At 42.2% G+C, this 117,713-nt stretch overlaps 7 protein-coding genes across 11 annotated transcripts in view; 3 read left to right on the forward strand and 4 right to left on the reverse strand.

Annotated features, from left to right (window-relative positions):
- The window catches only part of tsc22d2 (TSC22 domain family 2), a 44,976-nt gene extending 44,065 nt beyond the window's left edge, over positions 1-911 (reverse strand). For both annotated transcript variants that reach the window (XM_017703470.2, XM_017703469.2), the window contains exon 1: positions 1-911. This exon is cut by the window's left edge and continues 1,405 nt beyond it. In XM_017703470.2, coding sequence (XP_017558959.1) covers positions 1-196 — 196 coding nt within the window. In that variant the 5' untranslated portion in view covers positions 197-911.
- A 9,594-nt stretch (positions 912-10,505) lies between these two features.
- On the forward strand, positions 10,506-16,621 carry pfn2l (profilin 2 like). Of its 2 annotated transcripts, none has more exons than XM_017703472.2 (3): positions 10,506-10,845; positions 13,738-13,930; positions 15,905-16,260. In XM_017703472.2, the coding sequence occupies exons 1-3, from the start codon at positions 10,717-10,719 to the stop codon at positions 16,000-16,002; spliced, it is 420 nt and encodes a 139-aa protein (XP_017558961.1). In that variant the 5' UTR covers positions 10,506-10,716; the 3' UTR covers positions 16,003-16,260. The 2 variants fall into 2 exon arrangements, with proteins under 2 accessions (XP_017558961.1, XP_017558960.1); XM_017703471.2 differs by lacking the exon at positions 15,905-16,260 and adding an exon at positions 16,278-16,621 and having other exon boundaries at positions 10,507-10,845.
- Positions 16,622-36,067: 19,446 nt separating this feature from the next.
- On the forward strand, positions 36,068-41,698 carry LOC108430771 (nascent polypeptide-associated complex subunit alpha, muscle-specific form-like). Its single transcript, XM_017703473.2, has 7 exons — positions 36,068-36,691; positions 37,373-37,549; positions 38,071-38,189; positions 38,261-38,423; positions 38,496-38,611; positions 38,684-41,549; positions 41,625-41,698. The coding sequence occupies exons 1-7, from the start codon at positions 36,388-36,390 to the stop codon at positions 41,633-41,635; spliced, it is 3,756 nt and encodes a 1,251-aa protein (XP_017558962.2). The 5' UTR covers positions 36,068-36,387; the 3' UTR covers positions 41,636-41,698.
- Positions 41,699-43,713: 2,015 nt separating this feature from the next.
- ahsg2 (alpha-2-HS-glycoprotein 2) lies at positions 43,714-50,355 on the reverse strand. The gene is made up of 7 exons (XM_017703474.1): positions 50,064-50,355; positions 48,830-48,940; positions 48,653-48,737; positions 46,973-47,130; positions 45,660-45,764; positions 45,488-45,553; positions 43,714-44,561 (listed from the first exon to the last, which is right to left on the reverse strand). Exons 1-7 carry the CDS (start codon positions 50,343-50,345, stop codon positions 44,229-44,231), a joined length of 1,140 nt encoding a protein of 379 aa, XP_017558963.1. The 5' UTR covers positions 50,346-50,355; the 3' UTR covers positions 43,714-44,228.
- Positions 50,356-57,621: 7,266 nt separating this feature from the next.
- On the reverse strand, positions 57,622-78,743 carry LOC108430773 (protein crumbs homolog 1-like). The gene is made up of 11 exons (XM_017703477.2): positions 78,156-78,743; positions 74,870-75,276; positions 72,582-72,912; positions 71,464-71,706; positions 64,418-64,968; positions 63,965-64,130; positions 63,460-63,656; positions 61,817-62,514; positions 60,315-60,356; positions 60,072-60,194; positions 57,622-58,070 (listed from the first exon to the last, which is right to left on the reverse strand). The coding sequence occupies exons 1-11, from the start codon at positions 78,202-78,204 to the stop codon at positions 57,818-57,820; spliced, it is 3,060 nt and encodes a 1,019-aa protein (XP_017558966.1). The 5' UTR covers positions 78,205-78,743; the 3' UTR covers positions 57,622-57,817.
- Positions 78,744-80,244: 1,501 nt separating this feature from the next.
- On the forward strand, positions 80,245-94,920 carry zbtb41 (zinc finger and BTB domain containing 41). Of its 2 annotated transcripts, XM_037544316.1 has the most exons (12): positions 80,245-80,561; positions 82,278-82,311; positions 83,486-84,722; positions 86,438-86,645; positions 87,804-87,873; positions 88,428-88,575; positions 88,688-88,817; positions 89,029-89,124; positions 90,517-90,623; positions 90,738-90,843; positions 92,398-92,486; positions 93,545-94,920. In XM_037544316.1, exons 3-12 carry the CDS (start codon positions 83,516-83,518, stop codon positions 94,120-94,122), a joined length of 2,739 nt encoding a protein of 912 aa, XP_037400213.1. In that variant the 5' UTR covers positions 80,245-80,561; positions 82,278-82,311; positions 83,486-83,515; the 3' UTR covers positions 94,123-94,920. The 2 variants fall into 2 exon arrangements, with proteins under 2 accessions (XP_037400213.1, XP_017558967.1); XM_017703478.2 differs by lacking the exon at positions 82,278-82,311 and having other exon boundaries at positions 80,246-80,561.
- Positions 94,921-101,544: 6,624 nt separating this feature from the next.
- On the reverse strand, positions 101,545-115,681 carry LOC108430775 (coagulation factor XIII B chain-like). 2 transcript variants are annotated; one of them, XM_017703479.1, is made up of 12 exons: positions 115,584-115,681; positions 115,418-115,512; positions 112,585-112,770; positions 111,258-111,440; positions 109,256-109,435; positions 106,704-106,736; positions 105,657-105,812; positions 104,886-104,930; positions 102,627-102,788; positions 102,389-102,529; positions 101,868-101,884; positions 101,545-101,710 (listed from the first exon to the last, which is right to left on the reverse strand). In XM_017703479.1, the coding sequence occupies exons 1-12, from the start codon at positions 115,664-115,666 to the stop codon at positions 101,708-101,710; spliced, it is 1,284 nt and encodes a 427-aa protein (XP_017558968.1). In that variant the 5' UTR covers positions 115,667-115,681; the 3' UTR covers positions 101,545-101,707. The 2 variants fall into 2 exon arrangements, with proteins under 2 accessions (XP_017558968.1, XP_017558969.1); XM_017703480.1 differs by lacking the exon at positions 105,657-105,812.
- Between the last annotated feature and the right edge of the window lie 2,032 nt (positions 115,682-117,713).

The following is a 117,713-nucleotide window of genomic DNA, read 5'->3' on the forward strand; positions in this document are numbered from 1 at the left end:
TCTCGCCGGCCCCAGGCTCCAACTCGGCCCGGGACACGCTGTCGAAGATCTCGGATGAAGAAATGTCCTCCGTCCGGGACTCGTCTGGGTCGTCCAGGCTCTCGGTGTCGTCCGGCTGGCCGCTGCCTGCCACCTGAGCCTGAGTCACGCTGGTGATCTGAAAGCAGCTCTTTTTCTTCGCCGGCATCTTGGACATGCCTGAAACGGGTCTGTAAACACCCACAAGGTGGCCCAAAAACTGACAAAACAACAGGAATCCGCCGCAAAACAAGTCCACACCGAGAAGGGAACCGAACCGAGTCCGTGTCTCGCTCAGATTTCGAAGCTAACTGCCGTTAGCCTGTGCGTCATCGTCGCTCTTCCTCTTCTCTCCTGTTGCATTTTTCGACGACTTTTTTAACACAATTAAGCCCTTAAAAAAGCCCCGAAAAGTCGCCCGCGGGAGCATTAAGAAGAGGATGGGTCCTTAAAAACTGAGTCCCCGCGTCAAACCCGTCTCGGGGAGGCCTTAATGCCGCTTTTCAAGCTCCGAAGCGACGCCGGCGTGGGCCGTCGAGCTCCCCGGGCTGGGGCTGCTTTCTCCGGGCTGAGGCGGGAAGGCTGCCCGCGGCCTCGCAATCCACCGCCGGCCTCGGCCTCTGCTTCGCAAACTAAGTAGCGAACAAAACCCACCTCGGAAGGGAAATAGAGATGTTTCAGCGCCGTGTCGGGGCAGCCGGAGTCGGCGAAAAGGCGGCTGCGGTTTCTGTTTTTCTTTTTAGGCTCCTTCAAGGCTGAAGTGCAGAGTGTCGGAGGTAACGGCGCTCTGACTGCGGAGCAGCAGCGCTATAAAAACCCACTAACCGCTCCACAAGATGGCTAAAGATACGGACAGAGCGACTGCGGAAACAGCGTAACAGCGTCGGGTGAATACGGAACGGGCGCAGGGTTTGCTGTGACAGCGTAGAGGGAATTAGGAGCTTTTATTTTATAATTTCAAACTTGGTTTTAAAATAATAATTAAAGAATAATAAAAAACACAACGGTTTTTATTATTATTGATATTAATAATATGATATTAAAAATCATCATCATTTATTTAAAAATGATGAAAAAGTATAACCAATGTTTAATACTCATATTAATAATAATAATAATACTAATAATATTTTTATTTGCTTTACAGCAGAATGAAAAAAGGGCCCGATATATCTACAAATGTATTTAATGCATACTACCAGTAGTAGTAGGTGTAGTAGTCATATAACAATAGTAATAATGATAATAATATTATTATTATTAATAATAAGAATAATGCTTTACAGAAGAATGAAAATAACCAAAAATATGCAAATGTAATTACTGCATAAATATAAATAATGAATACTAGTACCAATGGTAGTAATAGAAGTAGTAGTAGTAATAATAATTATTATTATTATTATTTATTTATGTATTTAAAACCTAAAGAACAAAAAGTATAATAAAAAAAACAATAATATTAATAATAAGAAGGAGAATAATAAGAAGAATATGTTTATTTGCTTTACAGAAGATTAAAAAAGGGCCAAATATATCTACAAATGTATTTACTGCATACTACCAGTTGCAGTAGTTATATAATAATAATAACTATTATTGTTGTTATTATTATTATTGCCTTACAGAGGAATGAAAATAACTAAAAATATTTGCAAATGTAATTACTGCATAGATATTAATAATGCATACTAGTGCCAATAATAGTATTAATAATAATAATAATAATAATAATAATAATAATGCCAGCAGTATCAGATCTGTTTATGACAATGCAATATTTTTTTAAAGGAATTTAATTTAGAGTCATGGCTTTTTTGTTTGTTTATGTGAAGGATTATGTTTATTCATTCATTCATCAGTGTTAACTTTCCACTTTAAATGATCCCTTTTCTGTCTCCCTATAAAAACAGCCTTTTAAAACCCAACGGTCTCAATACACAAACCTCATGTACGTCAAAGGGCATTTTAATATAGCTTAACTAATTAACATGTTAACCGCTGAGGTGTATAAAAATAAGGTGATAAAAATAAGAGTGTAAAGTAAATGTGCCGGTGTTGGCGTAGTGAGTCCATCAGGCCTAATGCTTTTAGCCTTTGTGCTAATGCAGGTTTTCTATCACCACATGAAAGCTCAGGTTCTCTGGTGGTTTTGATGGTAAATAAAGTGTCTATATCTGTGTTGTAGTCATGGCGACGTCTGGTTCCCATCACCACCACTGTAAAGACGTCTGAACCACTTCACACCAAACCCTCTAAGTCTCTCTGCTTACATCTCAATGAGTTTAGGATGCAGGTGGTCAGACAAACTGGAGCAGTTCACCCTTTTAAGTACTTGTTTTGCTTTAGTGTCAGTTTCGACAGAGTGAATTTCAAAGACTGGCCACTAGAGGGAGCCGTTACATTCTGAAAGTGCTGCAGTGCTGCAGCTCTGCTCATGACTTGTTCTGTTCTCCTGTTGTTCAGATGCACCTAAAGGCCTCCTCTGCTCCCCAGAGCTGCTCTCACCTGTGATAGAGCCAGTATTAAAATTATGCACCTCTGTCCAGACTTTCAGGCCGTTTTCAAGGGGGAAATAAAGAAGGCAAAGATGTCTTTGTTCTCTGTCAAACTGATCTTATAGGCCTCATATTGTGGGCCTTCTGAATTTCTATCACTTGTGTGAAATAAAAGGCTGATGTTGCATCTAAACGTGGTCAACGTTTCAAAGCATACCATTCGCTCCCCCCGGTCCTATAGCCGACATATGGAAACACGTCAAAAGCATGCACCAGGGTGGGGGGAGCAGGGTATCAAGTACATGAACTATACAGGATACGGGCCTTTAAATGAAAATAGGAATGATATCCAGCCTTTCTGTGAAGGAAAGGGGATACAAAAAAAACATAAAGGCAAGGTTAGACGTTCTTTCACCAGCTATTTAAGCTACAACAGAGAGCAAAAGTCAGAGATCACCCTTCGTTCACTCTTTACCTTCATTCCAGCTTCCGTTCTTCTCAGGAGCCTCACTTCCAGCTCCTCAAAGAACCTGCAGACACGCCTCCAAAGCTCAGTCTGAGAAGCTGGTTTGATTTTCTAAAGTGATCAAACCCATTCAGTGGTGCTGAGGGTCTGGACTCTGGGGTGGTCAGTCCATCGTCCAGCTTCTTTGTTCGATGTGTCCGTCTCCTTTTCTCAGTGAGGTTCTTCTTGATCAGCTACACGTCCTTTCAGACCCACAGCGCTGAGTGGCCTTCTTACAGTGGAAGGATGGACAGAAACCCCTGTAGATGTTTTCAGATCTGAAGCAGCTTGATCTTCTCCTCTCTCTCAGAGATCAAAGCTTTCAGTGCTGTTTATCTGATGGGGGCAGTTTTGGGGTCTACCAGCTCTTCCAGGTGGTTTTTAAGAGCCTCATTTTCTCTGTTAAGTATTGTTTGAACTCCAGTTTTGGGACGTCTTTGTGGTTTTTGTCTTTTACATATTTCATATATGTAAGTTCATCAGAAACATCTTCTCAGTGGACATGGGGGTCTCTGACTTTTGCACAGTATTCTACACACACTTTAATCTACAAACATGGACTAAGGAGCATTAGCGTAGCTAAAAACAGCAGCAGCCAAGATGTTTGGGGAATTTTATCTGTACTTTTGTCCGTGTTTATAGTTAACAGTAAGTCATCCGGTGACAGAATCACATAAGCAAGAGATCCTGAACACTTCCGCATGATTTGGGGTGAGTGTGTGTGATTTAGATGATCAGCATATCGTTGCTGTCAGAAGCAAACCTCATTTTTCAGATTTTGACATAATTAGAAAATGCCTGTTACTCTTTACATTGCATGTCAGTTTCATGACAAATGGGCCAAATGAAATGACCCTAAATTACTTGGAAAACATTCTGGTTCCACTGACTCACATTAAAAGTAAAGTAGGTTTTTTCCTTCTCCTGTAAAGTCACCGTTTTGGAGATACGAGGTTTTGTTCCGACAGCAGAGATATATCGGTCTGCTGGCTTAATAAGGTCGGCACCCCGCTGACTGGTCCACCATCAGACCACCCAGATTACCGTCCTGCAAACAAGCTCTACCTAGATTTTAATCTCCTCCAACAGATTTGAAATGCACAGAGACTTTTATTTTGGAAAATAAACTCAGACAAATGTAACAAACAGCTGAGAGAAGAGCAGCAGGACCAGGCCTGGTGTAACTGATTTAATAGAGCACGTTGAGTCGGACGCTGAGCTGGACTAAAGTTATTTACTGAGTGCACCTAAAGAAAGGAGGGAAGGGAAACCAGTAAACTGGACTGTAAATGGACCACCGGTGGGCCGCCCGGAAAACGCTGAGCAAAACGCCAGTGGGCCGCCAGCTTTGCCACTGGTGGGCTGACAGAGGTCCATGGTGGTCTGTTGCTGTCAGAGAACCATGCTGCGAAAGTTTGGGCACCCCCAGACAAATTACATGCTGTTGTTGATTTTCTCAGTGAAGATGAGTAAACATCCCAGATAGCTGACTGTACGCCACTGCCGGTCAACCCTCGGACCGCCTAGATGTTTGTCCTGTTCTTCAGTGGTCAGGACCCCCACGGACCCTCACAGAGCAGGTACTATTTGGGTGGTGGGTCATTCTCAGCACTGCAGTAACGCTGACGTGGTGGTGGTGTGTTAGTGTGTGTTGTGCTGGTACGAGTGGATCAGACAGTGCTGCTGGAGTGTCCACTCACTGTCCACTCTATTAGACACTCCTACCTTGTGGGTCCACCTTGTAGATGTAAAGTCAGAGACGACAGCTCATCTGCTGCTGCACAGTTTGTGTTGGTCATCCTCTAGTCCTTCATCAGTGGTCACAGGACGCTGCCCACAGGACGCTGTTGGCTGGATATTTTTGGTTAGTGGACACACACTAACACACCACCACCACGTCAGTGTTACTGCAGTGCTGAGAATGACCCACCACCCAAATAGTACCTGCTCTGTGAGGGTCCATGGGGGTCCTGACCACTGAAGAACAGGGTAACAGAGTATCAGAGAAACAGATGGACTACAGTCTGTAACTGTAGAACTACAGAGTGGAACTATACGGTCAGTGGAGCTGATAAAGTGGACAGTGAGTGCAGAAACAACGTTATGCTTCCATTGTGCATCACCCCATTTTAGATGAGCCCGAGCCCAGAGAAGTCAGCGGTGTTTCTGGACGGTGTTGATACCTGACTACATGACTTAAACTCTTGCAACTGCTCTTTTCTGGATGCTCCTTTTATCCTTTCACCCAGACATGATTGCATCACTTATTTAAGGATTCTTTAACAACATTCCTAGTCTTAAACTGCCCCTGTTGTGACATATTTGGAATGTGTTGCTGGCAACAGTTTCAGAATGAATGTGTAATTACAAAAAAACAATAAAGATGATAAGGTCCAACACTAAACATCGTGTACTTTGTACTTTTTGTATACAGGTCAAAGTGGATTTGCATATTATCTCGTTGTGCTTTTATTTGCATTCACTTGCTGAGTTCTTTGGGGGTTTGTGATTACATTTCTTCAGTTACAAGTACTCAAGTATTTGGACTCTCTGCTTTAAATTGATGATACTTTTACTTGTACTCAAGTATTTTTGTAAACAATCTACTTCTTACTCTGTTCCAGTTTAGTCAATAAAGAAAATCTGAAATCAAAATGGACCTTTTTGCCTTGTTAGTTCATGTCTCTGGTCATATTAAGCACGATTCAATATATTATATCACATCATATCACATCACATCACTTCCTATCATATCACATCACTTCCTATCATATCACATCACATCACTTCATATCACATCACTTCCTATCATATCACATCACTTCCTATCATATCACATCACTTCATATCACATCACTTCCTATCATATCACATCACATCACTTCATATCACATCACATCACTTCCTATCATATCACATCACTTCATATCACATCACTTCATATCACATCACATCACTTCCTATCATATCACATCACTTCATATCACATCACTTCCTATCATATCACATCACTTCCTATCATATCACATCACCTCATATCACATCACTTCCTATCATATCACATCACTTCCTATCATATCACATCACATCACTTCATATCACGTCACTTCATATCACGTCACATCACATCACTTCATATCACGTCACTTCATATCACATCACATAACATAGGGTTCTTTGCATGGTGAAATGCTTCTTCAAATTGATGGAAAATGTGTTGTAGAAGGTTCTCTGCAAGGCTCACTCTTAAAAACATGGTTCTTTAGTAAAGACAATGGTTCTATATAGAACCATGAGCATTTCCCTCACACAGACTTTTTTCACCGCTGCCATCTGGCAGAAGGTACCGGAGCATCCGTGCCACCTCTGCCAGACTCTGCAACAGCTTCATTCCTCAAGCAATCAGGCTCTTAAACTCAAAAGGACTGAGCTTACCCCTCTCACACACACACACACACACACACACACAAACTCTTTTGATGCTCTACCTGCACTATCTGGCACACTGCTACACTGTGTTTTCACTGTTTTACTCTGGTTTTTCTACCTCAGTAACTGCTGTTTCTGTCGGTCGTCTGACTGCGTGACTCTCAGATCACAGCAGGTTAATATCTCTGCACCTTATTCCACGACCTCATGTTCAGAACGAGCGCTGTGTCGGTGCTGCACTGTCCTGTCTGTTTACTGTGTCTGTTTAATTTATCGTATATTTATTGTTTCTAGCTTAATTTTCGCACTTTGTACTTTGTGTTCCTTGTTGCTCCGTGAAGTTCCTGGAGGAACGTAATTTCACTCCACTGCGTACTCGTACAGAGACGGAATGACAATAAAAGCCTCTTGACTTGACTTGTGGAACCATTTGCATGCCTCACTCCTAAAAGAGACGCTTCTTTAGCAAAAACACCGGTTCTATATAGAACCATAAACACTCAAACGAACCCTTTGCGTGCTTAAAGGGTTCTTTGCATCATAAAATCGTTCTTCAGACCGATCGAGAATGTGTTGTGGGTGGTTCTAGACAGAAACATTTTGAAAATGATTCTGTGTAGCACCGAAATGTCTTCTTCTATTGCTACCATGTCAAGCTTATTACAATAGAACCCTTTTTGGTGCTAGGTAGAATCAATCTGAGGAACAATTTCACCACACCAAGGTCCTTTTAAGCATGCAAATGGTTCTTTGAGTGTTTACGGTTCTGTACAGAACAGTAGAGAATGTATGGTCCTAGTGAATCATGAACGACGTAATGACTGCGTTCACGCTGTGTCCAGCGCTGTCGTGCCGGTCATTATAATATAAATGTTATCATCATCTTGTGATCTGTCCACCGAGGCCTGTGGCTCTTCCCCTGTTTCTGCACGCTGTGCTTCAGCCACACCTCAGCCCGCTTAGTATCCCTCAGAGCAGAAAACCACAGACTATAATCTATAATCTCAGAAATAACAGCCGCCTTGAGACCAGCCGAGCAGATAATCCGGCCGTCCCGAGATAAAAGTTTCAGATTGTGTTCTAGCGTACGGCCACTCTTCTCCTCGAGGAAGTCCCTCCCATGCACATGACTGGCCGGCTCTAAGTGGTTTCCTGCCATGCAGCACATTCTCATGGCGAGAGGGAAAAGTCCCGACCATAAACCAGCCTGGAGAAAAAGCAGGAAGTGTTACAATGCCTCGCTTCAGCAAGGGACAGGCACCACTTTGTGGATTCTAGAAAGATCTATGAGGAAAGGCTGCGGCGTGTTTGTGAATGGGGGCCTTATTTCACTCCCGGCCTCGAATCCTTTATGGACATTTTGACCTGTGCAGGCCTTACATGTTATCTCCACATACTGGGCGCTCTGAAAGGGCTGGAATGAGCCTTTGATTGTTGGTGTAGTGAGTGGACGTGAGCTGTGTTTGTTCTTTAGGTGAGCGGCGTACAGCCATGTGAGCGTAGACGGGCCGAGATAGTGGACGCATGAGCGTGTACGGTCTTTAAAAAGCAGCCCCAGACCCACTATTTTCGAGATAAGTTCACGAGCACGTACAACAGGCGATGCGCACCATATTTCCGGACAACGGGTTCACCTTATCAGCTCAGACGGTATCGGGGGGAGAATCCCACCTCAAGTTAACGTTTGCTTTTTCAAGGCGTTCACCAGGTGTCCACCTAGAGACCTTTGCCTCAGTGCCGAAACACGCCCAGGTTTGTCATGCTCTCTGGGCTGGGGCGCTAACGCAGTGAGCACGCTCTGAAGCAGGCCAGATCACTCGGCTGAAAGCAAAGACAAACCATGTAGACCAAGTTTAGGACAACAGCCAGCTTTAGCCTACAACTTCCACAAATGCATTGTACTGCCTGTAAGGACACATGAGCGGCTCCTGTACTCAATCACGCCCACAAACCCTGGCAATAAAAGTGGAACTCCACTGATTTTTCAAGATTTAAGTATAATTAAATGGTTAAGATGTAATCAGAGCCGTTCTGAGCGGTTTGGTGTGAAACGCTCCTTTCTAGAGAAACGTGCCGAGTCGGAACTGCTCACAGTGGCGGTGATAGGAACCAGACGTCCACCTCTAAAAGCTGCCCTGCGTAAAGTTTGATGTCTTACACATAAAACGTGTTTTAATCAATTTCTTTAACCCGTTCGTGGTGGAGGGATACATGAAGGGTGCTCTAAGGCAAAATAGTCCCAGGGGAAAAGTTATATTTTTCAGATTTTTCCACTGTTTTACCATCATCAGCATTCCATACAGAGCTCAGAAGACACGTGGGGGTTCGCTGGTGGGTTTGGATAGTGAATAAAACGGCTGCAGTTGGGCTGTAGTCATGGCGACCCCTGGTTCCCGTCAGAAATCACAGTCGCTGCAATGAGGCGCTGGACATCAAAGCGCTTTGTTCACATCTTAAACACTGAATTATGCAGATTTTTGAAAAATGGGTGGAATTCCCCTTTAACAAGCTGAATCAGTTGTCCGTGCGTGGCCACGACTTTAGTAAGGTGTGGGAACGAGATTGCAGCTTACTAAGTCGTGGCCACGCATTAGGATCTCGATCCCACGCCTTACTAAGTCGTGGCCACGCATTATTTTTATTTCTACAGGATGTCACCAGCGGGGCTCCGTACCAAAGAAACCAAAAGTGCTAAAACAAAACTTTCACCTAAACCTACACTCTTGAAATAAAGATGGTTCTTCAAGGGTTCTTTAGTATAGAACCATGCTCAAACGGTTCTTTGCATGGCGAAATGCTTCCCTGGGGTAGACGGAGAATGTGTGGTTCTATGTAGCACCAAAAAAGGGTCCTACTGCGGTTACGATGTCAGACTTGTTACCCTTTTTGGTGCTATACAGAACCTTTTCAAAAAGGTTCTATGAGAACCAAATAGCAACAACACATTTTCCATCAAGAACCATTTTCTTTACTAAAGAACAATCTGTTTTAAGAGTGAGGTTCTCTATAGAACCATCTACAACACATTCTACATCAATCTGAAGAACCCTTTCACCATGAAAGGTGAAGAACCCTTAAAGCAGGCAAATGGTTCTTTGAGTGCACGTTTCTTTATAGAACCAGTCTTCACTAAAGAACCATCTTTTTGAGAGTGAGGTTCTCTATAGAGCCATCTACAACATGTTTTCCATCGATCTGAAGAACCCTTTCACCATGCAAAGAACCCTTAAAGCATGCAAATGGTTCTTTGAGTGCACACGGTTCTTTGTAGAACCAGTCTTCACTAAAGAACCATCCTTTTAAGAGCGAGGTTCTCTATAGAACCATCTACAACACGTTTTCCGTCGATCTGAAGAAGCTTCTCACTGTGCAAACATCTGAGCACACAGATGATTATTTCAGCCTTCGTGGTTCTTTACAGAACCACAGTCTTGAAGAACCTTGTTTTTATGAGCTGGTTTGGCATGACTGATGTTAAGGCTGCGACCTAAACGATTTATCACAAAACCAAAAAATCCAGTTTGGGCCCTGAAACCACAAATTAGAACACACGTAAACGTTGGAGTCTGAATTGGAGACTTCTGAAGAAGTCAGAAAGGGGACTACTTTCTTGGTGGTGCTCTTCTCTTCCGCCGCCGTCCAGCAGTGTATTCCCAATCCTGTTCCATCCAGCGTTTTCCCAACTCTAACGTCCCGTTTTAGCCTCGGGAAAGGCTCATCAATGAGCAGACGAGGCGAATCAGGTGCGTTGGGAGTAGGGAAAACGCAAAATGTGCGGTGAATGAGGGGAAATCAGTGGAGCCGGACTGGGACACTAGATTAACGTTGAAAGCCCATTGTTTTAAGATTTTGGGGGGCTGTTTCGGAGCAAAATGAACGAGTTGGGGAGGGAAGTGGGGTGTTGGAGTGTGGAAAAGGGCCAAAATGTCCTGTTTAAGGAGGCAGAGTGAGGAAAATGTTGATGACTGGATTCTGTGAATCCGTGTGGTGGAATCAGTCAGCGGCGCGGAGGGATATGAGCAGGGACTACACCCAAAGCGCAGCCGCCGCCTCAGCCCGCCCGTCTCTCTCTCTCTCCCTCTCCCTCCTTCTCTTTCTTTCACTCTCTTCCCCAACAGGAGAGAAAAAAACACTAAAGCCGCCGCAGACGGACAAAACCTCGGTCCGGCACTCGACTTTGGTGGTTCAGCTGAGTCTCTAAACCTCGCTCGGAGCCTCGCGTCGTGAACAAAAACAACCAAAAAAGCCCCGCACAAAAAAAGAACCATGTCTTGGCAGAGCTACGTGGATAACCTGATGGCCGACGGCTGCTGCCAGGATTCCGCCATCGTCGGTTACACGGACGCCAAATACGTCTGGGCATCGTCGGAGGGCGGCACTTTCAGCGGCATAACGGTACGGTTTTACACGGATTAACACCCGAACACCACCGTTATCCCACCGTCGTCTGAATACCGCACCTTTTCCCCTCGCCGAGCTGGCTTCACGCTCGGATCTCCCCGTTCCACCTTAAATAGTGCAGCACTTGCAGTCGGACGCCGCAGGCGCCAGAATGCAACTGCCGCACCATTTAAGGTGGAACAAGAAGCCGGCGTGTAACAAGCCAAACTTCAGCCTCGTCCCTCCAACTGAACGCTTATCTCCTTCTTTTCGTTCGTCTGACGGGGCGAATTTCCCCCGTTTTCTCGTGTTTTTTTGTTTTTGTTTCCGCGTTTGCTCGTTTTGCGACCCGGGAGAGCAGAAAAAAACGGTAGCCTTAACGGCAACTCAACGTTAGCCGCGCTAGCGTTAGCCAGCCGCATCACATGACAAAGGAATGCGTCTTTTCTTAACTTGTTAGCACCAGTTATGCCCTTATAAAACGGGTTTCCTCTCTTAAGGGGCCGAAAAGGGACTAAAGCGTTTATAACCTTGCCACACTCGAGCAAACGGGCTAGGCTAGGCTAAGCTAACGCTAAGCTGGTCGAGTAGGCCGCGCTAGCGGTGACGGCGAGGCCTCGACTTAACGTTATTTATCTCAGGAAATGACGGGAATTAGAACACAACACGGGCAAAAATGCCCACGTACGCGCAAATATAGAGTTATAAGGCGCTTAAACGGCGGTTCGGGTTGGTTTGGTCAATGAAAAATGCTGAATGGACGTTAAAAGCGGTTCGGCTAACGTTAGCGTTGCCTTTCATTGATGGCTAACGTTATCTGGGGCGAAAAAACGTGGGTTAGGCGCCACAGAGAGGAATAAAAAGCGCGTTTTGTCTCTCCTTTTCCGCCTGGTGGGTGCGATGGAGGCTGCGGACGCTGGAAAAAGGGTCATTTCTTTTTATTTGTGTGGTTTTTGCCCCGGCACATGGTTCTTTTTTTAACCGTGGGGCCATCTAGACACGCTTTTCTTCCTCCCTCTCCTCGGCTTTATCATGCTAGAGATAAGCTGGGGTTAGGCGTGGTGCCTGGGCAAGCCTCTCTTTTTCCTTTCTTTCCTTTCTTTCTTTCCTCTTTTTTTTTTTTCCTCCTCTCTCCTTACAGGAACACAGCCCGCGTCGGCTTTCAAAGATGGCGTCCCGTCTCCCATTTATTCTCTACTCTTCTTTCTCTTCCCCCCCCACCCCTCCTTTTTCCACAAAAGAGCGAAACTCATAACTTATCCTCATCGTGATGAGATTAAAAGTTGGTCGTGGTAACTTTAATCCTTAAACCCGCGCCGCGTCCCCGGTTTTGGTCTGATGTGGGGCTGGGCATGGCTCTGGGTAAGGCCGTGCTCATTTACACAAGGCTGGGAGAAGGAAATGGCTGTGCGGTAACACCCTGGGAAAGGAATCAAGACCTCCCCGCCAGCAGCCGAGCTTTTCTTCTGATCCTTTTGGGTGTTTGATAAAAGATTATAGCTTGATGATCGGGGAAACCCAAACAGACCTCGTATGTGCGCTTCTGGACTTGTTTCGGAGGGGGGTTTTGTTGGGGGACGGTCCCACTTGAGGCCCGTCAGATCATTTAAGATTAAAATTAACTGACTTTTTAGTTCCGCAAACGGGGAAATTGAACCCATGTGTGAAGTGAAACTAGTGGGCGCATGCACACTAGGGGCAGTGAGCACGCTTGCCCGGACCGGTGGGCAGCCCTATCCCCAGTTGCGGTTGGGGTTTGGGTGTCTTGCTCAAGTACCACCCCAGTCATGGACTGTTGGTGCTCGGGATCCAACCAACATCCTTCCGGTCACGAGGCCAGTTCCCTAACCTGCAGCCCACGACTGCCCCAGTAATGATTGATGAAGAATGTGGTTCAGAATGTGGAAGAAATTATTCTTCTAACTTCTGAAGGACTTTGTGAAGGGACATGCCACACATACTTCGTCAGACTGAAGAAATTTCGCTATGCGGGGAGCTGGTAGATACTTTATTGATCCCGAAGGAAATTTAGGAGGGGTTGAGCTAGAAGGGGTTCTAAATGGAACCCTGTTCCCTGTACTGAAGAACCATCTGAGTGTAGAAGTATGGTAGTGTTAAACTTTCTCACCGAAGCCCAACAAGCTCTTTGCCCAAATTTCTTCGCGCCGTTAAGGAACGATTAATTATTTAAAACGTGGTAACTTGTGGATGTGATTAAACGATTGGCTCATTGTGTTCCAGACTAAAGTGTAGCTCAATGATTAATCTCAGTAAATGCTTCTGTTGACTTGTATTTTGTTGGAGTATGAAGAGCGCGAGTTCAGCTTTTTTGGGGGGGGTGGTGAGGTACTTTTAGCTTGTTTAAAGATCGGGTAAAGTTCCTTTTACTTGGAACATTATAAAAGTTCTTATTGTGATAAATTTGCAATACAATATTGTGGAACCTGCATACTTCATTATAAACCAAGCATAATTAGGCCTGTTTAATTGGGTGAAACACTGAACAAATATTAAGTTCTGTTTTGTGGCACTACAGGTTACAGGTTTTGTCTTTCCCAACTTAATAAATCTCAGAAAACAACTAAATATTGTGATGTGCATTGTAAAAATGCCTTGGAAGTATCATAAGTTTCGGCCGCTCCCAGTACAAAGGTATTGTAATCAAAGACCAAAGTCTCTTATTGTGATGCTGAGCTACTTGTAGTTTGGCGTACTTCGTTAACGGGCCTCATCACCAATGTCCAACTAGAAGTTTCTTGTTTGCAGCTTTATATGTTTGACAAAAGATCATTTTATAATTCTAGACTGGCGTTAGAAGTTCAGAACAAACCTTTCTAATCATGTCACATGGTGATCTTTAACCCATGAAGCTCTAAGCTGTCTCCTCCTGCCGTCCCCTGACTGTAGGCCGATGAAATCGATGTCCTAGTCGGCAAAGACCGTGAGGCCTTCTTCACCAACGGGCTCACCCTAGGGAAAAAGAAATGCTCTGTGATCAGAGACAGCCTGCAGATTGATGGAGACTGGACTATGGACATCAGGACGAAGAGTCAAGGAGGGGAGCCAACATACAATGTTTCTGTAGGCAGAGCTGGCAAAGGTAAACCCTTTTTGTCTATATGCAAATGACTGCATTTAAGCTTTACATATGTAAACAGTGAAGTAATTACTCATACAGATACGTAAAAGCCAGCAAACCCCACCAACGATGGTTCCTACCAAAGATTGACCTGCAGTCACTTTTGTGACACCACCTGCCATTGCTTTGATTTTAGACACTCTTGAGGGAGTTTGGGGGCTTTTATGTATGTATCTATGTGTATGTATATTAATTGTCTAGAGTAGTTTAATGTTGCCTGCAATGAAGTAAATGTGATTGTATGCCTGATGATGCATTATAATGTCTAGCCACAGGATGACCGATGACACTACCAAAGTATGTCCCTATATATCTAATCTATCTCTCAATTCTTACCATGAAGGTCTTTTTTTGCATTCAGGCCCCCCCCAATTTTGCCATACATGCTAAATTGTGTGCGCACTCATACAGTCTGCCTTTGTGGTCCTCATTCAGATTGTCAGTAGTTACTGACGGCAGAGGTATGCTTTAAAACCAGCGGGTGTACAAGGCTGTTCTGTCCTTTTCCCCCTGTCCTTTGCTTCTTTTATTTACTTCTTAACCACCTTGATAACGGTCATTGCTGTGCATGTGTGGGCCACTTTTTTGAAACTTTTCACCTTCTCAGCGATTAAGGAATTAAGACAAATCGTTGAGTTGAAGGCAGTCGCGGTGACTTGCCCTTACTCAGCTTTTTTTTTTTAATAGGTTATGAGGTTTGTCATTGCAAGCGTCCATAACCCCTCCCGGCCATGGCATTAACCAGTTTGTGTCCAACCCCTACCTTTAGGGCGACATGGGGGAAAAATGCGGTAGATCTGGTTCTGACTGGGCTAAAGTGATGAAATTTGGTGTACTGGTAGTAACTTGAATGAGCATCTGATGGTACCCATGTCATCTCTAGTATGTATAATGTCTAAACTTTTATTCTCAAAGAAATTTGGACATTTTGAACTCATTAGCCCATTGTGTCTTGGCTTGGCCAATCGGACACCTTCCTTCAGACTTGTGCCTACGTAAAATAGACATGGATATCAATGGGTTAAGCTCTTCCCCAGACAGCTCGGTCCACACAGATATTGTCATTCAAAAATTGGACGTCCTCGGCTCATGTAGACTGCTCCACACGCTGTTAATGTGCCTACAGTTGAGTTGTCCACTCGTAGACTGCCCACAGGCATCCATAAAGCGAGCTATAAATGGGATTAGCCACTCTTAACCTAATGCCCACTTCAGATAGATGTCTTAAGGTGAACTTTCTGGAATCCCAGGGCTTATCCGAGGCGTTTTCTGAATGAATTAATATGCAACAGTTTGCGTCAGGCGGCATTGTGGTCATAATCAACTTTATAAAAGGGGCACAGCATAAAAAGGACCGAACAGTGACAAACCAAAGTTTTGAGACTACTGTTAGTGTTTTTGAGCTTCTGAAAACACTTAAAATAGAAAAGCACAAGCTGGAGTGCCGGTCTGGTCAGTTAATTCACTTGCAGGTAAGTTAATAGTTGGGAGTTTAGTGAAGGAACTCGGATGTAGTTAAAAATAAAGACCGTTTGCTTCCTTGTGGCACTCGGTCCGCTCTTTCTCTCTGGCTTTGCTGGGGTTTTTATTCCCTTTCCTCTGTTAACCCCAGAGTTAAATTCCCCTTCACACGTCCTCTTTCCCATGCTCTTAAATATGTCTGATGCTTAGTCAGGTTCCGAATCTCATCCGGATTCGATTGGCTTGACTTTCTCATTTCCGGGTTGCTTTGTTGCTAATCGAAGGCATGGGCATGCAAACACTTGACTTGCAGCTGCAAATTATTCCTCTTTCTTCTGGTTTTTGATGATTTATTTATTTATTTTTTTCTTTTATAATATTTTTCCCTAACCTGCACCACTTCTCAACTCTCTCTCTCTCTCTCTCTCTCTCTCTCTCTCTCTGTCTTTCTCTTTCTATTTCTTTCTCTTTCAGTCTTGGTTCTTGTAATGGGCAAAGAAGGGGTCCATGGAGGCGGATTGAATAAGAAGGCATACTCAATGGCAAAGTACTTGAGGGATTCAGGGTTCTAATGTAATTAAAGCTTGTTTAGTTTCAATTTGAGGGACAGAAAGAGAGGTTTGCTGTTAAGCTTTCTCCTTCAAGCAGTTAAATGTCTTGGAAAAATTTAATAGCAATCGAGAGAGGAATGGTGGTAAGATCCTATAATGTTCCCCGTGTTACGGGGGGGATAGACTTTCTTTCTTTCTTTTCAATTTCGTTCATTTGTCGTCTTTTCTCTTTTTTTTCTGTTTTTTCCCCCTCCTCCTCCTCTTCCCCCCCCCCCTCCCCCCCTTATGTACTCCAGCATTGGTTTTAGTCATGGGAAAGGAAGGTATCCACGGAGGACAGCTCAACAAGAAAGCATTTAGCATGGCTGAGTACCTGAGGAAAGTTGGATACTGAAGCAGCCCTTAACCCATCCATCCACACAGCAGCTCTCACTGTAACGCATCCCACCACCCTTTTCCCCATTTATTTTGTTTTTTCTTGTCGCCTTGACAGCACTTCCAGATACAGTTAGTGGATGCATCGTTGACCCCCTCCCATCCCCAATTCCTTGTTATTTTAAACCCCCCCACCTTTTCCACTCCACCTCCACCCTTTTGTGTTTATCCGGCATATTTACACGTCCCTTGTAGTGCCACAGAAAAACAAGCACGTTGATTTTACGAAGGCTTATAAAAACACCAGTACTGTACATCTCACGAAAGCCGGAGCATTGAAGTAAAACAATCGGACCTCCCACATTCGGCGCGTGGCCTCCATTTACCAACGAACGAAGTCACTGTCCAGTTTTCCTGAGGCACTAAGCGGTCCATCTTTTCAAGATCGATGCCTCTTCAAGTGCTTTGAGCCTTGCTGAGCTGTTATTGTCTTCCTAGTGTACACAGCATGCCCAGGACAGGGGGGCGGGGTGGGGGGGAGTGCATGCATATCTATCGTTTAGCATAAATATCATTATAATCAATCCCCCGGAAAATATAACTAACTCTAAACCCCCCAAACCTGAAACCTTCCACATTTCAACTGTTAGAAATAATAAGTCGAAATTGAACCGCTGGCTTTTACACTACACGATATATTTTTTTTTTCTCTCCCCCAATTCCTTATAATCCCTATTTACTCTCCCCCGTAAAGACACCTGACCACCTTTTTTTTTTTTTTTTTTTTTTTTTTTTTTTTTTTTTTTTTTTTTTTTGATTAATGCCCTACATCAGATGCTTTTGCTGTTGTACTTGGATGTGGTCTTGTAAGTCCTTGGTGTAATGTTGGATTTTTTTTTTTCCCTTCCTTTCACTTCGAGTGTGATGGCAGATCAGCATTTACGATTTCTGGGTTTAAGAAAAACAAAAAAATAAACCACGACGCTTCTCTGGAGCACTTGCATCCTGGACTTTGTAAGGACATTCCACCGCTACTATAGCTCAGCCACATGAAAAAAAAAAAAAAAAACACAACAAAAAACTGTTTGCCACCTCCAGTTTTGTCCTTTTTTTGTTTAAAGCACTGCCCTCCCAATGTAACCTGATTGTGTCCTTTTTCTTTTTCCTCCAGTAGGACCAATGTTTTATTTTCTTTTGGTTTGTTTTTGTCTTGCATCCTGGGGGATTAACAGAACTGCTACCAGTTTAATGAAGGATGACTGCTAGGTTCATCTGTTGCTGACGTTAGAACACTAAAAAAATCAACACTTTCGAATACACAACGTTACACTAACCTTGTGATTATACACTATTAATGGCATAAATGTCTTTTGGGGGAGGGAAGCGAAAGATCTAATGGTGAACTACCTTCATTTCCTCATGAATGTCTTGAATAGATGAAATGGCAGTCTTATTAACTTTGGGTCACTCAAATTTCCTTAACACTTTCCTTTTTTTTTTTTTTTAATTTTAAATTTTATTTTCGGACTCTTGTTAATCTGTAAATTTTCAGCAAACGATCATTTGGAATCCATTACCTTGTGCTTTATTCGACTGCGATGTATCAACTGTCATAGCACGGTACAAATACTTCATTAAATAGGCAAGAAAAGACACTGTATACACTAAATTTTCTGGGTTATGGTGGTATTAGTTGGAAAAAGACCACTAGTCAGTTGTATTGTGGAAACTTAATCAAAAAAAGGAAAAAAAAAAAAAGCTGTGTATCCTGTGCCATAATGTAGATCTGATCTGTTGCTACTGTGAGATGGATTTTAAAACCGCTGCCTTGTAAGGAGTCAATTCTCGAATGGCACCTTCTTTGGGATATTTGGCGTAAATTCAAACTCTCCAGGGCTTGTGGAATATGTACAGATTAAAGTTAAACATGTCAACGAAATCATGTTCATTTCGCTCCCTTCTTTCATACTCCTGAATATATTTGACCAGCCGATATACAAACTCAATTTGCGTGGGGAAAAAAAATGCCATGAATTAACCACCTTGTTTACAGACAGATCAAATAAATCTATTCCAACCAGAAATAAATGCATTTTTGTTTTTTTGTGCCTGAGCTGTGCTGCGTAGGCTGTTCCAGTGTCATTTACCAAAGAAAATAATTTTATTATTATTATGGTGAAGTTTGGGGTTTGTCTGGAAGGCCTTTATACGTCGGTGTGCTTTTGTGCTTGACTTCTTGCCCTTAAGCAGAGCCAAGCTTATATTTATTAACTTTAATTTTAATCTTAATCTTAATTTGGTTGGAGATTGAGCAGTTTGGTGTGAAATGGTTCACATGTCTTGACGGTGGTGATGGGAACCAGGTGTCGCCTTATATAGACGAATATAGTAAACTTGCTTACTATCCGAAGCTGCTGAACTTCCTCTGCGTGCAAAATCTGAAGTTTTCTTTGGGCACTATTTTGCCTCACAGCGCCCTGCATACCATGTATCCCTCCACCGTGAAAGGATTTCAAGACTGGAAATCCTCTCTAAACCATCATAAAACAGCGTCTCTGTCATCAGGCAGTGAATTCATAACCATTTCATGTAGGAGCTCTGTGAGGAGATTTTAGAGGGGGACGTCTGGTTCCCATCACCGCCACTGTGAGCAAGACTGACTCAGCAAGTTTCTCTAGACTGGAGCGTTTCACATAACTCGGTTCACCGCTTAACCGTTTTATTGAGCACAAATTGTGAAAAAGTGGTACAATCCCTCCTGTTCAGTATTGCTTTGTTTATTTTAGACCTGTGGAGAGCGGTCAGGCCAGAGGGGGGAGCTGAAATCTCAAATAGAGCTTAGTTTTGGGAGAATCTGTGGGGGAAAAACATGTTTCTTTCCTTTAGCTCTGGGCTGCTTGAGCTAAAATGCTCTATTAGATCAGAACATCTAATGCAGAGTAATTCTCAAATGGGTTATAATGGCCTCAGTGTGAACAGGGCACCTGTGCCAACAGGCCTGATGTGCTACAATCTCAGTAATTCAAAGGCTGCTCAGAGGTTACCTTGTAAGGACCAGAGGGAAACCAGAGTTTTCCAGAGGATTAAGCCTCTGCTTATAAAGTTAAAGCCCTGATGGGTTGTTTAATGGAGATTTTAAATAACAAACTTCTGAAAAGATCTATTTATTCCAATGGGACTGCGTTGATCTTGTGGCTCTTGGTGCCAGATGTGGATGGATCAGAGAGAACCAATCGGCAGGGAAAACCGAAGGACTGCAGTCTCTTCAGCTTCATTAATGGATCTTTATTGGTGGTTTTAATTTTATGTATGAGTTAAAATTCAATTAAAAGCTAAAGGGGAACCATATCAATATCATTGTTTTTATATTTTGTAACTTTTTCCAGTTGAGTGCGAATAGGAATATGAACATTCCCAGCTCTGCTGTTGTCAAACCAGTTTTACTAGTTTTCACTTTCCCTCTTCAGGCCTCGCCCCAGTTAGAGCAAGTGCAACATGCAACTTCAGTTTTTGTACAAAGAATAATGGAAATGAAGCGTAAAACACGGTACATGGTTAAAGTTTGGAGTATAGACATGCGTTTTCGCATCATTTGCATGTGGATTTCTGGTTTTCTTGAAGAGCTCAGTTCCGTCATCAACCCCGTTTTGGTCCCAGCCTCTCAGATTTATACGCAAAATAAGATCGCCTGAATCCCATTTGTAGAGTTTTCTTGAGCCCCTTTATCTGGGCGGTGCTTATTTAAACGCTGCATCATGCAAATTGTTTATAAATGTGAAATTAACATTATGCTCGTATGTGTGTTTTCAGTTTCTCCGTCTGAATTTACATGCCCAAATTGAAAAGCGAATTATTCAGTAACAAATATTTTTGTAAAGGTTTCTCAAATTAACAGAACGTGTTTTATGATCTCCACACATCACTATACGCTCACAATTTACCACTGAGAGCCAAAAATCTCTGACGCTCTTTGCGTTATTTTCTAAAAGTGATGTTTCCAGAGCAGATCACTGAAGAGACACCGTCTGTTTATAGTTTAGAGCCCAGATTTGGGGAAAAACGGGTCGACTTTCAGTAGAAAAACAAACTGAGTTCAGCTTCTTTTATTATAAGGGTTTAAAATGACGTCACCGTCTATTAGACTGGAGAGAAGAGCTACAGCCTCACACGACGCCCAGCTTCTGAGTTGATTCATTAGTAAACTGTTCTTTGCACACTGAGGAATTAGACCTCTGCATTTAACCCATCCGTGCAGTCAAACACCCACACACACACACTAGGAGGCAGTGAGCACACTTGCCTGGAGCGGTGGGCAGCCCTATCCACGACGCCCGGGGAGCAGTTGGGGGTTAGGTGTCTTGCTCAAGGGGACTTCAGTCGTGTGCTGTCAGACGATCGAACCAGCGACCTTCCGGTCACAAGGCTGGTTCCCTGACCTCCAGCCCACGACTGCTTTAACTAGCTTGGATCCCATTCGGTCGTAAGGAGCGGAAGCTCGTAGCGCTTTAAAGGATGCAAATTTGAAGTCAGTCCAAAACCTTTAGTTTTTAAATGTTTAATTAATTGTTGACCTTGTTAGTTTGTCTCCAGTCGTATTAAACGCAGTTCAAAGCAAACTGTTCCAGAACGATCTACACTCTGAAGCCCATGTGTCAAACACAAAGCCCTCAGGCCAAGTCGGGCCCACGGCTGTTCCGTTCAGCCTGTGAAACTGTTTTAATTTTCTGTTCTTTTTAGCCCGTTTCACCCTGAGATGGACTACAGCCCCCAGCATGCACTGCAACATGGTGTGGGTTCCTGATCCTCTTCCACCAGCAACAGTCTGGGGGCCAGTTACACAAAAAGAAAAGTTGTCTGGTGTCTCGTTGAAGCAAATAAGCAATAAAAGAAACCCTAAACAATTCATTTTTATTTAGAATTATTTTTGAATAAATATTTAATGTCTAGTTTGCTTTTGTAGTTTTGGTGAAACGTTAAGTAAAAGTGAAGTAAAAACACTGAGTGGGTTGAGTGGGACGCCCCTGTTCTAAAGGGTTCTTTAGTAAAGACGATGGTTCTGTGTAGGAGCGCGAACGCTCGAAACGGTGCTCAAATGGCTCTTCGCGTGGGGAAACGGTTCTTCAGATTGATGGAATGTGCTGCATCTATACAGAACCTTTCTGAAAAGGGTTCTTCTGTTTAAGCTCGACATCAGAACAGGTGAAGAGCCTGTTTTGCTCTTCAACCTGAAAGTGTGCGCACCTGCTTTTCCAGTGTTTGTTTATTAACAGTGAGTCTGTGCCGCAGTAACAGCATCTACTCTTCTGGGAAGGCTTTGCACTGGATGTTGGAACATTGCTGTGAGGATTTGATTGAGCATTAGTGAGGTCAGGTACTGATGTTGGATCATCAACTACAAATATGGGTGGCTACAGTAGCTGAATTCACCAATTAGAAGGACTATAAGGAATGTTTTTGGGACATATGGTGCATGTTTGAACTCAGTAGTTGTTTATGGATGTAAAACTGTTTTAAAGGGGTTTCACCATTAAGAAGTAAACAGAGCTGTTCAGAGCGGTTTCGGTGTGGAACGCTCTGTTCTAGACAGACTTACCAAGTCAGAACTGTTCACAGTGGTGGTGATAGGAACCAGACGTCCACTTCTAAAAGCTCCCTCACAAAGTTCCTACATCATGAAAGTGGTTCTGAATGTCCGAGACATTGTTTTACAGCGGTTTTGCCAAAGTTTTTGCTTAAATGTGTTTGAATCAATTTAATTTTATTATAACATTTACATATAAAATCACACACAAAACATGCCATAAAACCCAGAGGACTCGTGTGGGTTCTCTGGTGGTTCTGGATGGTAAATAAAGTGTCTATATCTTTGTTGTAGTCATGGCGACGCCTGGTTACCATCACCAGCACTGTAAAGACGTCTGAACCGCTTCACACCAAACCGCTCTGAATCAGACTGACTTCGGGTGTGTCATTCTCAGCACTGCAGTAACACTGACGTGGTGATGGTGTGTTAGAGTGTGTTGTCCTGGTCCGAGTGGATCAGACACAGTGCTGCGTCCTGTGACCACTGATGAAGGACTAGACCAACACAATCTTGCAGCAGCAGATGAGCTGTCCTCTCTGACTTTACATCTACAAGGTGGACCGACAAGGTAGGAGTGCCTAATAGCGTGGATAGCCTGATCCACTCAAACCAGCGCAACACACACTAACACCACCACCACCACGTCAGTGTTACTGCAGTGCTGAGAATGATCCACCACCCAAATAGTACCTGCTCTGTGAGGGTCCATGGGGGTCCTGACCACTGAAGAACAGGGTAACAGAGTATCAGAGAAACAGATGGACTACAGTCTGTAACTGTAGAACTACAGAGTGGAACTATACGGTCAGTGGAGCTGATGAAGTGGACAGTGAGCGTAGAAACGAGGAGGTGGTCATGATGTTACGCCTGATGGGTGTAACTATGATTTTTTGCAGTGGTCATCTGAACCCTTTAACCCTGTTGATACGCACAGCCCGTATCGGCGGCAGCAGCCGGTTTCCCGTTTGAGGTTTTGTGTACAGAGGTGAATTGTTAGGATTAAACAGAACAAACTCTTGGTTCCATCATTCGCTGCTGTGTCATCAGGGTTAATGACCTTGTCTACCGTGGCCTGAACCTGATGCAACAACAGAACGGCCTTAAGGTGAGCGTGTTCATAACACTGTCATACACTCTTAAAAGAGCTCTTTAGCAAACACTAAGTCTTTGTAGAACAACGACCACTCAGGAACCCTTTGCGTGCTTAAAAAGTTCTCTGCATGCTGAAATGGTTCTTCAGATTGATGGAGAATGTGTTGTATAGCACCAAAAAGGGTTCTGCTATTGTTACAAGCTTGACAGCAAAACATCAGAGCCCTTTTGGGTGCTATATAGAACCATCAACACATTCTCCATCAATCTGAAGAGCCATTTCAGCATGCAAAGGGTTCTTGGAGTGTTCACGGTTCTATGTAGAACGCCTAACCGTCAGCTTACAGCTTTAATAGAATGCTGAATAGAATTAGACGAACTGATGAAACCTGGCCTTAGATCAGTGTTCTTGCTGTGACATGCTTGATAAATATGGGCCACTGTCTTTACTTAAGAACCCTCTTTTTAAAGAGTGTACTAGAATGTGCTTCGTTGTAATTCTACACAATTCTAGGGTTATCTGTAATGTAGGTACAGTATTTAATAGTATTTTTATATGGATCTGTTGGTCCGTTTTTAGTGTTCGTATCGTCCGCGGTCTGAATCAAAAGCCGCGTCTCATTAATATTATCTGTATTCACAGGATTCTGTAGTTTGATTTCTATTTGATACGATTAATCCTGAAAATCACAATGCCATTTACAATATTTGGGTAATTCCTAACGTAAGGTGCCGCGGACACTTCGTTTACGAATATGTGTGTGAAGTAAAAGTAAAAGATGGTTGTAACAACTTCGCAGAAGTTTAGCTGCCCAGGTCAACTGCCAAGTTTTGTTGCTTTACTACGTGAAAAGTTACGTCTTCTACAGAGAACAAACAGACCTTTTATGTGTTTTTTAGGAGTGCGATTACATGCACTCAATGGTCTGATCATAATCGGATTTCTGCAGTTATCTGATTATTCAAAAGTTCGTGTAAACACCACACACTGATCTAGAAACCTGATCAGGAAATCGGACTTCAGCTCAGTGATCAGATTTCTCCGTGCTGTTGGCTCTTACTCTGATTTCTTTCGGATTTCTCAGTCTGAGCTTGTGTGAAAACAGACAGCGACACCGGAAGTAAGCGAGCAGCGTCGCGGCGAGACGCAGCAAAACACTTTTGGAGCGACGATGAAACCAAATGCATGTTTCACGAAATGCAGGATTTAAATATTCTTCATCTTCTAGATCACGGTTTCTCAACCACTGGGCCGTGGCCCACAAGTGGACCTTGAAACACCCTCTGGTGGTCCTCAGGCCAATCCTGAGGGGGTGCTAGGGGTCCATACTGGGCCTGTGATGGCACTTTGTCATAAGGAGTGGATACACTGTGCTAAACATTTCCCGAAATTGAAGTTTTTCAGCAGAAAAAGTGTTTGTTTTGTTTTCTGGTGGGCCTTGAGGCTTACTAGAGACGAACAAGTGGGCCTTGAGGTGGTAAAGGTTGAGAACCCCTGATCTGGATGATGTATGTTCATATTTTCAGGGAAAGTGGTGTGATATAAAAAAAGCAGAGATCTGATTACTGTGGTTACTGATAACGTGGTGATCGGATTATTAAGTGCATGTGAACACACTCGATATGTTAAACTCAGAATGGAAACTGCTCTAAATGTCTATAAGCGTTCTGTTTGCCTCAGCTCACCGTGACTACACTTCGCATTGAAGTCTTATCATTAAAACTCTTTTTGCATTAAAGTGTGAATCCATTTAACATCTGGCCCTGGAGAATCATCCATTATTTGATATGAAAAACACATTTTAGTCCCACAGCATTCAGTCAACCTTGTAACCTCAACCCATTTACCCCTCTGAAGTATTTGGCATGTAAAGTCACATGTTCAACGGAAAGTTGCATCATCCAAAGTTCCTGAAGATCACGGGAGGGAAAAAATGTGACCTTTCATTCTTTTTTCCACCTCATTTTCAGTGATATTGTAATATTAACCGGCAAAGCCACTTAGAAAGTGCAACCCTGAAACCCATGAAAAATAATTTGATCGTCTTCAATGCTGTCATGCCATTAGCACGGACACTAATTAATTATAATGAATTAATTTGCTAAAGGCTAATTCTGGGACCTCCTCCTGGAGCCTATCCCAGGCAGGAAACACCCTGGACATGTTGCCAGTCATACACACACATTCACTCATGCCGAGGGGCAATTTACAATCCAGCTGTCCTGACTGCGTGTCCTTGGACTGTGGGGGGAAACCGGAGAACCTGGAGGAAACCCATACAGACACATGCAGAACACATAGTGAGGATCCGGTCACCCGGCCGGGGAATCGAACCCAGGCTCTCCCTCCTGTGAGGCGACAACGCTACCCACCGCGCCACCGTGCCGTCCTATTTGTTGGCCCTTGTTAACAAAAATTGAGAAATGTTCTTTTGAAAAGTTTGTTTTATTGGATTCAATGTCAAAAAATGACTTATAAATAAATAAACAAGTAAATAAATCACATTTATTACTGTCCTTATTCATTACAATGACTAAGTGTCAACCCAGTCATAAGGTCATATTAATCCTGAGTCACAAGATGGCCGAGAGTGTCCTGCAGAATGACCACAGATATTGCCTCAGATTTATGAGCCATGGTGTTTGTTCCGCCGTCTACAAAACAAAACAGTGCAAACAAAACACTTCTGCACTTTGTGCCTTTGCTGCACTAGATGGGCTTTCCTGAGGCCTGGAACAGCTCCTCTATACAGACGTATGCAAACGTTTGGCCCTCTGTTACATGGGATGGAGTTCGTTTTCTAAGTGAAAACAGGTCAACAACACCTCCTCCACAGAGAACACACTTAATTAGAGCACTTTTATACAGACGATTTCTATTCATTTGCTGAGTTCAGTGCAATGGGGGAGAAATACAGAATGCCATAGCGTTTGCACAGGCCATGTTTTATTTTTCCCCTCAATATGTTAATATGATGTAACATAACTGCATTAAAACATGTGCATAGAACATTTTATTTGGCTTGGACTGCAAGACCGCATTAACACTGTATTTATTCTATTTATTGCCTGTTGCGCTGTTGCATTTTGTTGGCCTTATGTATGTGACAAAAGTGAATTAAGGAAAATTTTATCGTCAATGCTGGCTTTACTACCGTTAATGCTGGGCAGTATGGCAATATTCATCGTTATTGTGGTAAATGATGCCACAGTATGTCACAATAGGCTTTTCTGAGCATATCCTGTGTATTGACAGTATTTAAAGAACATGGACCTACTGCAAGTTTTATTTTAAAGAAAGCATTATACACAACCTATCCCAGCTGTCATCGGCGGAAGGCAGGATACACTTGGACAGGTCGCCAGTCCATCGCAGGGCAGACAGACAGACACATTCACTCACACCCAGGGGCAGTTTAGCACGTCCAATTGGCCTGACTGCAGGTCATTGGACTGTGGGAGGAAACCAGAGAACCCGGAGGAAACCCACACTGACACGTGGAGAACATGCAAACTCCACACAGAGAGGACCCTGGTCGCCCGGCCGGGGAATCGAACCCAGGCCCTCCTTGCTGTGAGGCCACAGCAGAATAAATGGTTAAAAGTTAGTTAACAGGTTAAACCGCTCTGTTAATTTTCAGTATTTACTGAACGATTCTCGGTAAAACTGCAGAATATAACACACTTCAAATGTGTGTAGATCAGCCATAAGTGGTGTTAAACTGCGCGTGGAAAAGCGACCGAGTGGCACCGTTAACTTCACGCCAACACATGTAGTCTCACTGAGGTCCTCGTGACAATTAGCCTTATCGTTGTGGCTGTAATTTGGTGAGAAAAACGACATACGAGGTCACGATTTCTGCGTGAAATAATACCGTACTGTCATGCATTTATGTTTAAGTGACAGCGACGGGTGTAAAGATCATGTCCTTCAGTGGTTCATGTGGCGTACTCTATAGCAATCAATGTAGAAGTCTTGGAGCTAGATAGTCTAGAACATGGCAGGCTGAACAGGCTGAGTGCTAGCTAACAGGCGGAACCGCTCCTCTGTTCACGTTCGGTGTTTATTTACTGAACGACTCTTGGTAAAAACCGCCGTATGAAAAGTAAAGAAAGTGCTCTAAACGTGTGAAGATCAGCCGTAAGTGGGAAGTGGTGTTAAACTGAGCATGGAAAAACAAACGAGCGGCACTGTTAGCTTGACGCTAACACCTGTAGCCTCACTGAGGCGCTTGTTAGAGGCAGCCTTATTGTTAGTGGCAGTAATTTGGTGAGAAAAATGACTTATAAAGTGAAGATTTCTGCATTAAACAATACTGTGCCATATCAAGTCTTGGTGTAGAGCCAAGAAACAGCTTATTTTCTTGTCAGGTAGACTAGAGCATAGCAAACGGACCCAGCTGAATGCTAGCTAACAGGCTAACAGGCTCAGTGTTTGAAGTATTAACTGAGCGATTCTCAGTAAAATCGCTGTATAAAAAGTAAAGAATGTTCCTTAAATGTCTTAACGAGCTCCAAATGTGTGAAGATCAGCCGTAAGTGGGAAGTGGTGTTAAACCGAGCATGGAAAAGCGGACGAGCGGCACTGTTAGCTTGACGCTAACACATATAGCCTCACTGAGGCGCTTGTGGGAGGCAGCCTTATTGTTGTGGCTGTAATTTGTTGAGAAAAATGACTTATAAAGTGAAGATTTCTGCATTAAATACTAGTATACTTCGATATATTTACGATTAACTGATTAAAGTGTTCACTGGAATGATTCCCTGTAAATCTGTTCCTTAAATACAGCGTTTTTCTAACTCTTTGCTTGCTAGTGGCTAATTCTGTGGCTTATGCGGTGAAGACTTGTGCATTAACTACTAGTATACTTTGATATATTTATGATTAAATGACCACGACGGATGACAAAGATCTTCTCTTTCAGTGGTTCATGTGGCAGTGTGCAATCAGTGTCGTGGGAGATTTGGCAATCAGTGTAGGAACCTTGGCTTAGAGTTTTTTTGTTTTTTTGTTTTTTTCCCGCCCTCAGTTTGTTGCTGCTGTCTGCAGGGCGTTGAGCTGACATCAGCCCTTCTGCGTGACACACCCTTCTGAAAAGGAAAACAAATGTCATCCGTGAAATTAAGCATTGCTTTTACTTTTGTGGTTTTCTGCTCTGCTCTGCTGCTTTGCTCCGGGCAAACTGGAAAACTGGAAAACTGGTTATGAGATCAGGTTAGCGGTTCCCACAGTAGAACAAATGGCGCTGCGTAAATCGCCTCGGGAGAAAGACGACTGTGACGGATAAATCCGGTTGGAAGACGCACACTGCGTCGACGAATCTGGTTTGTTCGAGAGTCGCTCTACAGATACGTCCATATGGGTCACTGGTGTTACCGATCGTCATCGGCGTTACCCACAATAAAGGAAACACCAGAGACATTTTTTATGAAAAATGGATTTTATTAAAAAATTTAAATAAATAACTGCTACAGATCAGCAAATCACACGCTGTCAATTATGGAACATCCACTAAAATATGGAATTTAATCCATTTGTGTTTGTTTTTTCACAGTTGCCTCAGAATTAAGTCGGTCACACCAGTGACGTCAGCTAGAAGCTTCATATGAGATCGTGAGCTGAATGAGATCTCTTGAGAACTGAAAGACACAGTGGACCCACCATGAGCTTTTCCTCATAGATCCTCGGAAAACAGTTGAAAGGGGGTCAAGTGACGTCATCGGTGTGACTTGGGGAATTATCCATCTATCCATCCGTCCATCCATTTTCTAAGCCGCTTCTCCCTCAGGGTCGCAGGGGGGGTGCCGGAGCCTATCCCAGCGCTCATTGGGCGGAAGGCAGGATACACCCTGGACAGGTTCCTGGGGAATTATATATTTAATAATATTTATTTGTTTTCTTTATGGCATTTGAATCCTATGTTTCATCGTCATGTTTAGATTATTGCGGTTAAAATTGCAGAAAAGCGTTTTTTTACTTCAAAATACAGCCTCGGCCTTCACACACGACTATGAGGACGAGCTCTCCGGCGGCGCTTGGAATTCTGTCTGATTGATTTAGAAATGCTGATAAATTGAGGATCAGGAAGGTGTGATCGTTAAAATAACTTGTTTTATTTTAAAATATAAATAAATTGTAACCTTAACGTGTTTTCCAGATGTAATATATCTGTAAATGTTTTGTGTATCCATAGAATGGCTGTTTATCCAGGAGCACAGCTGGAAACAGCTGTTAACAGGGAGAATAACGAGCACCGAGCTGCCGAGTCTTTTACAGTCTGTGAGTGAGTGGAGAGTAGGGCTGGACGATTAATCGAACTTTAATTTCAGTTACGATTTTGGCTTCCAGAGAAAAATAATCAAGGTAAAGTGATTGTTTTGCTGAGTTCTGTGATGTTCTTGCTTGGTGTTATAAATCCAGCACGTTGCTTTCCTTCACAGCGGTGCGCTTTGCTCCTCCCTAACAGCCCAAACTCATTCGTTTTGGTCTTAATTTATTCTTATGCATTTTTTATATATCAAATTTAGTCATTTTCAGCAGGTTGTGGAAGTTGATCTCATTTTGACCTTATTTATTTTTAAATGTTTTATATTATTCATTTAATTGTAGATATTTATTACATATATATATATATATATATATATATATATATATATATATATATATATATATATAATTTTTACAATTTTTGTTTGTTTTTCAGTTGAATTATATCTACAGTTCAATGAATGTCCCAAAGGCAGTGAGTAATCATGTTAAATAATCATGATTATGGTTTTTGCTGTAATCAAGCAGCCCAACTTACACTCCTAAAACAGGTGGTTCTGCAAGGGTTCTTTAGTAAATGAAGTCAGAGATTCTCCAGATTCTTGTTAGAATTTTCCCGGTCCATCTTAAATGGAGCAGCAGTTACATTCTGGCACTCCAGGGGTCAGAACTGCTGGACTATTTAAGGTGGAACTGGAAAGAAATAGCATGCTATTAGTGATTTTTAATGCTTGTTATGGAAAAAAAACGACCAAAATCCACTGAAACGGCATTCAACTGAGATAAAACGGTGATTATCATAATTTTTTAACAGAGAAAATTCTCACATTTGTGGGTTTCTTTGGTCTCTTGTTCTCCGTCTCGCCGTTTTTTCTGTTTGTCTCATATCTTTCTGTTTGGAGTCTCTGAAAAACCTCCATCTGGAGGGCCATGTAGCCAAAACACCGCACTATCTCAACCAGAACCGGGACACCCACCCCTGAACGTGCAAAACTGAAGGCCAAGGGCTCAGTGGTAGGGGCGAGGGGTGAAATGGGACTGGGCCTTTCTCTGCATACTTTGTTTACCTTGTTCCTCACTGATCAAGACCCTCACAGGACCCTCACTATTATTTTGGTGGTGTCACTGCTTGGCTGAGAACCACAAACACCCAGCCAACAGCGTCCTGCCTCCGGAAACTGACCCTGACGGAGCAGAAGATGAGCAGTCATCACTAACTCTACATCTGCAAGGTGGACCTGCAATGTAGGAGTGTCTAATAGAGTGGACAGTGAGTGGACACAGTGTTTGAAGCGCCCGCAGGTTACATGTTACTTGTTTCATCCAACCGCTCTCTGTAGGCTGCGCCTATTGCTGTGGCTTTTTTAATGAGCCCTGTTCTGATTGGCCGCCCTCTGATGGGATGAAACCCTCTTTATCACTTCAGTCCGAGTGGGCGGGGCTAAACTTATATAAGCAGAATAGCAGCTTGTTGGAAGTTTGTTCTAGTAAACAGGACTTTTTTTTGCTCTGTTTGGGTGCTTGTAAAGAGGAGCACCCAAGGTGAACGAAAGCGAGGTCTGGAGAACGGTATCCTGCTTTTTCTTTGATAAGTTAAAAAAAAATTATAGCAAAATTCTTTTAAATAAAAATGTTTTTATTATTTTTCACATACACCGAAGTTTTCCACAAGAACGGAAAGGTTACACTCTGCTAAACTATGGTTCTTCCAGGGTCCTTCAGTAAAGGGATCTTTACTTTAATCTGGAACCATACGTTCTACATAGAACCATCTGCATGCTTTAAGTGTTCTTCATTTTATGAAATGGTTCTTCAGATTCATAGAGAATGTGTTCTATATGCTTCTGTATAGCACCAAAAAGAGTGCTTGATATTGTCCCAATACACTCTTAAATATGGTTCTTCAAGGGTTCTTTAGAAAAGGAAATGGTTTTATTTGAAAACACATGCTCTATAGAGAACCATCTGCATGGTTGTGTTGTATATGGCACCAAAAAAGGGTTCTTCTGTAAAGGGATCTATTTGGAACCATATCTTCTATATAGAACCATCTGCATGCTTACAGTGTCCTTCATTTCATTAAATGGTTCTTCAGATTCATAGAGAATGTGTTCTATATGCTTCTGTATAGCACCAAAAAGAGTGCTTGATATTGTCACAGCACACTCTTAAAGATGGTTCTTCAAGGGTTCTTTAGTAAAGGGAATGGTTTTCTTTGCTCTATAGAGAACCATCTGCATGATTGTGTTGTATATGGCACCAAAAAAGGGTTCTTCTGTTGTTCCATGATTGACATTGCCACAGTATACCCTGATAAACATGGGTTCTCAAGGGTTCTTTACTAAAGGGAAATGTTTTATCTGGATCCATGAGTCCTATATTGAAAGATCTGCATGCTTAAAGGTTTCTCTGGTAAAATGGTACTGGAGAATGTGTTCTGTACAGTTCTGTACAGCACCAAAAAGGGTTCCTCTGTTGTTACACGCTTGACATAACAATACAATCTTTTTAAAAAGACACTTATTCGGTGGTTCTTTGGTAAAGGGTGTGGTTCTATTTGGGACCCTGAGTTCTATACAGAACCATTTCCATGTTAATGAAAGTGTTCTTTGGTTAAAAAAAAAAAAGTTCTTTAGATTCATGGATAACGCGTTCTGTATTATTCAGTTTACCACCAAAAAGGGTTCTTCTGTTGTTCCATGCTTGACATTGTCACAAAACCCTCAGAGATGGTTCTTCAATGGTTCTTTAGTAAAGGGAATGAGTTCTATATAGACAATGAGTTCTATATAGAACCATCTGCATGCTTAAAATGTTCTTTGGTAAAATGTTTTTTTCAGATTCATGGACAATGTGTTCTACATGGTTCTGTATAGTACCCAAAAGGGTTCCTCTGCTTTTACAAGCTTGACATTGTCACAGTACATTCTTTAAAAAGATGGTTCTTTAGTAAAGGGGATGGTTCTATTTGGAACCACAAGTTATATATAAAACCATCAGCACGCTTAAGTGGTTCTTTGGTGAAAGTGTTCTTCAGATTAATGGAGAACGTGTCCTATATGGATCTGTATAGCACCAAAAAGAGTTCCTCTGTTGCTCCATACCTGACATTGTCACAATACACTCTTAAAAAAGGTTCTTCAATGGTTCTTTAGTGAAGGAAATGGTTCTATTTTGAAACAAGTTTTATACATTACCATTTACATGCTTTGCCTGGCAAAATAGTTCTTCAGGCTGATCAGGAATGTGCTGTATATGGTTCTGTGTAGCACTATAAAGGGTTCTTCTGTTGTTGCATTCTGAACATGGTCACAATACACTCTTAAAAAAGGAGGTTCTTTAAGGGTTCTTTAGTAAAGACATATACATGTTCTGTATACAACCATAAACCCATAGACCAATTTTGCATGGTGAAATGGTTCTTCGGATAGAGAATAGAACTGTATATGGTTCTCTATAGCTCCAAAAAGGGTTCTTCTACCGTTACAAGCTTGACATCATCACAATAAGTAGAACACTTTTTGGTGCTATAGAGAACCCTTTCACCATGCAAAGAACCATTTAAGCAGGCAGACTGTTCTATATAGAACTCGTTTCTAAACAGAACCGTTCTCTTTACTGAAGAACTCTTGAAGAACCACTTTTTAAAAGCGTGTGAACACTTGTAAGCGTGGCTTTCTTGGCTGTTTACAGTTCAATCGAATGCACTATAAACGTCCATATATGGACTGAGGGGTCTTAACACGGAGGGTCCTGGCTGCTGATAAACAGGGTTAATGGGGGTTCTAACAACCTATACAGAGAAACAAGACTACGGCCTGTAACTGGAGAACCACAAAGTGCTCCTCTGTGCTAAGTGGAGCTGATAAAATGGGCAATGAGTGTAGAAACAACAGTTTGGCCTAATAAAGTGACCGCTGAGTGGCTTTGCTTGCCTGAACACTTAATTCTCTGGGCTATTCTCTGGGCGCTGCGTCAGGTTATCTCCTCCTGCGTTCCCCCGTGCAGCGCCAGCCGAGTTCTCTCCAGCTTCTGCCCTGCATCGGCGAGGAACCGACGCCGGAAGTCCAGGCAAACATCCGTGATGAGAAACTTCCTCACTTCCTGCCCTTCCTGCCCTCTGCTTTTGTCATAGGTGATGATGGGTTTCTGGTTTCCACACGTGTGAGTCCTCCTTTGTGACTCCGTCCAGTAGCTGCTCAGATAAAATGGGACTGCATTCCATTCCATAGCTGTAAAAACCACATTATAAGAGTGCTGCTCAATGCGACGTGACTCCGTGGTGGTGAGGTCAGCGTGGAGGAATCTGGCCGTTTCCTCAGGCCTTGCACAGCTGGGGAAAAACGAGTCAGCGGCAAGTTTGTGGCAGGGATTCAAAAGCCCACGATGGCCTTTTGAATCCGACACCAGGTGATACTAAGACTAATCCTGATACCAGTACTATCCTGCCTTCCCTACCTCCCACCTTTCCCCACCCCTGCTGCAAAACACAATAAAACAATCACACAAAGTCTTGTGGAAGTCGAAAGGTCAATCTTTGTGATTTTTTATTTTTTTTGGGTGAAGACCAGTAAAAATCTTTCAAAAAATGATTTGAAATTCAAAACATTTGTATTAGCTGAGGGAGCTCTTAGAGGGGGACGTCTGGTTCCTATCACCACCACTGTGAACAGCTCTGACGGTTCATGCCGAACCGCTCTGAAGCACTTACTGTTTATATCTTAAACATTTCATTATGGATTTTTCAAAAATCAGAGGACTTCCCCTTCAAGGGTTCTCAACCTTTTCCACCTCCAGGACCTATTTATCGTTTTAAAGCACGAAGACACACAGGAAAACAAAAGTACTTCTTTTTTCCAGCACAGCAGCGTTTGGGTGCCACAGTATATGCAATGTCCATCACTGAAAACATCATATCAACAGATTCGGCCAACATGATCCAGCTTTATACCTGAAATCAGGCAGAATGGTGGCAAATTAAAATGCTTAACTCGAGCAAGCAAACATCAGGGCTACAAACTTTGGGCGAAAAGTAGATGGAGCTGCTTTGTGCACTGTAGTCGCATGGCTTGTACTAATATTGTTTATAATTACCAATTTAAACCACTTTATATTTCCGCCAACTGTGGCCCACCAGCTCCTCCTCAGCACTGGCCCAAGGTCCACCGGAGACTGCCTGATGACTGAGACGCTGTTTTATGAGAGTTTAGAGAACTTCAACTCCATTCATGGTGGAGGGAGACATGCAGGGTGCTGTGCAGCAAAATAGTCCCCAAAGAAAACTGATTATTCCAGATTTTCCACTATTTTCCATCATCAACATTCCAGATAATACTCCGAAGACACGTGGAGGTTCACTGGTGGCTCGGGATAGTAAATAAAATATATTTCCATATATTTAAAAGCCTCAACAAGAAACTCATGGAACAGACCGTTTCTAGATGCCTTTAAACAAAACTAAGTCAGAGATGAATCATCTCTGCTGCGTCATTTTGGTTAATGCCACAGATATTATAACCCAGAAACTAGATTTTCCCTCTTTGCTCGTTTGTTTCTCTAATAAAAGTGGTTTACAGCAGCGTTTAATATCGAGAGAAAATCCAGAACAAAACACGCTGTTAGCCAATAAGCTAGCTAGTTTAGACGCAAGGAGTCGATTCCAAAGGAATCGATTCTTCGAATCCAGCACTTCTGGTAGGGGTCCAGCCCTGGCCAGTGACTCTAGGAGTCGAAACTCTAAGAGTCGACTCTTACACTCAGTGTTATTTTTCCATTTTTCTGTTAATTAGCGACTTTGAACAGCGAGTATAAACTGTTCGCGTACACGTTTATCAATCCGTCCTGCGTCTCAACTCTTTTCCTTCGTGATTTAGAGCGCTATGGACAATTATTAGAAGCGGAGCGAGGAACGAAAACCATAAACAACTACACCGAGCGTCGTGGAAAAGAGGACGAAGCAGAAGTTGGCTTATTTGCCTGCATTCTCGGTTCATTTTCCGTTCCACCTTAAATGGCGCTGGATTTTGAACACTGGCATATTTAAGGTGGACCAGAAAAGTCGAATACGAAGCCAACTTAAGCCTCATGAAAAAGTGGCCCAAGTTAACACGAACTAGTTCCTTTTCCAAGATTTCTCACTTCAGCAGCGGTTTCCTCGGGACACCACTCCGCCCCTCATTATGTGAAATAAGCTTCATTTTCGACATATTAAACAATAATTTTTTTTAATGTTTGGGCTGGTTTACAATCCGCCGCATCCCTTTATCACATTCAGCTGTCTCGGTTAAAACAGAGTCGTGCGACATTAATCTCGGAGTTAAGCGACCTAACCACGAAGTTCAAGATCACTACGCGTATCCATGGAAACCCGCCCTAAGCACGATGTTTCCAAACACAAATCATTACGCGTAGCTATGGAAACCTGGCCCCAGCACTTAGTTCGAGATCACTGCGCGCCTATACTAACGTATTAATCTGTAAACTAGAGCTGCTCGTTGCTCCAGCCTTCCTCCAGCTCATCCAGCCAAGGGCTGAGTATAAATACACTTAGAATCAGCCACTGGTCACTTGTTGAACCATTTGGATCGTTTACATTGTGATATCAACAAACTGGACAAAATAAAACGGAGATCTGGCCTAAACACATAGTTCAGTATTAGAGTAGCGCAGCGGAGTCATTGATTTCAGGCCAAAGTAATTATTATACGTAATTAACCAGCAGGCGTATTCCCATTTGGCGTCACTCCTCATTTGCATAATTTCCCCGGGTCTTCGGTTCGCAGGGCTGGAGAAATCAACCCAATCGCTGGTTTAGTTCTGGTTCTGGAAAGTTCCTGAACAGTTGTAGCTACGAGCAGACCACGTTCACGGTTTAATACGTTAGTGATTATCAAACTGACCGAGCCGAGCAGAACCGAGCACTAAAGTGGGTCGTATTTGGTGCTGAAATGCCGCTTCAACAGACAAACGTGTAGAAAGTAGTCCGACCAAGATCACTACGCGTAGCGCGCGCTGATCGCCTAGGGTATATATAGGGCTGCGTTCTTTGAGGCTCATAAACGTGTTGCTGTTTGGAGAACCTTCTCAAATGATGTGGGAAAACCCGGCGTGGTTCTGTTGGCTCATGCTTGGGCTGATGCCTCTGGGACACTGTGCCGCTTTGACGGGTGAAGGAAAACCCGAATTGGTGGATGTTTTAAATGTTAATACACAGGGAAGACTGGTGGTGGGTAACCGTGGTGGTGAGAAGCCAGAAGCCAAAAAGGTGTGGGCTGGCAAGCTCATCATTGGGCTAAACGGGAGTGCTCCTGAGGACTTGCACGATATTCCTGAGAGTTTAAAATCGGGCAGTGGATCTTTCAATGACTCTGATTATCAGTCTGACCAGGCTGGTGAGTAATGCTAGCCATCCCTCAACCCTTGGTTGAAAGAACTGGGAAAAGACCATTTAGCATTAAAACTGAATCCCTGCTGGGAGGGAAAAATGTTTCTGGGTTTCTGTTGTTGTCCGTAGTGGTGTTTCGTGTTCCTGATGGGTTGATATCACCATGTTAATAGGCTCTAGTGCTTTAACAGGTGAGCTGGGGCAGATTCCAGATGCATTTGATGGCTTTCCCTTGGCATCTGAAGGTGTTCTACAGGAAACTAGTGGTAGTTGTGAAGCCAAATCCTGTTGGGAAGCAAAACACTCTGGTATCACTCGTCTTTTTTTCCAGTAGGGATGACCGTACTTCCTAATGGGAATTGGTTTAGTTGTTACCTTAAGAGCCCACTAGTTCTCTGTAGGACACCTTTTTAGATCTCATTAAGAAATCAATAAATGCATTTGGAATTGGTCCCAAAGTGACTGTTGGAATCCTTTTAAACACCATTGGCTCTCTAATCAATCCTTCCTTCCCATGTAAAGTAATGTTTTTATATATATTTAATTATTTTACCACTAGGAGTTTGTTTGCACATGCATGACCTTGACAAACTAGTGTTGTTGGTCTTCTTCCTGAATGTTCTTATGGAGAGAAACTTGCCATGTTGGGCGAATGTCTAATCTCATTTTTTTCCCTCCTTCCCCACAGACTGGAGTGAGCTGCAGTACCTCCAGGGATCGGTCGACGGCTTTGGTGGTTATAAATCCCCAGCAGTGCGGCAGCTGCTTGGAGTGAGACCAAAGGTGGACTGTGATGAAGATGCTATGCAGCTGAAAGTTAATGGAGGAGTTTCTGACTTTCGTCTTAGTTTGCTTATTGACCGAGGTATGCAACTGTAATGGGGTTAGGAGTTTGGTTACCAAATTTCCAAGCACTTCCCACGGGAATACAAAAACACAGGAGAGGTAACATGCTGTGGCGAGAAGTTACAAATTTCTTTTCAGGTTTTCTGAACTGCTATTACAGCATTTGGGAGCTATTTACAAAAAATCTTCCACCAATTGAGCTGTAAGATTTTAGGGATTTGCAGTACGCTTGCCTCAGTTGAGTGGTCTGGATGGGTGAGAACAATTTAGCTGATTTGTGTAATACAAGAGCTTTGAATGCCGGATATAATGGGAAGAAAGTGTAAACGAAGACTGGAGTCACACTTTCATTGGGGTGTCTAAATGTATAAACTCAACATCTTATAGGGAGATACCATGCTATTTCACAAGCAATAAAATGTCTTGGCAATATTACTGATTTGGGATTCAAATGATAAACTAACTTCGTGTTGCCTTTTCCATTGGAAAAACAGTATATTAGTTATTGATAAACTAATTCCCCCAAATTTTTTTTTGAAGGTCGTGTTCCACCACTTCCATTATCAAGAATCCCTTCACAGTGTGGCATTCATGTACAGGCAACTTGGAGGGGCTTGGTCCTCACTGTACCATATGATGGATGTTATGTGGCACAAGAGGTATGTTGGAAATCCATAGATAATCATACTTTTGCTTTTTATCTAGGCATCTAATTTTCCTTACTTTACAGAGGGATGCATACATTCTTCCACTACGACTGTGGGGGTTGCCAGCTAGAATGTCTTGTCCCTTGTTGAATCTGGCTCCAAGTCCTCCCTCTGTTGCCTGTTATCCTAATGGCATGATTGTGAAGACTCAAAACATTGCCCCTGTTGAGGATCTGTGGGTGAAAGGTAATTTTGCGTGTACATTGTGCAATCTTTTTTTTTTTAATTGAATATTTATAGTCTTTCTTCATCCCTCAGTTGAGAATGAGTGGCAGCCACTGCTGAAGGCATCACCCAAATGTGGCTATAGCATAGTGTCCCATTCAGATGGAGTGGTTGTTTCTGCCCCATATAAGCCCTGTATGGAAGCAAAGGTATGGAAGATTGTGTTTTTTAAATCTGTTAATTTCATCTGTTTATGTTTACATCTGTATCTCTCTCCTCAGGATGGACTCTATTCTCTTCACATGTCTGCTAGAAGTGAATTCAAACTTTTCTGTCCCTCCCTTGTGCCTAGTTTATCCTTAAATCTGTCCAGCCTAGTTTCCTCAGATCAAAGTGGCAGTGCCGACACCAGTTCCCCTACCATGGGAACATCAATCGATGACAGTCGAGTACCTTCTAAACATCCAACAATTTTGCCATGGTTTGGTCGTCCTTACCCACATCAAACACGTCATTCTTTAACACCTGGTCCTGCTCCCAAACAACCAGGTGTACCATACAAATTTGGTCAGAGAGATCCACAGCTGACAGATATCCCAGTCTCACCTTCCACACCCCAGGAAGCTCAGCAAATGCATCATTCACAGTTCCCCAATACATGGTACCCTGTTAATCTTCATGAGCCTCTAACACCTGCACCCTTTGGTGAACCTCCTGCTCCACCAGCTTTCCCACAGAAACCCAAACCTCTGCCTGCAACCCATACCTCCACCTCAAAACCTACGCCTTCAACTCCATCCAAACAGTTAGATGACCTTGTTGGGTCCTCTCCTAAAATACCAAAGCAACCTACTTGGCCACCACCTGAGGCTGTTCCAATGTCTGTGTCTCCTTATCCTGTTGAACGTCCTGGATACGCTTTTGCCCAAGGACCTTGGTGGCCTCATCAGCCCCAATACCCAGACAGGCGTCCTCTGTCCTCCCCAGCAGAATCAGTTGAGAGCTCTAGTGTCTTGAAGCAGACAGGTTTATACCAAGTGCGTCAACAAATACTGCCTGGGTCTTTTTATCTGCCCAAGTACCCGCAGAGGCCTGCTGTCTTCCCTACAGCTGTCCCTCCTGAGTCATTTGAGATGTCCAGCATCTTTGGGGCAACAGATTCTCGTCAGGCTGCACCACAAATGCGTCCTGGATCTGTTGGCCAGGGACCTTGGTGGCGTTATCCATCTCAACCTGCACAGAGCCCTGCTCTTGTCCCTACAGCTGCCCCGCCTGAGTCATTTGAGATGTCCAGCATCTTTGGGGCAACAGATTCTCATCAGGCTGCGCCACAAATGCGTCCTGGATCTGTTGGCCAGGGACCTTGGTGGCGTTATCCATCTCAACCTGCACAGAGCCCTGCTCTTGTCCCTACAGCTGCCCCGCCTGAGTCATTTGAGATGTCCAGCATCTTTGGGGCAACAGATTCTCATCAGGCTGCGCCACAAATGCGTCCTGGATCTGTTGGCCAGGGACCTTGGTGGCGTTATCCATCTCAACCTGCACAGAGCCCTGCTCTTGTCCCTACAGCTGCCCCGCCTGAGTCATTTGAGATGTCCAGCATCTTTGGGGCAACAGATTCTCATCAGGCTGCGCCACAAATGCATCCTGGATCTGTTGGCCAGGGACCTTGGTGGCGTTATCCATCTCAACCTGCACAGAGCCCTGCTCTTGTCCCTACAGCTGCCCTGCCTGAGTCATTTGAGATGTCCAGCATCTTGGGGGCAACAGATTCTCATCAGACCACTTCACAAATACTACCTGGATCTGATTTTGGCCAGGGACCTCAGTGGCTTTATCCACCTCAACACCCACAGAGGCCTGCTGTCTTCCCTACAGCTGTCCCTCCTGGGTCATTTGATGTGTCTAGAATCATGGGGGCAACAGATTCTCATCAGGCTGCTCCACAAATGCATCCTGGATTTGTTTTTGGCCAGGGGCCTGCTCTTTTACCCACAGCTACACCTTCTAAACCACTTGAAGCCTCTAGTGTCTTGGGGGAAGCAGACTCTCCTTACCAAGCTGTTCCACATATGCCAAAGCCACTTGGGTACTCAGGATGCTGCCCATCACCAGCATTGTACTCAAGCTGTTGCCCTCCTTCGTTATCCTACCATCAGCACAATCACCTGCATTTTGGCTTGGCTTACCCTGCATTTCAGTCTGCTGCTACGCTCTGGTCAACCAAAAATGTGACCTCAAGAGCTTCGTCCCACTCTAGACACAGTGGTTCAGCTCCACAGCCTGTCACTTCACAGGCCACAGGTGATTATGGAAGGCATTCTGGAGCATTGCTATTACGAGAGGATATGCAGCAGAGAGGTAGAAATCCTTCAGAGAGCCTGTTCTCATCCTCACATCCACATGACTGGCCTGTGAAACCTACTGCGAGACCTCAGACAGTGCCAAACTCTGCTGTCCTGTCAACTAAATGTCCCCAGTCTGGTCTAGAGCCACCATTATTTAGCTCTTTACACAAACCGCTGAGAGTTGGAGCACCTGCCTATGGTCTGAGTAGTGACCATAAACCAAAACCTGCTTCTCCCACTAACATAGGTGAAAACGGTCTTCAACAAAGTGCTAGACTAGCCCCCAACAGAATGCATCCTCCACCTGTCCCAAGTTCAGGGCAAACAAATGCAGAGTCCATGTTCCCATCTCATGAACATTCTTCTCAGCTGAATTATAGTGACCTAGTTGATTCCCTTTCAAAACGTTTCCATGATAAATCTCCAAGGTACTTCTCACAAGGTAAAGTCCCTTCCGCAGTAGCAGTACCCCAGAGTTTTGCCACCAAGCCTGAACCACAAATGCAGGACCCCATATTGCCTAAACTGAAACCAAGTTTTTCCCAGCAAATGCCTGACTCTGAGCCTCCAATACATCTGAGTGCACATTCTCATGAGCAGGTTCCCAGTGTTCCTGGTGGGCTTCCAAATATTCCATCTTATGACCATGCAACTGAAGACTCCTACATACTTCACTTGCAAGCAGTCAAGAGACTTTTTAGCAAACAATGGATTTCTGTTGTCCCACCTAAGCAAGCTGAGCAAACAAAGGTCTTTGACCCCCTTGGTGGACTACCACCCCCCAGCTACCAACCACATGGTAAGTGGCAAGTAGGTCTAAAGCTGTCTCTTGCTTTAGAAAAGATGTTAACCTTTTGCTTTCCTTCTTTTTAAGGTCCTGTTTGAAGTCCTCTGTTTGGTCAAGCAGATGATTGGATCAGCATTCTTGCAATAAATAAATAAACCTCAGATTGGGTCTCATCCTTCATTTCTCATCCTTCTATTCTAGTTGCAATCAATTTCCTTTGGATACCTCCGACACATTACTTTGACAAAGCACCCTCAGTACCAAAATCAGGTGTGTCTGATCTTATCCTCAAAGGGCTGGTGTGTATGTGGTTTTTTTTTTTTTTTTTTTTTTTTTTTTTTTTTTTTTTTTTTTACTCCCACAAAGCAGGAGCTCACCTGAGAAAACATTAAGAATAAAACCTACTGATTCTACTTGTTTAATCAGGTGTGCTTGTTTGGAGTGAAGACCTGCAGCCACACCAGCCCTTTGTGGATAAGATTGAAGACCCCTGATCCAGATTATGGCTCTACATCAGTTCAGTTGAAGCTGATTGAAGAAAAATCTAAGTTGTGGTTTGAAGAGTTTAACTGTGCAAAATGGCAGTTTGCGCATCAGAACTGCTTTGTGTCTGAGAGTCACTGCCATTTCACAGGCTTGGGACTGATGACAAACAAGCCAGACATTGTTTTCTCATTTGTTTGTCTTTGCATATGAGACTTGGTTGTGTATAGTCGTGTTCATTTGTGGAAGTCTTAGCCTAGCCTTGATGTTGACATGGTGGGTGTGAGGGTTTTTTATTTTGCATAAAACCACAGGCCGTGTTAACTATGGAAGGCAGTAGAGAGCCAGCATCCTTCTGTTAGTCCAGTTAGTCTTGGTCATGGAGTTTCAAGCTCTAAATGCACCTGATGGAGCTCGACTAGATGAGTGGACTAAATCATTTAGTTGTCTTTTAGAGCAGATGCGATACTCAACTGTGCAGGCCTACTTTTTCTGTAAATGAAATGGAGCAGTCAGGTTGTGTTCTTACTGATCATGTCTTAACAGGTAAACATGACTTGGGTATACAGTCTCACCAGCTGTCCAAGTCTGTTTTATCTAGATGCCATGCCTGAACAGGTAAACATTAGTTGTACCTTCACCTGTGGTTCAAGTCTAATAGTTCTGGGAAAATGAGTTTTCCAGTGCTGAGTCATGGTGAATCACGTCATGTAAATCAGGTGTTGCAGTTTTTGATGTAATGGGAACACGTTTCAGAAGTCACTGATAGTGAGATGACCAAATACACAATCTCTCCTTCAGTCTTAATGCTTTTCCCAACACCTGATTATGACCCTCTTGTAGCATTTTTTTCATTGCTGTTCCTTTTTTTGGAGAGTAGAGGCTGTACGTGTGTGCTATGTTGATGGATCTATTTAGCTGAAGTCAGGAATCTTGACATGTGCTGTAAAATAAATAGCAAATAGTCTGTTATAAGTGTATCTCCTGAACCTCAGAGTTCTTTGTGGCACCAAAAAGTTCTTTTTGAGTGTGTCAAGGTAAGTGAGCAGGACAAGCATTGAACAGTACAGTACAAAGCCATAGTCTTTGTCATAGATGGTTGTGGGGTCGTGTATTTGAATACTGGCACTATATATTATACTGGTTGGTCAGATAGTACAGTAGCAGTAAGTTGTGAAAGACTGAGCTTGTCCAGACTGGAAGGTCCAGGGATCTAACAGTCATAAGATAGTTGTGCAATCTGAAGACTAACTGCAAAATCCACTGCACAGCATTGATATGGAGGTAAAGGGGAAGGAAATATCCCTGATTATGTTGTATTTGCAGTTCTCACTTCAAAGTAATCCCTTTTGAACCATTCCACAGAAGAACCACCTTTGGTTCTCTAAAGTAATTTCAATAGGTTAGCTCTTTCAATGAGTGTGTAAGAACGTTTTAAACGCTCAAATAGTTCTCAAACCTGACCTCAGGATCCATGAGATGACCCAGATTTTAGCTCTGTCCTAGTCCCGAACGCAACTCACAAATGTGGACTGCGTGGGCGCTGAGGGCTGGTTTTAGAGCCACTTCTAGGTTCTATAGTAGTCAAAGATTTTTCCCAGAACTATACGTCCAAACTTAGGCCTCTTTCAAAAATAATAGCACAATTATGAATGTTTCTGTGCTAAAAACAAGCAAATATTCAGCCAAAGAGTCTGAGACTGAAGGTCATTTATTACATTAAAATGGTACAGGTGAAACTGGGCCTACAGCTAGGCTACATAGTCTTTAGCACCATTTGAAGTGGGAACTGCTTGAACATGCAGGATAAAACATTCATCCCAAACCGTGTCAGGAATACGGCCCAGTTTTCAGCCAGCTGTTGATCTCAGTACTCCAACAAACCAAACAAACCATGGAATGGGCAGATGTACGGCTTAGAAACACAATGTTACAGAGTCGAAGTGGGATGACTCCAAATTTTCATGTTTATGTGTTACTATAATAAGACCAGATTAGAACACACATATATATATATATATATTTATTTTTTTATCTATAGGTTTGTCACTGTACATGCCCATATATATCAGGGTGGTCATCATATGGATGTGTCACATGTGGATCATGCATGTGACAGGAATATTGAATATGTATGTATGTGTGTATATATATGTTGGAAGTAAATCAGAGTAAGTATTGTGACTGTGGTCTTAAAGTGCAACTGGCTCAGAAATGTATGACCCTCCCTGGGCACCGGATAAGCGGTACGGCACCAGCCACTGGTGCGTCTGCAGGTTGTGCGCCGACCACTACTGGGGCTACATCCCTCTTCACAATGGGAGCAGTGGGTACATCCAGGACTACCGTAGCCTCCCGTGACTCGGCAGACTCTGCAGAGACCAGGCCGCTGGCCGTGGGGTCGTGAAGAGGCGTCAGCTTGTGGTGTTTGAGGGTATGGATGGCGGGCGAGTAGCCAGGTCCTGCAGTGTGAGCATGCAGGAGAACCGGAGGCGGTGCAGCAGCAACACTAGCATTGACATTCGGGTCAACAAGTTGAATCTATGAAGGAGGGAAAGAAGTGTCTCTAGTTAAAAAATGGGAAAATGGAAAGCTTTGTGCTGTTAAAAAGGCTTAAATTATTGGGACCATTTGTTCTGATGGGCCACTCTGGATCACCTTGTCGTTAACTGACATTCAAGGACCCAGATCATGGGAAAGAATCCTTTTCTTTAAATAAAAGAGTTTAATGTACTTTATAAACGTCGGTAAAGTTTAAAAGTGCACCAAGTCCGTAGAATCCACATATGGGCACTAAGCCACAAAAGCATTCCATTTTGGATTCACTGTTTTTCTTACACAGCAGTTTGGCTCCAGTTAATCATGCTGAAGTTGTAAGTAGTGCCTGGACTGCTTTTTGAACAGCCAATCAGAACAGAGCTCATTTACATATGGCAGTCTTAAAGGAACAGTAACAAAAACACCCTGTTTCATGCTAAGGGACAATGAAAGGTTGGAAAATGGTTACATACAATTCATTCTGAGTGCTTTCTGGTACATAAAAGCACGAACATGAAAAAAGAGAAACTAGGAAAATAAAAATAATCCAAAAAATGTGGGATGTCAGTGTTTTGAGCTTTTGCAGATAAGCTAAAGTAGATAAGCTATTGATTGGGCAGTCATGAGCTGGAGGTTAGAGAACCAGCCTTGTGACCGGAAGGTTGCCAGTTCAGGCATCTTTCCTTTTGTGTAACCTCTGGCCCACAGATTGTTGTGGGGGGTCAGAACGCACAGTGTTGCAGTGCATGCTGGGGACTGTAGTACATCACAGGGTGAAACAGGCTAATACGAACAATAGAGAATTGAACTAATTTAATGGGCTGAATAGGGCTGTGACGGGTCTGACTTGGCCTGAGGGCCTTGTGTTTGACACATGGGATCTAGGTAAAGTGTGACCAGGTGATGAATAAGGAGTGACGGTTCTTTACCAGGGGATGGAAGATTTTGCAGTCAACCGGCGAAATAAGACTTTCAGAACGACAGAAGCCGTGGCGCTAGGAATGAACAGAGGGATAAAATAAACAAACCACCCAAAATGACAGAATTTCACATCGAAACAATACATGAGACCAACAGGCTTACAGACGTCAGTGCACTTACAGCAACGGTGTGACTCAGAGGGACGCAGGCACCGTCATCAATGCCTGTGCAGTTGGTTTCAATGATGGCATATTCAGCTCTGATTTTGAGCACACCTTTCACGACCTGTAAACGTAGGAATTTGAAGAGCGTAAAGTGACCGACTCTCATAACCATTGAACAAGTTGCTGTTAAAATCAAACCTCCAATTTCCAGTTGTCTTAATGTTTAACACTCGTTCGCTTAACAAGATTTTCTGTCAAGTCATTTTAGAGCGTTACTATTGGGCCGCTCATCATGGCACATTCACAGAAAGGTACAAACGGTAGAAATGGCATTAATTATATTTTCAAATATACGGCCACCGGCAGTAGTTGGAACACTCCGAGATCATGTTTTGCTGTCCTGCACAGGGAACGAACTTAAATACATATTTAAAGCAAATTTTTAGTGCATAATTCCGAAGTCTTCGCAACATAACTTTCTTCACCGGCCACATTTTACAGTATTTTTTCCCCCTACAATGTAAAATCCAGCAAATAAACACTGTGTTTATGTGTAGATGTGTATATTTCATTTAGGAATATGTATGTATGTTTCCCGCTGCTGTCAGAACTAAAGTGTTTATTTCCGCTTTTCAGTTTTTGACATAACTTTAAAAAATGCCTGTTGTCCTACATTGTGTGTAAATTCCATGATGAATGAACCAAAAGAACCCCCACAGAGAAGGTACTGCTTGGGTGGTGGTGGTGTGTTAGTGTGTGTTGCGCTGGTCTGAGTGGATCAGGCACAGCAGCGCTGCTGGAGTTTTTTAAACACCTCAATGTCGCTGCTGGACTGAGAATAGTCCACCAGCCAAAAATATCCAGCCAACAGCGTCCTGTGACCACTGATGAAGGACTAGAGGATGACCAACACAAACTGTGCAGCAGCAGATGAGCTGTCGTCTCTGACTTTAACATCTACAAGGTGGACCGACAAGGTAGGAACGTCTAATAGAGTGGACAGTGAGTGGACACAGTGTTTAAAAACTCCAGCAGCACTGCTGTGTCTGATCCACTCGCACCAGCACAACACACACTAACACGCCACCACCACGTCAGCGTCACTGCAGCGCTGAATGATCCACCACCCAAATAGTACCTGCTCTGTGAGGGTCCATGGGGGTCCTGACCACTGAAGAACAGGGTAACAGAGTATCAGAGAAACAGATGGACTACAGTCTGTAACTGTAGTGCAGCTATACAGTAAGTGGAGCTTACTTGCTATGTATATATATAGATTGATAGACTGAAATTATATATATTCTTATTTCTAATTATTATTATCGTTACCTGAGATGAGAGTCGGCCGACCTCAAGAAGTGCGAAAACAGCACTGAGGTTGTTATTTCTGTTGAAGTCGTCCAGTGAGCCTTGGATCAGCTGAGCGGCATCAGTGTCATTAAATGCAATGAGGTCAAAGCAGCCCACACAGGAGTGGTCAGGAGTCTCTGCTCAGCACAGCAGCGATGAAACAGAGAAAATAAGAATGTAAATATGTACATAGCTGAAATAAAAACAGTAAAAGACTTAAAAGACAGGAAAATGCTTTTGTGCTGCAGTGAAAGATCAGAGATTATGAGCTCTACGGACCCTGAACCCAACAGTGTGGTCAAAAAGTCGTAGCTACACAGTTTCCATGCCCCACCCCCACCCCTTCCACCCACCTCCCCCCACCATTGCCCCACATGTGGTCAGTCAGCTGAGTCATGTTTGGTGTCGTTGAGCTGACGCTGGCTTCTTCAGAGTTGCGCTGGAATGCAGCTAGGAGGTAGTGGACGCTGGCTGTTCAGTGTCTCTAATAGAGTTGACTATGTGGTTTCTCACAGTGTATGACACAGTTTTCTATGAACATGGACAAGACGTGCACACCAGCATAGCTAAAAACAGGAATAGCAGCATCGTAAAGCCTGAATTGTGTCTCAAACTGGCCTTATAGTTAATGCTCTTTTTCAGATCAATGATATTTAATTGGCCACTTTCAAACTGGGGTGAATGTACATGGTTCTTCAAGGGTTCTTTAGTAAAGGCAAATGAGTTCAATGTAGAACCATTTCATGCTTAAGTGGTTCTTGGCATGGGGAAACGGCTCTTCAGACTGACGGAGAACGTGCTGGGGTTCTATTTAGCACCAAAAAAGGTTCTTTTAAGCATTTTTAAAATGTTCTAAAAAAGCACTGTGCATTAGGAACGAGTGTAGCCCTTCCAGGGCCTAGTCAATCGCTTGGAAAATCGGCTTCTCCTTGTTTCCTGCATCACCTATGACCTTAAAAACCCTTTCATATGTGTCCTTAATGTGTCATATTGAGATATGATACACTATATGTCCAAAAGTATGTGGACACCCACAGTTGCATTCACACAGCTTGAACGATCTCCATAAAAAGCATTATCGCTCTGGAGCAGCCACACATAAGGCTAAGGTCACCATGCTCAATGCCAAGCATTGAACAGTAAAAAGCCCCCCAACATTGGGCTGAGTGATGGAGCTCCATCCAATACCTTTGGGATGAGTTGGACTCAATCAAATCCTCACAGCAATGTTCGGCATCTAGCGTGCAGCCTTCCCAGAAGAGTAGAAGGTGCTACTGCAGCAACGGGGGACAGACTCACTATTAATACCCTTCATTTCAGAAGAAACAGCAGTAAGCAGGTGTCTACAAATATTTAGACATAGTGGGTATCATAGAAAGAGCTGAGGGAACTCAGAACCTGGATAACATAAGAGCTTAAGAATATAGGAACCATTTTGTCTATGTTTCTAGAACATATAAACCACAGAACCAAGTGTTTTAGAGATTACTAAGCGACTCAGCCGCGTGGCTCCAGCGCTAAAGCTGAAGAAGCAAAGTTCAGGCACCAAGCATGTCTCGGCCGATCAGTGAGGATGGAAGAGAGCTTAAATTTGTCTTTTTGCCAAACGAATGCTTTAAAAAAGGAGTCGCACGACGGAAACGAGCCTCCGTGTTCAACCTGTTTCTGTTTTACACTTGAAGGCGACGACAGACAGGACACCAGCGGCTTTGGAGAGAGCCACATCGCAGTCGGCCTCCACTGCCTGAGGGGGGGGCAGGGACAGAGACAAGAAAGGACACGTTACTGAACATCCAAAACAATCGGAATGAGATCTCAGGCCAGACATCGGCTTACCGTTTCATGTTTGGGTCTAACCGGGCACAGAGCTGAGGGTGTGGGGTCTAGAACATGGCACTTAGTCTCCAGGAACTCCAGTTCCATCTTGTAGACCTCCTTCCCATCAGGCTACAGAGAGACAGACAGACGGACAGACGAAATGGAAATAAATTGTGCTGATGTGACCATTTCAGACGTGTTGCATATTGTACCTTTAATTCAGATTTTTTGTGTCATTTTAATATTTTAATTAGGATCATCCAGTCAACCTGGACCTTTTTTGCTTTCTTAGCTCATGTCAAATTAGGCACGATTCATTAAATTACATCATATCTTGTTTTCCATGGCTTTAGCCCTGCCTCTAAAACATCTGATTTTTTGATGACATCACGTTGCACTAGGGGGCAGGGAAATATAATATTAACCAGTCGCATCATGTTTCACCTCCCATCCCACCCACCTATCTTGGAGAAAAAACACTCAGTCAGATCAGAGAACCTTGCTGACGAAAGGCTATTTAACATTTCCCATGAATATGAATGTAAATAAATATTATGTAAATAAGTTAATATGTAAACAAGTATTTACATATTTATATATCTATATATGTATTTAAATATTCACATCAGCCTTACAAAAATCAGCCTGCAGTTCTACGGATATATTTACATGAATATTCAAGTTGCAACACTGAGAAAAAAAGAAAAAAAAAAGAATTCACAGTTTTGTGCAAAAATTTAGGCGCCCCGTGTAAAACGTTGCTGTAGCGTAAATAAGCGAACACGTTCCCTACAGAGAACACGCGTCTGCACATTTTAATGCACAAATACTGTTAATTTGCTGAATTTAACATAATTGAGAAAAAAATAACGCATAAAACGTGGCCTGTGCAAAAGTTTTGGCATACTATGAATTTTGTTTTATTTTATTTTTTTCAATTTGTTAAACTCAGCAAATGAATAGAAGCCAACCCTGCATTGAAATTTGCAGGAAAATGCGACATTCAGGTTCGTTCGTTAACTTAGTTTAACTTAGAAAATCAACAAGTCATTTGATCTTTTGCATACGACTATGTTCAGATTGTACTCATTAACACGAAGATGAATATTCATACTAAAATATCTTATAAAGCCTTTGTTTTCCCTGGTTGTTCTGGTCCCTGCAGCTATCAATAGTTATATTCCCCACTGTTTTTTTAACTGTTCCGTCTTAGCTGTTCTTGAGCTCCAGCTCTGCCCCATCCTCGGCGTACCATGGAGTAGATCTTGATGTCCTCGATCTGGTTCAGGGCGTACTTGTAGCCGTGAGTGTGCTGGTTGTTGATGAAGTCGAGAGCCACCTGTGCGCCTTCCTGGGCTTCCAGGGAGTTGCAGGACGGCAGGGTGATGTTGGGCATTGGTGGCAGCAGGGCCCAGGAGCCCACCAGCAGGAGGCTGAGGACAGCGAGGGTAGTCTGTAGCTTCATCACGAGCGCTGCGGTGAAAGCCTTGGTGCTACTCTGCTGCTCTTGTTGAGTAAAGGTGACCCGGTGCATGGCCTGCTTGCCATTTATACCCTGCACTTTACCCTTGCTCACATGGGCAGGGTAAATATGAACGCTTCGGACCAGCGTTGTGCAAACTGCGTGGGCAGCTTCAGGCAACAGGATGAGGGGGTGTTGGGGTGTCTCAGCGGGAGAGTTCTGTGAAAAATCAAATTAATCCACTTACATTTCAATGGAAACGTCAAAACTTGCTCGGAGCTTCTGCTAACTGAATGTCTAAATCACCACACAGCTGCTTTAAACTGCATGTCATCTCTAAGATACCTGCATACATGGTTTCTGACACCGTATGACACCGTTATCTGTGAACACTGACAACAATACAGGCGAAAAAGCTGCTGCTTCCACTCTTTTGATCTGTGCCAATGCACTGTAGATCACTGTGTGTCATGCAGTGCTAGAAACCACACGATCAAGTCTATTAGAGCTCAACTGCACACAGTTAGCGCCATGCTAATGCTGTTAGCACCATGCTAATTTGTGTAGATTGGTCTTCATTGCTCAGCGACGTTAGCATCGTAGCTTCCATGCAAAAGCTAAAGCAGCAGGCCTTTGCAGTTAGCACCATGCTGATTGCTGTACATGAGCTTCATTAGCCTTGTAGCTTATTAGCCACTTAGTTCAATTTATGTCATGAAGGCGTGGAGGCGTGAAGGCTGTCGCCTCACAGCGAGGAGGGCCTGGGTTCGATTCCCCGGCCGGGTGACCGGGGTCTTCTCTGTGTGGAGTTTGCATGTTCTCCCCGTGTCTGCGTGGGTTTCCTCCGGGTTCTCCGGTTTCCCCCCACAGTCCAAAGACATGCAGTCAGGCCAATTGGACATGCTACATTGGTGTGAGTGAATCTGTCTGTCTGTCTGTTTGCCCTGCGATGGACTGGCGTCCTGTCCAGGGTGTATTTAGCATTTAAATGATCACAAAAATACATAAAAGATATCGTAATTGTTCCTGCAGGCATTTACACGTGATCCGTGTCCACATTTAACATGGTGATTTTGGGCCGTCCCATCAACACTGACACCGTATTCAATAAAACTTTCCCAGGAACATCATAATTACGATGTTATCTGATTGTTTTCCAAGCAATTCCGTGTTGAAAGAATGATTTTTGTTCCCTATAAATTTATATAATTTAACTAAAAGTAATTTTAACCTGTGTCCCACATTTAACGCTGTCACCCAAACCTGTTCCCTCTCGTAAAAAATAATGAAAATGGAAAGTCCATTTATTATGATATATACAGGAATCACAACATCACGTTGTTTTCTGGAGAATGACCACCAGGCAGGTCAGTATTCCTGGTATTTCGATATCGATTTTCTCAATTTGCGCAAACAAAAAACTGATATGGTTGCATGGCTAAAGCTCGATCTTTCAACCCTGCTACCAAAATTATAGTTAAAAAAGAATAAATATTTATATATTTTTAAATATGTAAACTATGTGGTTATTAATAGTAATTATCATATATATATTATATATTTGTGAGGTCAGACAGTTGGATGAGAAGGCCTGGCTCGCAGTCTCTAATTCATCCCAATGGTGTTCTATGGGGTTGAGGTCAGGACTCTGTGCAGACCAGTCAAGTTCTTCCACACCAAACTGGCTCATCCACGTCTTTATGGACCTGCTATGTGCACTGGTGCGCAGTCATGTTGGAACAGGAAGGGGCCGTCCCCAAACTGTTCCCACAAAGTTGGGAGCATGAAATTGTCCAAAATCTCTTGGTCTGCTGAAGCTTTAAGAGCTCCTTTCACTGGAACTAAGGGGCCGAGCCCAACTCCTGAAAAACACCCCCACACCATGATCCCCCCTCCACCAAACTTTACACTCGGCACAATGCAGTCAGACAAGCACCGTCTCCTGGCAACCACCAAACCCAGACACATCCATCAGATTTCCAGACAGAGAAGCGTGATTGCTCACTCCAGAGAACACGTCTCCGCTGCTCTAGAGTCCAGTGGCGGCGCTTTACACCACTGCATTCCACGCTTTGCATTGCGCTTAGAGATGTAAGGCTTGGATGCAGCTGCTCGGCCATGGAAACCCATTCCATGAAGCTCTCTACGCTGTTCTTGAGCTGATCTGAAGGCCACATGAAGTTTGGAGGTCTGTAGTGATTGACTCTGCAGAAAGTCGGTGACCTCTGCGCACTATGCCCCTCAGCATCCGCTGACCCCGCTCTGTCATTTTACGTGGCCGACCACTTCGTGGCTGAGTTGCTGTCGTTCCCAGCCGCTTCCACTTTGCTATAATCCCACTGACAGTGGACTGTGGAATATTTAGTAGTGAGGAAATTTCACGACTGGACTTGCTGCACAGGTGGCGTCCGATCACGGTACCACGCTGGAATTCACTGAGCTCCTGAGAGTGACCCATTCTTTCACTAATGTCTGTAGAAGCAGTCTGCAGGCCTAGGGGCTCGGCTTTATACACCTGTGGCCATGGAAGTGACTGGAACACCTGGATTCAGTGATTTGGATGGGTGAGTGAAAACTTTTGGAAAGATTGTGTATATTTAAACAACAAAAAAATGCTGCACATTTCAAATCAAACAGCTCATATAGGCTCTGATTCAACAGCCTAATACTGGAAGACATCATTTCTGAAGGTGAAGTGCTTAATAAATTAATAATTGATTAATAAATATATATTTTGAGTTCTGAGGCCTAAAATGAAATCTGCTCACAGGAGGTGCCAGTTAGCACATTTCCAATTGCTGTACAGAAGCTACATTTGCCTTGTAGTTTAATAAGAAGCATCAGATATGAAATGTGTTTTCTGGGGTTTGACGGAAACTGTGGATTTATTTATTTTGCCAATCTATCACTCCAAACCTGCCGATCTTGCCTGCTTCTGCTCCATTTGGAGGATTCCGGATTCCTTGCTTGTGTCTGAGAATCTGTTCGCCGTTTACAGTGCAGGGAGGTCACTGTCGCCCTCTGATCCGGCCGTACAGACAGAGCAAACATAATGCCGCATGACCGGACGTTTAACTGGTGTCAGTTCAGGTCTCAGACAACAAGTTTGTTCCCGTTTTCATAGATAACATCCAGGGCCACCGGCCATCGAGTTCAGTCTGACGTTAAACAGCGAACGTTGGAAGCAAACTGGCAACTTGCGCTTCTTTTAGTTTCAACACTGAGTTTTGATTCTAACAATTCAGCCATATTTAGTTTAACCAACACAGTTTGTTCCAGAATATTCCACTGGTGTTGCAGTGCTGTACTTTAGTGTAGGGGTGCCCAAACTTTTAGTCCTGGGAGGCATTGCTTGTGGTGGGCCAACGGCCAAAAAGACAAAACACTGTACAAACCAGGAAGAGCGGGTTTAAATCAAGGTTTTTTGAGGTTACAAAACGGGTTACACGGTTTTGAGTACAGTTTTATAGCGTTACCCTATTATTTTGTTAGCAAAATGCTAAAATAATACCATTTTAAAAGGAAACAAAGGAAAGTGCATGCAGTGACTGCACAGCTCAAAGCTGCACTATGTGAGATTTGTTTATTACAGTTGAGAGAATTCGCATTACGGAGTTAAGACGGGGAAAACGGCTCAAATGTGGTGCTCTTGTTTTAGCTATAGCTAAATAGCTATAGGCTATTTCTCTAATATTCGCCCATTATTGTTTTAATAGTGTTTTTTTTTGCTAAAGAGTTCGTTTCCTGTTTGGGAAACTTGTAATTGTGACACAAGGAGGAGTCTGGGTTCGATTCTCCGGCCGGGTGACCAGGGTCCTTTCTCTGTGCATGTTTCCTCATTCCTCGGGTTCTCCGGTTTCCCCCCACAGCCCATAGACAGGCAGTCAGGCCAGCTGGACATGGTAAATTGCCCCGAGGTGTGAATGTGTCTGTCTGTCTGTCTGCCCTGCGATGGACTGGCGACCTGTCCAGGGTGTATCCTGCCTTCCGCCTGATGACAGCTGGGATAGGCTCCAGCTATTTTGCTTTAGAGTTTGTCCTTTGTTTGGGAAACTTGTAATTGTGACATTATTTTAGCTGAATAGCTGACATTAGCTGGTTAATTCACTAATATTACCCCATTACTTTGCTACCAGTGTCTTTGTTGCGTCAGACTTAATTCTATTTGGGAAACTTGATTGTGACGACAACCCACTGACTGTTGGCCACTGCTGGTCCACCCTCAGGACCACCCAGATTACTGTCCTACATAAAAGCTCTTACTAGTTTTTAGTCTCCTCAAACAAATTTTAAATGCAAAGAGAGTTTTATTGTAAAAAAATAAATAAACAAGGACAAATATTACAAACAAATAAGAGAAAAAATCATGACTAGGCCTGATATAAAATGATTTTATAGAAAATGTTGTTGTTGAAACTGAGCTGGATTAAAATTATGAACTAAATTAATTTACGACATATAACTAAAGAAAAGAAGGAAGGAAAAATCAGTAAATTGCAGAGGTGTAAAGTTCAGGTCCAGAAAGTAAAAATCCTTCCCAGGATTTTGTTCCAACGGCCTGGCTTCTCTAGTTGGATCAAACCACCCGCAGCGCTGTCCAGGCAGTTGGAACAAAATCCTGGGAAGGAGTTTTACTTCATGGACCTGGATTTTACACCGCTGGTAAGTTGTACTGTGAATGGAAAATGAGCCATGATGAGCAGAATTTTGTCTGATAATCCAAGCAAATATCGCTCAGCTGGTTTGAAAATATTGACATCCCACTCACGTTTTGCCACTGCTGGTCCACCCGTGGACTGCCCAGATTACTGTCCTGCATACAGACTCAAACCACATCGGCTTTTATTTAATGTTTATATCGTTAGCTATTCAACAAAGTTTAAACTGGATACATGCGCTTAAAAGTGTCACCTCAGCTACCGTTCGCTCCTCTGCTGACGCCTCAATGTTCTCAAATCCTCGCTGTTCCTTGCCGTATGTTGGCTGGCAAAGGATCCAGGATTTGTTGCCATGGACACACTCGGCCACGTATTAAGGAGCCTTAAAAACGGGACAGCCTAGTTGTGCCGCTGTGACACAATCGACCTCCAAATACAGCCTCTGAAGGATGCAGCCCCTGAATTGGGACACAACTACAGTGTTTCAGGTGGTTGCTAGAGCATGACTAGTCATTTGCTGTATCTCTAGTGGTTGCTAAGTGGTTGCTGTGGTATTTCAAGCAGTTTCTACTCATTGCTACAAAAATATGTTTGCTCCCTCATTGGGTGAGGCGGCGGAGTCATGATGACTTTCTGGCGTACCAAATCAAACATCCTCAGAAGTCAACTTTGGCCCGAAGGCCGCGCTCCAGGCAGCCCTGATCGAGCTTATTCTACGTAAACAGACTTGTGTGTTTTTGTGTACTTGGCTCTGCTTTCAAACTTTTGGCCTGTAGAGCAAACGATCCCCTGTCCACAATCAGATCACAAGGCTAGTTTGCACTAATCAGTCAAACACAGCTTGAGATTTAGTGACTTTTTTAATGAAATCTCCACAAACTTTGAGAAATATTGTTGGTTTTCTGACTGTCCAATTATACCAAACGGGCAACGGCTGACAGCAGCTCAGCCTACAGATGTTAAGTATTACATTCTCTTGTATGCCTTCCATCCTGTAAACTACATTCTTTGGATTCTTTGGGGACATCGTGGAGAAGCTGAGAAGAAGAGCATTCGACTGCACTGCATGAGGAGTGGAATGTCAAATGAATTCTGTTCCAGACCTCCAGGGGGTGCCACTGCATGAAGAACAATACCATAACAGCTCTGTTCATTCATAAGCTCCTTCACTTTGCCTTTTAAGGTAAAAAGGGCCAGTTTACAGACGGTAGTGAACCTCGTGGGCCAAAGTAAACAGACCGTTTCAGAGGGCACGCATACTCGGAACATGAGAATACTCTTCCACCGGCTTAGAAGGATCGGAGAAGTTAACACCAAGCAAACATGAACAACTTTGGCCTGCATGTTTACTCATTTTGCATTTTTCACATACAAAAAAATGCACAGAAATTTGTGAAAAAGTATTATAAGGCACAGATCAGCCTTCTACGTCACGAGGTCCTAGGCTTCTGAAGTGCATATGAATGTAATGATAATATACATCTGTACACCACATCTAAAATCCTCAGTTTTAAATATTGGAAAGACAAAAAGTGTATTAAAATTCATGTTGATGTTGTTCACAGCATACAGTCACTGGCCACTTTATTAGAAACACCTGCCTTGAGCTTCCACACGCTAGACACTTTATTGGGAATACCAACCTCGTGCTTCCACTCACTGGCCACTTCAGTAGAAACACCCACCTTGTGCTTCCACTCATTGGCCACTTTATTAGAAACACCCACCTTGTGCTTCCACTCATTGGCCACTTTATTAGAAACACCCACCTTGTGCTTCCACTCATTGGCCACTTTATTAGAAACACCCACCTTGTGCTTCCACTCACTGGCCACTTTATTAGAAACACCCGCCTTGTGCTTCCACTCACTGGCCACTTTATTAGAAACAAGCCCTAGTACTTCCACTAACCTGCCACTTTATTAGAAACACCCACCTTGTACTTTCACTAAACTGCCACTTAATTAGAAACATCCACTTTGCGCTTCCACTTACCGGCCACTTTATTAGAAACACCTACCGTACAGTATTGGTGTACAGCCCTGATGCACCAAAGTAGACGCACCTTATTGGTTTCATTCATTTTGAACATTGTTCATATTTTCCTATTTTTCTTAGCTTTTCACACAGACGACACAAAGCAGAAAAGGAACCATAGGGGGCCCTGTTGTTTTTCCCTCCCCAGGAGAACCTGAACAACTGTGTCAGGAAGCCCCTCCAGTGCAAAAGAAAGTGGTACATTCGCTCCTTATGGTACCTTCAGACTTTGAAAGCCATAAGACTTTTCATTCAGGTGTTAAATGGTGAAAAATTGATCCCTTAAACAACATGAGAATACCAGCTCTTCTGTCTTCGTGTGGTTTCAGAGGTTGTTCTGGATGATACCTCATCTACCTCACACTCTCAACAAGATGGTTCTTCAAGGGTTCTTTAGTAAAAATAAATAACCATTTGCATGCTCTAAGGGTTCTTTGCATTGTGAAATGGGTCTTCAGATTGATGGAGAACGTGTTTACGTGGTTCAATATGGTGCTAAAAAAGGGTTCTTCTATTGTGACGATGTCACACTTGTAACAATAAAAGAACCCTTTTCAAAAAGGTTCTATACAGAACCATATACAACACATTCTGAATCTAGCAGAAGAACCATTTCGTGATGCAAAGAACCTTTTAAGCATGCAAATGGCTCTTTGAGTGCTGATGGTTCTATATGGAATCACTGTCTTGACTAGAGAACCTCTGAAGAACCATTGTTTGTAAGAGTGTACTTTACCACTTGTACTTTAAGACTTCTTTGTGGTTGACATTGACCACCTGACCACCCCAATACACACATATTAGGGTCCACGTTCTCCAGCCTCAGTCCTGTTGTTTGGGCTCTCCAGTCTACTCGTCGTTTGCGGCGTTCCACTCAATCTCCGGGTCGTCATCCAGGCGGAGGATGAGGTAGGACAGCAGCTGGAAGATGTTCTGCCACAGCAGTAGGAAGACGTAGAGGTAGAAGTCGCTGACGTCAATCTGACAGTGTTCCCCTGCGAAGCTCATCTCACACATGCACTGGAACTTGTTGACGAGGTTCCGGCAATAGCCTCCGTTCAGACAGGGGTTGGAGGCGCACTCGTCCAACTCCATCTCACACCTACGGAACAAGATGTCTCAACAGTGGCCTCACACAAGGGCCTCTAGCCCTTTTATCAAGCACCATCTTCCTACATTCAGCCGCTCAACTGCTAGTTGACTTATTATTTGAGCAAGTCCTCAAGCTGAAAAGCTACTCAGGGCCGTAGCGGGAGTCATATGGTGCAGACCAGCCCACCTTAAACTCTAACTTTATTGCTGTGCACACACAGAATTGCCTCTGTGCAACATTTCCTAAAAACTGGGCACTTTCATCTTTTCTTCTCTTATCTCTTGTCTATTATTTATAATCTGTGCTGAGATAAGGTGGCGAGATAGTGATAAAATGGAAACTGACTTAGGTTTTTGTCTTAAACGTGACATAATCATGACAATATGTTACAAATGATGCTCTCGTTAGATAAATAAATTAATGTCCTGTCAGCTTTTCTGATTGCCCACCTGCTCGGATATGTCCTCATCCTCCTTAAAGGGAACCCTGAGTGTTAAGGACATACAGTCCCTATATGGTGCACATGTCCAACACCATTTCCATATGTTATAAAAACCAAGCAAAATGCTTAAAATAGGCAAAACCCTGTAACTAGTAGGTCAGCCATTAAGCGAGGAACGGCGCACTAAATATCTCATTTAACTGTAATATATGATTCAGCCCACCTTAAGCTCTACCTGTACTGCTCCTGCGGCACACACACATCATTGCGTTTGTGCAGCACTTTCTGAAACCTGTGGATTTTCATCTTCTTTTCTTTCTCTTGTCTCCTTTTTATAGTTCATGAGCTGTACTGAGATAAACAAGGTGACTAAACAGTGATAAAATGAAAACTGACTAAAGCTCTTGTCTTAAATGTGACAAAATTATGAGAATATGATACAAACTTTCAAGCCGAATAACTTAAATGAATGTCCTGTCAATGTTTCTCACTGCCCACCTGCTCGGATATGTCCTCATCTTTGAAGGGAACCCTGAGTGTTAAGACATATAGTCCCTATATGGTGCACATGTCCAATACCATTCCCATAGTGGCCTACTAGTAGAGGAATATTACTTATTTATCATGTTTTTAATAATAAACAAATAATTTAGATTTGGTTTGTATGTCATATTTTAATTGTACTGGACATGTACACTGTTTAAGGCATAACAGTCAGCATTCCCCTTAACTACACTCTTAAAAAGGGTTCTTCAAGGGTTCTTTAGTAAAGAAATATAGAACCGTGACCACCCAAAGAACTCTTTGCATGATTATAGGGTCCTTTGCTTCATGAAAGGGTGTTTCAAACCGATGGAGAACGTGCAGCAGACGGTTCGACGTTGAAACTTTTGAAAAGGGTTCTATGTAGCACCAAAACAGTTCTGCTATTGTCATAATATGAGCTTGTAACAACACCTTTTCAAAAAGATTATGTATAGAACCATACAAAACGCATTCATCAGTTTGAAGAACTCTTTGCATGATTAAAGGGTTCTTCAATCTGATGAAGAATGTGTTATAGATGTTTCCATACAGAACCTTTCTGAGGCAGGTATTACGTAGCACCAAAAAGGGTTCTGCATCTCCATCAGTTTGAAGAACCTATTCATGATGCAAGGAACCCTTTAATCATGCAACAGGTTCTTCAAGTATTCATGGTTCTATATGGAACCATTTTCTTTTCTGAAGAACCCTTGAAGAACCACCTTAATTTGATGATCTCTCGAGGCTGATGTTAGCTTCCTTTGCTGCTCCACCTTAAATAGTGCAGCCCGAACAGTCGTCTGAATGTAAGCGCTACATCATTTAAGGTGGAACGGTAAATAAGAATAAGCCTCATATGATCTCTGTCCACTGTATAAGTTACAATCAGCAATCAGGGGCTGTAGGTGTAGGTGGGGGCCACTGGATTACCCCTTAAATTGATACAGACCCCACTCCAGGAATCCCCCTGGTTACCCACTCCGACACTGTACAGTGGCCCCAAACAAAGAAAGTTTGTTATTTTGAGCACTGGCCATTCTTACCACTGTCCAGTGAAACCAGACAGACAGTCACATGTGTCCTTCAAAGTTGAGCAGTTCCCACCGTTAAAGCAGCTGTAATTCCACCTCTCGTTTCCGCAGACAGAGACTGGCAACTTAGGATACCTAGAAGAGGAGATAATAGCCTATATCAATACAGCACACGCACCTTTCTCCATTCTGTTCTGATTAATGTGGAAATATTGACGGGAAATGTCAATGAATGCTGCTAAATGTGCCACTCACGGGATCCTGTCGATGTACCAGGGGAGTTCTGGGACTCTTTCTCTAAAATAAACATTAAAAAATGTCATGTAACCTCAAAACAAGAAGCTTTTCTTTCAGCCCTGTAAGACCAAACAAGCCCTCTTCAAAAACTTTCCCACCATTTCACACCAAATCCAGAGAAGCTGCTCTTCGAGTGATTCTGCATTCAATTTAAGGATCAGTCAACACTGCAAATGATATCTTGGCATGTGGAAACATTTAAAATGCCATTAATAAAATCTAATATTTCTCATTATGAGGTGGTTGTGAGAATATTGCAACACTATTCATCTATTTCTAGACATATTTAATTGTATCCACAGAAAGTGCCTTTTTCCAATGGAGAATATGTTTGCTTCTAGGAAACAAAAAGAAAAAATGATCTACTGTGGAAATAAGACCGTTTAACCGGATAAAACTATCTAAAATGATCTAAAAGGCCATTTTATAAGCTATAAGAATAACCATATATAGTTTATAAAAAAGGAATAATCTCATATGTATACAACATTCTCAAAATTTTAAAAAACTAAGTATATTAAGCAGATTTTATTACTTTTACTTGCTTTACTGACTGACCACTACTATGCAAGCCACAGAACTCCACATTTTTTTGCAGTAAAAGCGTAAATACAAGTTAATTATATTGATTTTGTGTACTATTTTTATATTGAATATTTGTGTAAATAAGTGACATCACTGAAAATCTTGTGACAAATCAGAGAACATAGACCATAGATGTGTAATACGTCCAAAGTGCGAAATACAGGGGGTCCTGTGGGTCCTCCTACTTAACTGTTTGGACCCTGGAATGTGTCAAAATCAAAATTCTCGTTGTTTATCTGTTTCACCCACAACCAGCTTCTGTCCTTGGTGTTCTCAACTAACTAGAGCTGCAGCACTGCTGGGTGGCGCTGTAGAAGACTGGTTCACCCAGTTGGTCCTTTACAATCTAGCAACTGTAACTAAGGCCAGGTTTTGTATCTACTGAAGCTGGTGAGAGAGAAGACAGTCAAGACAGGACCCCCCAACAAGGATCAGGACACCCTACCCCCCCAGGACCCCCCAACCCCCCAAGGGGTAGGGTGTCCTGATCCTTGTTGAGATAGAGGGGTAGGGAAAAGTGTTGGGGCTACATGACCCTCCAAACAGAGGTTTTTCAAAGACTCCAAACAAAGAGATATGAAACAAAGGGAATTTTTTCTCTGTTAAAAATTACGATAATCAAAATGTGTTATGCTGATGTCTCAGTAGCTAGCTAGCTAAATTTCCCAGATGCTGCTCCATTTAAGGTAGAACCTGATGAATACAAGACTTCAGCTTAATTTCACTGAAATGAAGAGTTAGGGGGGGGTGATAATAAATAAAAAAAAACTCGAAAACAAGGGGTAAAAATAAGAAATGGGATTGGGCCATACTGTACCTACATGTCCATTTTTAGATGTAGGTCTTATAGAGTTAAGAAAGGAGGCCCCACTTACTTGCAGAGAGGTCCAGTCGTGTTTCTTGGGCATAGGCAGGCATATTGTTTGAGGCCCCTGAGGCAGGTGCCTCCATTGCTGCACTTGTGTCCTGCGCACAAGTCTACCTCTTCCTCACAGCGCTGGCCGGTGTATCCCGACTCACACAAGCACTTGTAACCCTCAGGGACCACCCTGCAAGACCCGTGGATGCAAGGGTTTGAGAGGCAGGCGGCAGAGTTGGTTTCGCACATCTGGCCGGCCCAAAGAGACGGGCACCGGCACTGGAAGAGGTCAAAGAGGTCCTGGCATTCGCCTCCGTTCTGGCATGGGTTGGGGTCACATACCCTGGATCCCTGGCAACCAAAGCTTGGACTTCCAGAAGTCCTCAGAAACTGCTCTTCCTGAGGCCTGGGCAGGTTGAGCTCAGTCTGGCTGTAGAAAGGCAATGAAAGGCTGCCAATCTCCACCAAACCCAAGCACCCCTCCAGATTTGCCAGAGGCCCTAAGCCACCCAGCATGATGTCCACATCTTCTCTCAGGAAGTCCAGATCTCCAGAAGCTAGAGAAGATACTGAGGACTCCTCTTGGTCCAGAACCATAGTCCAGGTGGAGCTCTCCAGAGCTGGATTGTCCATGCTCAGGATGGCACTGTGCCACTGTCCATCGCTCACTCCTGTCTGGCTCTGAACTCGCAGCAAGGGGGCGCTCTCTCCTACCTGCAGCCCAAGAAGAAACCCTTCAATTTTACATTTGTGTAAATGATATAGATAGATGATGCCAATTCTTGGTAGTATAAATAAAAGTACACAACAAGGACAGTAGTTATAGTGGTAACAGATGAAGAAGCCGGAATTTTGTCCTTCATCTATTCAAATCTAAGGTTGATAGTAATATATACAAATATATACAATATATACAAGCTACATATATACAAAATCATAATTTATAGAGTACTTTCTTCTGGGAGGTGTCTGTCCCAAACCCTAACCCCTAAATTTACACTTGTGAAAATAATACTAATCTTTTACCAATATTATTTAATAATAATATCTTTTTGGAAATTTTAAATTTCAATTTTGATTCATTTTAAAGTGAAGGTGAAACATTCACATTTATCATGAGTTTAGTTTTTTTAATTAAAAAAAACTTCAAAATTCAATTTTAATTGCAGAATTTTAATTGGGGGCGTGGTCTTGTTTTAGCCACACCCCTACATTTTACAGAAGGAAGTGAGGCTGCATCCCTGTCCCTCGTGGCCAAATGGTGAGCAGTTAGATCCCATTGTTTTGAAGTAAATTTGTCCCAAAGTGTGAAAATCAGTGTGAAATTGTAAGAATGATCAGTACGAAACACGTTTTGTGCAGTTAAGTAAACAAGATGATGAGTTTATGTGTGCACAGATGTGTTTTCTGGTCATGTACTGGTTGCATTTTTGAGTAAAAATAAATAAAAGTGCCACTCCTGAAACATTTGGTGGTGGTAGGTAGTGCTATGATTGTTTTGGTACTGTGTTCACTCAGAGCTAAAGGATTTTGGCCTAACGTCCAAGTTTGGTAGAAAAATCCATATGAAGATTTAGAAAACAACACTATTTCTTTTCCACTGGCAAATCTTTTGAATATTCATGCATGAATTTATATAACAAGATCATGTGCTACAACCTGCAGCTCCAGAACCAGGCGTCCATCCTGGAGGGAGACGGTGATGAACTCCGACTCCCGCTCTGCGTGAAGCAGGGTGGCGTTAGGCTTCCGCGTGCGGAAACTCAGGGAGACACTATGGAGGAACCGCCGGATTTTCCCATTGCCTCTGTGAGTGATTACAGGGCTGCCGTCACGAAGGGTAGCATTTGTAGCACCTGAGAAGCAGACAGGACGTTCAGTCATGCTTCCCCAGACTGATCTACTGCAGCACTCTAAAGCAGGTGTAACACAGGGTGTCCCTTTCTGATCTTGGGGGGCTTCAGTCCAGCACAGCTGCTCATCTAGTCATTTTTAAGCACAGGTCCCAATTCTTTCCCAGAAATCTGAGGCTCTACAATGAACCATTTAACAATCCCTATGAAAAAAATTATGTACATTTTGTAGTTTTGTAGTTTTGAGTTTTAGTCCAGTTTAGCACAGAGAGAGAATTTTGGCCAAGAGTAAAGTCTCGAGTCACACTCACACTCAAAGCCCTGGCTGTGTGTCTGACAGGCTGCGGTGGATGGACAGGGAGAGAGGTCACACCACTTCACCTCCTCACAGCGCCGCCCTGCTGTGTTGGGGGGACAGCTGCAGGTGAAGTCGTCCCACATGGAGTAGCACACTCCGCCGTTCAGGCACGGGTTTTTCTGCAAAGACAACAGGACAGGATTGTTCTCAGCTCTACATATGGCTTGGTGGCATCTAGCTACGGAGCTCTTTCGAGGGATGAACACTCACAGCAGTGCTGCTGGAGTTTTTAAACACTGTGTCCACTCACTGTCCACTCTATTAGACACTCTGACCATATCGGTCCACACACACACACACACTTAGGAGACATTCTGAATATGTTAAGTAGCCACAGCTCTGAGACTCTGAGAATAGCGCTGGGTTTTAGCATGTTGTGACCGAGTTGCATAACTAGGTGGCTTACACTGCAGGAGTTATCTCCTCTGCAGCCACGGGTGACCTCCACCATGTTCTCCGGGCTGTAGGAGCTGACTGTGGTGTTGATGGGGTAAAACTGCAGGCGCCTGAAGCCCAGCCGCAGGTCCTGGACGCAGCCCTTAAAATACCCCCCAAAGGCCATAGAGGCTTTGCGGTCTGGCAAACCTCCCACATGAACCGTATCTCCGGCCTGGACCACCAGCCTCCGGATGGCCACGCTGCCCTGGGGTTTGGCCGACTGGGCAAGGCTCAGCCTCCCCGGATCCAGGAACAAGCTCATCAGATGAAAGTGGCCGTCATTAATGCTGTCCCGGCCCAGCAGGCTTTCAAAGTTGTTGATTTGAACTTTGACTTTTCCGCCCTCCAGCCACAGGCGCAGGTACTGGCTGGTGCTGTTGGAGAGGACCAGGAGCAAACCCTGCAGCCGGCGAGTACGCACGAACATGGACACAGTGAAGGAGTCTCCAGGCTCATCAGGCACAGAGAAGATAGCGTAGCTCTCCAAGTCCTCGTTTCCAAACCGAGCAGCGATGTACTCTGTAGAGAAATGAGCACAGACACTGTCACTGGACCCCAAGAACTCTAACGGTCTGATTGTAGGTCCACCCTTCAGTTCCTCACAACTACAGAGTACTGATGACTTTGTTTTACAGTAGATACTGAATAAAGTATGGTGGTTACTGAATGACACATAGAATGTAATGATTAATTCACACTAGATTCTGATACTGAATGATTAGTATTAGTAACTGAATAACCCATAGTACTTACATAAGAATCCATAGTAGATGATGTATAATTCATAGAATGTAATAATTCATACCAGATACTGACACTGAATAATTAATATAATTGCTGAATAATTCATACTAGTTATTGTATAATCCATAGTACATACTGATACTCAATTATTCATAGTAAATACTGAATATGTCAAAGCAAATACTCAAAATTCATAGTAAATACTGAATAAGTCAAAGCAAATACTCTGTACTTCATAGTAAATACTGAATAAGTCAAAGCAAATACTCGATGCTTCATAGTAAATATTGAATAAGTCAAAGCAAATACTCGATGCTTCATAGTAAATATTGAATAAGTCAAAGCAAATACTCGATGCTTCATAGTAAATACTGAATAAGTCAAAGCAAATACTCAATAATTCATAGTAGATGCTCAATTATTTGTACAAGATAGTGAGACTGACAGTTCATAGTTATGGAATAATAATTAATAGTACATACTTTCTACATACATACATACAAACTCATTCATACTAGATACTGACAATAAATTTTTTATAGCAAACGTTCAGCAATTCATAATAAATACCTAATAAGTCAAAGCAGATACTCAATAATTCATAGTAAATATTGAATAAGTAAAAGCAGATACTCAATAATTCATACTAGATACTAAATGTCAAAGCAGATTCTCAATAATTCATAGAAAATATTGTATAATTCATAGTAAATACTGAATAATTTAAAGCAAATACTGAATAACTCATAATAAATACTAAATATGCAAAGCAGACACTGAATAATTCATAGCATATACTGAATATTTCATAGCAGATAATTAATAATTCATGGTTTTTATGGGGCTTTTTTCTGTAGATACTGATTAAGTCATAGTAGATAATAAATGAGTTCAAACACTTTACAAAATTACATGCAGATAAAATCAGAGAGGGGTTAGTTTTAATTAAATAATAATAAATTAGCTGAATTTGTCACTTGGACACAATATTTACGTTTGTAACATTGGTTTGTTTTCAACAGGACTCTTATATAAAGTTCACGCAAATCTAAATGAGTTAATCCCACGTTTCTTTAATCCACGGCCCAGGTGTGCCCGTGTGTGTTTGTACTGAAGGTGTGTGTCAGCTCTTTAATCCCTGCTACGCCTCATGACTAAACTTGTCCATGCTGAAATCTAGATGGTATCTAAGTGAGGTGGTCTGTATGGAGAGCAGAAAGGAACGGTTTTAGTTTTTTATATAAACTTGATGAAATGAGCGGTCACTCATCTTTTCAGGCGGCAAGCTTATCGCTGTTGTCAGAAGAAAACGGTGACTTTACAGGAGAAGGAAAAAACCTGCTTTACTTTTAATGTAAGTGAATGGAACCAGAATTTTTTCCAAGTCATTTTGAGCTGTTTCTGTTGGTCCATTCATCATGAAATGTACACACAATGTAAAGAGCATCAGGCGTGTTCAGATTACGCCAAAAACTGAAAAACAACAAAAATGAAGATACAGGGTTTTCTTCTGACAACACAACAAATGCCTATTCTTAAAGTGAAGGTCTGAATTAACTTAATGGTCCAGCGAAAAAACTCACGTCTACAGTTTTCACAATTTTTCCGTAGATCAGCTGAGACATGTTTTGCTGATGCGTTGAAGCTTGTGTCTTCAGTTTTGCACCGGAGCCATGAGGCTAATATAGTCAACAAATAATGAAAACTTATGTACAATAATTACATTAACTGCATTCCTAACTTCAAGGTTTAAAACATAATGGTTTTGCTTTCTACTGTGATTTGATCTAATGGTTTCTAATAGAGACCACTAGTTTCTGGTAGGACACCATCAATCCCAAATCCCATAAGGCAACCACCAAATTCATTTAAAAGAAGCCATTATTCGCCCATTAAACCAGTAGGATCCTTAACATTGTGGTGTCAACCCACTAAAAACCAAAAACGCATTACTAAACCACCAGGATCCAACAGAAACACTTAACGGTTTCTACGTTTTTGTTTTTATTTGTTTTTAGCAGGGATGAGGATCTTTATTCAAGTTATTTGCTAGGCTACATATGCTACATTAAGGCCTGAGACCTTTTTAAAACCTTTTCAAGTTTTTTTGCTTGGCTACATTTGCTAATTTGCGGAGACTTAATTTTATACTCAAATTTGAACTGAATTACATCTGCTAATTTGCTGAGGCCAAGACCTTTTCCCCTCATGTTTTCACTAAGCTAAATCTGCTAATTTGCTGAGGCCAGAGACCTTTTACCTCATGTTTTCGCTAAGCTAAATCTGCTAATTTGTTGAGGCCAGAGACCTTTTACCTCATGTTTTCGCTAAGCTAAATCTGCTAATTTGCTGAGGCCAGAGACCTTTTACCTCATGTTTTCGCTAAGCTAAATCTGCTAATTTGCTGAGGCCAGAGACCTTTTACCTCATGTTTTCGCTAAGCTAAATCTGCTAATTTGTTGAGGCCAGAGACCTTTTACCTCATGTTTTCGCTAAGCTAAATCTGCTAATTTGTTGAGGCCAGAGACCTTTTACCTCATGTTTTCGCTAAGCTAAATCTGCTAATTTGCTGAGGCCAGAGACCTTTTACCTCATGTTTTCGCTAAGCTAAATCTGCTAATTTGCTGAGGCCAGAGACCTTTTACCTCATGTTTTCGCTAAGCTAAATCTGCTAATTTGCTGAGGCCAGAGACCTTTTACCTCATGTTTTCGCTAAGCTAAATCTGCTAATTTGTTGAGGCCAGAGACCTTTTACCTCATGTTTTCGCTAAGCTAAATCTGCTAATTTGCTGAGGCCAGAGACCTTTTACCTCATGTTTTCGCTAAGCTAAATCTGCTAATTTGCTGACGCCAGAGATCTTTTACCTCATGTTTTCGCTAAGCTAAATCTGCTAATTTGCTAAGGCCAGAGAACTTTTACCTCATGTTTTCGCTAAGCTAAATCTGCTAATTTGCTGAGGCCAGAGACCTTTTACCTCATGTTTTCGCTAAGCTAAATCTGCTCATTTGCTGACGCCAGAGATCTTTTACCTCATGTTTTCGCTAAGCTAAATCAGCTAATTTGCTGACGCCAGAGATCTTTTACCTCATGTTTTCGCTAAGCTAAATCAGCTAATTTGCTAAGGCCAGAGAACTTTTACCTCATGTTTTCGCTAAGCTAAATCTGCTAATTTGCTGAGGCCAGAGACCTTTTACCTCATGTTTTCGCTAAGCTAAATCTGCTAATTTGCTGAGGCCAGAGAACTTTTACCTCATGTTTTCGCTAAGCTAAATCTGCTAATTTGTTGAGGCCAGAGACCTTTTACCTCATGTTTTCGCTAAGCTAAATCTGCTCATTTGTTGAGGCCAGAGACCTTTTACCTCATGTTTTCGCTAAGATAAATCTGCTAATTTGCTGACGCCAGAGATCTTTTACCTCATGTTTTCGCTAAGCTAAATCTGCTAATTTGCTAAGGCCAGAGAACTTTTACCTCATGTTTTCGCTAAGCTAAATCTGCTAATTTGTTGAGGCCAGAGACCTTTTACCTCATGTTTTCGCTAAGCTAAATCTGCTAATTTGCTGAGGCCAGAGACCTTTTACCTCATGTTTTCGCTAAGCTAAATCTGCTAATTTGCTGAGGCCAGAGACCTTTTACCTCATGTTTTCGCTAAGCTAAATCTGCTAATTTGCTGAGGCCAGAGACCTTTTACCTCATGTTTTCGCTAAGCTAAATCTGCTAATTTGCTGAGGCCAGAGACCTTTTACCTCATGTTTTCGCTAAGCTAAATCTGCTAATTTGCTGAGGCCAGAGACCTTTTACCTCATGTTTTCGCTAAGCTAAATCTGCTAATTTGTTGAGGCCAGAGACCTTTTACCTCATGTTTTCGCTAAGCTAAATCTGCTAATTTGCTGAGGCCAGAGACCTTTTACCTCATGTTTTCGCTAAGCTAAATCTGCTAATTTGCTGACGCCAGAGATCTTTTACCTCATGTTTTCGCTAAGCTAAATCTGCTAATTTGCTAAGGCCAGAGATCTTTTACCTCATGTTTTCGCTAAGCTAAATCTGCTAATTTGCTAAGGCCAGAGAACTTTTACCTCATGTTTTCGCTAAGCTAAATCTGCTAATTTGCTGAGGCCAGAGACCTTTTACCTCATGTTTTCGCTAAGCTAAATCTGCTAATTTGCTGAGGCCAGAGAACTTTTACCTCATGTTTTCGCTAAGCTAAATCTGCTAATTTGTTGAGGCCAGAGAACTTTTACCTCATGTTTTCGCTAAGCTAAATCTGCTCATTTGTTGAGGCCAGAGACCTTTTACCTCATGTTTTCGCTAAGCTAAATCTGCTAATTTGTTGAGGCCAGAGACCTTTTACCTCATGTTTTCGCTAAGCTAAATCTGCTAATTTGCTGAGGCCAGAGACCTTTTACCTCATGTTTTCGCTAAGATAAATCTGCTAATTTGCTGACGCCAGAGATCTTTTACCTCATGTTTTCGCTAAGCTAAATCTGCTAATTTGCTAAGGCCAGAGATCTTTTACCTCATGTTTTCGCTAAGCTAAATCTGCTAATTTGCTGAGGCCAGAGATCTTTTACCTCATGTTTTCGCTAAGCTAAATCTGCTAATTTGCTGAGGCCAGAGACCTTTTACCTCATGTTTTCGCTAAGCTAAATCTGCTCATTTGCTGACGCCAGAGACCTTTTACCTCATGTTTTCGCTAAGCTAAATCTGCTCATTTGCTGACGCCAGAGATCTTTTACCTCATGTTTTCGCTAAGATAAATCTGCTAATTTGCTGACGCCAGAGATCTTTTACCTCATGTTTTCGCTAAGCTAAATCTGCTAATTTGCTAAGGCCAGAGAACTTTTACCTCATGTTTTCGCTAAGCTAAATCTGCTAATTTGCTGACGCCAGAGATCTTTTACCTCATGTTTTCGCTAAGCTAAATCTGCTAATTTGCTAAGGCCAGAGAACTTTTACCTCATGTTTTCGCTAAGCTAAATCTGCTAATTTGCTGACGCCAGAGATCTTTTACCTCATGTTTTCGCTAAGCTAAATCTGCTAATTTGCTAAGGCCAGAGAACTTTTACCTCATGTTTTCGCTAAGCTAAATCTGCTAATTTGCTGAGGCCAGAGACCTTTTACCTCATGTTTTCGCTAAGCTAAATCTGCTAATTTGCTGAGGCCAGAGACCTTTTACCTCATGTTTTCGCTAAGCTAAATCTGCTCATTTGCTGACGCCAGAGATCTTTTACCTCATGTTTTCGCTAAGATAAATCTGCTAATTTGCTGACGCCAGAGATCTTTTACCTCATGTTTTCGCTAAGCTAAATCTGCTAATTTGCTAAGGCCAGAGAACTTTTACCTCATGTTTTCGCTAAGCTAAATCTGCTAATTTGCTGAGGCCAGAGACCTTTTACCTCATGTTTTCGCTAAGCTAAATCTGCTAATTTGTTGAGGCCAGAGACCTTTTACCTCATGTTTTCGCTAAGCTAAATCTGCTCATTTGTTGAGGCCAGAGACCTTTTACCTCATGTTTTCGCTAAGCTAAATCTGCTAATTTGTTGAGGCCAGAGACCTTTTACCTCATGTTTTCGCTAAGCTAAATCTGCTAATTTGCTGACGCCAGAGATCTTTTACCTCATGTTTTCGCTAAGCTAAATCTGCTAATTTGCTAAGGCCAGAGAACTTTTACCTCATGTTTTCGCTAAGCTAAATCTGCTAATTTGCTGACGCCAGAGATCTTTTACCTCATGTTTTCGCTAAGCTAAATCTGCTAATTTGCTAAGGCCAGAGAACTTTTACCTCATGTTTTCGCTAAGCTAAATCTGCTAATTTGCTGACGCCAGAGATCTTTTACCTCATGTTTTCGCTAAGCTAAATCTGCTAATTTGCTAAGGCCAGAGAACTTTTACCTCATGTTTTCGCTAAGCTAAATCTGCTAATTTGCTGAGGCCAGAGACCTTTTACCTCATGTTTTCGCTAAGCTAAATCTGCTAATTTGCTAAAACTTTCAATTTTAAAACTTAAATTTTTAAAACTTTAAAATTTTAATGCTTTGTTTTTTGGCTTGGCTACATTTGCGAGTTTGCTAATACTTGTGACTTTTAAAGTTGTATTTTAACCTTTATATTTAAAAATTGAGGCTAAATTGAAGCCTGAGACATTTTCACTGAAGTTTTCTACGACAGTTTTACTTCTACTCGTGTCAGTATTTTGTGTTGATATGAGGCCAGGTTTACTGTAGTGTTGTTGGAAATTAATGTTCCTGCTCGATTCAGAAATTGAGCCTTACCCTGTGAGCAGTCGTCTCCTTCGTACGGCCGATGGCACTCGCAGGTATGCTTTCTCCACCCCAGGCTGATGCATCTGCCCCTGTTCTGACACGGACCGTCAAGGCAGGCGTCTCTCTCACTGCACCCCAGACTCACGTTCACCTGCCGGACCCCTGACCCCGGGACCACCATCCGAGAACGAAGCCTTATGTCTCGCATGCAGCCCAGGAAAAACGTGGCAGCTCCATGCTCCACGGCAAGTTCTGAATAAAATTTTTTATTCAATTACTTTCGTTTTTCAAATTGCAGCGAAGTCTTAATCTCCACTGGACTATGAATCTAATTAATCTCCTAAATCAGAGGCTAACTAACAACAATGACTTTCATAAGCTGTCTAATAAAAAAAAATGTATAACTGGCTAATTGTGTATTACTGATGATTGGATACTCATTTGGAGTTAAAGTTACAGTTTAACTTACAGACTTGCAACCAAGAAACTGTTGGGGGCCCCCTGGGGGCCATGTGGCCCTAAGCAGCTGCTTATGTCTCTTATTAGTTAGAGCCGGCGCTGCAAGTAATGGAAGCTTATGTACACCAATTAGCATCATGGTAACTACAAGTCTAATTTAAGTTCTTAAATCATCTTAAACAGACTTGTTTATTCTGTTTCTGAAACTGTACAAAATATTGATATGTCAGCTTCCATTCCTAGTTAGCTACATTACTAGTTTTGAAATGTGCTGTTCTAGAGAAACTTCAGAATTGTTCGCAGTGGTGGTGACAGGAACCAGACTTCTGAAGGGTTTAATGCCTTTAAAAGCTCCATCATGCACAGTCTTTACAAGAAATTTTTATAAAAATGCTGCCTGATGTCTGGGACATTGTATTATGATATTGTCTGAGATATATTTTTGGCCTAAAATGTGTTTTTAATCCATTTATGCTGGAGGACATTATACGGGGCAAATAAAATGTCTATTTTTGTGTTGTAGTCGGGGAGACCCTCAGTTCCTATCACCACCACGTTTCACACCAAACCACTCTGAATCACTGTTTACATCTCACTGAATTATACAGAATTTTTAAAAAAATGGGTGGAGTTCCCCTTTAAGAGACCGTAATGTGGGCAACAGATACCATCTCCAGCATGAGGGGTCTGCTGCTGTCCCCCCCTCCCGCCGATATAAAGGTTCTGGACCTCAGCCAGGCCGGATCCCAGCTCCGGAAGGGTGTTTGACTCGACTGTCTCCACTAGCACCTCCTTGTGGCAGGTCTCTGGAGAGCAGGACGCATGGAGCAGACTGACCCCCAGCAGGCCGCTGCTGTGCAAGAAGGCGTGGACTGTGTGCCAGTGGCCATCTGAAACGTCCCTTGACAGCTCCAGGAGGGCCAGCTGGACGTCCTGGACTTGAAGGGTGTGCCGTAGTCGGCCGTCCCGCAGCTCCAGTGAGAGAAACTGTTCGTCCACCTGGCACCAGCACAGAGTTTCATTAGCACTACAGTTATTTTTGAAGTGCAGGTATTATTTAAAGGGTCCGTGTCTATATAGTTTATATAGCGTTATGTACCGATTCTTTCTCCAAAGCCTTTAAATGCCTTAGAATTAAGCAAGCAGTTTATGTTGATGTCGGTCTAAGACTGATATATGTAAATAACCTTGCTTCTGATTGGCTGATTTGCCCTGTTTTGCGCCTTTTTCATAAAACAGTTTGAACAGGCAGCCGTGTGTCGAGGTGAGAAAACGAAGGACGCAAAGAAAACGAAGGGGCGAAACAACACATGCAGAGCTCGTCATGGTTGTGATGTCACAACCATGAGCCGTCCAAAGCATGCACCGCAAAAAATGGTGCCTTGTCAAGTAAAATGATCTTAAACATAGTCAATAAATCCAACGTTTCTCCTGTTGAGATTGTTGTAAGCTTAATTTATGGTTATTTACCTTATTTATAAACACTGTTTACTTGTTTTGGGTCATTTACATTTATCTCAGTATGTTGTCAGATCATTTTGCTTGTTGTAAGAAATGAGCTTGAAACCTGCAAAATGATCTGCCAGTACAGTGAGATCATTTTACCTGATAAAATGATCTAAAACCGGTATATAGCGTCTAGATATAAACTTGGGGGGGCAGTGAGCACAGTGGTGGGCAGCCCTAACCACAGCACCTGGGGAGCAGTTGGGGGTTAGGTGTCTTGCTCAAGGACACCTCAGTCATGTACTGTCGGCTCTGGGGATCGAACCAGTGGCCTTCTGGTCGTAGGGCCGGTTCCCTAATGTCCAGCCCACGACTGCCCCGATATATTGTATAGACTGGGTATGTTTTGGAACTTTAGCCATGATTACACAGCACATTTGCCCAAAATTTGGTTTTATATGATGTAGTGCTGTGATGTCACAACCATGACGAATTCAAAGCTGTTTTTGCGGTTTGGTTCCCATATATGGACAGTACACTCGGGACTGAACAGTACATCTTAGAACTTTAGGAACGTTTACATAGTACATTCAACATTTGTACAAGCTTTGTTTTCCCACGATTCTATGACTTGGTAGTCTATGATTCTGTGATGTGATGTCACAACCATGATCAATTCAAAGCATGGTGTTTTAGGGGCTTTGTGTGCAATACACGCACCGTATACATCGGGGATTGAACAGCATGTTTTGGCACAGTAACTTTAGCATTGATTACACGGAGCATTTGCACAAAATTTGGTAATCTGATGCTGTGATGTCACAACCATGATGAATTCAAAGTGTGTTTTTTATTTTTGTGGTTTGGTTTCAACGTATGGACATATGTTTAAAATATGTTTTAGAACATTAGGACCGTCTATAAAGCACATTCAACATTTGTGCCGACTTTTTTTCTATGTGACAAATTCTGTGATTTGGTATTTTAAGATGTGATGTCACAACCATGGTGACTTCAAAGCGTGCTGTTTTTGCGGTTTAGTTCCAACATATGAACATATGATTAACACACGTTTTAGAACTTTAGGAATGATTACATAACACATTTAACATTTGTACCAACTTTGTTGATAGAATACTAAATAATTGAATCATCAATGATGTGATGTCACAACCATGATGAATTCAAAATGTGTTATTTTTTGCAGCCATGTTTCCATATATTGACTAGGGATGTAACTGTATGTGCAGGAACTTCAGCAATGTTTAAATAGTGCATCACAATTTGGTTTTGCATGATATGGGCCCTTTAACCCCTTAAAATCAGGTTTATTACACGCTAAGGCTTATTATACTGTAACTACAGGGACTGTAATGGAAACTAGCTGAGCTGTTCTTAGGCTATAGAAATGTATAATAAAACATTGGGCCTGCCGGTGGGTCCTGGTCATTTAAGGGGTCAAATAAATGTGACGTAATTTCTATCTGCAATAAAACCTCTGCTCATGAACCTGGCACCGCAGCAGGGTGGCCATGCTCTGGACTGTCCGGAAGCTCAGGGTCACGTTCAGGGTCACCGTGGCGTCCTCGATTGGGCTCTGGATGTGAAGAAAGCCGCTCCTGTCAAAAGAAAAAGTGGTGGACGTCTGACACCGTGTCCCTGCGAACCCCTCGGGGCAGGAGCATCTGTATCTGTGGTGTCCTTTGCTGAGGTAAGGAGAGCAGGTGGCTCCGTTTTGGCACCGGTGCCGTTCACAGCCCAGCAGTGCCACTGTGCAATTTTGGCCACCGTAAATGTGACCGTCCTGGGGCTCATTTGAACACTGGCATCTGTAATCTCCACCCAGCCTCACACACACACCATCATTCTGGCACGGTTTGGAGTCACACACGTCTGCGGCCTCGTCACTGAACACGCCTGCGAAGATAAAAGACAGATGAACCTGCAGTGCCCCCTAGTGGCCATTCTGCTGACAGTCTCTGTTATCAGATGAACTAGGACACTGCTGACTCTGGTGGCTCTGAGTTGAGCTGCTAGGGAGCAATGAGGAGTGAAAGGGGAGGGGTGAGAACCCCCCTGCTGTGAAAAATAGGTCACACCTCTCCACAAAGACGGAGATAAAACAGACTGCGGCCTTTTCTCTGTCAAACAATCCTGCACAGCTGGCACAAACCGCGTTGAAACACAAAGACACTAAGGCTGACTTGTTTTTTATGAATCATAAATACTTGCATCCAAATACATTTCATCAACTTTATCAAAGAGAAAAATGAAAGGAGCTCCAAAACAGGTGAAAAGTGCATTTTCTGATTATATAATTAAATAGTTAAACCCTAATTATTCATTATTTTTTAAGACTTTAGATCTTAAGATCATTATATAATAATATGTATTAGTAGAAGGGTTAAGAAACCAGTATGAATTATTCCGTAAATATGACACTAATACATAAATAATAATATTAAACCAATCCACTGTCCATCTTATCAGCTCCACTGACCGTATAGCTGCACTCTGTAGTTCTACAGTTACAGACTGTAGTCCATCTGTTTCTCTGATACTGTTACCCTGTTCTTCAGTGGTCAGGACCCCCATGGACCCTCACAGAGCAGGTACTATGTGGATGGTGGGTCATTCTCAGCACTGCAGTAACACTGAGGTGGTGGTGGTGTGTTAGTGTGTGTTGCGCTGGTCTGAGTGGATCAGACACAGCAGTGCTGCTGGAGTATATTTCAACCAATCACAAAGGGGGGGCACCAACAGTTTGGGGATTTTCCTACTCAAGCACAACCGACTCAGCTCTTGAGTTTACTGCCAGGTTTAGCAGGTGTGTTCAGAGAAATCAGTAAACCAGGCTGGACTCTGGACCTGAGTTCTCCACTCCTGGACAACAGGAACCTTCGCCGAGCAGCTTTGAGGTTCTAAAAGTCGTATCATAGTTCAGTGTGGTGCTGTGTGTGGGCCCTCTGGTGGCCAAAAATCCAAAACTGCAATAAACGGGAACAGCCTCGAGAACTTTGCATAATTACATGACTGAGATGTAAACAGAGTCATTCAGAGTGGTTTGGTGAGTTTCTAGCCGTTCACAGTGGTGGTGATGGGAACCAGGCGTCCACCTCTAAAAACTCCCTCACATAAAATCTTCATGCGTACACTGCCTGATGACTGAGGCGCTGGTTTATTATAGTTTTGTGATAATATTTTGGCCTAAAACTATTTTCCATCATCAACATTCCATATAAGCTCAGAAGACTCGTGTAGGTTCTCTGGTTCCCATCACCACCACTGTAAAGACATCTGAACCATGTCACACCAAACCCTCTGAACCTCTCTGGTTGCACCTCACACACTGGGTTTTACTGAAATTTTGAAAAGAATGGTGGACTTCCCCTTAAATAGCGTCATGGTTGAAAGCCGTGCTCTTTGTTGGTGAAACAGCGCCCTCTGGTGGCCTTAAATTCAAAGCATTGACCCTTCTAGCTTTACTTGCCATGCATTACAGTTACTGTAATCAATGTGGCATTTTCAAATGTCTTATATAGCACCTTTGACCATTGAAGGGACACTCCAGCCAAAATGAAAATTTCAACCAATGTCCTAAACATTCCCACTCGCCTCATCCAGCGGTTCTACGGCAGGCTTTGGAGTGAAATCTTATGGATTAAAGACTAACAAAGCCCCTTCTGATGACGTATTTTAAAGGTGGGAGGAGCTTCTGAAAAACTACAAGCACTTTGGTGTGAATAGATTTGAAATGATGTTATTTTCATAATCTGGCTAATGCAGAAGAAATGTTACTACTAGAAAGCCAAATATCACATTTGTGTTTATTAGCCTCTGTGCATGTGTTTATCACAGTGGGCTGATTCCCGATGGTTGTATGATTATATCTGTGTAATGCATGCTGGGTATTGTAGTTAGAGAATATTGCTGGACAAAATGGACAAAATTGTGAATTGCGGCAAACCAATGAGTCTGAGTGATACGATATCAAATATTACGCAAATCACCAACAAACGACATATGGAATGCTAATTTTAGGCCGAAATGCCCCTTTAAAAGCAGCAATTTGATCACTACTAGCTGACTTAAAGGGCCCGTATAATGCAAAATCTCTTCATTTCTGTAAAAGATTTTGATGCAGTGTGTAAACATTACTAAAGTTTTATAATATATGCAGACACTAAACTTAAAAAAAACAGCCAATTTTAAAGCCATTGCTTTTGTGATGTCACAAAAACCAGCACATTTCCACACCTATTCAGACTACAGTAGTTTAGCCCCGCCCACACCAAAGGTATACTGTAAGAAGTGTTTCGGTCTGGGATTGTTTACTGAATGAGGAAGCCTATCAGAACAGAGCTCACTCACATATATCAGTTGTAAAGGGGAATTCCACCACATTTTCAAAATTTCTGCATAACTCAGCGGTTGTGATGTAAACACAAGTGATTCAGAGGGTTTGGTGTGAAATGCTTCAGATTTCTTTACAGTGGTGGTGATGGGAACCAGGAGTCGCCATGACTACAACACGTTTTATTTACTATCCAGAACCACCAGTGAACCTACACAAGTCTGGTTCTGACTCAGTAACTCCATTTACAAGGAGTGATTAAAGATTTATTTCTATGGAATTTTTGAAAAAGTGGTGGGATTCCTCTTTAAAGGCACAGTGACAGAAATAGCCTATTTAAGTCTAAGGAAAGTGCAAGAAAACGAGGGATATGGGCCCTATACAGTAACCATCACCCATTTAACATGGGCAACCAATGAGAACTCAAGCAGTACTTCTTTACCTGCAGAAAGCAACAGAATGGTCCAACCTAGCGCCTTCAGTCTTGACATGATCTCAGTCAGTGTGGGCGAGCTGAGTGAATCTGGAGATGTCTGAGAAGACCTGGTCTGTGGAGCACCATCAACAACAACAGGACGCTTCCACAGTGCATCTTCATCCAAGTGTCTGTGTGCTGGACTGACTAAGGTAATGCTGGGATCAGCGTGAGGCAGATCCACAGGATTAGGCTAATACACTTATGCATCTAACACGCGGGTCCCGGGCCACTGGCTAATTCGCCTGACGTCACACGTGCTAACTAGACAGACTTCACACCAACGTCTGGCCTTACATAACTCGCTCGAGGCACTCTGAGTGATCCCAAGCTATTTCTGCAGAGAGACTGATTCAGACACATGGTTAATAAAGCAGGGCCCAACATGAACAACGCTGCTGTATTTAAGGCGCGTTACAGAGACTCTCCCCATATTTCAGGCATAACAGATTCACAGCCCTGGAAAAGAGCATTTCCAACATTTCTGCATAATTTGATGGTTAAGATGTTTGGAAAGTCATTTGAAGTGGTGTGAAACGCTCCCTTCTTAGAGAAACTTACTAAGTAAGAATTGCTTACAGTGGTGGTGATAGGAACCAGACGTCCACCTCTAAAAGCTCCCTCACAGAAAGTTCCTACATGAACTGGTTATGAATTCACTGCCTGATGACGGTTTTACAAAGGTTCTGAGAAGATTTTGGTGTAAAACCTTTTGTTTTTAAAATCCACTCATGGTGGAGGGCGCTGTGAGGCAAAATAGTCCCCAAAGAAAACTTTTCTTTTTTTCATATTTTACAATTATCAACATGCCATATAAACTCAGAAGACTCGTGTAGGTTCTCTGGTGGTTCTGGATGGTAAATAAAACGTCTATATCTGTGTTGTAGTCATGGCGACTGCTGGTCCCGATCACCACCGCTATAAAGGCATCTGAAGCATTTCACACCAAACCCACTCTGCGTCACTCTGTTTACATCTCAAACACTGGATTATGCAGAAATTTTGAACAATTGGTGGAATCCCCTTTTAATGACTGCAATGGGCATGCAGTAATAGAGCGGTTATAAAGCCTAATGACACTGAACTTCTTGTATATGTATAAGTGCAAAAAAGAAGCAAGTTTTTTAAAAAAAAAGTTAAAATTTGTTAAAAACAGCAATGAACAATAACCACCGGCAGCCATGAACATTTTACTTAGCGCAGTCTCGTCCTCGGCTACACTCGGTCTTCTCCACTGTTTGCCTCTGACTTTGCGCTAGCTCCATTCCTCTTCAGTCTGCTGGGCTGGGTGCTATCCCACTTCTGACACCAGTGTGGTGTCAGTGAAGAGGAGGACATGGGAAATATAGCACTTTTAAGGTAAATGCTCTTCTGTTGAACAGGCAGCAAGGGAGAACCCCCACTCACTGCTGCTCAAATGGCCGAAGACAGCCTTGAGGTCACTTCTAGCCATACACTTTTTCATAATGGTGAACGCTGCACTAACCAACCCACAGCCTGACACAGTAAAGCACAAGCAACATATAGTCACACTTGGGTGATTATGGCATTAAAGTCTCTCCTACCGTGAGCGCTGCACCTCCCAAGAGCCTCCTCATATGGCTGCTCTGCATGGCCACAGGGTGGTGTTTCTCAACCCCGTTCTTGGAGGCCCACTGCCCCGCACTTTTGAATATTTTCTCTACTCCCAACACCTGATTCAACTAATCAGCTCATTAACAGCCAATGATTGTGTTAAAACTTCGGTATTAAAGCAGAAAAGCCATTAAAATGTGCAGGTCAGTGAGTTTGCAGGACCATGGTTGAGAAACACTGCCCAACAGTACTTTAGGCTGCTAATGCAAGGCTATGTGCAAAGGAATGGAATCAAAACACGGGGGAAAGAAGATATAAGATGCATTAATGTACAAAAAGCAGAGTGAATATATGAATAAGAGCCTGATTTGCAACCAGGCTGCACAGTAAAGTCACAGATGGGCCTCGATGGCTGTAAACTACACTACCCACAATGCCGTGCTCCATACGTGGCGCCATTATCATTGCAGAGGCTAAAAAATCGATTTAACACGTAAACTTCAGCTATTAACCTTACAGTACAGCATTAAGAGGAATATCGATCCAGTCTAATCTCTGTCTTATAAGCACAGCGATGTAAAGCAGCAGCGAAAGATATTTTTGACGTATGAAACAGCAGAACCGGCCAATCACACGGCGGCTTGGTGAGAGGTGCCCGTGTAGGAGGGTGGAGCACCGCCTGTTTTGTTGTGGACATTTTCGGGTCATTTTTAAGGGGAAACCCAGTTTTATTGTGTTTTTTAGAAGCCAGGAGGAAGGAATATTAGCGAAAGGCACCAAGAGAAGCTGCTTCACGAGGTAGGAACGAGAAAGACAGAGTATAATGTGTTTTTTCAGCTTTTTCAAAGGACACCGCGGGGTCGTGTGTCGAAATTCTCCTCTCAGGGGGGGCAGGGGGCTCCACAAGGGGAATCCAAGAAACGCATGGAAATGAAAGGGGCTCATTTTGCATAGTTATGACCAAAGCATCCTTATTTCATGCACCTCTGTCCATTATAGCAACGGCTGGCCACCATATAATACCAGTGACCTTCTGTTTACTGCAGGCCCAAATGGCATTGCACTGTGAGAAGCAGGGCTGGGATGTGATGGAATACAAGTAATAGGAATATTTAACAAAAAAAAGAAAGAAAGAAAGAAATTAAGCATCTATATTCAGTCCAATAAATCACTATTCGGAATACAGTTACCTTTTACTTTTGACCTTTTGGTATTTTACAATACTTACCCACAACATTTACACAAAAAAAATCTTTAAAAGATAAACCATCAGTGCTTGATAATTAACTCTTTACACTGATAAATCAATGTGATCGGTTATTAATCTCAGTGTTACTGAGCTCTGCTAAAGCCTGAGTAGACTGATAAATCAATGTGATCGGTTATTAATCTCAGTGTTACTGAGCTCTGCTAAAGCCTGAGTAGACTGATAAATCAATGTGATCGGTTATTAATCTCAGTGTTACTGAGCTCTGCTAAAGCCTGAGTAGACTGATAAATCAATGTGATCAGTTATTAATCTCAGCGTTACTGAGCTCTGCTAAAGCCTGAGTAGACTGATAAATCAATGTGATCGGTTATTAATCTCAGCGTTACTGAGCTCTGCTAAAGCCTGAGTAGACTGATAAATCAATGTGATCGGTTATTAATCTCAACGTTACTGAGCTCTGCTAAAGCCTGAGTAGACTGATAAATCAATGTGATCGGTTATTAATCTCAGTGTTACTGAGCTCTGCTAAAGCCTGAGTAGACTGATAAATCAATGTGATCAGTTATTAATCTCAGCGTTACTGAGCTCTGCTAAAGCCTGAGTAGACTGATAAATCAATGTGATCGGTTATTAATCTCAGTGTTACTGAGCTCTGCTAAAGCCTGAGTAGACTGATAAATCAATGTGATCGGTTATTAATCTCAGCGTTACTGAGCTCTGCTAAAGCCTGAGTAGACTGATAAATCAATGTGATCGGTTATTAATCTCAGCGTTACTGAGCTCTGCTAAAGCCTGAGTAGACTGATAAATCAATGTGATCGGTTATTAATCTCAGTGTTACTGAGCTCTGCTAAAGCCTGAGTAGACTGATAAATCAATGTGATCAGTTATTAATCTCAGCGTTACTGAGCTCTGCTAAAGCCTGAGTAGACTGATAAATCAATGTGATCAGTTATTAATCTCAGTGTTACTGAGCTCTGCTAAAGCCTGAGTAGACTGATAAATCAGTGTGTTTGTTATTAAGTGCTAGTATGAAAATAGCCAGTGAACCTGTAGTAATGTTACTAAGTCAGACTACAAAAATGGAAGCAACATACATACCAGTTGTGGTTAAGATAAAATATTGATATCGGCCTACTGGGAGTGCGACCGTACAGCATATATCACTGCATAGTGCAGTGCAAGCCTTTCAATTCAAATTGCTTGAGCATTGAATAATGCAGTCAAGCACAAATAAGATACTGGTTTTATTATTATTCATGTTGCATTCACTCCTGAATGTCGCTTCTTCTTTACCTCCAAAGCAAGAGCAGTGAGGAAAGACACACCCCTTTTGTGGTGAGCACATTAATTATTCTAATATAAAGTGCAAGTTAATTATAATTTTGCAGTGTTACATCTTATAATGCTGAATGCTCAAATGTATTGAATGGACTTGTGATGGTGATATTTTGTGAGTCGTTTTACTCCTGAGGCCTCCGTATGACGTTGAACAATTGTGATGGTCTACATGTGCCAGTATGTTTTCCACAATCGTATGCAAAAGTTTGCACACCCTTACTCAACCTACCTTTTGCTGCAGGTTTTAATGCACAATATCTATTTGCTTAGTTTTAATATATTGGAAAAAATGTAAAATGTGCCATAACTTTTGCACAGACCACATTTTGTATTTTATTGTTTTCCGTTATGTAAATGCTCATTTCACCTGTTGCCCTTTGCATCATTGTATGTAAGTTTAATGATGAACGGACCAAAAAAATGGCCCGAAATGAATGATGCTTTGACTTACATTAAAAGTAAAGTAGTTTTTTTCCTTCTCCTGTAAAATAGTCAACTTTAGGAGATATTTTTGATATTGAATTTGTTATATATAACAAAAAAAAAAATATATATATAAATAAATAAATACACACACACACACACACACACACACTCACTTTATTAGGTACACCTTGCTAGTAAAAGGCTGGACCCCCTTTTGCCTTCAGAATTGTCTTAATTCTTCATGTCAGACTTTCAACAAGGTGTTGGAAACGTTCCTCAGAGATTCTGGTTGGTTACTTGAGTTACTGTTGCCTTTCTATCATTCATCATCTTTTTCTGACCGTTCTCTGTGAACCCTGGAGATGGTTGTGTGTGAAAATCCCAGCAGATCAGCAGTTTCTGAAATACTCAGACCAGCCCGTCTGGCACCAACAACCACGCCACGTTCAAAGTCCCTTAAATCCCCTTTCTTCCCCGTTCTGATGCTCGGCCTGCACTTCAGCTAGTCGTCTTGACCACCTCTACATGCCTAAATGCAGTGAGCTGCAGCCGTGTGATTGGCTGATTAGCTATTTGTGTGTGTGTATCTATATATACATATATACGTGTGTGTATACATATACATACACACACACACACTCACTTTGATTGTGTACCTATGAATATGATATTGTCTGTCCAAAAATTATAATACGTGACACCACACTAACACCCATAATATATTTTCTCCTCTTTTAATATTCAGGTTCCCAGTGCCGACTGTTTTTTATGAACCATGAAGGCGAAAAAGAAAGCAAACCCGACTCGACAGTCCACAGCGAAGAGAAGCGTTAGTGCACATTCTGAGGGAACAGCATCAACTGACCCAGTGGACGAAAGCGAGAAGTATGATATGGACTCAGCTACCAGCGCAGAGACGCCCCAGGAAAGACGTTGTTTGAGGATCTCCCAAAGCGACGGCTGCTTCCTCAAGTTCCTGAACAAGGACCGGCAGGCGTGTCCGTCGTTCTGTGACGTAGCTATCACTGTGCGTGGAAAAACGTACCATGCCCACAAGGTGGTGCTAGCGTTTGGCAGTAGCCATTTCCACGCTAAGCTAAGCGAAAATCCAGCCCTGGACCACGTTACCTTCGACAACGTGGAGAGCTCCATCTTTGGCCACTTGCTGGACTTCCTGTACACCTCTGAAATGGAAGTGCAAGAAAGCCAGATCCCTTCGTTAGCCGAGGCTGCCTGCTTCTTTGATATGATGGAAGCGGTGAACCTTTTAGCAGGGGAGTTGGAGGCGGCTCCAGGGCGACAGGAAGGTGGGGAGGAAGGGGAGGAAGAAGAACCTGAAACATCTCCGCCAGAAGGAGGCGTTCAGAAGCCACAAGCCGAAACCCGGTGTTCGTTCTGCGGCCGGACGTTCCGCTACAAGAAGTTGTTAGATAACCACGTGGCAAAGATGCACAGCAGTAGCAGCACTAAGGCAGTTGAGGAAACGGTCATCAAAGCGGTGGAAAGCACCCGCAAATCATCCCGAAATAGAAGGAATTTGACCAATTTTGAGAGGCAGGAGACCAGAAATGGCCTCGCAATGGACATCCAACAGGAAGGGAATGCAGATGAAGCTGCTACGTCCGTTGAGGAGGAGGAAGAAGAACAAGATGAGAATGTTGGTGATCATCATCTTGAGCAACTAGAGCAAAGAAATGAAAGTGGTACAGAACAGACAGAAGCTCTTGTGGAGGAGGAGGTGTATGGACGGCCTGAAGGGGACCACAGGAAGACCAGTGAAGGTGACGGTGAGGACGAAGCTCTCGGGACGTCCGTAAATCAGGAGGCTGAACTGAACTCCAGCAATGTGGCTAAAGCACGGGGCCCAGCAGAGCAGGTCAAAAGCCACGTTTACCCAGAGGGACTGGCACCTGTTATCATCCAGAGCTCCAGCAAGAAGACCCTCAAATGCCCCAAGTGTGACAAGACGTTTGACCGTATAGGTGAGGGTCCTCACAAAAACATAATATTTCAGAGTTGATTATGAACAGAGGAATTTGACCTCTGCATTTAACCCATCTGTACAGTGAAACACCTGCATACACACACGCACTAGTGAACTAGTGGGGGGCAGTCATGGGCTGGAGATTAGGGAACCAGCCCTGTGGCTGGTAGATCACCGGCTCGATCCCCTGAACCAACAGCATGTGAACTGAAGTGCCCTTGAGCAAGGCACCTAACCGCCAACTGCTCCTGGGGATAGGACTGCCCACCGCCCTGGGTAAGTGTGCTCAGTGCCCCCTAGTGTGTGTGTCCAATATGTAATCTTAAACACACATACACTAGGGGGCAGTGAGCACACTTGCCCGTAGTGGTGGGCAGCCCTGTCCACAGCTCCCGGGGAGCAGCTGGAGGTTAGGTGCCTTGCTCAAGGCCTCTTCAGTCATGTCCTGTCAGCTCAGGGTCACAAGGCTGGTTTCTTAACCATTTTTCCCCACAGAGAATAACTGCTTATATGCTTGTATACTGTCCTTATATGAGCATGACACCAGTTACAGGATGATGCACGGCTTCACATGCTGAACAGCAGGGGGAGACATCGCCACAGTATCGGGAGGTGAATGTATTTACACTCGAGTCACATAACTGGATAACATGTGTCTGACACCTCCTCCTAACTCTGTTTTAAACGCACCTTGGGTGCATTTACACCTGCATTTAATGTGGATAATCCAGATATAATCCTTCTACTCAAGATGTATGAAATGACAGGGTCAGTAATTCCTACATGATTCTACATTAAAGCTGATGTTCTGTGTTTCAACCTCGGTTATTGTTTCATTTCAACCCCAATATCCGGGACTTTAGAGCCAAGGGAATATACACTGGTACTTTTTCTGGACTGCACTGTATCTGTATATATTTTGGGGGAGATTAAATATAATCTAAGCGACCCTTATTAGTCCCACAACAGGGAAATGTCACCTTCGCATTTAACCCATCTGTGCAGTGAAACACCACATACACACTAGTGAGAACACACACACGGGGGCAGTGAGCACACCTGCTCGGAACTGTGGGCAGCCCTATCCACAGCGCCCGGGGAGCAGTTGGGGGTCAGGTGTCTTGCTCAAGGGCACTTCAGTCACTTACTGTCAGCTCAGGTAGAATCGAACTGGCATCGGTCCGGTCACAAGGCTGGTTCCCAAATCTCCAGCCCAGCCAATGACTGTCCGCAGACTTCAGGATACCATTTGTTATAAATAATATACTTTATAATTAGGGGTGGGCGATATGACAGCAATGAAATATCATGATACCTAAAGACCTTTTTACGATACACAATATGCATCAAGATATTTTGTTTTTCTGATAGAATAGAGCCTGTAGTGCCACATATAGTATTAGTCATAATACAGGTACAACCTCAGTGGTTTGTTTATTCAGTGTTTTATAAACAAAAGTCCAATGAAATAAGCCATATGCTCACTTTGTGATGAAACATGTAGTCAGTACTGACTTTATCCATGATATGCTCAAAAAAGGGTATTGTGATGTGATTTATCATGATAAAGATGAAATATCGTCATATTGCCCACCCCTGTTTATACAGATATTGTTTAGTAGCTGTGGTTTCCAGTCGAACTGGACTGTTGACGAGACATGTTTATGGGATATATAAAAATATATAACGTTATTGTTGTTTTTGTCCTCAAAGGAAAATACGAGAGTCACACCAGAGTGCACACAGGAGAGAAACCTTTCCAGTGCGACATCTGTCTACAGCGCTACTCCACCAAGTCCAACCTCACCGTGCACAAAAAGAAGCACGCTGGCGACGCCCCCGTCCAGAGGAAAGAACACAAATGCCCCTTCTGCAGCAAACTGCACGCCAGCAAAAAGACGCTCAGCAAACACGTCAAAAGGTGTGAAGTTATGCTGGGATTGAAACACGTGCAGATGTTGTTTTGCCGCTCTGACGATTTAAACCTCCAGCTCCACTCAGAGCCTCACTGGCACCTGGTTAAGAGAAAAATGAGAGCGAATGAACAAAAAATCGTCAATAATATAAAAGTTTGCGTCGTAACATTTGCCTCCTCTTGTATTCATTACATAAAGGGCAATAAAGGCTTTTATCAAAATAAAGGTTTTGTATCAAACTGTAACAATCACAGAATTTTAATGAAATTTTTATTAGAGTCAATAGAGACAGCCTGGTATATATATATATATATACACACACAGACACACGCATAAAAATACTTGCACAGGCCACATTATTTTTATATATATATATATATATATATATATATATATATATATATATATATATATATATATATAAACAGTTATGTATTAAATTACTATATTTTCTATGTAAAAACTATATAATGGTTGTATAACGATAAACTGATAACGATAACGATAAGTATAATGATAACTAAAAAACTTCTGCACTATGTGGACAAAAGTATTGGGACACCTACACGTCACACCTAGAAGAATCCAGAAGAACATTTGTGAGGTCAGACACTGATGTTGGACGAGAAGGTCTGGCTCACAGTCTCCGTTCTAGTTCATCCCAAAGGTGTTGATGAGGTTGAGGTCAGGGCTCTGTGAGGGCCAGTCAAGTTCTTCCACACCAAACTCGCTCAGTCAGGCCTTTATGAAGCTGCTTTGGTCACTGGGGCTCAGTCACGCTGGAACAGAAAAGGTTCTTCCCCAACCTGATCCACAAAGTTGGAAGTGTAGAATTGTCCAAAATGTCTTGTTCTGCTGGAACATTAAGATTTCCCTTCATTGGAACTTAGGTTTCTAGACCGACCCCTGAAAACAACCCTGTATCATCATCCCTCCTCCACCAAACTTTACAGCTGGCACAGTGCAGACAGGCAGGTAACGTTCTCCTGGCGTTCGCCAAACCCAGACGCGTTCATCAGACTGACAGATAGTGAATTTACATATTTAGTAATTACATTAAACAGAGTGACAGCAAAAACTCCAGACTTCTAGCGATTCTAACACTGCTAACTACAGCTGCTCCTGGAAATGTTTCCTCCTCATGATTCTCTGTGTGTTTGCAGGTTCCATCCTGAACGCATCCAGGAGTTCTTGAGCATGAGAAAGAGGAAGAGTGAAGGGTGGAAGTGTGATGTGAGTTATTCGTCTTCTGGAGTCACTTTTATTCTGCTTGTATGTGGATTTTCCTGCTGAACTGGTATGAAGTCAGTTACCAATTCAACTGTTAAATCTAAAAAGTGTAAGAGTTGCATAGTTATGAGGTTAAAGTGGGTAGATTGGGAATCATTTATTAAGAATTTAAGTAATAAATACCAAAATATTTGATATTTTGGTATCAGAAATGATGAGTGTAGTGATTCTTTAATGTTGTACATAGTGTGCTGAAGTAATTCTAGGTAAAAAATGGTAATTATGCTGTTTTTGTAGTGAATCATGCAGTTGTTCAGTGTTGATATCCTCATATCCTCAAGCTCAAAAAAGCATGACTTGACATAATTTATCATGATTTAAAAAATCAGGCATTTAGATCAAAATATCTTTATTATTATTTATAAAACAAAGGTTGGCCCAAACCTCTGACTGGTTCTGTATAGCAGATTATAGTTCATATTGTTATGGCTATTGCAGTAGTCATCATATGTTTGTATATGTGATTATAAACTGTATGTGACTCTTCTTTTGTGCAGATCTGCCACAAGTCCTTCACCCGTCGGCCGCATCTGGAGGAGCACATGATCCTGCATTCTCAGGACAGGCCTTTTAAATGTGCTTACTGCGACGACTACTTTAAATCCCGCTTCGCCCGATTGAAACACCAGGAAAAGTATCACTTAGGTGGGTTTAATTCCTTCCTCTTTCGGACAGTATACTTGTTTTCTTTGGCGGTAGAGGGTGCTGGAGTTTGTGGGTCTTTCAGCAGTTTCGTTTTGTCCCGTTGTTCTCCCAGGACCTTTCCCGTGCGACATCTGCGGGAGACAGTTTAACGACACGGGTAACCGAAAGCGGCACATCGAGTGCACCCACGGAGGGAAGAGAAAGTGGACCTGCTACCTCTGTGGGAAATCCGTCCGAGAGAGGTGAGACTAGGGCTGCGGTCCAGGCCTCCTCGGTTGAGTCCGAGGCAACTTTCAGTTAGAGAAACTTTTTAATTGTATTACTTTCTATCTTTAATGGCTTAATTAAGTTAGTTCATTTACTTAGCTTGTCTGTCAGTTTTGGCATCAAAGATATCCTCCTTTTTTGTTTAGCCTCTTTACAGTAACATTGTCACTCTCGTCTTGGCTCCAGAACGACGCTGAGGGAGCACCTGAGGATCCACAGTGGAGAGAAGCCTCATCTCTGCAGCATCTGCGGCCAAAGCTTCCGCCACGGCAGCTCCTACAGGTACAGCGGAGGAATAACGGCGCGGCTGCTGCTCTCTACCCTGTAAAAAATTCAGACTTAAGTGAACTCCCGGGCTGCCGTAAAATTTTATGTTAATTAAACTTCGAATAGTAAGTAAACAGAGCAGGAATCTGTGTTTTAATCTACTTTTTAAAAGGTAAAACCTCAATTCTGTATAGCATGTTACTGATGGTTTAGAGTATCGTACTTTTAAAGGCTTATTCGGACAGGATTAGTTCTACATGGTGAGGTAGGTGTATTTTTGCTAGTGGACTCTCAAGTTAGTCTCCTCCGAATGTGCTACATCGGTCATTTTTACGGACTGCACTCCCGCATCACTAGAGATTCGGGCTCCTTTAATACAACACGAGCAGTAAAAGTAATCCCAGCTAATATTAAACCTGTGTGAATTTATGTGTCTTAATTTAGACCAATGGTTCTCAAAATCATCCCCAGTCCCCAAGTTTTGGGAGATGGGATCAATCCAAAATGTGGATAATCTGGGGGTCCCTGAGGACCAGTTTGTGGACCACTGATGTGGACAACCTTAAATTTTAACCTTTAACTTAAAGGGCCATTACCCTACATTTTTATTCCCTGTTTTTTTCCACTTTTGGTGTTTCTGTGGCTTTTATGTCCCCAAAACAGTCACAATTCATTTGACTATTTTCCAACCCGTCTCTTTTTGTTACTGTGCCTTTTAAGAGTGACATGTAAATGAGTGCTGTTTTGATTGGCTGTGCCTCGTTCAAAGAGTAGTCTGGGCGGAAACACTCCTTGTAACTTCATTGTGTGTGGGCGGGGCTAAACTGCTGTAGGCGGGTATATGTAAATGCAACGTTTTTTGTGATGTCACAAACTCGGTTCAACATGGGCAACTTTTGCAGCTTAATTCTCCTACATGAACTGCATGGACTGAAAATGAGAACATTGCGTTTTGAAACTTTAAGTGTTTACATATTGCACTCTTAAAAGATGTTGTTCTTCAGTGGTTCTTTAGTAAAGAAAATGGTTCTATATAGAACCATGATCACTCAAAGAAACATCTGCATGATTGTAGGGTTCTTTGCATTATGAAAGGGTTCCTCACACTGAGGAAAATGTGCATGAATGTGCTACAGACGGGTCTGTATAGAGCTTTTGTTGTAAATGGTTCTTTATAGCACCCAAAAGGGTTCTTTTGTTGTTACAATGTCAAGGAATAGAAGAACCCTTTTGGGTGTCATGTAGAACCCTTTGCAAAAAGGTTTTGGAACCATTTTCTTTACTAAAGAACCCTCAAATCTCTTTAAGAGTGTAGATAAAACTCAGTGTTTTCAAAAAAAATTGAGGAAACTTTCTATGAGATTAAATTTATGCAGCCGGTCAACAGTATTTTTTTGTCTTCCTCAGGCTACATCTTCGCGTGCACCATGACGATAAGCGGTACGAGTGTGAGGAATGTGGCAAAACGTTCATTCGTCATGATCATCTAAAGAAACACAGGAAAATACACACCGGTAATACACACCGTTTAAGATTCTGTTTATTCTTCCACCCACTGGGAATTTAGCATCACGCTGAGTCCGAGTTTAGAAGACACGGCTCTTGTATCAGATTTCGGTCTTCCACAGGTGAGCGAGCGCACCAGTGTGAAGAGTGTGGGAAGTGTTTCAGACGTGCCGACCACCTGACTGTCCATTACAAAAGCATTCACCTGGGAGAGAAAGTCTGGCGAAAGTAAGCACTTCTACACTTCACACAGTCCAACTACACCAATCAAGCATAACACTCTGACCACCTCCTTGTTTCTACGCTCACTGTCCACTTTATCAGCTCCACTTACTGTATAGCTGCACTCTGTAGTTCTACAGTTACAGACTGTAGTCCATCTGTTTCTCTGATACTCTGTTACCCTGTTCTTCAGTGGTCAGGACCCCCATGGACCCTCACAGAGCAGGTACTATTTGGGTGGTGGATCATTCTCAGCTCTGACGTAGTGGTGGTGGTGTGTTAGTGTGTGTTGCGCTGGTGCAAGTGGATCAGACACAGCAGTGCTGCTGGAGTTTTTAAAACACTGTGTCCACTCACTGTCCACTCTATTAGACACTCCTACCTTGTCGGTCCACCTTGTAGATGTAAAGTCAGAGACGACAGCTCATCTGCTGCTGCACAGTTTGTGTTGGTCATCCTCTAGTCCTTCATCAGTGGTCACAGGACGCTGCCCACAGGACGCTGCCCACAGGACGCTGCCCACAGGACACTATTGGCTGGATATTTTTGGTTGGTGGACTGTTCTCAGTCCAGCAGCGACAATGAGGTGTTTAAAAACTCCAGCAGCACTGCTGTGTCTGATCCACTCAGACCAGCACAACACACACTAACCACCACCACCACGTCAGTGTTACTGCAGTGCTGAGAATGATCCACCACCCAAACAGTACCTGCTCTGTGAGGGTCCATGGGGGTCCTGACCACTGAAGAACAGGGTAACAGAGTATCAGAGAAACAGATGGACTACAGTCTGTAACTGTAGAACTACAGAGTGGAACTATACGGTCAGTGGAGCTGATAAAGTGGACAGTGAGCGTAGAAACGAGGAGGTGGTCAGAACGTTACGCCTGATCAGTGTAGATACTTTAGTAGAGGGGTTCTATGAAGGTCCGTTTCCACTGCTGGAAAATATGCATAGCTTTTCTATTGCGGTTCTATATATAGTTTATAATGAGAAAATGTCTTAGGATCTGTAATTATGAGAGAGCGTCTCTTAATTGAGATCCTGTCTCATAATTACAGCTTAGTACCTTAGTTATGACATATTATCTTACATGTTCAAATAGTATCTCATAATAATGACATACTCATGAATATGACTTAATATCTCATAATTACGACATAGCATCTCATAATTGACTTGCTGTCCTATAAAGAGTTCCCTAAAGAATTTCTTAATAACGACTTACTATATCATAATGATGACTAGGTACGTCATAATTATAATTTAATATCTTATCATTATAATGTAGCATCTCATGAGACATTTTTTCTCATTAATAAGAGACAGTAAGTCATATTTCAGAGATACTAAGTCATAGAGTGACATAATTATGAGAGTCATAACTATAAGATACTAAGTCATAACTATGAGAACCTTTCGGATTATTATGACACACTAAATGCCCTTTTTTCAAGGTGGAAATGGGCTTTGATTGGATGCACTTCCAGCATTCATGAAAGAAATTAAATTAAACGCCCAAGCTGAAGATTTTGAGAGCATGTTCTCCAAACCTGCAGGTACAAGGCTGTAGTGCACCAGTGTGAAGTGTGCAAGAAGGAGTTCAGAGGGAAGACCAACCTGATGACCCATTTCAGAACACATTCAGGTAAAGAGGAGTTATTCACATTATCATGGAACAGTTTCGTCTGTATGACAGAGCCGTTCCTCTAGAGCAGGGGTGCTCGCTCATGATCCTGGAGATCTAATGCCTTCCATCGTTTCTCCGGCCCAGTGTTCAGTCTCCATTTATCTTTTAGAAACAGGCTGTTTTTGTTGCTGTCCTTTAAGACTGATATATGTAAATTTGCTCTACTCTCATTGGCTGATCAAAAAGCAGTTCAGTCTAAATCACTGCTTTCATTAAGACTGGGTGACCGTAAAGTGCTTGAGTGTTTGTTTTTGTGACATCATAACAATTTAGTCTTTAATTAAAATTCAGTAAGGTCCAGTTAGAGAAAATTTCCTCAAGCAAAGATCTGGAAATCATAATATTACATCTTGCATCGTGATTCAGCACCATATACTGTTTACTGAAGTAGCCGAGTAGGAATATCAGCATCTTATACAGTCGACAGCTGAATATCAGATCAAATAAAGTCCAGTTCAGTCACATTTCAGCAATATCCGTCTTAATTCTCAGTTTTCAGTTTTAAGAACACAACATATAAAATAATCTGACTCACTTTCTTCTCTGACTGCTGTTTCTCGCCTCGTCCCTCCCCTGTGTGGCGTCACTCATCGAGTCTCAGAGCTCATCGTAACGCACAGATCTGATTGGCTGAGTAGCGTCATGTGTGATATTTACAGCGCATGCGATTGGTCTGTCAGCTTCCCGGGCCGCTAAAGCTACTGTAAAGACTAGAAATGTTATGCCGATTGAAACAGGACCACCCTGGCGAAATTAAATAATTATCCATAGTTTATCGGTTATAGGTCCAGGTCCGCATAGGACAGTGTCTGGGTCTGGACTCGGTCCGCCTGTTAGTGACCTCTGCCATATGGCATCAATCTCTTTTATGTCTCAAAAGTGAAGAAAAGCAGTTTTTCATGATATGGGCCCTTTAAAAATTGACCGCTTTTTTCCCCATGAACAACAGTTGATCGGTCTTGTTGACGGATCCTTCCCATCTGAGCTGCTCTTTTTGTTATTTTAAAACTCAACAGGTGAGAAACCCCACCGGTGTGTGATCTGCAACCAGACGTTCCGCATTAAGAAAACTCTGACCAAGCACATGGTCATCCACTCGGACGTGCGTCCCTTCAACTGCCCCCACTGCAGCGCCACCTTCAAGCGCAAGGACAAGCTAAAATACCACGTGGACCACGTCCATAGCGGACGTCCTGCGAGCCAGTCCCCGTCCCATATGTCCACTGCCTCAAACGACAAGCTCCCGGGACCCCTGGCCTCTTCAGAAACGGCCAAAGCTTACAAGAGCGTCCTGCAGGGTGATGTCTGTGTCCCGGTCACTCTGGTGCCTGTGCAGATGCCTGAAGAGACTGACTTGGCCCATGCAGTCCAACAGCAGCAGCAGCAGCCGCCACAGCCAGGCAGTTATCAGTCGGCCACTGATCTTGTGTTTCTGGAGAAATACACGCTGACCCCTCAGCCGGCGAACATAGTGCACCCGGTGCGGCCAGACCAGATGATGGACCCCCGAGATCAATCGTATCTGGGCACTCTGCTGGGCCTGGACACAGCTACCACCGTCCAGAACATGGCTGCTTCTGAGCATGCCCACTAGCACTTCTTCTGGAGTTTGAATGCTCAGCTACATAAACAATATCTGCTTTCATGCTGACCTGTGCTTCCTTGCTGTTAAGCCTTTGCAGAGTGTAATTTATTTACAGCAGAACATCAAAGTTAGAGAAGTGTATTCTTACTCATTTTGATATTTGAGCGTCTGTAAGGTTGAAGGACTGTATTTCGTTTAACTGCAGGGAAGGAAAATGTCATTCAGAGTTGTTTGACGGGAAATGCTCCATTCTAGAGAGTCAGAACTGTTCACAGTGGTGGTGATAGAAACCAGACATCCACCTCCAAAATCACACTCACAGAATGTAATAAAATGGTGTAAATTAGACGGCTATATTTGTGTTGTAGTCATGGTGACCCCTGGTCCCCATCACCACCACTGTAAAGACATCCGAGTCTCTACAATAAATGATTTCAACTATTGAATTAGGTAGGAATTTTGAATAATTGGTGGAATATCCCTTTAATGTATCCAGGGAACATTCGGCAGGCACATCAACATTGAGCTCACTTACATGATAACTGCAGACTCTTATTTCTTCTATATTATAATTACAGTGGTGGATTTGAAGGTTTAAACTGAGGAGTGATTTTAAGCAACAGTGTATAATTTAGAGTAATGTGACTTGCAGTGCAGCACTTTGGCTTAAATCACTGATGAAATAGAGCTTGAGTCTTTTAAAGCCTTAGAGGACCTAATTCTGTGATTTCTTTCTAAATACATTAATCTCACTTTTGTTGGCAAACATAAATTTCCAGTGTCCAGTAAATAGCTGATGCATTTAAAGTGTTTCCATACAAAAGCTTGATAATGTTTTCAGTGAAGGGTCTCAGCCGGATTTACAACACCAGATGTATGTGTCCAGAAGTATGTGGACACCCACCAGGTATTTTAGCCACACCCATTTGCCAACAGGTGTATAATATCAAGCACATAGCCTCACAGTCTCGATATACAAACACTGGCAGTAGAATGGGTCATACTGAAGAGCTCAGAGACTTCAAACGTGACACTCACAGGATGCCACCTTTGCTACAAATCAGTCTGTGAAATTTCTGCCCTGCTAGATCTGCCCCAGACAACTGTAAGTGCTATTATTATGAAATGCAAGCACCTGCAGCAACAACAGCTCAGCCTCAAAGTGGCAGACCATACAAACCTACAAGGCAAACCACAGAGTGCAGAAAGTTTAGCACTTAAAAATGACCTGCCCTCTGATGCCTCACTCACTAATTTGACTCACAATTTGCCTCTGAAGCAACATCAGTACAAGAATTGTGTGCTTCATGAAATGAGTTTCCATGGCTGAGCAGCTCCACACAAGCCTAAGATCACTATGCACAATGCCAAGTGTCGGCTGGAGTGGTGTAAAGCACTGCTATTGGACTCTGGAGCAGTGGAAACATGTTCTGTTGAGTGACGAATCAGCTTCTCTGTCTACCAGTCTGATGGCCGGTCTGGTTTGGCAGACACCAGGAGAATGCCACCTCCTGGAATGCACATTGTGAACAGTAAACTTTGGTGGAGGAGGGATGATGGGTTGGGCTGTTTTTCAGGGTTTGGGCTCCTCAGTTCCAGTGAAGGGTGATGTTGATGCTACAGCACAAAGACATTTTACACAATTATATGCTTCCAGCTTTGTGGGGCAGTGGTGGGCTGGAGGTTAGGGAACCAGCCTTGTGATCAGAAGGTCGCCGGTTCGATCCCCAGAGCCGACAGTACATGACTGAGGTGTCCTTGAGCAAGACACCTAACCCCCAACTGCTCCCCGGGTGTTGCGGATTGGGTTGCTCACTGCCCCCTAGTGTGTGTGTGTGTGTGTGTGTGTGTGTGTGTGTGCTCATTAGTGAGTATGTGGTGTTTCACTTTGCGGATGGGTTAAATGTGGAGGTGAAATTTCCCCGTTATGGGACTAATAAGAGTCACTTAATCTTAATCTTGTGTCTGCAGTTTGGCGAAGAGCCGTTTCAGCAGGACTGAGCCCCTGAGCACAAAGCAGCTCCAATTTTTCCCTACTCCTTCCGTGGAGTAGCAGTTGGAATAAGGGCTGTCAATCAAACATGCCCTTTAAAACATTGGGTCATGCCCAGTCAGTTCGCTGCGGAGCCCTGCTAGTGACATCCTGTGTAAATAAAATTAATGCGTGGCCAAACTGCATTAACGCATGGGAACGAGATCCTAATGTGTGGCCACAACTTAGCAATGTGTGGCAATGAGATGAGTCGTGGCTCTGACTTAGTAAGGTGACTCCTCACAAAGTCGTGGCCATGCATTAGGATCACTGTTCTCACGCCTTACTAAGTGGTGGCCACAACTTAATTATCTCGTTCCCACACCTTGCTAAGTCGTGGCCAGGCATTATTTATATTTATACTGGATGTCACCAACAGGGGTCTGTGGTTCTCAGATAGGTCATATCAGCTTTTTTAATCTGCATTTTAATATATTTGTTATTTAAGAATTTGGCAGATGTTGAATATAAAACAACACACATTATTTAATATTACACTGCGTTCCCTGCGACTTTAAAAAGATTTTGTGTAAAATTCAACTGGAAGAAGTAAGGAAAGTCGAGACAGCTGAAGTAGTAATAATGAATGATGGGATTAATCTAAATTAAATTAATCTCTGTTTTGATGAAATATGCAGCTGCTCAGCGTTTTTTAAGTATGATGTCGACTCCCAGAAGCATACTGTGATGCAAATGACGAAAACGAGAAATACTGTCCCATTGCCCAGCCCTCATTTCTTTTTACGAGCTCATGTCTTTTGTACAGTTACAGAATCGTATTTTAACTCAAGCTGATTTTACATATGAGCAGAAACCATTTGTTCCCCAGCTGCCAGCGTGCAAGCTAATAAGGCCGGTTTTAGAGCTTCCAGGCTTTTTACAAAGTGATTTTACATAATTATTATTCTTTTCTCTGAAATCTCTGAATGTGTGATATTTTCAGTTTGGGGAGATTACCCCGTTATGAGATTCCTTTATTGATCCCAGGGGGAAATTGCAGAATTGCAGATGTCATTGAGGGTCCTGGTGGGACGGTGTTAACAGCTCAGTGTGCTTTGCTTCATACACGCTTAGGACCTCAACAAGTACGGTGTGTTAATGGACGAAGGTCGGAGCTGCCTGTTTGTAGAGGTCAGTTTCACTTGGAGTCAGTTTCAATTAAAATACATAGAAATGAACTAGTGTTGGTCATTTATTACTGTTCTGTTTGTCCCCAGAACCATGTAAATTGGACCGTTCGGTGCTTTATTACTCCTATGAAAAGGAATATCTGCTGCATGGTGAAGAGGAAGGGTTTTTTGTTCTGCCTTTTTGAGAGTCCAGGTCAAATGTGATAACGGGAGAGCGTATTATAGAGGATGCGAGTGTCCTTCATGTCCGTCCTGCACATAAACACTGTGTTCTTATCTGAGGTACTGACTCTATTGTTACTTACAGCTCAGTTACTATAAAAATCGAAAGTGTGCACGGATCATTTTTACATTTCAGAAGGATTTTAAGAGTCTGTGCTCGTTTTCCCAGTAGCTTTTTTGGTTATTTTTTTTTTTCAGGTGGGCGAAGTGAATGGGTAAGCATATAAAAACAGTGGAGTTACACTTTGTGTGATGCAAAGTCCTGCAAATCACTGTATTTAAGTGTATAAAGAACAGTGGTGGACAGTAACTGAGTAACTGAGTAAATGTAATGAGTTTCTGTACTTTAGTATTTTTGGTGTATCTGTACTGAAGTTTCTCCGTTCTGGACTTTTTCCTTTCACTCCACTACATTTCAGAGTCTAATATCCGACTTTTTCCTCCTACATTTTGAGAAATCTGTCGTTCCTTTTGGTTTCTGTGTGTATAAAAACGTCACATGTCAAAACGAAAGAAGCGCAAAGCCAGAGCACCAATCAGGGCCCAGCGGTCACTTTGTTTAGAGCTGGTTTTGACCTGTTGGTCATACCGACCCAGTGCAGCACGCGGTTCAACGTCAGCGCAGCAGCGTAAAACTTTGGGAGAGTCTGTTCAACATAAATGATGAACTAACCTAACTTTGTGTAAATAGAGCTCAATATAGAAATATGTCCACATATGCAGTCGAGACTGACGCGGCTTTTTTCTGAATTTCTACAAACACCATTTCATTTTATAGTAAATGAGTTTGGGCTGGTTTATGTTTATGAACAGACGCCTACAGATCAACATAGTAAAGGAGCTCATCTGTGATCCTGAGTTTAAAGCCAGTTTTTATTCAACTTAAACTTGGAACTAAGTTGTAAATAAATCTGAAACTGAAACTTTGCTTGTGTGTAAAAAGTGATTTCAGAGCCACTCGGTTCTCCCTGATGGAAACTGTTTACCTTCAGTGTTTTGTGCTTCTGATCATTTTAATAGACGTCAGCGTCACTAATTAATGACGTTCTATTAAAAGACTGGTTTACCAAGAGAGACGCTGGAGGACTTTCACCTGAAATGAGTTCATGAAGCCAGTCTGGTTATAAAAATGATAACAGGACATCAGAGCCAGAATTACTCTTTTAGTACTTTTACTTTATACTTAAGTACATTTGAAGGGAAATACTTTATTAGATTCCACCCGTAATGAGGTCCAAGCCGTCACCACTGCTCCACAGCAGAGGCGGGAAGCGCGCGCCTAGATCCGCTTCTGGAAACTTCGGAAGGCTTCAAAACGCGTCTGGTAGTTCGCGTTAGCGTTAAGAAAATGCTCGGTTTATTCGACGGATTCAACAGTTTTTCAGTCAAGACATTCGCTCAAACCTAATTCTCTGATTTGTTCGCGTTTAAACTCTTCATACGTCAAAATGAAAATGAGCATCACTTGCTAACAGTCAGTTAGCTTCGCCATTATCTGCTGAGGTAGGTTAGCGAGGCTAGGCTAGCGAGTCACCTATTATAGATGAAGGTTTGCTCTCACAAAGTAACGACAGAAGTAAAAAAACAACGTAATGCTACCAATTTGATCTTGAAACGGTGTCAAATTTATATTCTAGTATAGAGAACTAGTTATATTTTACTAAAGTGGTGAAGATCCCACCTATATTGAGGCAGATTCTACCCGTACTGAGGAAGATCCTACCTATATTGAGGCAGATTCTACCCGAGTCACCTCTTTTTAACTAGCTGAGATAGGTTAACTAATTTAAAGTTAGTGGCTAAGTTAATAGCTCTGTTGGAAGACCGGCTCAACTCTAACTTACGACAAAAAAGGCTCAAATCTGAGCAAGAGAGGTCGAGTGACCGGTGTTGGTGTAAACATATGTATATCAACAGATAAATACATTTGAAATAAGTACATATACAGAGAGTGTATTGGTCTGGAGTTCACAGGTACGGAGTAATCAAAAAGAAGAAAAAGAATTGGAGCAGCATGTTATTTAGAGTCCAGCCGTATTATGGCATGTGGGAATAAGCTGTTTTTGAATCTGACCGTACTGCTTCGAAGACTACGGAACCTCCTTCCAGTGGCCAGCAGCGAGAACAGTCCGTGGTGGGGGTGGGATGGGTCTCTGTTTATGTTCTGAGCTTTGGTCAGACAGCGACTTGTTGCAGTGTCCTGTATGGAGGGAAGTGAAGTCCCAATAATTGTCTCTGCCGTCCTAACCACCCTCTGCAGGGACTTCCAGTCAGAGGCGCTGCAGGCTCCTGCCCAGACAGAGATGCAGCTGGTCAGTATGCTCTCTACAGTGCCTCTGTAGAAGGTGGTGAGAATTGGAGGGGGCAGGTGTGCTCTTTTCATCCATCTCAGGACGTGTATGCGCTGCTGAGCTCTTCCGACCAGAGCGTCAGTGTGGGTGGACCAGGTCAAAGTGTCCGTTATCTGTATCCCTAGGAACTTGGTTTTGCTGACTATCTCCACTGCTGTGTCCTTGATGAGGAGTGGTGTGTGGTTGGGTTGGCTCCTTCTGAAGTCGACGATGATCTCTTTGGTTTTCTCGACATTCAGGACCAGGCGGTTTCGCACCAGTCAACCAGATGGTTCACCTCCTCTCTGTAGGCCAGGTCATTGTCATCCTGGATTAGGCCCACTACCCAATACGTCAAGATGTGTAGCATATTTTTTTGGTTCAGATCGCTTCATCCTGAAGGGAGTTACAGCCGAATATTTGGGGTCTCTTTCAAGTGAATCCCTGTGTTTTTAGTACGTTTCATTATATATTATACTACTTATTTTGGCACTAAATCTTGCCAATATTATGAATTTTTAAGTTGTATTTCGAACTACGGCTCACATGCTTTGCTTTTTTTTTTACTTTACAAAACTGTTGCATGAAACTAAGAGCTTTCAACATTGTGTGCTGTTGTGAAAAACACGGTACATTGTTATTCACAATAAGATGCTCCTTCTAATTTCCATTGCATATGACTTTTCTTGCTGTGTATTTGTATATTTAATTTTCCTGCTCTCTACTTTTTTGGATTATGCTCATCCTTATGTTTTGTATGATGAGTGTTTATTACTAATTTTTGCTGAATATTTCTTTATTTTTGATGCAGCCAAGAAGAATGCACCCCCCCCGCATCTGTTAAAGATCGAGTATGTTTAGCACAGTGAGGTAGGCTGACCTCAGATGACCATTCTCTTGCTGTATCTCTCTCCCACACATAGGTAAACACTTACTGGCCATTTTTAAGGTACTCTTAACTTATAGATTGCAGTCTGTCCGTTTTTCTGCATACCTTTTAGCCCCTTTTCACCCTGTTCTTAAGTGGTCAGAACCCCCACAGGACCACTACAGGGCAGGTACTATTTGGGTGGTGGGTCATTCTCAGCACTGCAGTAACACTGACATGGTGATGGTGTGTTAGTGTGTGTTGCGCTGGTCTGAGTGGATCAGACACAGCAGTGCTGCTGGTTTATAAACACCTCAGTGTCGCTGCTGGACTGAGAATAGTCCACCAACCAAAAATATCCAGCCAGCAGCGTCCTGTGACCACTGATGGAGGACTAGATGATGACCAACACAAACTGTGCAGCAGCAGATGAGCTGTCGTCTCTGACTTTACATCTACAAGGTGGGCCGACAAGGTAGGAGTGTCTAATAGAGTGGACAGTGAGTGGACACAGTGTTTAAACACTCCAGCAGCTCAGCTATGTCTGATCCACTCGCACCAGCACAACACTCTCTAACATACCACCAACACATCAGTGTTACTGCAGTGCTGAGAATGACCCACCACCCAAATAGTATATATATATATATATATATATATATATATATATATATATATATATATATATGTAAATGAATTTTATGGTGGTCATCTATGAATTTAGACATGGTTCATGTGATCTGGTGAAAATAATTTCAGGTTATATATTTAAAAAATTAAAAAAAAAAAGTGATTGAGCCATTTATATTAGTTTTTAAGATAAGTATGATGCTTATGAGGTAAACATGCTTTGACGAGACCACAGTTGTTTATTCAGGATCTGTTTTTAATCAGACGTTCTGAGAAACGTTACAGTAACGCTTAAAGGTAAAGCAGTTACAGGTCGTTCCAGTCGCTCTGCAGTTTTGTGTGTTTCAGTAAAAGCTGCAGCAGGAAGACGTTCACACACATCTCACTGTAAAGACACGAAAAAGCATTAATTACACACTTTATTACAATGATTTAGAGCTGTTATTAGCCGTGTTGACCAATACAGTTATTTCTCCTTCTGTCATATCACAACTTACGAGGTCGAATCATTTGAAATGCTGAGATGTTGTGTTTATACTTACCCAGTCGTCATCACCACCTGAAAACAGATGAAACCGTCATCAACTACAGCACAAATACAAGCCAAATAAAATCCCTCAGAGATGAAAAATGTCCAGTTTTCTGAAAAGCAGAGCAGAGAAATCTCCGAGCGGCTCCTGCACAGATGGACCGTTTAGCCCTCAGACTATTTATGTTCCCTCTTGGTTGGAGTGTGTAATAAATGTGTTTTATATGGTTAGTCGTCAGCGTCTGTTTCAGGCTCACTTGTGCTTAGACATAGAGGGCAGTCATGGGCTGGAGGTTAGGGAACCAGCCCTGTGACCGGAAGGTTGCTGGTTTGATCCCCTCGGCAGACAATCCATGACTGAAGTGCCCTTGAGCAAGACACCTAACCCCCAACTGCTCCTGGGGCGCCGTGGATAGGGCTGCCCGCTGCTCTGTGCAAGTGTGCTCACTGCCCCCTAGTGTGTGTGTTCACTAGCGTGCACGTCAGTAACTCTATAGAGTGTTTATGTGCAGGACGGACATGAAGGACACTCACATCCTCTATAGAGCGCTTTTCCGTTGTCACATTTGACCTGTACTCTGGAAAGGGCAGTACAAAAAAAACCTTCCTCTACTCCGTGCAGCATGTACTCTCTTTGAGAATAATAAAACTTTGACTGATCCAGTTTACATGGAGCTGAGGAAACAGAGAATAGAGGTCAATCATCTGCAGATTAGCTGAATTAATGAATTTACACTTTCAACTTTCATGTTGAGCTATAAGTGAAACTGACCTTTACAAGCAGGCAGCTGTGTCCATTTCCTGTCAACACACTTTACTTCTGCTGGTCCGTCAAGTTTGTGAAGATAAGCGCACCTCACTGTTAATGCCAGCCCATCTGGAGCCTTCGTAACATCTCCGTGTTCAATAATGGGTAAATCTCCACAATGCCTGACTGAACATAACAGACATTAGTGTTTAGTGAAGATGTGCCACGTGGTCATCATATGGAAATTTAAAAGACAAAAACAATTATTTCAAATGAAAAAAAAAAATCTGAAAAATAGCATTCAGAGCATATTAAAGTGCTAATCAGCAGTGAACGTTTTATATACAGGTATATTAGTGTGGAAGTCAGCATTGCCGCGCCGTGCAGTGTCACTTTCCTTACTAAGCAGTTTGTTTAATGTCCATGCCTTAAAAAGTTACTATGGAAACTATGGAAGTTCATTCGTGCCAGATTGAAGAAAATTTAAGTTTTTTCCCCTTCCCTGGTTTCTTTCTCATGTTCTTTATTATGGCTTCAGTATAAAAGGCCCAGTCCCACTTTACCGCTTAGCCCTACCCCTCCGTTTTGCGTGTTCACGTCTAGGGGTAGGGTGTCCTGATTTGTGTTGAGATAGAGGGGTGGGGCTAAGTGTTAGAGCTACATGACCTTCCAAACAGAGGTTTTTCGGAGACTCCAAAACATGAGAGAAAAACGGGCAAGATGATTTGTGCAAGTGACCAATGAAATTCACAAATGTGAGAATTTTCTCCTTCAGAAATGACGGTATACGTTGAATTATCATAGTTTAATGTTGTTATAATGTATTATGGTCCTTTACTTCGTTGCAAGCATAACAAGTCACTGGCGAATCTCTGACTTCAGCTTCATATCACTGAAGAATTAGGGGGGGTGATAATAAATAATTGCCCCCCTCTTTGAAGGCGTATGACCCCTAAATGTAACTAAAGCCCAGCAGTGAGGAGCTGAACTTTCTCCTCCTCTGCTGTCCCTGCAGACGGGCAGGGTCGCCTACAGAGCGGCGCTGGTAGCTGTTAATGAAGTGATGCTCTTTTATTAGAGGGCTGTTCCATTCCGTAGGGAAGAGTGCAACCACTACCCTGTAGCTCAGGTCCAAGGGACAAGGTGACACTCAAAAACAAGGGATGGTGGTGAAAATAAGAAATGGGACTGGGCCTTAGTATCACAAAACAAAGTTTCTCTGGCTCCATCCACTCCCCTCCACTGTTCACACTGGCAGCTCATAAGAATATGATGGTTGGATTAACCCTAATTACCTTAATTCACACTTACAGTCTACCCACACTATGTGGCCAAAAGTTTGTGGATGCCTGCTTTTCCAGTATTTCTTCCAAAATCAAAAGTATTACAGGCTTTACACTAGATGTTGGAGCATTGCTGTGAAGATTTGATGTAGCATTAGTGAGGTCAGGTACTGATGTTGGATGGTCAGTTCTGGATCTCCAACTCATCCCAAAGGTATTTATGGAGTCCATCACTCCAGAGAACACAGTTCCACTGCTCCACAGCCCAGTACAGGATGGCATGTTCTATTATCAATGCTTTTTCTATGGAGATTTTACAAGTGCATTTAATTCTGTGTGCATTTGAACTCCTGTGTCAGCAGTGGCTGCACCTTAATGCATCCGAATTCACAAACAAGAAGGCATGTGCACAAACCTCTGACATTACAAGTACTTTGGAATAATGTTTGCACAATATTGATTTAGCACCTCAGAAAGTACCATATTTCTTCTTAAAAGGTGACTTAATATCTCAAAATAATGACCTTTCTGAAGAGTCAAAGACTGAAATAATGAAGTGGTCAAGAAAGTAACTTGTTATTTCGGGATAATAAGTCGTTATTCTAAAATTCTAGAAAATAAGTAATTATATCAACTAAGTAAGTCAATATTTATAGTAAACGAGTACAGTTTTAAAGAGAAGACCTCATTGTCTTTAAGACAGTAAGTCAATATTTTGTGAGTCATTATTCCAACATAGTGAGCTTATGATGTATCTGACATTGAGGTATTTTACTGTCCACACAGGGTTATAATAACACCCATAAGTCCCTGCTGATGCCAGCTGACCCTTGATATGTCCCAACAAGACTGTCGGAATAACAGTTTATGTATTGGTGCAATGTTTGTCTTTAAAGGGACAGTCCACAAGACTTAGATTAAACCAGAAAAAACATTATTTATATTTTTATGGCAGCATTAACAACAATAACAATGTGAGTGCTTTTGTGGTCATTATTACCGTGGGAATATTCTGGCCTGCTGGAGTCAGATCTTTCAGATCTTTCTGTAAGAGAGAATGGAAAAACTGTTTTAATGTTTAATAATTGTAATGCAAGACCATTTTTCTAAGTCTGCTTTTATTGGATATGTTCAAAAGCCCAACATGTTTTTAGTTTCAGTGAGTTTTTTTAATGCCTAACTGGTGCTTGGGGGTATTTCTTTTGCTTGATTCTACAAAGGCAGTTATCATTGGTGAACTGCGAGCAAGCCAGTTATATATCTATAAAACGTGTAAGGCCTTCTGTTCAACTCCTGAAGTCCTAATGAATAGAAGAGCTTACTTGGCTGAATCTACCTAGATACCACAGAGAGGACAATCCTGATTAGGTCATTCTCTGCTGGGTGTTTCAAGGTTTCAATACTTCTGTTTCCAGTCAAGTCTTAGTAATAAAAAAAAGACTAGTACTATTGTGCTTACGTGGTTCAGACACAACAAGCATGGCGATTGTATGAAGTAAAGATGAATTCATTCGGCCTTCTCTGCAGAAGGTCTGGAAGGTTTTCTCCAAAGCTTATATTAAGATGTTTGATTGGATTGGATTGGCAGTAATTTGTGCCGGTCAGATTAAATGACATAATGTTCTTTTTTCTAAATCAAATCAAAAAATGTAAATAAACACAATCTGTTTGCACACTGGGGACATTGAAGACATTAACAAATTGTCTGTAAATGAACTGAATCACAAGTGAATTTACACGTTCATTTGTGTTAAGAACAAGTGACGCTGACCTACACAAACAGGCACCTCTGACCATTGTCCTCTAAGACACATTACTTGTTGTGGACCTCTGAGTTCGTAAGGTGGATAACACCGAAATGTTAAGGCAAAATCAGAAATGTCCAATTTTCCATTTTTAACAGAGGGGTAGGCTCCACATTCCGTAACTGAAAAAGGGGAGACATTTGCGTTAACTTTAGAGGTTCCATCTGTTTACTGTGCAGAGATTAAAAAGAGAGAAATCAACAATGTTTTGAATTCACAGCTCAGCAGAGGACGGCTGCAGGAACAAAGCCTCATATGATCTCTGTTTGTGTGGGTTTGTAGTTTTCTGTGTCTTCCCTTCACAGCCTGCTAAAATTTCATGATGAGTGCACCAGTTGAAATGTTTCTAAAGTACATGAAAAAACGTTCATTTAAAATTAAGAGTGTCCGCCTGTGGAGTTATCACTTTGGGTACATGAGGTTTTGTTCCAACAGCAGCGTACGCAACTACATTGACTCTGTGCAAGTAACACTGTGAGCAGCGGTGGCTTGCAGTGTTCGTCTTCTTGTTAACCAGTTATCAAGCTATCAGTTATCAATTTGTTTAATTGAATAAGTGTTAAAAAGAGCTTAATGCGGTAGAAAATAATGGTCTGTATCCTAAAGCCAGAAAACAACACAAATAAACAACATGAAAATGTGAAATATTCAACTTTTTAGTTTTCACTTAAAAAAATAAAATGAGCAGAATGCATTCTAAATACTGTTTTAGCCGCTGGTTTGGTGTCTAGATGTCCTAAATTCATTTGCCACACTCGCACCTTGTCGTGGAAAGCAGAAATGCTTCATCACGCAAGAGCACAGACGTCTGGAAGGCTAAGAACAATTACCTGGCACATTCAGATTTGAGGCAACACACCGTTTACAGAGAAACTGCACTGAAATGTGTAGAAACATGTCATCTTTAAGTGTGTTCTCTGTAAAGGTTGTGTTAACTTCACCTAGAAAATCAAGGTGCTTCTTGTAGCAGAGTCAGCAATGAGAACTGTGAGTGCTTTGGTGGTCATTATTACCGCGGGAAATTGGTGGACCCTCAGCTTTTGGTTCTGTAAGAGAAAAAGAGAAAGAGCTATTTAATGTTTAAGAAGTGTAGTATAAGAAAAGGCCTCTCAGTTTGGTATATTCAGAGATTTAGGGGCGTGTTACAAACCACTTTTTAAGGTTTGCAATCTATGAGCAGTTACTTTAGGTGGCTATACAGTTACATCCTCTACACCCCGTGACCTGCACTGCATACACGGAAATCTTAACAAGTCGGAACGTCTTGCAATTTTGTGTTTTTTATTGAAAGATTATCAGAGACAACTGCTTCTTCACTGGCAGTATTTATAATGAGGTGCTATACACACACACATACACACAGTACCAAAGGTTTGGACACACGCTTCTCATTCAATGTTTTTTCTTTATTTTTATTATTTTCTACATTGTAGATTAATATTGTAGACATCAGAACTATGAATGAACACATGGAATTATGTAGCAACCGGAATAAAAAAAAACAGAATATCGCTGCTGTCGGGACAAAACCTTTTATCTCCATTTTTCAGTTTGTTATGTAATTTGAAAATACCCGTTGCCCTTTATGTTGTGTGTAAATTTCATGATGAATGGGCTAAAAGAAACGGCCCAAAATGACTTTAAAAATTCTGGTTCTGTTGACTTCCATTAAAAGTAAAGAAAGTTTTTTCCTTCTCCTGTGAAGCCATTTTGGAGATACGAGGTTTTGTTCCGACAACAGTGACATGTTTTATACTTTACATTCTGCAAAGTAGCCACCTTTTGATTTAATGACAGCTTTGCACACTCTTGGCATTCTCTCAATCAGCTTCGTAAGGCAGTGATCTAGAATGGTTTTAATGAACAGGTGTTAATTCATTGTCAAGAGTCAATTTGTGGAATTACTGGTCTTCTTAACCCATGCTTGATGTTGGCTCTGTGGGACCCATTTTCAATATTTACCAAAACAAGAAATGATGTGGTTTATTATTTTTTCAGCCTCAGATTCTTGGTCTTTGCTCATTTTCTGTGAGGAACATATAAAATAACCCATTTTCAGAGCTTCACTCTGTTCACCCCCCACATTTATATTACACACATGTGGTGTTGGGCTGAACCCCCAGGGAGTAAAAGTGAGGAGGTGCTGTGTCCTTCACTCTGTTCTCCTCCTACATGGCCTGCTGTTAGTGTATGTGTGTGTGTGTGTGAGGGTGGACAACATGGACAGGCTGCTGACTGGCTACAGCTGCTAAAAGAGAACCCTACACTGGACGCTTATGACATTATAAACATCTTGTATTTTTACATAAGTTGTTATGGCTGTATTGATTTGAAAAACAATAATGCAGTTGTGTTATGTGGAGGAAGGGTTGGTACACATTTCTATGGTTCTTTATAGAATGTTTCTTCATAGTTTTGATGTCTTCAGTATTAATCTACAATGTGGAAACTAATAAAAAGAAAGCAAATAAAGCAAAACATTTTATGAGAAGGTGTATATATGTGTACTATAAATGTGTATACACACACACACACACACACACGCGCATATTTTCTAAGCCACTTATCCTTCTGGGTTGGGGGGGTGGCTGGAGCCTATCCCAGCAGTCATTGGGCATAAGGCAGGAAACAGCCTGGACAGGTCACCAGTCCATAACAGGGCAGACAGACATAAATATACATTCACATATACATTCACACCTATAGGGGCAATTTAGCATATGGCTGTTGTCACATCAAAGCCTCAAATCTCCAACATTGTAACTGTACAGGAGAAGGAAAAAACATACTCTACTTTTAATGTAAGTCAATAGAAGCAGACTTTTTTACATGTAGTTTTGGGTCATTTCTTTTTGTCCATTCATCTTTAATTTACACACAACATATAAGCCTATGGGTATTTTCAAATTTTGTCAAAAACTGAAAAATGACAAAAATGGAGATACAAGGTTTTGTCCTGACAGCAGTGAGATCCAGTTGGCCTGATTGCATGAGGAAACCTATGCAGGGGAACATGCAGACTCCACACAGAAAGGACCCTGGTTGCCGCACTAGGAATCGAACCCAGGCCCTTCTTGCTGTGAGATGACAGCGCCACATTAAACACGTAGATCATTTGTGAGGTTTTATGTATCAAAAACAGTCATAGTTCATTTGTACATGACCATTTTTCAACCTCTCTCTCTATATATGTATTGCTATATGTATATAACTGTATATATAGTTTTTTTCATTTTACTTCTCAACTTTTATTTGTTTAAATTTTGTTAAAACTCTAAAACTTTCTCATGTCCATGTTTAGGTGAAACAAATCATCAGTGTCACTACTAGGTTGAGAGAGGACCGCCACCCAAAAATATCCAGATAAGAGGATATCTGCGGTCAGAAACTGACCATTGGTGAAGGACCAGATGATGAGGCTAACACAAACTGTGCCTTAACAGGTGAGCTACAGTCTCTAACCGCACACCAGCAAGATGGAGCTACTGCAGAGGGGTTTCTGATAAATTGGCCGGTGAGTTTATATACCTGCAGAGTGAAGACAGCAGGAGTAAGACAGTCTTACCACACTTGGGTGTATGGTCCCATGTAGATTTCGCACATGTGCTTTTATCCTTTCCCTCGAACTCGTACCCCTCCTTACAAAGGTATGTAATTGTTTCACCTTCATCAAACGTATCCCGGTATGGATGTTTGATCAGTGCATTAGGAACATGACTGGGAGCATCACATGCGTTCCTTTTTCCTGCAAATTAATAAAAAGGTAACACTTCATGAGAGGGGCAGCGTTCATAAGGCTGTAAAACACCCTTCTTAATAATCCTAATATAATCCTACATAAACAGATAAATCACATGGGCAAAAGTATTGGGACACCTACACATTGCACCTAGAGGAGATTTCATGACATCCCATTCTAAATCCATAGGCATTCATAAGGAGTTGGATCCCCTTTGCAGCCCTAACAGCTTCCACTCTTCTGGGAAGCGTCTACAAGATTGTGGAGTGTGTCTGTGGGAATTTCTGCAACAAGGCTGCTTTTGCCAATTTCAGTGCCATGTCAACTCAGTAAGAGTTATGGCGATTGACGATGGAATCATTATTAATATCTGTCCAGGTTTATGCCAGTTGTCCTGAAAGGCTGTCTAAGGTGTTGTGTAACACCTACAATAGCCTTTCATGACATTTATAAGGGTTTATTCCAATAAACTTCAGTGGTAGTAAAAAATGAGCTGAAATGGCATTGAAAGGAAGAAAAGCAGCTTTGTGATGTCATTGCATTAGGAATAGGTCTAAGGCATTACTTGCTAAATAATAATAAAATAAAATCCGTAACACTCTACTGAAGGGCTGTGGTCCTAAGAGCATACATAGCCTTTCATGGCAGCTGACATAAATCTGTATTGATCTACCAAATTTGTTCAAGGTCAAGAGCTGAAAACATATTTCAGACTTTTAACCCACTTGGACCGAAACTTTAGGTTGTGACAAATTTAAGCTCATGTTGAGCAGAACTCAGGAATGCTAGCCAGCGCAGGACTGGCAAACACGGCTTTGAACAGCACATAAAATCATCATATTTTCATCAAAGTACTAAAAAGTACTTAATTGCAGAAAATCTGTCTTTCGGAAATGACGATTCGTAACATTCCACACTGATTTTCAGACTGCTCTATAAAATCAGTGTTTTCTGAATGTTTCATGCTCATTTTTAAACTTTGGGACACATTTAGTTCCAAGCAATCTGATCTAACTGCTACCTTATAAAACTGCTGCCCAGGTAACACAGGTAGTTCAAAACACCATGTGGCCATGAGGGGCAGGGATGCAGCCTCATTTCCTGCTCTGAAATGCAGGGGCGTGGCTAAAATAAGGCTCCTACAGGCAAAAACTGTTATTTCGGTAGTGATGTGAAAATATTGGACACTTTATTTTTAATAAAGTTGTTTTATTTAACAATTAAACTAAAACTAAACCTTTCAACGTCACTTTGGAAGAAATTAAAAAGATATTTAAAAAGAAAAACGTTTTTTATCACAAATTGTTTTATTTTAAATTACATTTTATTTTCAAAAGTGTAAATTTAGGGGTTATGGCTTGGGACAGACTCCTCCCAGTAGAAAGTACTTATTATTATCTCTGTTACTGTCTTGGCTTTAAATAGATCAGATCAGAATCCTTGAACTATCTAAGCTCTGAATATTTTGTTTTTAGTTTAAACTAATTTGGTAAAAGGGTCTGTATAGACATCTATAAACACATATTCCAACACTTTTGAACAAGGCTTTTATCAGTTCCAGTGTCATTCCAGCTCAGTAACTTGGACAAAGATTGACATGTGCTGGAATAATCCTTCATAAATGTCGGCACAGATTTCTGTCAGTTGTGATGAAAGGCTTGTGTAGGTGTTCTGTAGCCTGTAAACGCTACTCTTCAGTAAAGCATAATCAAAAATCTGTTCTTTGCTCCATGATAACTCAGTGGAGCTGAGGCATGTTGCTGAGACATAGTGCTGATTAAGACATTAATGGATTTGAAGGGCTTCACATATAGAAAAGGACACTCACGCTGACATTTGGGCAGAGGTCCCCATTCTCCATTTTCACATGCTGCTTGTTTTTCTTGTAATTGTAATTCAAACTCGTAGCCTTTATCACAAACAAAGGTAACTATGCTGTTATTAGGATATGACACCTGTGATGGCTTTGGCGTGGCGTGTGGCACAACTGGTGCGATACAGTTACTCTCAGCTAGAAAAACAAAGAGAAGAACATTTACACATTTACAGTTTGGACAACATGCAAATACACTATATGTCCAAACACCTTTAGACACCTGCTCAGTGAAAAGTATTAGTAGTGAATTCGCTGCAGTAACAGCCTCTGCTCTTCCGAGAAGGCTTTAGACTAGATGATGGAACATTGCTGTGAGGATTTGATTGAGCACTAGTGAGGTCAGGTACTGATCACTCACCAGGGCTACATTATCAAAAACTAGGGCTACGTTATCAAAAACTAGGGCTACTTTATCTAGATGCTGAACATTGCTGTGAGGATTTGATTGAGCATTGGTTAGGTTGAGTACTGATGTTGGATGATCAGATCAGTAAAGGTATTGGATGGAGCTCCATCACTCACCAGGGCTACATTATCAAAAACTAGGGCTACTTTATCTAGATGTTGAACATTGCTGTGAGGATTTGATTGAGCATTGGTTAGGTTGAGTACTGATGTTGGATGATCAGATCAGTAAAGGTATTGGATGGAGCTCCATCACTCACCAGGGCTACATTATCAAAAACTAGGGCTACTTTATCTAGATGCTGAACATTGCTGTGAGAATGTGATTGAGCATTGGTTAGGTTGAGTACTGACGTTGGATGATCAGATCAGTAAAGGTATTGGATGGAGCTCCATCACTCACCAGGGCTACATTATCAAAAACTAGGGCTACTTTATCTAGATGCTGAACATTGCTGTGAGAATGTGATTGAGCATTGGTTAGGTTGAGTACTGACGTTGGATGATCAGATCAGTAAAGGTATTGGATGGAGCTCCATCACTCACCAGGGCTACGTTATCAAAAACTAGGGCTACTTTATCTAGATGCTGAACATTGCTGTGAGAATGTGATTGAGCATTGGTTAGGTTGAGTACTGATTTTGGATGATCAGATCAGTAAAGGTATTGGATGGAGCTCCATCACTCACCAGGGCTACATTATCAAAAACTAGGGCTACGTTATCAAAAACTAGGGCTACTTTATCTAGATGTTGAACATTGCTTTGAGGATTTGATTGCCACCCCTGATGTAGATGAGTAGACCAGTGAAAGTTGTTTATATCATTGTTATAAAAAAACAGTATTATGGGATGGCAGCACACTGTATACTTACGAACACAGTGGGGTGTGTGGGACCATTCACCATTTCCGCACAGTAACTCTCCCCACCATGTTTCAACAACAGGTTTCAGACCTTTATTACAGCCATAGGAAACTTTGGTGCCGTGATCGTAGATGTGCTGCCAAGGAACTAGAAAGCCGTTGCGAAGCGGCGGTCTCTTACAGTCTTTTAGATCAACTGCAGAAAAGACATTCAAGAAAATGGATATAGTTTAAGTCAGTATCCGTGCTGTGACGTGTTTATGAACAAAATGTATCGGGGAGGGTCTAGCTGAGCATTTCTCTCCATGATTGGTGGAAGGGGATGTGAAGCATCCCTCGTATCAAGTTTCCCCGCCTGCCGGTGCACGGTGACATAATCAAAATCAGAAGACATTTTAGAGGAAAATAAGTCATTACATTTTGATGCAAGATTACCAGAAAAGAAAAAAAAATTCAAACGATATAATATGATGTAACCAGGAAGCAAAAAGTATTTGGACACTTTACCCCCCCCTCTTGATAAACTTTAATGAAGTTACGAAAGTTACAGCATTAAACGGATGGTGGGTTCTTTGTGTGGAAAAAAAGGAGAACTCCAGGCAGACGACACTAATACTACTGTAAAGCATTGATGTGGAAGTCTGGAGCTCTTCTAACAATGGTGTCGCCGAGCTTGTGTTCTTTGATGGGATCGAGACCTCTGAAAGGCATATTGAGTGTAAGCATGCAGTCTGCAATGAAATAACAATCTGAACCTCACCAGCTGCAGTTTTCAAACGCTCTGTTTAAAATAAATGCCTCTTGATGTTTTGTTTCTCAACAAAATAAACTTAACAATGTAATAATTAACATGTAATGGATGATAAATAATTTTTTTAAATGTGCCTACTTTTTAAAATCAAAAACTTCTTTTTTGAACCGTGTACAGAGGTCATTTTAGGCTACGTTGCCATGAGGCCACATTCTTCAACAATGGAAAGAAATGATAGAGTGTAATACAAGAAACTGGACTTTTTACATAAATATTCACAGCAAAACTGAGTATCTACAGTACTGGTTGATCTTGAAATATTATGACTGCTACCAAATTACTGAACAATTCAATTTCAGTTTATTTTTAAAGAAACCATGTTACCAATTTGAAACATTGTGTAGGCGTTTCTTGCACACAAAACTGATTTTAAATCAGAAATAATAGATAAAAACCAGGTTAAAACATAAAAAAATCCAAGTAATCAGGATTGGCTTTCATTTTTTAAACAAAACACAGAATTTACTGCCAAATGACAGAATGGACTGAAATGGGCTGCAAGCCTCTAATATTACATACATATTAATGCTAAAAAAAGCTGGATTTAATGAGTAAAACAAAAAAAAAAACTAAGAAAACTATAAAAATGATTTCATACACAAAATATTCTAAGTGAAAAATTACACAATAACTGCAATGTTCTCTCTTGCTACTGGCTAAAATCTATTCCACTGTCGTACAGTGTTGCTTCAAGCCAACAAACATAGTTCACCTCTTTTATAGCATAGAAATCTTTTATATGATATTGCATGTAGGAAAAATTAACCTCAAACTCCAACAGATATTTTTTGATGGATAGAAAGTTTTAACCTTTTAACTGTCATTGAATTTCATCATGTCATAATAAAGGGAGGAAACATCTTATATTGAGGCAACACCATGTTCCAACCTGCACTGAGAAGAAAAAACTAGGTAAACTGGACCGTTAGAATGGTCATTGTTGTGACGCATCAGAAAAAGCAAGCATTACACAACAGTAAGAAAAAAAAAGTGGAATATACGGAATTTATAATGTATTTAATGGCAATTTTATGAACATATTACAGATGTTCTTTTGTCTTCAGTAATTTCGGGAACAGGGTAAATACAGGACTTATACAAAACAATGGAAATGATACGAAATGCAGCTGGTATAAATGTTTATGAAGTGGAGCTCAGCTGACTTTCCAAACTTTCTCCATAATTCATTGTTTAGATGTAAACAAAGTACTTCAGAGTAGTTTGATGTAAAGGAACTTACTGATTCATATTCTTTGCAGTGAAAGTGAACCAGGGGTTAAAATATCGGCAATGCATACGTGAAAGTATGTGCGCCCCTGGTTGAACATGTTTTATTGATTTCCTAAAAGGTGAATAAGTTAACATGTCCTCTAGAGAGAACACGCGTACATTTAATGCATAATAACTGTTTATTTGCTGCATTTAACATAAAGGGGAGACACGAAATGGGCACAATTTATTTTTTATATTATTATTTTATTTATTTATTTATTTTTAAAGTTTTGTACAGGGGGTGTTCAAACTTTTGCGTACAACCAAACGGCCATCTAAAACCACCAGTAAACCTACACATCTTCTGAGGTGTTATATGAAATGTTAATGATGATGAAATAGTGGAAAATCTGAAAAACTTAAATTTAAAAAAAAAAAAAAAAAAAAATTAAATTTCTTTGGGGACTTTTTTGCCCCACAACACCCTGCATGTATCCCTCCACCATGCAGGTGTTTTAGAAATTTAGGTCAAAACCTTCTCAAAACAGTGTCTCAGGCATCAGGTGGATGTCTGGTTCCTATCACCACCACGGTCAACAATTCTGACTCTCTAAGTTTCCACAGAATGGAGCGTTTCACACCAAACCACTCTGAATGACTTTCATCACATCTTAACCACTGAATTAATGCAAAAAGTCACTGAAATGACCATTTAATTTATTCACACGCAGCACGACCGATTTCTCATTAAGCCTAAAAACGCTGTCACATTTTTCCACAAACTTCTATTTATAGTAAACTGGGATTTTAAAGCTCTTACTTGCGCTGGCCTGACACAACCAAACACTGAGAGTGAGCAGAATAATCTTCATCTTGTTCGGGTCGTTCTTCACCTCGGACCACGGGGCTAGACTTCTGCTTAAAAAGACATACAAGTCACTCTTAAAAACAAGCTGCTTTGTAAATAATCAGAGTTAATGATCTACCTCTTAACTCTCTTTACCAGAAACCACGAGAATAGCAAGATTTCACCACTGCAGATTTCACAATGTCCTCGGTTGCTCAACATCAAGACCAGCACAGGAAAGTCTGAAAAAAGTCCTTCTCACTGTGTTTACAGAAGTCTCTTCTGACAGTAGTGTTTAAATTTGGGGAAATGCTTGATAGGACTTTGCACCAAACTTTGTAAGGTGATCAGTCTGAGATTGTGAAATGTCTGTGGAGAAACCGAGTCAGTGCTTGTTTGATTCACAGTGCATATATGGAGTTGTATGAAAAGGTTTGGGCACCACTGGCTGAATTACATGTGTTCATTTTAGAAAAGTCGTAAACACAACCACTGTAGCACAACATTATTTTAATGCATGCTCACTTTATATTCGATGATACTTGATGAACGAAGAAAATGAATAAATAAAATATACAACAGTAGTTGTTGCATGGGCAAAGGTTTGGACAGCCTACTAAGTCAGTGCTGAGAAACAAACCCTTCGTGGCAGATATCACAGCTTGTAGCCGACTAAAAGTCTTTTTCTTCTTTATTTGTAACTTTCACCAACACGTCTTTGCTGAACACTTCTAGTTCTGCAATATTCTTGGGCCTGCATGTCTAAGATCTACCCACAGATTTTCAAAAACCGGTGAGGCCATTCCGAAAGCTTCCACTTCCATACCTTAAAGTCGCTCATGGTGGATTTCCAGGTGTGTTGTTCTATTATACAAAACCCCATTTCTAGAAATGTTGCGATAAAAACAAGAACCTGCGGTTTGTTGACTCTCGTGAACCCTTATTTAACTGACAGAAGAACAAAGAAGTAACTTTTAATGTTTTGGCTGACCAACTTGACAAATTTTGAATTGAACTAAAGGCAAAATAAGTGAGTGAAACATTCCACACTAATTGTTAGGAGGTGAGGAAATCATGACTGGGTGTAAAAGGCTCATCCACCAAAGCTTGTCTTTGCAGTCAAAGATGAGTCGTGGCTCAGTACTTAAGTTCCAAAAAGGACCATTTTTAAGCAGAAAATTCCAAAGGATTTAGGTCTTTCAGCCCGTACCATACATAACATAGTGAAAAGCTTTAGGGCAGGGGTCACCAACATGGTGCCCGTGGGCAAGGACCACACCATTTGTTGTTGCTATTCTTTTTTTAAATCAACGGTTGCCGTGGAGACCAGCTAGCGGGCGCAGCGAAGGTGAGGAGATGCTTTACCCCGAGAACATGGCAGAAAAAAGAAAGAAAACATCATTTTCACAATGAATGAATGAATGAATTTTTCCGACCGCGAAAGATTCCTGCGTGTGTCTCATTTGCGGGACGGCTGGGGCGACGGCGAAGCGGCACAATGTGGAGAGACATTGTGGGTGTGGCCAAGTCGATTTCAGTTATTGAAAAATCGTGACAAATGTGTTTGTTAAATGTAACGTGATCATTTGGTTGAAACCACTGCAGATGTGGTGATAAGTTCGGTAAAATCTGAAAGTTGGTTTTTGTATGTTACATAATTGATAATCTGTACAGACTTGCTGCAGCGTAGTGCATGACTGTTGCAGACGTGATTGTTTGAAAATGTAAATACTTGCAGAGATTTATAGAAATAAACTGTTGCATGTTGATATTTATCTGTTTCCTACCTTGTTAAATCATTGTTGATAATTATTGTGAGAAATCATTAACACGATCTGTGTCTTCGCATAGATGAATATCATTCATTATTAATAATAACATATAATTAAAGGTAAATTGGGCAAATTTGTTATTTCAGAAGTGTGTTTCATACTGGTAGCCCTTCACATTAATCGGTACCCAAGAAGTAGCTCTCAGTTTCAAAAAGGTTGGTGACCCCTGCTTTAGGGCGTCCAGAAAAATCTCAGTCCGTGTGCGGCAAGGCTGGAAAACACTGTTGAAACTATTTTATACAAAAAGAAAGCCATACATCAATTCTATGCATAAACGCAGCTGAGTTCTCTGAGCCCAGGCTCATCCGATATGGTCCAAAAGACAGTGGAGATGTGTTCTGTGGCCAGATATGTCCACATTTCAGATTGTATTTGGGAAAAATAGACCTTAGTTCTCCTTGCCGAGACGAAAGGGACCATTCAGGCTTTTATCAGTG

Source organism: Pygocentrus nattereri, chromosome 2 (assembly GCF_015220715.1).
Source record: "Pygocentrus nattereri isolate fPygNat1 chromosome 2, fPygNat1.pri, whole genome shotgun sequence".
In the NCBI taxonomy this organism is placed as follows: domain Eukaryota; kingdom Metazoa; phylum Chordata; class Actinopteri; order Characiformes; family Serrasalmidae; genus Pygocentrus; species Pygocentrus nattereri.

Excerpts from the sequence above, each read along its gene's own strand:
- pfn2l (XM_017703472.2), top strand. The coding sequence starts at position 10,717 with ATGTCTTGGCAGAGCTACGTGGATAACCTGATGGCCGACGGCTGCTGC. Across the intron at positions 10,846-13,737 it reads GCACTTTCAGCGGCATAACG|GCCGATGAAATCGATGTCCT; the intron begins GTACGGTTTTAC and ends CCCTGACTGTAG. Across the intron at positions 13,931-15,904 it reads TGTAGGCAGAGCTGGCAAAG|TCTTGGTTCTTGTAATGGGC; the intron begins GTAAACCCTTTT and ends TTTCTCTTTCAG.
- LOC108430771 (XM_017703473.2), top strand. The coding sequence starts at position 36,388 with ATGATGTGGGAAAACCCGGCGTGGTTCTGTTGGCTCATGCTTGGGCTG. Across the intron at positions 38,190-38,260 it reads GATGTTATGTGGCACAAGAG|AGGGATGCATACATTCTTCC; the intron begins GTATGTTGGAAA and ends CTTACTTTACAG. Across the intron at positions 38,612-38,683 it reads AGCCCTGTATGGAAGCAAAG|GATGGACTCTATTCTCTTCA; the intron begins GTATGGAAGATT and ends CTCTCTCCTCAG.
- ahsg2 (XM_017703474.1), bottom strand. The coding sequence starts at position 50,345 with ATGCACCGGGTCACCTTTACTCAACAAGAGCAGCAGAGTAGCACCAAG. Across the intron at positions 48,941-50,063 it reads ACATCAAGATCTACTCCATG|CCTGATGGGAAGGAGGTCTA; the intron begins GTACGCCGAGGA and ends GTCTCTCTGTAG. Across the intron at positions 48,738-48,829 it reads TTAGACCCAAACATGAAACG|GCAGTGGAGGCCGACTGCGA; the intron begins GTAAGCCGATGT and ends CCCCCCCCTCAG.
- LOC108430773 (XM_017703477.2), bottom strand. The coding sequence starts at position 78,204 with ATGTCAAGACTGAAGGCGCTAGGTTGGACCATTCTGTTGCTTTCTGCA. Across the intron at positions 75,277-78,155 it reads CATTCTGTTGCTTTCTGCAG|GCGTGTTCAGTGACGAGGCC; the intron begins GTAAAGAAGTAC and ends TTATCTTCGCAG. Across the intron at positions 60,195-60,314 it reads TGGTACATCGACAGGATCCC|GTATCCTAAGTTGCCAGTCT; the intron begins GTGAGTGGCACA and ends CTCCTCTTCTAG.
- zbtb41 (XM_037544316.1), top strand. The coding sequence starts at position 83,516 with ATGAAGGCGAAAAAGAAAGCAAACCCGACTCGACAGTCCACAGCGAAG. Across the intron at positions 89,125-90,516 it reads CGCCACGGCAGCTCCTACAG|GCTACATCTTCGCGTGCACC; the intron begins GTACAGCGGAGG and ends TGTCTTCCTCAG. Across the intron at positions 90,624-90,737 it reads ACACAGGAAAATACACACCG|GTGAGCGAGCGCACCAGTGT; the intron begins GTAATACACACC and ends GGTCTTCCACAG.
- LOC108430775 (XM_017703479.1), bottom strand. The coding sequence starts at position 115,666 with ATGTTGAGCAACCGAGGACATTGTGAAATCTGCAGTGGTGAAATCTTG. Across the intron at positions 111,441-112,584 it reads CCACACACCCCACTGTGTTC|CTGAGAGTAACTGTATCGCA; the intron begins GTAAGTATACAG and ends TTGTTTTTCTAG. Across the intron at positions 102,789-104,885 it reads CAGGCCAGAATATTCCCACG|TCAGGCATTGTGGAGATTTA; the intron begins GTAATAATGACC and ends TGTTATGTTCAG.